This window comes from Stegostoma tigrinum, chromosome 5 (assembly GCF_030684315.1).
Source record: "Stegostoma tigrinum isolate sSteTig4 chromosome 5, sSteTig4.hap1, whole genome shotgun sequence".
Taxonomy (NCBI): domain Eukaryota; kingdom Metazoa; phylum Chordata; class Chondrichthyes; order Orectolobiformes; family Stegostomatidae; genus Stegostoma; species Stegostoma tigrinum.
This window is the reverse complement of record NC_081358.1, coordinates 93,109,861-93,231,756: the sequence shown is the minus strand read 5'-3', so window position 1 is coordinate 93,231,756 and position 121,896 is coordinate 93,109,861. Positions and strand designations below refer to the sequence as shown.

General features: G+C 40.5%; 4 protein-coding genes across 17 annotated transcripts; 3 read left to right on the top strand and 1 right to left on the bottom strand.

The window, feature by feature from the left end:
- Positions 1–3,022: 3,022 nt before the first annotated feature.
- On the bottom strand, positions 3,023–47,402 carry ptdss1b (phosphatidylserine synthase 1b). Of its 4 annotated transcripts, XM_048528856.2 has the most exons (14): positions 47,303–47,402; positions 44,738–44,974; positions 44,313–44,404; positions 44,144–44,188; positions 41,220–41,344; positions 39,293–39,451; positions 35,717–35,868; positions 34,519–34,660; positions 32,109–32,221; positions 24,484–24,549; positions 18,984–19,083; positions 16,139–16,207; positions 13,005–13,083; positions 3,023–4,463 (listed from the first exon to the last, which is right to left on the bottom strand). In XM_048528856.2, the coding sequence occupies exons 2-14, from the start codon at positions 44,914–44,916 to the stop codon at positions 4,354–4,356; spliced, it is 1,431 nt and encodes a 476-aa protein (XP_048384813.1). In that variant the 5' UTR covers positions 44,917–44,974; positions 47,303–47,402; the 3' UTR covers positions 3,023–4,353. The 4 variants fall into 4 exon arrangements, with proteins under 4 accessions (XP_048384813.1, XP_059502127.1, XP_048384815.1 ...); XM_059646144.1 differs by lacking the exon at positions 47,303–47,402 and having other exon boundaries at positions 44,313–44,429; positions 44,738–44,959; XM_048528858.2 differs by lacking the exon at positions 47,303–47,402 and having other exon boundaries at positions 44,338–44,404; positions 44,738–44,854.
- Positions 46,864–67,625, top strand: mterf3 (mitochondrial transcription termination factor 3). Of its 10 annotated transcripts, none has more exons than XM_048528860.2 (10): positions 46,865–47,017; positions 47,615–47,681; positions 47,965–48,104; positions 51,452–51,801; positions 54,122–54,274; positions 55,337–55,526; positions 57,764–57,911; positions 60,501–60,572; positions 65,331–65,492; positions 66,339–67,625. In XM_048528860.2, the coding sequence occupies exons 4-10, from the start codon at positions 51,474–51,476 to the stop codon at positions 66,531–66,533; spliced, it is 1,248 nt and encodes a 415-aa protein (XP_048384817.2). In that variant the 5' UTR covers positions 46,865–47,017; positions 47,615–47,681; positions 47,965–48,104; positions 51,452–51,473; the 3' UTR covers positions 66,534–67,625. The 10 variants fall into 10 exon arrangements, with proteins under 10 accessions (XP_048384825.2, XP_048384817.2, XP_048384821.2 ...); XM_048528859.2 differs by lacking the exon at positions 46,865–47,017 and adding an exon at positions 47,031–47,077; XM_048528864.2 differs by lacking the exon at positions 47,615–47,681.
- On the top strand, positions 48,077–49,921 carry LOC125451732 (jerky protein homolog). Its single transcript, XM_048529276.2, is given in 2 exon segments — positions 48,077–48,569; positions 48,572–49,921. Coding segments are annotated over 2 exon segments (1,791 nt in total). The 3' UTR covers positions 49,870–49,921.
- A 9,651-nt stretch (positions 67,626–77,276) lies between the features above and the next one.
- LOC125451851 (cytochrome b-c1 complex subunit 7) lies at positions 77,277–89,533 on the top strand. 2 transcript variants are annotated; one of them, XM_048529505.2, is made up of 4 exons: positions 77,277–77,352; positions 84,243–84,314; positions 85,159–85,325; positions 87,963–89,533. In XM_048529505.2, exons 1-4 carry the CDS (start codon positions 77,292–77,294, stop codon positions 88,038–88,040), a joined length of 378 nt encoding a protein of 125 aa, XP_048385462.1. In that variant the 5' UTR covers positions 77,277–77,291; the 3' UTR covers positions 88,041–89,533. The 2 variants fall into 2 exon arrangements, with proteins under 2 accessions (XP_048385462.1, XP_048385463.1); XM_048529506.2 differs by lacking the exon at positions 77,277–77,352 and adding an exon at positions 77,396–77,510.
- The last annotated feature ends 32,363 nt before the right edge of the window (positions 89,534–121,896 follow it).

Here is a 121,896-nt window from a genome sequence, read left to right as displayed (position 1 = left end):
GTCTACACAATTTTTTTTAATCATGTAATGAAACCTACAACGAAGTTCCTGAAAATTATTCTCTTTGCCAATTATTGAGTGATTGGGTGTCATGGTGGTTAGCATTGCTGCCTCACAGTGCCAGGGACCTGGGTTCAATGCCACCCTTGGGTGACTGTCTGTGTGGAGTTTGCACATTCTCTCCGTGTCTGCGTGGGTTTCCTCCAGGTGCTCTGGTTACCTCCCACAGTCCAGAGATGTGCAGGCAAGGTGGATTGGCCATGGGAAATTGCCCATAGTGTTCAGGGGTGTGTAGACTAGGTGGATTTAAAGGGGAATGGGTCTGGGTGGGATGCTCGGAGGTTTGGTGTGGACTTGTTGGGCCAAAGGGCTTATTTCCACACTGTAGGCATTCTATGAAATGATTTCTATGAAGTCCACAAAAACCTCAACTTCTTGGTCAAATTGGTCATCTTCCTTCTCTGGGCAATCAATGGGTATAGAGTGTCGAAATATTCTGGTACTTCCCTTTCAGATTCTTTGTAACCGTGTCATTGCACATCAGTTGTAATCAAAACTTGTGATATAGGGTTCAGAGATAGTGGGGACTGCCAATGCTGGAGAATTTGTGATAACAAGGTGTAGAGCTGGATGAACACAGCAGGCCGAGCAGGAAAGCTGACGTTTTGGGTCTAGATAACAAAGTGTGGAGCTGGATGAACACAGCAGGCCAAGCAGCATCTCAGGAGCACATTTGTGCTCCTGAGATGCTGCTCGGCCTGCTGTGTTCATCCAGCCTCACACTTTGTTATCTTGGATTCTCCAGCATCTGCAGTTCCCATTATCACCGATACAGTTTTGGGTCTAGACCCTTCTTCAGAATTTCTGAAGGGTCTACACCCGAAACGTCAGCTTTCCTGCTCCTCTGATGCTGCTTGGCCCGCTGTGCTCATCCAACTCAACACCTTGTTATCTTGTGACATAGGGTGGTTTCTTTGTGATCCTTCAGGCACAAGGGAGGAATGTTTCTATCACAGGCCTCCAACCCTATCAGCTGTATTCCCCTCATAAGGCCTGCACTTTGGCAACTCCTTCTCCACCTGCCACTTCTTCAAGATCCTCAACCCACTCAAACCTCACCTCCCATTCCCACAGCGAGATCTCTGCCACCATGCCCACAGTTGCCTGCCCCTGGTAATCTGGAACTGCTTGTAATCTGTGTGCTGGCCTGTTTTGCTTCTGGTGCTGGGACTACAACTATTTGCCAGTCAAACAGCAAGCAGCACTCCAGGGCAGGACATGTGACAATCACTCACCCCTTCCCTTAAGAGTGTTAAATGGCCCCACAGCTGCTGTGATTAGTGGAGCTGCATAGACACAAGCTCTTTGGAGGCAGGCTGGAAAACCCTACCAAGCAAAAGATGCTTCCCATAGAATGGTATTAGCACCAAAGGAGGATATTTGACCCTTCCTAATAGTCTCCTGGATGTAACTGCTCCACCAAAACTGCTATGTTTCAAGAAGGTTGCTTATCATCCGAAGAGCAAATAGAGATGGCAGTAAATGCTGATCTTGCCAGCAATATCCATACTGCATGAATGAAATTAAGAAGACCACTTGCCGAGAACATTTTGTTTTTGGGTCATTGTGCTTTCTGGCAGCAACTTGTTTGACTCTATGCTTTTCTCATTCTCCCTCTAACTCTAGGTATACTACTGTAATTCACATCTTAAGTGCAAGTGGTCTGTGAAGAATCGTGACAAAGACCTGCACACGTGCCACATCAACAACTTTGGACAAACTTGATCCTACCGAAAACTTTGTCAATTTTGAGTCACAACTAGTAGAAATGGAAGAGAAACTAACCTGCACTTTGCTGATGATCCCTTTAAATTGTGCTGGTGTGAGGTCTTTTCTGCAACTCAATGTCTATTCAGCTGTGTGATTAGGGAACAGCGTGAACTGAAATGTTAAGCTTGCATCAGATGTCGCTCGTACGTCTCTTTTAGTAATGCCCACTGCTTCATGCGCAACTGAGTGAGTCTGCACCTCACCATGTAAGAAGTTTACTGCCATGAATGATAATTTAGTGCATGCTAGTGCCAAGTCTTTACAGGTTACATTGATAACAAAGATATTGTTACAAAGACAGTGATGAGGACTTGGATGTTAGGTCTTACTCCTCAGAGATCCTAAGTTGCTCTCTCCACAACTGCATGTGACATTATCACACTGGGTGGCGTTTATTAGCACTCTGTATTAACTCTTTCAGACCAACATACATCATTTTACCCCATCAAGTTGTTTGCCCCATTATTAGGATTGTACATATGATTATATTTACTACAACCAATGTCAATTCAAGTTTCTGCCTTTAAAAATTCAAATGATCTGAAGGCTTCACTATTTTCTTAAAATGGATTTTAAAAAGAAAAATTAACATACAAAAATAGAACACTATTGCTTTTGACTTTCTACCCTATCAATGATTTACCATATTTCCCAGCCCACATATGTCTACCCCAAGTAACCATCATTGCTCAAATCTTCACTACTTTCCTCCCTGATAATCTCAATTTCCCAGCCTTCCATAGCTGCTTCTTCCCAAAACTTTAGATATTGCACTCTACTCCAAATCAAAACATATAATTTACAATGAGCATTGCCCGAGAGGATCAATTTTCCACCGAGAACACAACAGAGAAAGGTGATGTACATTAAAGTACCAGGGTCCATTCGACTATGCTACATATAGTTTCAATGTCATGCTTGAACAGATAGCCAACCCAAAGACAGTCACCATGTTAAGTTAGACCAAGTCTCTTGACAGGACAAGTTGGCAATACTATTCCTGAATCACTTGCAGGTCCCCCCTGTTTACACTGAAAGTTTCTTCCTCCTAAGTTAACACAATGTATTAATGACACAATTAATATGATCACCACAGATAGCACACCCATAGCATATGATGCACCTTTAAATCATTCATTAGTTTTAAATACAAAATATTCTTAAAAATCAGACAGAGATCTTTTTATTCCCCAAGTGTTTTATTTGGAACCAATTTGTCAGTATCACAAATGTAACAGTTTCCTGAGAAAAGACATGTCACAGTTTCTGTAAGAAATTTCACTTTATGACACAGAGGATCACTACACAAGTGACACTGTGCATATTGCAACAAATGGACAGTGTGTGGGTATTTGATAGTGTACTGTATCACTCAGTAGTTCAAACGTACATGGGAATCTCAGATTTTAATTATCACTTTACAAACACCGAATGACGGCAAATCTAGATTCTGCATTGTCCTGCATTTCACCAAACAGGTATTCTAAAAGATTATTCTCACTGCATATGAAACTTACAAAATGATTGGCCTAAAAACAAAAATTAGTAATCCTTACCATTTGGCTTGGAATTGTGTCTCATTTTGCTCATTATACCAGAGGTGGCAAGCTAATGTCAACCATAACTTGCTCTTATGAAAGATGGAGCAAGAATAATATTTATTAAATTCCCTTCAAAATATTGACAAGATTATACAATGGGATGTATCATTATTAAACACTAACGCACAGACAACCGACCTAGGATTTGTCTTTTAAACCAGATTCAAGCATACAACAGTAATTGATTTGCACTGTATACCTCTTTCAATTTTATTGTGCGTATTATATGTTGGATAAGAATAGGCAAAATGTTTAAAGAATTAAAAATTATTTATTTTTGGGGAAAAAATAGTCAATCAGGAATTAAACTTATAAAATCATTTAAGTAGTAGGCAAGGGTTGTACCTTCATAAACCAAGCAGTATTAAGCAAGTTTGGAATCAGTCACTACAGCAATTTGTACAATCAATATGTACAAGTGAAGCATGCTCTATTCAAAATGGTATGACTTTAATACACAGCAAATGTGCAGAAAGATAATTTGCAGCAGATACTAGTCAGAAAGTGCATTAAACATGTGCTTTATGAAATATTGCTTTTTAACTTTACATGCTAACTAAATTGAGGTCAATGTTTTGTTAACGCTGTATTCAGTCATATCAATGCAAAAGAAAATCTGCAAAAACTTAATTTTTTAATAAAAATACAAAAAGGCTTCCAGCATTTTTTCTTTACTTTTCATAATTTTTAAAAAAAATGCAAGATCTAATGCAGAAACATTTTACCATAATGTAAGCCTACGAATTGCTATCTGTAGCAAAACAGTGAAACTGCTTAGTCTTCAAGTGCTGTCCGTCCCTTGGCTACTGAAACAATTATTCCAAACTCAGTCTTTTTCTTGTGCTCACTGGCATTCCAAATGCTTTTGGATCCAGCTCCAAATTTCCTTGTGCAAGGCAATCTCCTTCTCTCTGAAACCACCTTACTTCCTGCTGAGGCCATTACTGACTTTACTTCTAGCAGATACTCTTTTCCGTTTAAGTACACTCTTGTCAGCTGCGTTCAGGTGCACGACTTCAAAGCTTCCTTCACCTAATAAAGAAGCAGAAAGACCACAATAATTCTGTGAAAAAAAATTGGATGGCTTCCTTTCACAAAAGTCTGCATTATTCACTTGGCTTTGTATGGATAAGCATTTCATGGCATTTAGAGCCAACGTAAAAGTTGTACTCCTGTTCGTTGTGTTCATTAATTTTGGCTGGACCCTTAAATTTATCAATGGAATTATATAAAGGTTGGTAGGTTAAAAAATGGTTAAAACTATCTTAAGCATTGCTCAAAACAGTCAAAAATTTAAAGGCTTTTGTCCTGCAGGGTTGAGGATTGAAACACAGGAAAACCATCCTTACGGAGAAAAAGAAATGGAGCATGACAAGCAGGTGGTTATCTTTTGACTATGGTTGGGATGGAGACGAAATAAAAACCATCAACTGTCTTAGATATTTTTGACCACTCTGTTCAGACATGTCATGGTGCATCTCTGAAGGAAGTGACATAGAAACCCAGGTCTTCTGGCTCAAAGGTAGGGGCGCTATAACTGTATCACATCAGGCCCGACTCTTAACTGTGTCTTTTTTTCCTTACCTTTTTCTTTTTCTATCCAGAAAGGTGTTTATGCATCTCTGAATGTTTTTTAAACCGCCACAGAATTTTTTTTTTTTCTTTATTCATTCATGGGATGAGGACGTCGCTGGCCAGGCAGCATTTATTGCCCATCCCTAATTGCCCAGAGGAGTTAACAGTCAACCACATTGCTGCTGGTCTGCAGTCACATGTAGGCCAGACCAGGTAAGGATGGCAGTTTCCTTCCCTAAACGACATTAGTGAACCAGATGGGTTTTTCCAACAACTGACAATGGATTCACGGTCATCATTAGACTCTTAATTCCAGATATTTATTGAATATTGAGTTCTCGCCATGGTGAGATTTGAACCCAGAACATTATCTGGGTCTCTGGATTAGCAGTCCATCGATAATACCACTAGGCCTTCAATGACCTGTTTTACTTTTTTCCCTCTCCACCACCAAATTACCAGTGGTTCTAGTTAAACAAAACAAAAAAAACAAGCACTGCTCATCAGAGGCAGTGGAACAACAAACTGTTAACTTAATTAATTGATTCCATTAAAAAAAAGGCATGTTTACTCTGATCGATCAAGGTGTTGCCATGGGATGCAGCAGGGATTGGATGTCATCACTGCATCTTTTTCTCATGGGGGAAAAGGACCATCAGTGGACTTACAATATTTTCCTACAATGATCAAGGCTCTGTGTGAAATAAATGCGACTTCAGGCACATGCAAATAAATCACACTGCAAGCCCGAAGAATGATTTTAGATTGGTTTCCAATGCAAAGCTCAGTGAAGTCAGAATTATTTAGTAAATTTTGTACAATAGTAGAATCACATCCGTGGTTTGACACTACATTCAGTTTTGCCGGCACGGGATAGATTATACACATTTGGCACACTATGTTGTTTGGTATATTCTGCGAGTTAATGGGATATATGGTCAACATAAGTCCTGGCACTGAGACTCAAACACATTATTTAACTTTATTTCTCTATCCTGGATCTAAGATTTGTACCTTAGTTGGAACCGTAAGGGGCATTATTGGAAACCAATCACTGTACTCCTGTACTTGAGTACACGTGACAATAAACCTAATTCAAATTCTGATTCTTAATTGTGCGGTTGTCAGAACACTTTTGGCTTGACAGCAGCATCCTGTCTCTGGAGAATGCTACCTGTGTATTTACTGAAGCTCAAATTATTGAGACATACCCCACTGAGCCCTTCCACGAGTTTGCTTGATATACAGCAAGTAATGATTTGATCAGAGTAGCCATTATCGTGCAGAATAATTCTAATATGCCTCAAACTCAGCCAAAAACAAATTTATTTACTTAGTGATGAGTCATTATGGACCCCTAATGTTCATTCTGTTTCGCTCTTCACGGATGCTGCCAGACCTGCTGAGTTCTCCAGCACATTCTATTTTTATTTATTGTCTATTACACAATAGCAAGTGCAATGCCAAGGTCAAGAAAGATACTGAGAAAAGAAAATTACAGAACTTCCTCCTAGCAGACTCAATGGAAATAAACTTAAAATCAGTAATTGGTGAGAGTCCATTATCGCTGACTGCGTATGTTTTGTGATTCTGATAAGAGGTGTTATATTAAATACATTTTCTCTCAGGAATACCCAGAATTATCAACATTTCTTCTATCCGTATGAACTTGGCTTTAGGAAAATTAAGTAAGGATTAAGGACTTTAAGAAAAAAATTAAGTGAATATCCTCACTGATGTGGGTTATGGAATAACAAAGCAGTATTTACATTTTTCCAAAGGTGTTGTTATGTATTGTAACCGGTTTTTAAATCCTTGGGGAGAATTTTATGGAAGTAGACAGTAGGAGACCTGTAGTGTCTCCTTTTGGAGGGGGCTGCTGAATTACGAGTCAAACAGATAATTAGCCAAAAGATAAGCGATGAGGCAGTGGCGGGGGGGGGGGGGGGGGGGGGGGGGGTTGCGAAATCAATGTGGTAAAATCACTAGAAACTGCTGCAGGACTTATCCTGTTGCTCCAGTTTTGTTATACTAGTATACTTTAGAAAGATTCACTGTTCAAACGCATGAAGGACTTAAGGATGTGCTGCTTACCCATTAGATATCCAGTTTGAAAGAAAGGATTCATCCATTCTAATGCAAGTTAACTATTAAACAGTGTAATCAGTCTTAATTACTGATTCTCAGACAAAAATCCTTCAAGTTACTTTTGTTACTTTTTTAAAAAAAAATCACATCTCTCTTAATTCTAATTTTCTCCCTATTTGTTTTACTTTCTTTCCATGATCTTGTATTCAATGATATATTTTCACTTAGGCTTTCTGGTTTAAGCTCCCAATAAGGACATTTCAATTGAATTGTTTGAAGTGACACTCATTTACACGTAATCCAAATTTCCCACAGAAGATGCTGCATTGAAATTAACAAGTTTATGAGAATTAAAGGCTAAGGTACAATCCAGGACAGTTGTACATGCAACGGACAGGACGCATCACCCATTCATCCCGATCACAAAGTCCAGTCCATCATGTCTAACCGACTGAAATATACTTGTACCAGGTCACCAGTATAAAGAATTGATATTCAATTCATTGTAATTAATGTGTGTTGGCGGTGGGCAAGGGGAGGGCTTGTTAAATTGCAATTTTGTTTCTGAATGTAGTAAATATTAAAACAAAGCTGTTTTAGTGAATATAAAAGGAAGCTAAAAATGCAGATCAGAGAAGGTAAAAGTTCTCTACATTTTCTAGTGAAATACTCAACTTCAAAAGGCCCCATTTAAAATATGCACCCACCAGTTTTGTGACTGAAGCAATCTTCTGGTAACAGTAAATTATAATCTGTAATGTCAAAATGACTAGAGGAACAAAGATGCTCAGATTTGGAGACTGGATTTACAGTGTATTGTGTTTTTGAGAGGGCGGCAGGAATTATCTTTCTTGCGGTATTCTTTGAGTCTTATTCTACACCTTTCATAACAATTGTCTTTACAGTACTGGCCGCTAGTTTGTATCATCCCCACAGAACTAAATACAGCCATGATGCACTCCTGCAAACATCAATTATTAGAGAGTTCCTAGTCTAATATAAACCATAAAGAATTCCCCACTGTTACTGCACCCTTTAACTCATCTTTCAGGACTGTAAACCACTATGTCACACTAACCATTAATTATGGATCTCACATGCCCTCCAAAGTTCTTCCTGCTGTGATTCATTTAATTATAGTAATTAATATAGATGCCAAGTCATTCCAAAATTTCAAACTAACCCATTTAAAAGAAATATTATTCACATTGGTATCAGCATTTGTCTAATCATTAAGAGGATTATGACACAGAGTCTAATGTCGCTTAAACATCGATTGTTGGTCACTTCCTACTTCTTAACAATTGGTGGCAAGTCAATTTTCAAATGCACACTGACAGGATCCAGCTGTAAGTTATCTCTCCTGACTCCTGCACACTCTCTCGATCAGGCTATTTGCCTGATGAGAGGGGAGCTTGCAGGTGGTTGTGTTCCCATGCCTCGACTGGTCTTGTCCTTTCAGGTGGTAGAGATGTGCCTTGGTGAGTTACTGAAATACATCGTGAAGATGGTGCACACCGCTGCCACTTTGTTGCTGATGAAGACAGCAAATATTGAGGATAGTGAACATGGTGCAAATCAACCGGGCCGCTTTGTCCTAGATGGTGTCAAACTTCTGCAGTGCTGTTGGAGCTGCACTCAACCAGGCAATTGGTGGGTATTCCATCACACTCCAGATTCGTACTGTATAAATGGTGGACAGGCTTAGAGGTGAGTTACTCGCTGCGGGATTCCTAGCCACTTACCTATTCTTCTAGCCACAGTATTTAGATGGTTAGTCCAGTTCAGTTTCTAGTCAATGGTAAACTGCAGGATATTGACAATGGGGGATCCAGTGATAGTACTGGTCTTTGAGAGAAGACAGGAAATGTGTCCTTTTTATGGTGCTAGCTGCTATATGATGACTATAAAATGTCCAGTCTTTTCATGTTTGCAAATGGATGGGTGAATGAATGGACAGATAAATGGGTTAGGTAAGTTAAGGTGGGTGAGATAGGGAGGCTGAGACGCCTGTGTAGAGGAGGTGGTGAGGTTGATGAGTAGATAAGTGGTCAGTAAGTGGGAGAGATGGGTGATGGTGACAGGAATGAGGGGAGAGCAGGTAGTCAGGTCAAGTCTGTTTCAGCATGGAGTGGGGGGAGAAGGGAAGTAGTCAGGTTGGGTCAGGCGGTGTAGTCAGACGGTCAATTGCATAACTCTTGGAATCTGCCCACAGCTCCAGGACAATTATCCAACTGAGTGCAGTGAAACCATCCAAAGTTCAAATTAGAGTTGGTATATTGTTCCAAGGAGCAGGAAAATTGCTCTTTAGGAGGTGAAATATACCATCCACTCCTCCCTGATTCTACGGGGCCCCAACCACTTCTTTGGTCTTGTGTCTGGTTTCTGACATTTCGCAGAACAAATAATTTGATCAAGTGACTTTAATCCCCATCTCAAACTCTATTTCCTTCAACAATGCTTCCATCCATCAACAGCCTGAAGATGAACCAGATCGTTTGTAACATTGGTGTTGTATTTTACCCAGAGATGACCTCTCAATCAAATATCCACACAAATGCTACTAATTTCCAGCTCTGTAACACTGCCCATCTCTGTTGCTGCCTCAGCTTTGCTGCTGCTGAAATATTCACTATCCTCTGTTAACCATGGACTTAATTCTCACATTCTACCCTCTGTAAACCTGAGGACATCCAAACTCTGCTGCCAGATTTCTGTACACACCAATCTCCCTGTGCACGCTGGCAAATCCTCAGCTCTCATCTAGATAATTCCTCAATATTAAAATGCTTGTGCTTTTTTTTCAAATCTGCCCATGGCTTTGTCCCTCCCCACCTTTGTAATCTCCTCCAGCCTTCGAAGATAACTTTGCTACTCCAATTCTGGCATCTGGAGCTCCCTGATTTTCACCTGTATTCAGCTGCAAACAATACAGTTAGTGGAATTTCTTCCCTCTATTTCTCCAACTTACTTTCCTGCTTTAGGATATGCCTGAACAAAATAGCCCATCTGTGATGAAACTTTTGGTCATTTGCTCTTAAAACAATTCATTTAGTGTGCTATTTTGGTGAATTGCCTTATGACGTTCAAAGGTGCCAGATTAATTCAAGTTGTTGTTGCTTTGAAGCTAAGTTTTTGGGGCTGTTGATGAGACATTGATGTGAAATACAGCGTGGAATTTTACAGGAGTCTGAGTGACATGGACTATGGCGAGATGTGTGGCAGGAAATCAGGCATCAAGCATAAGGCCCGTCACAACACTGGGAGCAACTTGTTCCATCCTTTATGCAGCGTGGCCAAATTCTCACTAGGCAGCAACACTATTGACAATCATCAATCCATGCTAAATGCCTCGTTATCATTCAAACCTATTAATGCATAGCTCCCCATCCTGACAAAAAGCTCAACGCCGAGAAAACCCAACAGGGAAACCGGAACAATCACTTGGAATATTCAACAAGCCACTAGTGCCAATCAACCTCCTTGCTAGAAACAGGGCACCAACATCTTAGGCATGATCCACAGGCACCAGCCACACGCATCCAAGGACATTGCTATCTAAGACGTGCCAACCTCCCAAGATCCTTCAAGGCACGCCTCTGATCCACTTATAGTAAACTTCTGCATTTGGATGTTGCACTGATGACGATGCGTGCACTCCACAAGGACATATACACAGCACAAGGACTGAGACAGCCTGCATCTCCAGGCTCTTTGCCTTCTTGCAGTGCTCAGAACTAAATGGATGCTCACAACATTCCTGTCTTGCATTGCCTTGTCTTTGTGCGCTTTTCCCCCTCTGCCATGGATATTACTGTTGGCCTTGCCATGCTGTTCAGTGCAGACACAGGGCCAAAGGAGTTTGTAATAGTCGTCAACAAGTCTTGGTCAAATCAAGGGAGATAGCCTTCACTCAGGGGTTTCTGGCACAGGAAGTCAAGGGCAGGCGTAGATGCCAGTCCAGGCCCTGCTCAGTGTGGTCATTTCCTGATAAGGAGCGAGAAGCCAAATAACAAGCAGTGCATCAGCTTTCACATTTTTTCTGCATCATTGGGAGCTGTTCCAGTGGAAGGAGAGAGAGGCGGTTTTAACAGGAAATGGAGGTGAGCCCTACAGCTACCACTGCTGGTGGAGGTGAGGAGGTGCCCCCAAATGAGTGAGTAGGCAGCACAGAGGGCATACAGGGTTAGCAGTGGTGAAAGCAGGTGAGGAAAGATGTTGCCAGGTAATGGAGAGATAAAGCAGGATCTTATTGTGAGGTGAGTGAAGTAGTAAAGATAGCAGAGTGAGAGCTATCAGAAAATGTTAACCCCAGCTGAATAGCGCACGTCACTGAGCTTCTTGCCAAAGTGCTTTGCTTTACTCCAGATAGCTGAGACTGCTTTAACCCAGGTAGCAACATCAGACTAGGTGGCACGGTTTGGTTTTGTGATATTTATACAGTTTCGTCTTTTATTTTAGTATCACTGCATGATGAATACTTATGAAACCAATGAAGGGACAATGTCTACAGTTTAAAGGGACAATAGCAAATAAAATTAAAAACTGCAAATTTTATTTCAAAAGAAATGCTTCACACACCATCTATGCCTGGGGATGGACAATCTTGAGGGCCCTCCTAATCCCGCACTAGGCCAACAGGAAAGTTACAGAATGGCCTAATGATGGCTTGATAATTTTCCTTCTCCTGTGATGAGCTGTCCTTCCTCACAGTGAAAAGACTCTCTATTGTTATGAGTTCCAAGTTTGAATGTCTACTCTATGACATCATGCACTGTTGCTGCAACACAGTATCTCTCTGCTTAACTGCTTTCAAAGTTCCTTTGCACAGGAGCATGTTGTTCCAATGATAAAAAGAACTGTAGTTCTTGAACCTAGTGTGTTCCACTCAAGTTTCTGTGTTTAATAATGAGTCAAAGAACACTGTAAATATAGATGAAGAACAAAACCCAATATAGTTGTATTACAGCAGAAGGATCATTACGATCAGTTTCGCACATCATTAACCCAAATTTTGCCATCAGTGGCAAAAAGGTGGTGCTCACCATCTATCCTGATAAAAGATACCTCCAGCTATCTAACCATCTACTTTAACTGGTGGCAAACCAACAGTGATGTCATCAATTGTGGTAAGCAGCCAATCACACTGGAGTAGTCTCACAGTTAATAAAGCTGGAAGTAAAATGCACTGTCTTTTTGTTTTCATAGGAAGCAAAACAAGTGGTTAGGATATGTGGGTGCGTTTAAAGTAGAAGTTGAAATTGCCAAGTAACTTACAAAAATGTTTTAAAATGTAATTTCCTTCCACATCATAATATTCCGCAAATACAAAATGAGAACTATTGAGCTTGCTCAGCTGTAACTTTTAACTTTCTACCCAATAGTACCCCAATCAGCATGGAGCTGGATGAACACAGCAGGCCAGGCAGAATCAGAGAAGCCGGGAAGCTGATGCTTTGGGTCAGGATCCTGATGCTGCCTGGCCTGCTGTGTCCCTCTAGCTCCACGCTGTGTTACCTCTAACTCCAGCATCAGCTGTTCTCACTATCCCTCAAATCAGTGCGGTATAGCTTTTCCAATGTCTTAGTGAGACCAATGCTGTCAAAGAGCAGTTCCTTCTTATGCAAATTCTGTGATTTCTACTTAACTGATTGCTGGGGTGGAGCAAGAACTTCAACACTGCAGCCTATAGTGCTGAATCAGAAATTTCTAGATTTTTGCTTGTAACTTGCACCAGTTTGAAAGGATAACAACAATTTCAATGTTATCATTACCACTGAATCAGTACTGCTCTCATAAGTAGGCTGATACAACAAAACAGTTAGTTTTGGTAACGTACAGTTAGCTTCTCCCTAATGACTAACAGACTAGGAACAGAAGTCTTTTTCAATTATATATAAATTCACAAACCTTTGGCATATGCATCGAAATGTAATGGTGAGGAATCAGTACTGTGGATTGGTTCTTCACATTCACATTCAGAAAGAGTCTAAAAGAAAGAAAATATTGAGCATGGGAGTCAGCCTAAAGGAGTCCTGCTCAGCAATGTTCAAGCATGGTTAGTCAGCCCGAGTTCAGTTACTTTGTCATTACAACAGTTAAACATGCTATTTGGTCCAATTGGTTTATGTCCCCAAAGTATCACCTCTTAACGTATGTAATTTAACTATATCAGCATATGAAAATAAACCAAGTGGTGAAATGAAGCACGATGAATAATATTAGCTTGGGCCAAGCTGTAGAATTATTTCCTGCCCTACCTTCCACACTTTTGGAGATTCCATTACAGAAGTCCTTTCTTTTTGTGAGAGAGACATGCTGTGAAGCTGTACATCTTGCACTAATGAGGAAGATATAAGAGTTTCAAAAGGAACAGCTAACATTGCACCAGAAGAAGGGTGCTGCTTGTTTGACAAGTGGACTCTGAATGGTCGAGGCATTACCAGAGTACACAACAGGGTGCGATACCTCCAAAGCTTCTGTCTAAATTCAGAAAAGGCAGTTGTGACTCAGATTGGTCCAGATGGGTTCACAACATTTTTGTTTAATTGAAAAGGCATGATGACTTGTCAAAATGCTTTATTTTGCAAAAGATCAGGTCTTGTGTATGAACATCTATAATTTTTAGCAAGCATATGTGATCCACACTTCAAGCCTGACTGAAAACCTTGAATCGGTTGTTAGTGTAACGCTCGGGACACAGAGAATTGTTCAGTAAGTGCTGACCATGGAATCACATCTAAGGTTGGCTGCTATTACCTGAGCTTTGCAAACACAATATAGTAAGTACTCTGAGATAACACGGTGTGAAGCTGGATGAACACAGCAGGCCAAGCAGCAGCAGAGGAGTAGGAAAGCTTGACATTTCGGGTTGGGACCCTTCTTCAGAAGAAGGGTCCCAACCTGAAACATCAAGGTTTCCCCCTCCTCTGATGCTGTTTGGCCCGCTGGGTTCAAACAGCTTCACACTGTGTTATCACAGATTCTCCAGCATCGGCAGTTCCTGCTATCTCATCGTAAGTACTCTGCCTGTTTTAAGTAACCAAAGGGCTTCTTGGCTTAGTATTTGGATGTCTGTCCTGATGAGTGCAAGGTTAAAAGCTGCAACAGCATGTCCCCTGCTTTTAGCAATACTCGAGTTCTGCAAAATCTCTCTTTCACTTTATACGAGTAGCAACTCCTTAAATTGGCTCCTTCAACCATGGCCAGTCTTCTCTTTTCTGGCTCCATTTACATCATAACAGTGCTGACAGATTGTATGCAGATTTAAATGGAAGTTGAAAACAAGTCCTTTGCCACCTCATTAGACACAGCTTTAGGTTTGAGCTTGGAATGGCAGAATATATTTATGGAAGATGAAAACTGCTGAGCAAGTATAAAACATTAAACAAAAAGCAGCAAAACAGTGGGACAGAAAATAAATCAGAAGATAATAAGGGTATGTAACAAAGACAGTAAATTAGTCTTGGGTGACTGTGATCTCCATGTACATTGGGGTGGTCAGATCAGCAGAGGAAGACATGGAGAAGAATTTATGACATGTATCTGGGACAGTCTCCTAGAACATTATATTGTGGATCCAAGCAGGCTATCTTGGATCGGGTTACATGTAAGAGGTGTTTAACAAATGATTTCAGAGAAAAAGATCCCTTCAGAAGCAGTGATGGTAACAAGGTAGAATTTAATGTTCAGTCTAAGGAGGAGAAACTTGGGTCAGAAACAGCTGCTTAAATAAGGGGAATTATAAAGGAATGAGGGCAGAGCTGGCAGTCTTTCAGTGGGGAAGCAAAGCTGGTTAAGGAACAATGGGCGATGTTTAACAGAATAGTTCATAGCTCACATCCAATACATATTACAATGAGGAAGGGGGATTCTAAGGAGGTGATAAGCCAACCTGGCTAATCAAAGGAAGCGCTGATTCATCAAAAAAGTATCAAGCTAGCATAAGATTGAAAGACAAAACATATATGGCCAATATTAGCGGTACACCAGAGGATTTCTGACATTTTAAAAACCAATAAAAAAGACAACCAAATAAAAGGAAGAAAGTAAACCTTGAGGTTAAGCTTTTAAATAAAATCAAGATGAACAGCAAGAGCTTCTTTAAAGATATACAAAAGGATAGGAGAAACCAAAGTGACTGCAAGCCCCCTAGAGAATGAGGCCGTGGAAATAATTGGGAAACAAGAAATGGCAGAGGAGTTAACTAAATACTTTGCACTAGTCTTCACCAAAGACACTAACAGCATCATCAATTTATTAAATGTTCAGGCGCAAAAGGAGGGTGTGACCTCTCAACTGGCACAGAGTTTCATTACAATCTAAGCACCAAGAGGAAAAAACAGATAACTAACACTAGTTAATTTCTCAAAACTTGCTGCTGGACTGTTTGAGCAAACCAAGAATAACAGTTAAGGATCATAAATCTTATTCATGTTCCTCTTTCTAACCCCAGAGGTAAGGCACTAAACTGGAGAAACGAACTGGCCGGCCCTACAATGATCAGCAATTGAGGATAGACTGAAGAAGTTGAGACTATTCTCCTTGAAGAAAAAAAGGCTCAAAGGGGATTTGATAAAGGTTCTCAAAGTTATGAACAGGCTGGATAGAGTAAATAGGGAGTTGTTCCCCCTTCTAAAAGGAACATGAAGGAGAGAAAAAAAGACTTAAAAAGAGATGTGCAAAAGAAGCAAGGTGATGTGAGAAAAAGAAAACTTCTTCACGTATGTACTGCCTGGAAGTGCGGCCGAAGCAGGTTGAATTGAGACATTCAAGAGGGCATTGGATGTTATTTTGATTGAAATAACGTGCAAAGGTCTGGGGAAAAAAATGCAGGGGACTGGCACTAGTTAATGATCCACGTTTGAAGAGGTGGTACAGGCAGCTGAATATCATCCTTCTGCACCATAACACTTCTGTGATCTCAGAAAGCACAAGGAATTAAACCAGAGATCATGCTCAACAGTAACATACCCTAAATCTGAACAATCTTACGCAGTAAACCAATGTTTACAAGGCAGTTAATATCCTGTTCAAAAACTCACTTTTTCACGATGTCCGAAATGTTCAGCGTACCACACCATTACAGCGAGACAAAGTAAGGTAATGAAGGCCTGTAATAAAGCAAAAAGCTAATTTAGTAGTCTGCACTGAATTCTATATTCTATGTCTACCTCACAAGCAACCTACAAAGAGTAAAACGAAGTATCGTCCAACACTTTCACTCATTTTTCCCATTGTACAAAACTAATGCAGGACCACAAAATAACATTATTTTTAGTGGAGGCTGGGAGTAAGTCAGCAAAGTCTGAAAGACCAGGACCTGTCTGAGGAGCCTTCACAACTCTATGTACAGCATTGTTCAAGAGTTCTACATATAAATTAAATTGTATATTAAGCTGTGAACAAATTACTGTCCTATATTTACTCAGAAAAAATGATTTAATAATGAAATCATTCCCTTTTATCCAGAAACATATTTGTAACAAAATGGATTTTCATTAAACAAAACATGTTGCAAATACTCAGCATCATAAACAAGCACTTTTTTTTAACTGGAGTATAGGAAGTTGAAGGGTGACCTTATAGAGGTTTATAAAATCATGAGGGGCATACATAAAGTGGATTCACCATAGATAAGGTGAATGTCTTCCCAAGGGCCATTTTTTAAGGTTAGAGGAGAAAGATCTAAAAAATATGTGACAGACCTTTTTTGTGTGTGGAATGAACTTCCAGAGGAAGTGGTCAATTTGAAAGACATTTGGATAAGTTAATAAATAAGAAAGGTTTGGAGGGACATGAGCCAAGAGCAGGCAGGTGGGGCTAGTTTAGTTCGGCATTATGGTTGACATGGACCGATTGGACCAAAGGATCTGTTACTGTACTGTATAACTCTATTCTGGGAAAACGATTCATTTGAAACAGCAACTAGGCTCTCCTCTCTGACCTGCTGCATATTTCCAGATACTTCTGCTTTCATTTCAGATTTCTCGTTTGGAGTTTTTTATTTTTTAAAATTTATCAACTCAGTGAGCTTTGCAAATACTTTTTTCGGTGGGTCGCAAGAACAAAATACAGCACTTAAAGCTCTAAATCTGCAGTGCCTAACTGATTAATCTTTAAATTTGGTGACATCAAGTCATGTACAAAGTTTGACATTAAAACTAAACAGCTGACAATGCTTTAGATAAATTTTCACTACTTACATCCAATAAAATCTGGTAGTTGCTGACATTTTCTGAGTCAACGTTTCCAGCCCTTAAATGAGCCGACTGTTGTGTTTGAATTTTTGGAATGTTCAGGGATTTAAGCTTTTATGCAGAGGGAGCTCCTGCTATCAGGGGCAGTCAGGAGGGAGGGAGTCTTCCTGGGTGGGAATGCACTGCTTCTTCTGCACCACTGCAAGTAGTTGGCCCCATTTTTTACTGTACAACCCACAAATGCAAAGCTTGATTTTCATCAGGGGCATCAATAAAATGAAGTGTCAAGTCAGAGTGAACACTGACCAAGACAAACATGTGACTGTCGAAGGTATTACCAGTGTCTTGACAAATGTAGTTAGGCCACTGACAACAAGATTCACATCAAGTAAAACAGAAATAGTAAAATAATAACCAAAATTATAAATTAAACTGAAGTTACAGACACCTGTCAAGCTTTCATAACAAGGCAGGAATGCAAAAGAAGCAAAAGCTTTGAAAATCCCTATTCTATAAGACTGAAACTAAGCTATAAACTAGATATTATGCAAAGATTGCCAGCTTTTTGTTACAAAATAAAACAAAATCACACCTACTGAGGTATTTTCAATATTATATGTTAAACTTTAAAAGGAGTATTAACTTCTTAATGTGATAGGCCAGTAGTAGACTGATAAAAGTAGCTTCTCACTATTACACTGACAGTGGTTCATTTATGGAATAAATTGTCAGAGGAAGTGGTGGATGCAGGTACAGTTACAACATTTAAAAGACATCTGGACAAGTACACGAATAGAAAGGTTTGGAGGGATATGGGCTAAACACAGGCAAGTGGCTCTAGCTTAATTTGGGATCACAGCCTGGACTACTTTGACCACAGGGTACGTTTCCATGCTGTGTGTGACTCTATAAGTTGACGGAAACTGAGTCACAATAACAGAAGTGAAGGAGACAATTTCACAAAAATTTGAACTTCCCTCAATTATAATTACATGGTAAATGATTCTATCAGTTACAAGTAATTTTAATCCTTCCCAAATTCTGTTCTTCTCCCAATAAAGTGATTAACTTATTAAAACAATTCATTGACACAGCGACCAGAAAGATGCCAAGTGATGAGACCTTCCCCGGTTGGGCAACAATCACAGTGCACAAGCTCACAAGGAAAACAAATATGACTGTCTTTGATCATCCAGCGCACTACAACCTCCCCTCACCCCCCGCCACTGCTACCCCCACCCTTAACCCAGGGTCAGATAGTGGGAGTGCTTCCCCTCACTCCGCAAACAAAAATCAATGCTTTATCCCACAATCTATCCTGCCCAACTTGGGATCTTCACAAAAGTCACCCCCCCCCCCCCCCCCAAAACCCCAATCCTCTCTCGCACTTCTCTGCTTCCTGACTATGACCCTCTGGTGCAGACCTCTCATCCTGAAGCCAGCCCAAGGCCTCATTCCGACTGGCTGCCGCTGCTGGGACATGGAAAGGTGGTGGGGGAGAAAACATTACTGAGGCATCCCTGTCAAAATAAGCCAGGATCTCGCTGCTGCTGTGACTATACCCTCTCCCACGACACCCAGCCCAACATAAACATCAGGGCCTTTGTTGACAAAGGTTGAATGTAGACATCCTGCTCCAACTTGAAATTAATACCAAACTTACTAGAACAATAACATTGAAATTTCTTACCATGCAAATAAGCCAAAGAATGACGTACAGTCCTACTGTTTTGGAGAACAAATCTTGACCAAACTTGATGCACACTAGTGCTTCCAGAAAAGAAATGGCACTGTTAACATTAAAAAAAAAGTTAGACGGATCTCATCAAATAAGTCCCGCATCACAGCCTGCAGTCCATAGCCTACAGCTTTTAGGATTAATTCAAAGTTTTCTAGGTGTCACAAAATGCATTCAATAAAAATAAATTTCTTCCTGCTAAGTAGCTTGATGTGTTATGGACCTGGCCAAACCCCCTCAAAATATATTAAAAACGTAGCCTCGACCCTAACATTCTCTTATTTTAAAGGTAAATGTAAGTTGTTGGGTTCCAGATGCAATTTGATTGGTCATATTAAGCAAAACAAACTTTATTCATACACTATAGGTAAAATACAAAAGAAAAAAAATAAAGAAAAGGATTGTCTTAGTTGGTAACTCTATTGGAATGCTAACAAAATAAGAAATACAGTAACTACTATTAATTAACTCTTCTAATATAGTAACATCCAATAAACATTGCCTTGACAAAGGCAAATTCAGAAAACAAATTGTCTCATATGCAACTTCAGCAGCAGGAAAAGACCAACAGAAAACTCTGAGATAGTGTGGCAGGAAGGGATGTACTGTAACTTCCAAACCATGCCGAGACCCCAGCAACAACTGCTGAGAGGTAAAATTAAAAATCCTGGTTTTGTGGGAGCTTTCCCCACCCATTCAGGCTGCTTCTATTGTTCCAACTTTAAAAGAAAGAAGCTGTTTACTTTAACAGCTTTCAAGAGACAGCTCATTACCTCTGCCTCAAAATCTCTCTGCAAAATAAAAAGAATAAAATACATTTCTTAAAGCCATAGTATTGTTATAACTGCAATAACAAATTTAATGTTACACTGTTTGTGGTGAGTCAGAAATGAGACCATGGTGGTGATGACGTAGGAAATTTGTGAAATTCCCCCAATCCAAGCCTACACAAGATGTTTGAGGCCTGGGAGGATCTGATGTTGAAACTATTATTATGCAGGTGTAAGCTGTGACTCCATCAGTACTATTCTCACATAACACATTCTCTTATTTTTTTGGAGTCCATGGGCATTTTCGCACTTGTGGCCGGCACGGGCAGGAACTTTCAAATTGCTTTGCATCACAGTGCCTGGGAAGGAATTTCACACTCAGCTCTTAAAGTCTCAAATTCGGGATACAAACATACTCCAGGACCCGAGCATTAGAAAAGAATCAAGATTATCACTCCAGTGCAAGACTGAGTAAGTACTGCATTATTCAGGTGCCTGAATATAAAGGATTCCGTAATACTATTTCAAAGAGAGCAGGTGGAGGGTTCCATCATCCCGGTCAATAATTTATCCCTCAACCAAATTGTTGTTTGTGGGAATTGTTGCATGCTGCATTTCCTACATTACAACAGCAACTACACTTCAAAAGAGGCTAGTTTTAAAGTAAGGCTCACAAAGTGGGAAAGGGGAATTTACCAAATGGAATGCTCTGTGACATAGTGGAAAGCCAAAAAAGATTAATGGATGAGCAGAAGATAGTGAAAGGCAAAGAGAGGTTGTTATGGAACAAATAAATAAACAAAAGGAAGCACACTGAGGATGTATAACTGGGGAAAGTTTAATCATCGCTAATAGCTAACATTTAGAAACTGTTGAATTCTACAATGATTAGAGATGGCTGTAAAGTGTCTAAAAACAGTTAATTTGTTGTTCCTTGAGCTTATGCTGAAGTAGAAAGCGGTAAAGCTTTTCCCAGTGATCGGAGGCAGCGGCATCAGTAACAAACTGCATGCCGCAGCGAGGGTGTTGTATTGGAAGTTGGGCATTCCATACATCTTTACTGAGATGGGACTTCAAAATCTGGACATTTTTCTTTCTTTAAGATCTGGATGTTTTTCTTTCCTTTTGACTTTGTTTCATTATTTGCTGGGGTCTTTTTTAAAATTCTGGCTTTCGTTATCGAGCTCACACTGAAGAATACACTTTTCACCGTATTCTTAAACTTAAGTGCATGTGACAGTAAAATGTAACTCTAATCCTAAAACAGGAGCAGGATGAGCCCACTTGGTCTATTGAGAACATTCTGCCATTCTTTATGATTCTCTACCACATTGCCACATGCCCACTTTCTCTCCATTCCCCTTGACACGTTTAGCTTCCAGAAATCCACCAATTCTTTCTGAAATAATTTCTGTGACATTGCGCCCACAGAGTTCCTGGTACAGAATTCCACAGGTTCGTCAGCATTTGTGTGAAGAAATAACCAGCGCTTGTGTGAAGAAATAACAAACTCGGCCTATAATCACCTGCCGTCCTGAAAGTGTGATCACCCAGCTTTGTTCTGGACACACCCCTACCGCCCCAGCCGGGGAAAACATCATACACACATCCAGTCTGTCCAGCCCTGTCAGAATTTTACACATTTCAATGAGATCTGCCTTTACCCTCCTAAACTCCAATGAATACACTCCCATTCAACCCAGTCACCCCTTATACATCAAAATCAATCATTCCAGGAATCAGTCTAGATAGTCTTCACTACACTCCCTCCATGGCAATTGTATCTTCATTAAAACACAATGTTCATTCTAATATATACCACTGTGTCACCACTCAGAGGTCCCTACATATCAAAGGGAATGTAGGTAAGGAGATCAAAACTGCACAAGATTGCAGGGGTGGGCTCACCCTGTATAGCTACAGCAAGACTTCCTTGTTCTGGTGCTCAAACCCTGTAGGGTACTCATTTCCACCTGCATTTGGAGAGGCAGGTATTAATCAGGAACAATCAGCGTGATTTTGTTAAAGGGAGCCTCTGTCTGACCAACTTGATTGAGTTTTTTGAAAAGGCGGCCAGGTATGTAGATGAGGGCAATGTATTCAGCGTAGTCTACTTGGATGGGAGACTGATAGCAAAGGCAACAGGCCATGGCATCCAAGGAAATTTGGTAAATTGAATTCAAAATTCGCTAAATGGCACATTGAGGGGTGTTTTTCTGATTGGAAATCTGCGTCCATTGGGGTTCCCAGGGGTCAGTGCTGGTCTCTTGCTATTTGTGTTTTATATAAATGATTTAGTTTTGAATGTAGGAGGGTTGATCAATATGTTTGCAGATGTTACAAAAATTGGTGGTTTGGTAAATAGTGAGGAGGACAGCCTTAGATCAACAGAGAATACAGATAAACAGATCAGACAGGCTGATCATTGGCAAAGAGAATTCAGTCTACTTAAATGTGAGGTGATGGATTTGGTGGAAATTTGGAATTTCCTGGCTGCAAGGATAGTAGAGGCAGAACTCCTCAAAACATTGAAGAAGTATTTAGATGTGCACTTATAATGCCAAGGCATGCAAAGGTATCAGCCAAGCACGATATAAAGTGGGACTTGAATATCTAGGTAGCTGTTTCTGACCAGTGCAGATTCTTCTGTGCTGTAGGTCTCTATCTCTCTGACTCTCGTGCTGTGGCAGTGCAGCTACCGCTAGACCAAGAGGCCCGGGTTAAAATCGCACCTACTCCAGATGTATGTAATCACATCTCTGAACAGGCTGATTAGGAAAACATCAACTCAAATTATCTCACAATGAAGGCCAAGATACCATTCGGCTTCCCAACCGGTTGCTGCAATTGTAAGGTTACTTGCTATGCCTGGTGTACAAGAACGTCTAGGTTGCTTTGTATATCAACTTTTACCAATCCAATAACATTTAAATAATATTTCAAAGTCACTTTGTAATATAGGAAATGCAGCAGCTAATTCAAATCCAGGAAGATCCCACAAACTGCAACATGATGATGCCCAACTAAGCTGTTATGAATTTTTTTTTCAAGTTTTCATTCACGGAATCTCAAGCACATCGCTGTAGGTTTGCAGTCACACGTAGGCCAGATCAGGAAAGACACAGATTTATTTTCCTAAAGGACATTAATAAATAAATGGCCAAGGAGACGCAATGAATTCAATAGCCTACACCTCCTTCTGTGTCTTACAGGCTTTTATGAAAATCAACAGTTCCCATTAGAATAGCTTTTATTTACAGATTTTTATTTGCATCTACCACAGTGAGGTTCAAACCCATGTCCTCAGAACATCAGCCTAACGTACTGGAATACCAGTGCAATGACATTTACACTACGCCATCTCCTCCCTCTACAACTTAGGGCACGGTAGCAGGGACAACGCAACTTCTTTGCATTGAAATTGTACAGTGGGCTCTTTCATACAAACACGAGAGCAAAGCAAGAGCCTTGTTAAACATTGTACGTGGGACACTACACCTGCAACAGTGCAGCACTCTTGGATGATTTCACTGGAGTGTTAGTTTAGACTTTGTTCTCAAGACTCTGGGATAGGCCTTCAACCCACCACTTGCTGACAACATTCCCAATGAGTTACTTCTGATGGAAAGTACACATCTATGACGAGCAGCATATTATTCTTAGTTACGTTACTTATGTTCTACAATACATTACAAGCACAAAACTCACCGTCTAATTGTATCACTGCTTTCTACCTTCAAGTGAATTAACAAAGTGCAGCAATGGGGTTTTGCTAACAGGCTAGTCACAAAACCATACTAACCATTCAAGACTTATCAACATTTGTGGTAGACAGTGATAAATAAATTGTTGTGGATTTTGACAATGTGTTTGTAATTGCGAGCAGTATTCCTGGTTCTGATGAGAGCTTCAATCTGAAACGTTAAAATATTTCACTGTCCACAAAAACTCCCTGAACTGCTGAGTTTTTCCAACATTCTCTTTTATGTTCAGTTTGCAACCAGTTTCATTGTTGCGAATGGTGTAAACATAGTTCATTGCCCCTTGGGGCATATGTTCAAGAATAGCAGGAAAATGTCTTGCATTTAGCCAGCCTCATTTAAATAAACCTCCCTGATGTTTGCTTTATTCCAGGATTACATTAACTACACTTATAACGTCTCCGTAAATTTCAGTTCTATAATGTTGAATTTAACGAACTTAGATACATTTCACAATACTTGTTAGTAGCAATAATACAAATTTCATAAATCAATTATTCCAGAATCATATGTTTTTAACTTCTAAATATAAGTGATTAAAGTATCAGCTATCATACAATTCTATTACATATTATTTGTAGAAATATTTTCCTTTGTCCATATCCTAGAATAAAATGCACTACGTCTTCAGCCTACCACCAGAGGGCATGCAAACCCTATTAGATAGATTTGTAATTAATTCACAAGCAGATAAACAGGAGGCTTGAAGCAAGATAGAAAGAGCTTCTGCTTTCTTTCTGGAAGTTAGATGAATTGAACTGATTAAAATGTCTAAGAGAACTGATCAAAATGTCTGTCATTGATTAGAAGGTATTCTCATTTTGTTTTTAGTCAATTATTGATCAAAAACATGTATGTTGAAGAGTTAAATATCATAAAATTAACATGGTTGAGGAAGAGTTAAACAAATAACCAACTTACCCAAAAACCCAGCACTGTGTCCCCACTCTTTTACACTGGTGGTCAGTGAGATATGCATAATACTGCCTGAAAACAAAACATTGAACAAGTCTTTTATTCACAAGTGTCACAAAATCTATACTGCAAGTAACATCCATTTTTGTAGCTTATGCTACATTCAGCTACACATTCAATAACTTGCAATTCATCAGCCCCTTTAATGAAAAATACCTTCACCAAACAGCTCATGTGCAAAAGGAGTGAGTTTGCTCAACAGCTACTCATAACCAGAGTGCCCACTGTAATACTAAAGTTATACACTAAAGTTCTTCTGACTTTGATGATGAGCAGATATGTTTAGAGATAATAAAGTGTGAAGCTGGATGAACACAGCAGGCCAAGCAGCATCTCAGGAGCGCAAGATTGTGCTCCTGAGATGCTGCTTGGCCTGCTGTGTTCATCCAGCTTCACACTTTATTATCTTCGATTCTCCAGCATCTGCAGTTCCCATTATCTCGGATATGTTTAAAGCTCAGGTTTTCTTTGTAACACAGCAAGAAACTAGGAATTGGGATTGGAAAACGGTTGAGAAAAGTTCAAGTTCATCCACAACCTGATGTCAGATGTGTATCTGAGGAACATGAAGGATTGCAAAGTTGGGGCAATTATCTGGAAACTGATTAGATGTCAATGGATGAGTACTGCATGATGAAAAAAGGAACCAAGACTACAAACTTGGGCACTGAAGATAACTGGCATTTCTCCCCCTCCACACTTGCCTCAATGCTAAACTTGTGCTAGCTAGATTGTGACAGGCAACAGGAGAAGCAAGTGAAGGCAATGCTGGGGAGGCAGACCGTGGCGAAAAGTTATGCAAGAACATGTCAAATGCTACAAGTGACACAACAGAGGATGTCATTGGTGACTTCAAAGTGGGTGTTCTGAGCAGTGCAAAAGAGGTAGAAATTTTAGGAGAGGCAAACAAAAACTCACAGAATTACTCCTTTTTTTCCCCCAAGAGTGTAATTCAATCCCCTTTAAATGCCTTGTTTGAGCCCATTTTCCACCACACTTTCAGACAGCACATTCTAAATCCTACCAACTGTGTGAAAAGGTTTCTCCTCATGTCTCCCTTTTCCTCTGCCAATTTTCTTAATTTTGCACTCGCTGAATCCTGTTCCTTCCACCAGTTTATCTCGGTCTACTCTGTCTAGATCCCTCATAATTTTGAATACCTCCACTAAGTCAGCTTTCAACCTTCTCCAAGGAAAACTGCAGCATCTTCTCCAAACTTCTTAAATAACTAAACTTCCTTAACCCTAGTCACATCAATGAATTTTTTCTGCACACTCTCAAATGCCTTCACATATTTTGTGAAGTGCAGTAGCCAGAACCAGACACAATACTCCAGCTGATACTAAGTTAGTGTTTAACTGAGGTTTTACATAACCTCCTTGCTCTTGAACACTCAACCTTTTACTGAAGCCTCAGATTCTGCATGTTTTCTTCACCGCACTCTAAATCTTTCCAATCACCTCCAATGATACACATTTCCACCCAGGTCCATCTGCTTCGACACCACAAGAGAATTGTATTGTTCATTTTAATACTAATATTCTTCCCGCCAAAACAAATCACTTCAAGCTTTTGCTCTTGTTGGAATTCTGGTCCTTGAAACATATTAATTGAAACAATTTCTTCTATTAGTTCTAGGTTCCATTTCACCCTGACTAGATTCCTCCTGATCCCGTTTAAGTTTAAATAGAAATTCTACTTTAAATTGTTATTTTTTATGAAGAACGTCCTGGAATATATTATTCCAAACTTAACCCACTCTGTAACCATAGGTCTATTCTCAACTTTGAAAATAAATGAGTTTGAGTGAGTTAAACTCCACCCTCTTTTTAAAAGAAAAAATTCATTAACAGGATGAGTGTGTCACTGGCTACGCAGCATTTAGAAGGCAGTTCAGAGTCAACCACATTGCTGTGTGTCTGGAGTCACATATAGGCCAGACCTGGTAGGAATGGCGGTTTCCCTCCGTAACGGAGGTGAGTGAAGCAGGTGGGTTTTTCCCAACAATCGACAATGGATTCATGGTCATCATTAGATTCTTACTTCTAGACTTTTTGTATTGAATTCAAATTGCAACATCTGCCGTGGTGGGATTCAAACCGGGTCCCCAGAACCCCCACGGTGGCTCAGTAGTTAGCACTGCAGCCTCACAGTGCCAGGGACCCGGGTTTGATTCCAGCCTCAGGCGACTGTCTGTGTGGAGTTTGCACATTCTCCCCGTGTCTGGGTGGGGTTTCCTCTGGGTGCTCCGGTTTCCTCCCACAGTCCAAAGATGTGCAGGCCACGCTAAATTGCCCGTAGTGTTTAGGAGTGTGTGGGTTATAGGGGGATGGGTCTGGGTGGGATGCTTCAAGGGGCGGTGTGGACTTGTTGGGCCGAAGGGCCTGTTTCCACAGTGTAGGGAAGTCAATTATTGGGGTTTCTGGATTAACAGACTAGCGATAATATCATCAGGCCATCAAGTCTCCTGTTGTCACAATGATTAGATCAAACCCAATATCTTCTACCTGTGCTATCCACTTTTTTTATTTGTAAATCTTCTTCACTTACGGTGCTTTTAGCTTTAAGTCTTTTTGAGTGTTTGCTGATGTCACTTTGGTCAATAATGCCCTGTTACCTTCGTTAGGCCCCTTGTTAATTCTAGGCATACACACTATTTCAATTTTTAATTAATTTACTACTACACTTTAATTACCTGCACATTTCTTCTTATTGTCCTTTCTCAGATTACAAAATAAGGAAATGACAGTTTTTGTTTGTAATGTCTGTCTGTCTGTCTTCACAGCAGAAGACACAAAGAACATTCTGGAAATAGTAGTGAATCAAGAGTCTAGTCAGAATGAGAAAATTAACGAAATTAGCAGTAGTAAAGGAATAGTGCAGGAGAAGTATAATGATTTTGAAAGCTGACACATCCCCTAGATGTGATGGTCTGCATCAAAGGGTTTTAAAAGGGTATGCACACATTGTTTTAATTTTACAGAAGACTCAAGATTTTAGAACAGTTCTAATTAACTGGAATATAGCAAATGTAATTGAACTATTTCAAAAATCATATGATGAATGAGAATTGACATGCAAGAAGCAAATTACAGCAGATGCTGGAATCTGTACCAAAAACGAAAAACAAAATGCTGGAAATCACAGCAGGTAGGCAACATCTGTGGAGAGAGAGCAAGATACTGTTGTGTTGAGATGACTCATCAGAGCAAACTAAAGTCATCTAGACTTGAAATGTTAGCTTGCTTTCTCTCCACAGATGCTGTCTGGCCCACTGTGATTTCCAGCATTTTCTGTTTTCAGTCTAATGGAAAACCGTTTGACGAGGGGAAATCAACAGATGCGGCGTATGTGGATTTTTCAAAATCCCTTCCTTGAAGTGCCACACATGATGTTATTACACAAAATTACTGCACATGGCATGGAGGGTAATATATCAGAAAGAATGTTGGATTAACCACTCACAGAAAACAAACAGTAGGAATGAATGGGAATTTATGGGTTTGCAGGCTGTATATAGCTAGCTGGCCCACAAAGACTAGTGCCTGAGCAGCAACCATTTACAATCCAAATCAATGATATACTTGAGGGGACTGATTTTACAAACTAGGTTCACTAACAATAGGTGGGAAAATGAGGAACGTAAATGTTATGAGTGACTGGACAAGGAAACACGAACTTATTCACTTAGAAAGGAAGAGTACAGAAATAGAACTTTAAAAAACAATGAACACCCTGTCTTAGAAGGTACTGAAGGCAGGATCAGTGGGATTATTTGTAAGGCTGAGGTAGATGATGATATTAGGCAGGAGAATCAAAGATTATCATAGGTGAATGGGAAATTTGAAACACAACCTGATTAGCAACAACCATTCTGAATGGCGGAGAAGGTTTGAGGGTCCCAACAGCCTGCTTCTGCCTCTAATTAATGTGCTTGTAGTGGTAGACTGCTAAATGTTACTAGTCAGAGGGACCTGGGTGACCTTGAATACGAATAACGGATAGCCAACATGTAGATACAGCAAGCTTCATGAAGAAACTAGAATACTAGCCTTTATCATATAGGGCTTGGAGTTTCAGAGTAAAGAAGTCTTACCATAATCATACAGGGCTCTGATGAGACCAGACCCAGAGTACTCTATGAAGTTTTAGACTCCTTACTTAAGGAAGGATATACTTGCCTTGGAGGGATTGCAACGAAGGCTCACTAGACTGACTCCTGGGATGACAGGATTGTCCTATGTAGATTTATTGTGTAGAGTAGACCTATATTCCCCTAGAATTTAGAAGAATGAGAAGTGATCTAATTGAAACACATAAAACTCTTAAGGGATTTGACAGGCTAGACACCAGCAAGAAATTTTCCCCTGACTGAAGAGTTTCCAACCTGGAGTCACAGTTTCAGAATAATTGGTCAGTCAATGGGCTAACAGTCTTTGGGATTCTCTACTGCAGATTTTCAGAGGTTCAGATTATTCAGCACAGATCTTTAGGCACTAAGGGAGTGATGGCATGTAGGAGCAGTGTGGAAATATGGAGTCAGGGTAGAAGATCAGCCACAATCTTCCTGAATGGTGGAGCAGACCCAAAGGGCTGGCTGACCTATTTCTGCTCCTACCCCTTTTTGTCAGAGTCATACAGCACAGAAACAGACCCTTCAATCCAATCAGTCCGTGCTGATCATAATCTCAAACTAAACTAGTCCCACCTGCCTGCGCTTGGCCCATACCCCTCGAAATGTTTTTTTCCCATGTACTTATCCAAATGTTTTTTATATGTTGGAACTGTACCTGCATCCACCACTTCCTCTGGAAGTTCATTCCACACATGAACCACGCTTCACGTGAAAACGTTGCCCTTCATGTCTTTTTTTAATCTTTCCTCTTCTCACCTCAAAAATAGGCCCCCTAATTTTGAAATCCTCTAGCCTAAGGAAAAGACAATTGCCATTCACCTTATCTATATCCTCACAATTTTGTAAACCTCAATAAGTTCACCCCTCAACCTCCAGTGAAAAATGTCCCAGCCTCTCCAGCGTCTCCTAATAATTTCAATCCTACATTCCTGGCAAGTCAGGTAAATCTTTTCTACAACCGTCTCCGGCTTAATAATATTATCTTCTTAAAGACAATTAAAAAATGGCAATATTGTTGGTCTTGCCAACAACATCTATATCCCATATTCAAATAAAGGATACTGAAAATAACTAAAGTAATAAACTCTGTGAATATAATAAGGAATTCAATAGAAAACACCTATCAATGAATGTTTAGTTAATGATAATTGACAATTAACTGTCAAATTTTGTTTAAATTCAACAGTCAATTAACCAAAACATTCTCCATGGCAATACCTCTATCAATCTACTTGCTGACCAATCAGCACTTTCCTCTTATATAGTAAAACTTTTTTTTTCCTTAACTTTGGTATTTCTTGTAAATTGTCTTGATGAGTGCTAGATATAAAGTTTTGAAAAACTGTGATTTCATTCAGCAATATTCAAGTTCTGTACTACTAAAAGTTTGCAAGTTTATTTCTTGACTGTCAGATTTCCAATACTTCCTTTTCTGATCTTCACATTCACCCTCTTCAGTACTTCTACCAGATCTACATCAGAGCTTTGCTGCTACCCTTCTCTTGGATTAGGCCTTGGGAACCAATGTTTCCCCTCATGTCAAACCACAGTTTCTGACACCTTTCCACTCGAAGATGCAGCCCTACTCTTTCTGCGTTAATTTCACCTTTACTGGTGTTTCAACAGTCCCACCATATGCTAACATTGGTTGGGACCACAACATCAACATGACCCCACCTAACCCAAAAGTACAGCTCATAAAATTAGATCTATCTCCCAAATCTCCTTGATTTGATGAATGTCTTCCTCCAGGCAGGATCCAACCTGCCTCCTCACCAGTGCAATTTCTCCTTTCCAGTGGAAGACCCCAAACCCCTTGCAGCCCAAGTATCCTGTCCCTCAGTCCAGCCCCAAACCTTAGCTTCTATCACACTTCCTATCACACTTCTGACCCGCAATGGCCTTTACTCATCCCTTCACTGAGTAAACGTTGGTTTCCAACCAACTGACAAAATGTAGTAAATCAATAAAGGAACATATGATAAACTAAACACAGCAAAAAATATGAAATAAACAGGGAAATAAAGTCATACAGTTTCACAGCACAGAAAGCAGTCATTCAACCCATCATCTCCATGCTGTTCAACAAGTACCTATCCATGCTTCCTATTTTCTCCAGCACTGACCTACAGCCTTGTATGCTATGGCATTTCAAGTATTCACCTAAACATTTCTCTAATGTTGCGATGGCTACTGTCTTTGCCAATCTTTCAGGCAGCAGTTCCTTTGCTTCCTGCCACTAAGCCAATTTCGGAGCCATTTGCTACATTGCCCTGGATTGCATGGGCTCTTACTTCCTTGACCAATCTCTCATGCAAATTGTTGTAGAAAGCCTTGCTGAAATCCACGTACACTTTGTCAGACAAGATCGCTCCTTGACAAAAATCAGGCTCTGATTAATCTCTGCTTCTGCAAGTGGTTTGATTGTGTTGCTCAAACATTTTCCAAACATTTCCCTAGCACTGAAGTCAGACTCACTGGTCCATAGCTCCTTGGACAATCCAATCATCCCCAATCATCTATTTGAATACTGTTGCATCCGCTGCCCTGCAATCCCATTCGGGTGTTCCTGCTCACAGACAGGATTTGAAAATTAATGTCAGGGTCCCTGTAATCTCCATCCACCAGCCTTTGACAGCAGCCTGGGATAATTTTCTTCTGGGCCTGGCGATTTATCCAAGTCAATCCTGCTCATATTTCCTCCCTCTCGATTGTAATTAATTCAAGTATGTCACAATCCATCTCCTTGAATTTTAATCCTACATGTCCATCTCTATCATGAATACATATGCACAGTACTCATTTAAAACCTCACTCATGACTTCTGGCTCCACCATATTTTCCACTTTGGTCCCTAAAGAGCTCTACTTTTCCCCTCGTCATCATCTGGTCCCTAATATGCTTATAAAATGGACTTTATTTTACTGATCAATCCTTTCTCATGCCCTTCTTGCTTCTCCAATTTCTTTTTTCTTAAGTAACCCCTGAGTGTTCTATACACCTCTAGAGTATCTGGTATTTTGAGCCCTCCATTTCTACTGTAAGCTTCCTTTTTTTTAACCCTTATCCAATTCTGGGCTTTCTCAGTAACAAAGGTTTTCTGGTCTTGGTCCCATCCTCAATCTTTACATGAACATGTTGGTCCTGTGCTTTCACTATTTCCTTTTTGAAACACTTCCACTGCTCTGATGTAAATTTTCCTACAAGTAGCTGTTTCAAAACAGATGGTATATAAAAGCGAAACTGTGAAAGAAAAGAGGAAAAGGAATGAGCAAGATTGAGGAAAATTTAAAGAGAAAAAAGCTGAAGACCAATGCACAGAAGGGAATAAGAAATATCAGCAGGAGATGATGATTAGAAAATAACACATTTTTCCACACGCGATCAACACTACAGATCAACAGTACATTTGAAAAGTGATAAAAAGCTGCTTTACCGTACAGTTGGAGCTGTGATTACTCCAATGAAGAGAATTCTACCATAACTCAGCACATGGCCCGCTTGAAACACAAAAATGTGCTTCAAGAAAAAGGTGTTCAGTTCAGTCAACTAAATAACAGAAATAAGATGTTTAATGAAGTCAAATAACTCTTTAGCTTTCTTAATAATGACGTAACATTGTAAATAATTTCATTGTTTTGTATGGAGATATTAAAGACAGTTAAATCTTTCACAACAGAAATGTACCTGTGACAGAAACAAAACCTGCTGGAAGAGTTCAGCAGGTCTAGCAGATTCTGTGGAGAAAAAGCAGAGTTAATGTTTCGGGTCCAGTGACCCTTCTTCACAACACGTTGCTTGAGTCCTTAGTAAGGGTCACTGGGTCTGAAACGTCAGCTCTGATTTCTCTCCATAGATGCTGCCAGACCTGCTGAGCTTTTCCAGCAATTTCTGTTTGTGTTTCTGATTTACAGCATTTGCAGTTCTGCCAGTTTTTAGTAATATACCTGCATAAATTTCACAAGCTAAAACCTGAATCATCTACAGGCCGAGTTACACAACTTGACAAAACATTCAACTAACGTGTCCAAGGTTTTCCAATGAAAATTGGTTTATATTAATGTAATCTATCAAATCAAAGCTTGCTGAATATACACAAAACGTATTACCGAAATGAAACCAGAATGTAATGATGTGCATGGTGAAAAAGAGCACAAAATTGACCTGAAAACTGGTTTAAATATTCACCTTCTTCCTTTTAAACCTGTGATCACTAATTAAAACAACAATTTCATTAAGGATGCAATATAAATACGAAATGTCCCAAGACAATTCATAGGAACATTATAAAACAAAGTATGACAGCAAGTCACATTGATTGATATTAGGTCAGGTGACCAGGCACTAAGTGGTACGTCTTAAGGAGTGTCTTAAAGGAGGAAAGAGAGATTGGCAGAGAGATTCAAGGGAAGTATTCCAGAGCTTGAGGTCTAGCAACTGAAAGACATCCACCAATGCTGCAGAAGTTAAAATGGGGGAGCTGAAGTTGGCATGATTAGCCGAGTGCCGCTATCTCAGCAAACTACAGAAATCACAAGACAGCAAAATCATGGAGGAATCTGAAAACAAGGATGAAAATTTTAAAATCACAATGATGCTTGGCCAGAAGACAATGAAGATCAGCAAGCACACAGGTGATAGAGGAATGGGACTAGTTGTAAAGTAAGACACGGGCCTTAGAGTTTTGAATGAACCCGAGTTTGTGAAGTTTATGCTGGAAACGAGCCAGGAGTGCCCTGAATATTGGAGTCTGGAGATAACAAAGGCAAGGAAGAGGGGTTTCAACATCAGTTCAGTGGAAAAAGGGATCAATAAAGTAGCATACTGTTGGTAGAAATGCAAATCCTTCATCAGATTTGCACTTAACTCACCACACATTTAACAAAAAGCTGTGAAATTTGATAAGACCACATCCTTCACAGTTACATTAACTTCAATTGCCAGTATCACAAAGAGGAAATGAAACAGGCTAAAAAGGCTGTTGCTATCCTTAGAACTTCAAGAATTCCTACCATATATAGTATCTATGTTGAAAATTCCAAACAATATAAGCACCAGCTTTCCATCTCCTTCCACTGCACCCAGATTTAAATTTAAATTAATTAATAAGTACTAGACGCACTTAAATTATCAGGTTTTCATCCCACCAGTTCAAGGCTCCAAATTCAGCAAAGATCTATACAGTTAGATGTCAGTCAACATTCCCATAAGGAACGACACAGTCTCACACAAGGTTGTAGACGTGCCCGCCGAAAAAAATCTTCTTAAAAACTTTAAATAGTCTCATATATTTCACTGTCTCAAGCACTGTGCAAGTGACCAAGCCAGCAAACCCAAGCAAAACATTCAACTTAACGTCCTTTCAAATACTGCAGCTCAGGCCAAACCAATTAAAAAAAAGGTTTCAATAAATCACAAACCACTCATTTATAGAAGTGAGAAAATGGGTCCGAGGTTACACAGTTATCTTACTGGCATGGCTACACCTCCCTTTCTCTCCTCTTCACTTGTTTTGCCTTCTCCCACTGTGCTCCTTCCTTCTCACAGTGTTTTCTCTTTTTCCTTGATTTTTATCCCACACTTCCTACAGCATCGACACTACGACATGAGGTTAGACAAAGTGACGAAAAAGTGAGAGGTGCAATTTTAGGAGAAATGGATCTGAGCTATCAAGTAGCATGCTGAGGCCGATCAACCATCTGCGCAACATGATGCACAACGGGTGGTGGATCTGCTTTCAGCCAATTTCTAGCCTTATTGAAGTTGAAAGTTCCACCCAATAAGTCACAATGGAACATCTTTGTCAGAATGAAAAGTCACGTACGCTCTGCAGATTTATTTTTTACCTGCCAGATAATTAGGAAGAGGTAGATTCCAGCCACTCTCTGGAAGGAGGATTTTGGGTCAAACCAGCGAACGTATGTCCAGCTGGCTGGAGTAAACTGCAACACTGCCCGTTTCAGCTTTCCACTGGTCGTGTGTATTGCCCTGATAAAGACACACAGTATTAGACATACAAGACAGAAAAGATTGTTGGGGCGGTGGGGGGAGGGCATAAGGGAGAGAAGAAATAATTGAAGAAGTAAACCACAGAATGGAAAAGAAGGAAACAGGAAACATTGAAAATACTCATCAAGCGGCACGTTAAACAAGGAGGTTTGGAAAAGAACAAAAGAAGATCTGATGAGGTGGGACAGAGGGGAAATTAAAATGACAAAAGACTTGATGGTTCAAGGCCAGATACAGTAGTAGTAACAGGACAAGGAAAGAATCAACAAAAAAGGCAGCAGAGTCTAGCACCAGAAGGCATAATCTCAGAATACGAGGTCATACACTTAGACATAGGTGGTGAAGAATTATTTTTGTCTAAGAAGGTATCGAATCTTAGAATTCTTTACCACAGGAGGCCTCTGATACTGGGTCATTAAGTATATTCAAGGCCAAAACTGAATTTTTAAACAGTAAGGGGATCAAGGACTGTGAGGAAAAGTCAGGGACGTGGAGTTGGGGATTATCAGATCAATCATGATGTCACCGAATGGTGGAGTAGATTCGATGAGGCGATTGGCCTATATTTGCTCCTACATCTCTTGGTCTTATATCAGAAATGCTAATGTTCAGGAAAGGCTGGTAAGTTTGGGGTTCTTTCTTTTAGAAAAGGAAAACTATGGGCTGCTCTGATACAGGTCTTTAGAATTTTGAAGTTTTATTTGGGTAAAGATAGTGAAAAATGCTTTCACTTGTGCTCCAAAAAACTAATAGAGGCCATATACATAAGGCAAGTGATTAATACGTGCAATGGAAAATTCAAGAGGAGGGTTTTCACCCAGGGCGCAGGAGATGTAGCTGAGTTAAATAACACAGATGCTTTTAAATGGAAACCTGATAAGTGCATATGAGTGGAAGGCAATGCTTATGGGTGGGGTCCGATGAGGATGTAAGAAGCTGCCCATATAGTGTATAAACACCAGCACAAATTGTTGTGACAATTAATGTACTGTTATTCTTTGCATTGTGGAACAAACAAAAACTCAGGACACTTACTTAAAACTTCCCCAGTGATAGGTTCTCATTTCTAAGAAGCGACAGACCACCATACCAAGCCAAATGCCACCTCCATTGCACAGAAGAATGTCAAGAATGACCTGATCCCACCAGCACTCAGCAAAGTTGGGCAATAGGTGCATGAAGAACAGCTTAAAGGCAAACAAAAGAAATAATGTTGCCTCGTATGAATAACAAAATCAATGTTAACTTATAGCAGTTGAACAGCTTAAAATTTATTAACAGAATAATATAAATGTGTCTCAATGGGTTCCAATAGTACAATGTTAGTGTCCCTAGCTTTGAGCCAGGGAAGCTAGGTTCATGTCTCATCTGCTCCACAGCTGTGTAATAACAAATCTGAACAGGTTGATTAGAAAATATCCCTAAATACCTCACCACTACACCAAGTCTCAAACAGGTGTAGAAAGAAAGCATTTAAAAATCCATCACAGCCCCAAGGTCACTGCAATGTAATGCGTACAAAACCTAAATTTTGGAATTTGTATTTTTAATAAAATAAATTGAGACAGATAGACTTCGGTCAGTTATGTCAAGATTTACTTTTTCTGTAAAGAAAGGTCAAAAAATCATTTGGACAGTGACCTAGATACACAATTCCAGGATGGCACATGACTTCAGTCAAACACCTGGGAGATGACGGATAAAATGTTTATAATGCTGAGTTCATAACTGATACAATAAACACATTAGGGCATTGCTTATAGAGGTTTGTAAAATCATGAGGGGTATATATAAATTGAATAGAAAATGTCTTCTCCCTACGGTGGGGGAGTTCAAAACCAGGGGGCTTATTTTTAAGGTGAGAAGAGAAAGATTTGAAAGGGACCCAAGGGGCAAGTTTTTCAGAAAAAGGTGTTCATTTGTGGAAAGAACTGCCAGAAGAAGTGGTAGATGTAGCAGATGTAGTTAAAACATTGAAAAGACATTTGGAGAGTTACATGAAAAGGAAAGGTTTAAAGGGATATTGGCCAAATGGAGGCAAGTGGCACTAGTTTAGCTTGAGCAACTTTGTTGGCATAGACAACTTGGACTTCCTGTGCTGCATGACTCTACGAATCAAAAAATTCAGTTCAGTTTTCACTTCAAAATAGAAAGTTCTAGGTCTCGAGGGCAGGTCTTATGAGGACAGGTTGAAGGAGTTAAGGCTTTCTTCATTGGAGCAAAGAAGGATGAGAGATGACTTGATAGAGGTGTACAAGGCGATGAGAGACATAGATAGAGTGGATAGCCAGAGACTTTCCCCAGGGCAGAAATGACTATTACAAGGGGGCATAATGTTATGGTGATTGGAGAAAGGTATAGGGGAGATGTCAGAGGTAGGTTCTTTACACACAAAGTAGTGGGCATGTGGACAGCAATGACAATAGTGGTAGTGGAGTCAGATACTTCAGAGGCTCTTATGCAACTCGCAGATAGGCACATGGAGGATAGTAAAATGTAGGGTATGCAGGGTGGTTTGATCTTTGTAGGATGATAGGTCAGCACAACATCATTGGCCAAAGGGCCTGTACTGTGCTGTACTGTTCTATGTTCTATGTTTAATCCAGTCCTCAATTCACAAAATAGAACAATTTCTTCTGGCAGAATAATTAACTCAGTTCAGGGAAACCAATCAGTGACTGCAGAAATAGTTTCTACTCTGTGGAACTAACAAGCCAGACCAGTTTAGATAGAAATTTAATTGTTAGAACCGAGAAAGTTTAGCTTATCAAAACTATGAGGAGCTCATGCTAGCAGACTCAGGAGTTGTAAAACTGCCTCCAATTCCAAGAAAAAGAAAGTGGAGAAGTTAATTAAGTAAAAGCTTAATGGGACAAAAAAATCCCTGCAGATGCTGGAATCCAAGGTAAACAAACAGGAGGCTGGAAGAACAAAAGAAGGCAGGCAGCATCTGGAGGAAAGGAGCAGTCAACGTTTCGAGTATTACCATTCTTCAGGACTGGATGTGGGGGTAGGGGGAGCTCCTGAGTCCCCTACCACCACATACAGTCCTGAAGAAGGGTAATACTCGAAACGTTGACTGCTCCTTTCCTCCAGATGCTGCCTAGCTTGCTGTGTTCTTCCAGCCTCCTGTTTGCCTACCAAAAAACTTACTGGGTTGAGATGGGCATGAAAGTTCCTGTTTCTCTCGGATTAAGTCTCTGTAACAGAGTGTTAGAAAACAGGTTGAAGCTCTCTGTTTTAATGTATTTGTTAAGATCTTTCTAACTGTCTTCTATATTTGTATACCTTTGTTTGTTTTTGTTATCTTTTGTACAATAAACACATGTTCTGTTGTTATGAGAATGCATGAGTTTCAGTGACTGATCACTACACTGACCAACCACAAAACTTTAAATGAATGACTAATCAAGCCAGGTTTCTGGGATTTGACATTTCCAGGATGATCATCTGTTGGAATCATAACAACATGGTGTTGTTACTAGGGATTACTCTGCCCTTTCCATTCTTCACTGAGAAGGAAACTATCCTGACCTCTCAGCAGAAACATGGAAAAGTTTATGTGAATAAATGGGATCTTGCCAAGATTGAATGCATCTTGAGAACCAATTTTAAAAGTAGATCACCAAATAAATGCTATTCTACTACGCAATTCATAGTTGAAAACTGGAGCCGCTACCACAAAGAACGGTTACAAATTAATGCCTTCTGTAGATCTATAAAGAATAGTTCCAGCAGAACATAATACTCTCCAGGGAACAATTCTTGGTTAATTTACAAAATGCTTGGAGATCAATTATAGCGTTGGATGGACAATGCCTATTGAGCAAATGCTCATGGAATCAACCTGTAAACTCAACGGTTGCCATAGTCTCCATGGGATTAAAGTGTCTTAGCATATACAAAAGAGATTGCAAACTGTAATTGAGCAAGTTAAACTAAACTAAATTTTCATAAAAGCAGCATACTTTTCCCAATAAGTTTCCACCATCATTAACTCTTATAAGGGAGAGTGCAAATTTACCAAGTCAAATGATTTTGTATTCCATCATGGGCATCACAGGCATTTGATGTTAATTCCTAAATAGCACTGAGATTTATAAATTCATACAAATTTTCCATGTTTTGAAATCATGACAGTTTTATTCCAAGCAGTACGAAACTGGATTGCAAACAGGATCAGGGACTTTGATTATTCCCCCATTAGTCTAGGAAAGCGTGTTACCATTTTCCATAGCAATTGTTTAAAACCTGCTTACTCAGCAGAGATTGGGACATGAACCTAGACTGTTTCTTGATTATTTGTAAAAATCAAAATAATAAAACAAACACCAAGTATCTGCTAGTCATATGGCTTTGCGTAACAGCACAAGAAAATTTACTGTCACTCTGTAACTTGGTTTGGCAGTTAAAAGACAATGTCTTGTTCCTATTCTGTACCATTCCTCATTTAAAACAATCAAGTTGAGATTGACATGTCAAGTTGCAGATGTAGTCCAAAATAACACAACATACTTCAAAATCTTGAGGAGGTCTTGATTAACAATACAATCTGTAATTTAGTTAACACAACTTAGTTACATTTGCAGTTATAACTCTGTCAATGCATACCTCAGTTAACTCCCAAGTGATGCTAATAGTCCAGCAAAGTCCATAGCTACGTATTAGTAACGCTTTCATAGCCCAGCCCCAGAAGTGTCCGAATGCAAAGATGTCAAAATGGCTGAGAATCCTTTCCCATGTGATGACATGGCAGTTTACTGCATACTCCTATTAAAAACAAAATACAGCAAAATTGCTATAATCTTCAAAATCAGACATGGTAAAAGCCTGGCATAGATGAATGCCTTATCCAGCATTCTTCTCATATAATTTCAAAATCAGAGAAAATATTAAAACAAGGTAGTCTTGAAATGTTGAAACAGCACACTAAAGAAAGAACCGTTCTCAAAGGCACTAAAAGGCTTGGTTACTTTTAACTGGATTTCTGTTTACATGGTTTGAACAACAAACATAGTAACCAGGTTGGCAAGTTTGCAGAGCTGTCATTATACATAGGTATTGAAACAAAAGGGAGCCAAGTATAAGTATTTTCAAAGAAGAATCTCATTGAGAATGCAATTCATTCCCAAAGATCAAGCTTCTCCCCACTTAAAATGAAGAAATTATTCTCCCAACAGATGCACAATCTGATGCAGTGGTTTGGTTAGCTCAGTATGTTTACTAAAAGCCATCCAACGTTAATTAAGCAGAGATTTTCTTCCTTCCCCTTGTCATGGAAAATACCAACTTTGGGAAGGTTTTTAATGTAACTGACCTTCAGGGTACCTAGGAGGAAGGCAGTCTCGAGCTGATCCAAAGGGCATAATTATATGAGGCATTGTCTTATTTGAGATTTTTATAGTGTGTATAAAATCCTTGGGAAAGAGAGGGTAAAATCGTGGAACAAAAAAAATTGATTAAATGCATAAAATTTAGAATAATAATTTTTTAAAAAAGTCCCATGCATTTCAACCACAAGTCAGCCAAGAAACATTAAATTCACATTTCCATAAAATCATGAATGTTGTTCCTTGACTGAGCTAGGAGAAAGTAACTTCAACAAGACCAGTTCCTCTCAACAACACTGCAGTTTTAACTTTCTCCCTGAAATGTTAATCATAATGTTCAGAGAAATGAAGAAAACTCAATCGCAAAATACGAGATGTGACTTTAGTTGAACTTGGGTCTCCTTGTTAGGCACTGACCTATATTAGAACAAACTAGCAATCTTAACCAAGCATTTCCATAGAATTACTTTTCAAAGGTTACTTATTTACAACAGAATAGGCAGGTGCCTGATTCCAAATTGCAAAACATCCTTCTCACCTTACTAATAAATGATAGGATTTACATAACAGTTGTTTACATATACATTTGGTTATATGCTGTCAAAGGACAACATGAGAAGAAATCAATTTAGAATTCTTCAACAAGTGATGACTAAAGAAAAATATTTCTAAATTAATTCTGGTTACATGCTTTGACTAGTCACCGTTGCAATGCAAATGTTACCATTTGTACATCTAAGGCTCTAAATGCATCAATGCTCATCTGTTAAATTGAGTTTGACTAACTCCAGAGTATTTTATTTCATGTACAGCATATTTGCCATTGATTCAATTTACTGCAAAATAACAGCATCTCTACTCATCCATGAAATAATATTCTGATCATTTGAGAATTGAACTTCACATCAACTGAAACAATAAAACATGTGATGTTTACAAATATCATATGAGTCAGTCACTTGATTAACTATGTAGTGAACGTGAAGAAAAATAAGATTACAGAAGTGTTAAATACAGTAAGACACTGTAAATGAATGCAAAAAAAACAATGAATTTAAAAACAATACTGTTTGCGTGTCTTAGGTTCTTCATCATGGTGAAAATGCTAAGGAATGACAAATGATAACAGCCAGGCTTTCAATCTTCATGAAAGTATCATTACAACAGGGAGCAACTGGATAATCTAAATGCACTCCTGTTCTACATACCATTACATCTGCTTCACGTGTGGCATAGCGTAGATTAGGATCCAGCCAATACATGACAGATTTCACTTGTTCAAAATTCAGGAACAGCAGAAACACCAGAAAAAGGAAATAGAGCACACTGAGGCCTGAAGTGACACACAAAATGAAGCAAAACACATAGTAAACAATACATTAGCCAGTGACACGAGGAAATTATGAGGTGTACTTGTTCAGATCTACAAACTTTTAGTAAATGCAATTAACAGACGCGAGGAAATTATGAGGTGTACTTGTTCAGATCTACAAGCTTTTAGTAAATGCAATTAACAGACACTCTAAACAACCAAATAACAGAGTAGCTTAGAATAAGTGCAAAATTAAACGTTTAGAGATTTCAAATGAAAATTTTCAAAAAGTGAATTTGAGTCATTTAATGGCATCAGAACAGAAATGTGCAGCAGTAGAAGGATTAGGTGCAAATTTTCTAACAAACTATCCCCAAAATGGTGACTCGGTGGTTAGCACTGCTGCCTCACAGCTCCAGGGGACGTATGTTTGGTTCTAGTTTCGGGTGACTGTCCATGTCAAGTTTGCACGTCGCCCCCATGTCTGTGTGGGTTTCCACCAGGTGCTACAGTTTTCACTCACAGTCCAAAGACGTGCAGATTACTAAATTCCCCTACGGTGTTCAGGGATGTGCAGACTAGATGGGTTAACTATGGTAAATGTGGTACTATCGGAAAGGGTAGGATGCTCTTCAGTCTGTACCATAGCGATCCTAAATTGCCCACTTACAGCTGAATTAAATTTCACATTTGGGATCACCCAGTTTGCAGTTAAAATTCAAACAGAACATGTCTAACAGCAATCTTTTATGCCAGGTTGCCTCTGAATTTTGCATCTCACCAATTCCTCAATTCAGGAAATAAGTTCACTGAGTCTGATCCACCATTCAACAAGATCACTACTGAACTAAAAATCCTCAATTCTACTTTGAGATAGCGAGAACTGCAGATGCTGGAGTCCGAGATAACCAAGTGTGGAGCTGGAAGAACACAGCAGGCCAGGCAGCGTCAGAGGAACACGAAAGTTGATGTTTCGGCTCTGGACCCTTCTTCAGAAGAGGACCCTGACCCGATCGTCAGTCTTCCTGCTCCTCTGATGCTACCTGGCCTTCTGTGTTCCTCCAGCCCCATGCTTTGTTATCTCAATTCTACTTTCTTGTTTTTTCCATATAACCTTTGATTCACTGGGTGATTAAAAATCTGTCTATCCCAGGCCTGAGTATACTTAATGATCCAGCCTCAACAGCCATCTGCAGGAAAGAATTCCACAGATTTATGACTCTCAGAGAAGAAATCCCTCTTCACCTCTGTTTTAAATGTGTGATCTCTCATTCTGAGATTATGCACTTTGGCCCTAAACGAGAGATACCTGCACATTCGCATGCAGTGACTCCAATGTTTTGCGCACCACAATCGGGTGTGCTGATGCAGTTCACAGCATTGCCTTCCAGTTCCAAACACTGCTTCCACGCACAGACCTCGGAGGTCTACGCAGAAAAAAAAACACAGGGAATTCTGCCTGTCAAGTCCCCTAAGAATCCTGAATACTCAACAGGTCACTTCTCATTCTCCTATATTGCAAACAGTACAGACTCAATCTACTCAACTTCTCCTCATAAGACAATTCCTGCATCATCTGGTGAACCTTCTCTGGATTGCCTCGAATGCCAGTATATCCTTAGAAAAGAGGCCCAAAGGTCTTCATGGTATTCTAGCCGTGGCATGATTTGTGTCTTTTATTGTTTCAGCAAATTCTCCCTACTTTTATACCCCAGTCTCTTTGAATAAACAGCCAACATTTCATTTGCCTTCCCAATTACCTGCTGAACTTGAATGCTAGCTTTTTGAGATTCTTTGGAATTGTAGCTTACAACATTTTACAGGATGCCATCCTGAAAATGTGACCCTTATCCCAAGTAGAATAGAATAGCCTTTATTGTCACGTGCACTTGAACGAGTGTGGTGAAAAGTTGTAATGTCGCCTCTTTGGTGCCATCTTCGAAAGAGGGTACCTTGTCTCTGTCTTGTATTAATTAGCAATACTCTGTCAATTCTAATATACACTACAGGTCCTATGCTGGTTTTAACAGGTAGATTGGGAGACAAATGCCCAATGTTTTCATGCAAAATGTCCAGACTTGTTATGTTGTTGCAAGTTACAGAAAAAAAATTGCAAGTCAAGTGATGGACAGAACAAGAATGATGGACATGAGCTTTCACCAGTGAAAAGATCAAGCAGTAAAATGACCTACAAAAGGCAGAGATGCTAAATTATTTCTGGTATTCTTGCTCAGCTAGATGGGAATATTTGCATAGTTGATTTCTTTTTGAAGAGTTGAGAAATTGAGTATCTTAGGCAATATTTGCTCCTAAGCCAAAGCTATTCAAACAATTGTCTGTGAATTTGCTGTGTTCTACTTGTGAGATTGTACTATATGTAAACTACTTTATCAATAAAATCTATCTTCGTCTTGGCTTTTGGTCACCTGTCATAATACATCCTTCTGTGTCACAGCATTTGTCACAGGTAAACGAGGTCTAACTAGAAGGAATTACCAGCATGAAGGGCTGAACAACCTTCTGTGCAGTACAATCGTACAACTGAAATATCACCATTGATCAGAAGCAATGAACACGGCTCAGGTTTTTATAAGCTCCTGGAACAATAACTTCCACTTTGGGAGGCAACCGGCATATCAAATAGGTCTAGACATCACTTATAGGCATTCACAATCATTTATTCATGTGGAATCAGACCAGGAACATTTGATTCATCTTGTGGACTCACTTGGTAAGTTTTCATAAGCAACTGCCCAACAATTTTCAAAATCGTATAATACTAATTTAACTGGGAGAAAGACTTGTAGCTGTACGGCTTACCAAAAACCATCCTCCATATTGCTGGATGCGGTCTGGTAAAAGGACCTGAAAAATTAAAGGGAACATCCTTTAACAACGGACCATGAATAAACAAATTATTTCAGAAAATGTAAAATAATTTGCAAGAAATGTGACTATTCACAATTCTCACTTGTAACAAACAACTTACCATTAGGAAATGCTAAAACACTTACAATTAGAAAAAAGAACACCACGGAAAGAACGCCCTTCCATATATTGTCTTCTGGACTCGAATCATCTCTAGATGTAAAAATAATTGCAGGACCTGTCATATCAAATTATTTCAGCAATGCATCAGTCATCATATTCAACATTTCACACACCACGAAACAGATTCATTTCATGATCTATCCGCACGAATGTGTTATTGTGAGACAAAGTTGAAAGCGGTATATGTACCCTACGGAGGGAAAAAATCTACATGCGACATAGATTTAAAGCCAGCAAACTATAAGTTTGGAAAATGCTACTTTATAAAGCAGGCCTAACAGCAGAACTAGCCAGACATACATGCATTGGTACGGAAGGAGTCAGCTAGTAAATAGCAGGTTAAGAGCCGGATGCAGCCAGTACCTAGTAAAAGCGAAATACATGACACTAATGATGGTAAAAGTGAGCAGGGTGATAGTGTGAGGCTTGTAGAAGAAGTCAATGGTGATATCCTCCACTTGCTGCTCATTGATCATACGGAAATGCAGTTTATAATTCACATCATCCTTGCTGATTGTCCTGCTGCCTTTAGCAGACGCCATAGCTGCACCGTTCCGCTTAGCACTGCCAGCAGGAGCCGAGAAACTCCACCCAACCAGTCTGCGGAGGGAAGAGGGGTGGGGGAGAAATCAGTTCATCGGCAAATACAAACAATCCCCTCATGGCAACACGGAAGGGACATTTATCAGACATACATCAAATCTTTATATAAAACTAAGCTGAAATATTTTGAATAGAGGAGTTGTGGATTGAACATGTGAAAGAGATTTCAACAAGTTCCTCCTCTTTTTTTTGTGATGGACTATTCCATTCTGGTAAATGATACATTTTAGAACGTCCTTGGGTGCACGTGGGTATCCAAGAGCAGCGTCAGAAAATTTGCAGACACTTCCTAACCCAAATAAAGAGATAGAGATACTTCATAATCCCAGACAAACACACACACAGACACAGACTGACTCCCTAACCCAGACAGACACACACAAACGTTGTAACCTAGATACTCAGGGCGCTGTTTCAACAGAGAGACAGACCTCCGAACCCAGACAGAGAGAGATACCTTCTAACCCAAATAGATACACACCTCCGAACACATGCACACACACAAACGTTGTAACCCAGATACTCAGAGACAGATAAGAGGTACCTCCCAACGAGACGCACAGACAGACCGAGGGAAAGAGAAAGACACATACTTCGCAACTTAGACAGAAGGAGACACATCCCATTCGAGGATATTCAGGGCATAAAGAGACACAGAGATAACAAGGTGTACAGTTGGATGAACACAGCAGGCCTTCTTTTCTGAAGAAGGGTCTAGGCCCGAAACGTCAGCCTTCCTGCTCCTCGGCCTGCTGTGTTCATCCAGCTCTACACTTTGTTATCTCAGATTCTTCAACATCTGCAGTTGCTACTATCTCATAAAGAGATACACTTGTTTTTCTAGACAGAGGCAGAGAGCTACCTCTTACTCAGGCCAATGGGGCATACAGAGAAACACTTTTAATCAAGACAGAGAGATGTGTCTCAGTTCAGACACAAACGGAGACACCATCTAATCCAGATCATCAGAATAAAGAGACAGAGAAAATTCCTAACCCACCCTAGCAGGATGCACAGAGAGACACCTTCCAGCCTGCTCTATCAGGAGAGGGAAACAGATAGCTCGCTAGTCTGCGTTGAGAGCAATGGGTTGAAACAGCGCCCTGAATCTAAGCTGTGGCAGGTGAGAAAGAGACCTCCTTACACGGCCCAGTAGGACACAAAGTAGAGAGAGACAGAGACCTACTAAGTCTGACAAGAAAAAGAGATAGTCCTCAAGTCTGTGTAGAGGGACCCAGAAACAGCATGGCTTAAAAAACCATCACTAACTAGGGAGAGAGCAAATGGAATGTTGATATTTATTTTAAAGAGAAAGGAGTAAAAACAAAAGGGAGATTTTGCTAAAACTACAGAAGGCGCTAGTCGGACCACAGCTGGAATACTGTGAACGGTTTCGGGGCTCTCATCTAAAAAAATGATACACTGGCATTGGAAGCAATCTAGCAAAGGTTCACTAGGCTGATGCCAAGTATGAAAGACTGTCTTTGAGAAAGGTTAAATAGGCCTGTACTTGTTGGAATTTATAAGAATGAAAGGTAAGCTTATTGAAATATACAAGATTATTAAAGGATTCAAGAGGATAGATTGTGGACAAGTTGTTTCCCCGTGAAAGAAACCAGGACCAGAGAGTTTAAAACTGCGATGTGAAGGACTTTTTTTCTCTAACATGGTACTTAATGTGTGGAATTCATTGCTTCAAAAGCCCTCTGGAATAAAGTTATTAATTACATCCAAGGCTGACAAAGATATTTTTATATCAGTGAGGGAATCCATGATTATAGGGGGACCGAAGAAAGTGAAGTTGACGATTAATAGATCAACCACGATTAAGTAGCGAAGCAGTCTCAGCGGGCCGAATGGCCTACGTCTCCTCCTCCGATTTAGTCGGTTCACGCCTTCACCGATTTGGAGCTGAGGAAGCGGTAGCCTGTACGAGCACTGAACCCTGTGCCGTGCAGCCAGTGCGCTACTGTTTCTCTTCCTCCTTGGAGCAGTGCTCATTCAGTCTCTACACTTTGTTTCCCGGTCGGAATGATTACGGTGAGTACTTGTGAGGCTGTTGTGTGCGCTCTCCGGGCGGCTTCACCTTACTCTCTACAGGTAGCCCAACCGAAATCTTTTATCCCAGCGACCGCTCTGAAAACTCCCTCAGACTTATATCTCTTTCCGAAAGTGGCGTGCTACTCAGAGATGGACGTAACCACCAGTTGCAGATTAATTGGCGCCTGACAAAGGCCTAGCAAACCCCAACGCCTTTTTAACAGCTTTCCTGACTTGTTCCTGCTCTTTTAAATTCTTTAAATTAATTTAGATTGCCTGTCGAACCTGAACAGTACGTAATCATTTGGTCATTCGAGTATATGCTAGCTGTCTTCGGAACGACCCATTCGATTCCATTTCCTTACTCAATCCCTGTAGCGTCCGTTCAATCTTCTCTATAAATGATGGTTTCTACTTCCAGCAACCTGTTAGCATCTTCCAGGTCATTTATACTTGTTGCTTATACTGTTCCCTTATCCTAAACTTTACAGCTGTGTTCCCTTAGCCCTTGTACTATCATCTAATTCTGGACAGTTTTTACTTCTCTATTTTATGCCATATTCTAATAAAGCTCTTACTGAATCTCCTTTGTTCCAGGAGAACAACACCAATTTTTCCAAACTAACCTTGCAGCTAATGTCCCTCATCTATGCTGTCACTTCTGGTAAGTTTCTTCTGCACATCTAGATGTTTCCTCACGTGTGATCACAAGAACCGGGAACAATACTCTGCAACTTCTCCGGCCTGGAAATTTATTGTTTAGAAAGATAAAAACAGTTCTCTGGATATCTTTTGAGCAGATCTAGACCCAGGTGCTGCAGCAAATCGGGAAGGCATGAGTTCACCTCGTTGAGGAGAGCGCAGGATTTCAAGGGTTGAGTGACTTTGTAACCTTGTCTTGTACTCAGAGTGACTTTTTAACTTTGTTGTACTCTTCCATCCTACAGGATCACCTCATCCCCTCTGTTGCCTGCCATTTCCCGCCCAAACTCTCTGCAGGGGTGATTTTGAGCAGACCTAATTATTCTTAGGATATAGTTTGTCTTTTGAACTTTCACCATGGCATCTAAGAAAAGTGCAGCAAAACGTAAGCATGTTACACTTACAATCTCAGAAAAGATTGAAATCATAAATAAACTAGATAAAGGTTCTTCAGTAAAGTCATTGTGTGAGGCATATGGTGTGGGGGTCTCAACAATTTATGACATCAAGAAGCAGCGTGAAAAGTTATTTAAATTTTGTGCTGAAAGTGACACAGTTAAAGGAATTAATGAACGCAGAATGCTGCATCGTGCTAAATCTGCTGACCATGATAATGTCCTGTATAAGTGGTTCAGGCAACGTCGTAGTGAGGGGCTCCCTATTTCGGGAGCAATGCTGATGGAAAAGGCCAAACAATTTCTTACTGATATGAAAATTAATTCTGTGTGTGAGTACTCTCAAGGTTGGTTGCAGAAGTTTAAACATAGGCACGGAATTCACCTCAAGGCTACTGGTGAACAAACTTCTGCAGATAAACGGGCTGTTGAATGTTACATACTGACTTTGCAATGTTAATGAAGGATGAGGATCTTAGCCCTGAGCAAATATATAATGTGGATGAGACAGATGTTTTCTGGAGATGTCTGCCACGACACAGGCTTGCTGGTGCAGAGGAGATGATGGTACATGATTACAAAGAATCAGCAGAAAGAATTACTGTGCTCGCATGTGCTAATGTTGCTGGAACACATAAGTGTAAACTTTTGGTTGTTGGTAAATGTCCTAAGCCTCGTGTTTTCAAAGGAATGAAAATCATGCCGGTGCTTTATGAAGCCAATAAATGTTCAAGGGTCACCCAGGAAATACTGAGTGATTGGTTCCATAATCATTTTGTTCCAGAGGCTCGTGCACACTGTAGAGAGGTTGGCTTGGCTTCAGATTGCAAAATTCTCCTTCTTTTAAACAACTGCACAGCTCACCCCCCTAGAGAACAATTAGATGCTGATAATGTCTTCCCTACCTCTCTACCTGCTAGTTGCTCATCTTCAATTCAGCTAATGAACCAAGGAGTTATTAGGTCAATGAAAAGTCACTACAGAAACAGTTTTTTGCGTCGTCTTGTGAGCCGCTACAATACTGGTGGTGTTGATGCTTTTGAGAATGCCTTGAGTCTCAAAGATGGTATGTGGTGTTTGGCAAATGCATGGGACAGTGTCACAAGGAGAACCTTACAAAATGCATGGCGTAAGTTGTGTCCTGTAATTGTGTTTAACGATGAGGACACAGGGGAAAGCTCGGAGGGTTTTAATTTAAGTGAAGCCAAGGCAATGGTGACTGATCTCTTGTGTTGTACCAAGCAAATGGGAAGTGACTTAAATGAGGAAGACATTTTGACATGGTTAAATTGTGAAGATAATACTTCAGTTGTACAACAAGTAACAAGTTCAGAGACAATTCAGGTAGTTTTACACCGCAAGTCTGAGGATAGTGATAACAGCAATGAAGAAGATAATGCTACTGGGGAGAAAATTACCTTGGAAGAGGGGATCAGTCTAGCTTCCCGTTTCATTCGCTTTCTTGAGCAACAAAGCTTTGTAAGCCAGCAAGATATAATGCATGTACACAGGATCCAAGAGAAACTGATAAGTGAGCAACCAAAACACATGAAACAAATGAAGCTGCAGCAAATGTTTGATGAAGTTGGAAAGTCGTTTGTGCACACACCATCGACATCGCTGAGCTCGATCCCATCAACCAGCAGAGTCAATGAAACAAAGGACCCAGAGTTGACTGCTCTTGCTATCAATTATCATCGATTTTCTCCTATGCCTCTTCTAAATATTGGTGCAACAAAGCAATGTATGGAATAACTTGTTCCCTTTAAGTCATCAACAGCATTTTGATACAGTACTTTGAAATTATAAGCATAAATATGTATATTTGAATAAGTAAAATAAATTTTATTATTACTTCACAAAATGTTATCAGTATTTTGTGTCTCCAGTAAATATTTATATGCATGATGTTTTCTGGTTCTAATACTTGTGGTTAAGAATTTTAACCTCTCTCTGTAATCCAGAAATGGCTTGGTCCCAAATATTCCAGACTGAGAGGTTGCAGTGCGGCCTAATCAGAGCTTTATAAGGGTTCAGCAGAAATTCATTTCTGTACTTTTTGTACTTAATACTTTTTTTCTGTTTGTGAAGATGAAGATCTCACATGCTTTGCTAACCACTCTGTCTCTGCTGCAAATGCCATGTTGTATGGCCAGCAGTTATTGGGTTCTCTTCCTTTATTCTAAATTAGGGGTGTAACATTTCTAAGTCTCCAATTCTCTGGCACCAGTCCAATATGCAGTAAGGATTTGATGATTGTGCCCAGTGCCAGTGTGATTTACACCATGACTTCTGTCTTAAACCTAGAGGCTATACTCCATTTAGTATGAGACCTTTCATAGTGCCCCTGCCCGTCACAACTACCAATAGCCACAGTGGCTTCTAGCTATTCTAAAGACTGCCCATTTACATTGCTGGCCTGGCAGCTGGGGTCCCACTGATTTTTAAAATTTATGAATCGGTCTTCAGAGGACACTTCCATCTCTGTCCTCCTGACATCGACAGCACCCTGTTCTACATTTACAGTGGAACTTTGTCAGAGGTGAGCAACCAATCTTTCAGTGCTCAGTAGCCTCACTGTTGGCTCTCTAGCCATCATTTTTAATTGGTTGGTGATGGACACACTGGCCTTCAGGTTAACAAATTGTGTTGGACATCAGGCACTGATGTGATGGGGTCAGGACCCGGAAATATACCTGTGCCAGAGTTGCAACCCAGAATGAAAATTCAGCCCATGGTCTACATTTCATATTTTGCTTTTCTATTTCAAATCTGTAAGTATTCAAAGGGTTAAAGCTTTGAAACACTTAAAATTAATTTTAACATAATCTTTACCATAGTTCTAATGCACACCAGCTGTCTGGCCTTTTCTCATCAGTTAAGCCGCTCATCCCGGATGTTTGCACGGCATCTTGGACGCGGGGAGGCGCCAGACCGCTGAGGGAGATATGAAGACATGTGGCAGGGATCACGGAATTAGGTTTTGGGGAGCGTCTGGGGGCGGGTGGCGTGGGGAGAGGTTGGAGGGGAGTTGCTGGGTTCCAGCGCTTAGGGCCTTCAGCTAAAGGAATGGGTGATGAAAGCTGGGGATGTGCAGGGGTTCGGAACTGAGGGAAGGCTGAGGTCTTGTTGGGTTGTGAGGTTGGTGGAGGTTACACAGTGTTAAAGGTTTGGATGATGAAGAATTTGTTAAATGTGTTCCAGAAAATTTTCTTTCTCAATATGTAGGATCAATGGTCGGCACAACATTGTGGGCTGAAGGGCCTGTTCTGTGCTGTACTGTTCTATGTTCTATGAATATGGCTTACTATTTACTCATTACATTTGTTGTTTACAGGATCACGTTAAATTGAACAAAGATGTCCTCACTGTGTCATCGCATTTGTTACCGATGGACTTCATTGAGAATTACTGGTCTAGTTTGGTCTTCAAGGCAAGAAATAAAGGTGTTGCCTACAGCTTCCTACGGCATTCAGACTCGCTTTGGTTTAGATGCACGTCAATGCCTCTTGACGCAAAAACCCTGGATGTTGAAAAGTTCTAAATCGAGTTCCTCAGCATCAAACTTGCCACCAAGTAAAGAAGATGGCACTGGACAGTTTACAGAAAGCAGTATTATGCAAAACACAGATGATAACCATGGCAAATCAGAAGTGCCTAGTCTGGTGAAAGATATACAAACTGTAGGTAAGCAATGTTATTTTTTAGTTGAATGCAGTTAAAGTGTAAATTGATATACATTCAATGTATTGAAGATGAATGTCTTCTTCATATATCTATTTCACCAGTTGCACATTTTTAATTCAGCCAATGAACCAGGGAGTTATTAGATCAATGAAATGCTATTGCAAGAATTTTCCTGCATCATCATATGAACACATACAGAATGATGGTGTTGGTGCTTTTAAGGTGCCCTTCAATATCAAATTGCCATGAGTTAATCTTCAATTAACATTCAGGTGGCTGGGTCCTAAACTCTGGAACCCCTCCCTAAACCTCTGTACCTTTGTCTGACTTCTTTTGATCAAGTCTGTCTTACTGTCCCCTTGAGTGGTTCGGTGTAAAATCTTTTTTGATAGTCTGAGTCTCCTTGGAATATTCTATTGGGAAACGTGCCTTTATAACTGGCTTTGTAATGGTTATCCAAAATTGAAAGAGATAACAGTGTGGAGCTGGAGAAACACAGCAGGCCGGGCAGCATCAGAGAAGCAGGAAAGTTGACGTTTCGAGTCGAGACGCTTCTTCACTGAGGTCAATGCAACACAATCTAAGCCTGTTTTCACCTGGAATTTAGATATTTATTACTAATTCTTCCATGTAGTTATGTGAATGAGTTCAAACTACAGACTGAACCTTTGCAGTGCACACACATAAGGTGGCAACATTGCAAGTATCACACACGATTCATGTATTTGTAATGTCCCTAAATTGTATGAATGAGTGATGCACTACATTGTATTTCTTTCATCTGAAAGAAATTACATTGATTTCTTAGTAACATTCAGTGGAGATATACATATCTCATAATGGAGTTTCCTGGTGACGTACTTACAAGTCTTACTTTGGAGTGGTGTTAAGCATCACAATGAAACTGAGAAGTTCTGCAACATTGACTACAAATAAAGTGCCTAATGATTGTTAGGAAAGAAGAAGGTTAGCAGATCACAAAAGCAAGATTTTGTGGATGCTGGAAATCTGAAATGAAAATTGGAAATAAGTAGCTCTAGAATCAAAAACAAATTATCAATTTGTAGATGACACTACTTCGGGCAGGAGCAAGGGAGAACGGAAAGTCAGTTCTGAGGAAGGCAGCCAACAAATTACGGAAGGGTATTAATAAACTTGCAGAGCGGTAAAGTAATTGGCAAATGAATTGCAACACAGATAATTAAGAGAGACTATATTTTCTAGGAAATATAGGGAGGCCACTATTGCTTGGAAGTAAAGTCTGTGAGGTGGATGTACAAAGAGCTCCAGGGAGAATAAATAAACCAATTGCTAAAAGTTGTGCCAAAAGCTAGCTAGGCCATTAAAGATGAAGCACACCAAACACTGGTCTTTGTTTCAAGAGGGATAGAATCGAAAACTTCGCACTATGCTAAACCTGTAACAAACCTTGCTTAGACTGTACTCGGTACTGAATATAGTTCTGGTTGTCTGTGAAGTATTATTATTAAAATGCTATACAGCAACAACTTGTGTAACATCTGGAATGTTACGAAAAGGTACCCGATAGGAGCATTATGAACAATGTATGACAGTGAGACAGATGAGATATTGGGTCGGTACTTGGAAGTGTCTTATCAGAGAAAACTAGAGTTGTATTGTTTAGAATACAGAGAAGATTTATAAGGATGATACCATAAATGTGTGGATATGCATATCAGTAAAGGATTAACAAATGGTGTCTGTTATTCTTGGTCAAAAGGTTAAAAAGAGACCTTTTAAAATTGCTAAAGATTTTGATAGAATGCTTAAAGAATGTTGCTTCATGTGGGGAAGAGCATAACTAGAGGCTGTCAAAGTAGGCTTTCACTGCAAAATCCAGTAGGGAACTCAAAAGTAATTAATTTACCTAAAATGTATTAAAAAATGTGAAACTCACTATCACAGGAATTAATTAAAGGCTATAGTGAAGAATTTAAGGTGCAGGTAAACAAGCAGATGAGGGAGAAGGGAGTGAAGGGTTGAATAGGTCAGGTGAGAAAAGGTGAGAAGGTTCAGGTTGAGCAGAACCAGTGGCATGAAACAAACACAGGCAATACTGGAGAAACTCAGCAGGTCTGGTAGCATGTGTGGAGAGAGAAAGAGAATTAACGTTTTGAGTCTGGTATGACTTTTCTTCAGAACTACTGGCACTGACCCACTAACCCAACTGACCCGTTTCTGTGCCGTACATCCTATGAAATATAACACGAGTGGTTAGAAGAGTTAAGTGTGCTCTGTTTAATCTGTTCTGTGCTAGAATTGTAAATCAGCTAATTTAATATTTTTATTTAAATCTCAGAATTAGATGTTGCTCCACCTCATTCTCCATTTGATGAAATATCTGAAGAAGCAGCTTTGCAAACTGAGACAAGTCCTTCGTTCCCTCCTATCTCATTTACCTTGCGTGACTATGTTGACCAGTCAGAGACCCTAACCAAGCTGGTGCTTCTAGGTATGTAATAATTCTATGAAAGTAAATCTAGATAATTACAGTGCTTTACGGGTATTGATGCAGCAGATTCTCCTAGCTGACTCTTAATCACCTATGCCTGTTATCTTTATTTGCCCAAGCTTCATGGTTAATTTTCTTTTATTTAACTTCCACTCAAGAATTGAATCCTTGTGGATGACAGATGTCTGAAATGGCAGGAAAGAGAAGGAAAGTCAGTCTACTGAGTATTTCCAATACAAACATGGTGTTATTAAGAATTATGATTTCAAATGGTGAGCAACTCTTAAAAGGAGCAAAAACACAGGAAAAGAGCTGGAGAGCATTGACAAAGAGAAAATGAGTTGATGATCCTGGAGAAACAAGAACTCTTGCGATCTAAGCTAGTTCTGTGCTTATTTGACTAACTCTTTCATTATTATTAATACTCCTTTTCAAATATCTCCCAAGTCCAGACTTTAGGATGAGAAAAATCTCTGCTCTTTAATTCTATCCTGATAGCTAAGAGTTTTCAAAGTAGATGTTATTCTCATGGCCTTCCTCTGACCTTTTTTTAAGTGCCTGTAAATCTCCCATCATATAACAGGGCTAGAGCCAGACACGATGTTCTAAATGAAGCCTAACCACATTCTTGTGGAAGGATGTTATAGTGATTTTGTTCAACATTAGAATATACATGCAATGTATTCAAGGATTCTATTAGCCTTTATTAAAGCCTGATGGTACTCATCATAAGTTTTTTTGAGACTTGTGGGGAAAATTGAAATAAAAAACACTCATCATTCACTTTGATGTTACTTATTTCTTCATCCACTAGGTCACATAGATTGCTCCCTGTCTGCTAATGCAGACCATTTTCTTTAGAACTTCACATATGCACAGATTTTTGTTAGAATTCTGGGACCAATAGCATTGCTGTGTACAAAAGTATACAGTTCATTTATACGGATGCCTTTGTTTTATTACTAATTGTTACAGCCAGAAAACAAATAGCAGCTATTAAGACATAGTAATTTGACATTGCGCTGTGTCATGATGTATTTTATTGTAAATTTTATCTTACAGGTGTAGATCTGTCTAAACTAGAAAGGCGACCAAATGTGGCCAATATGCTGCTACGACTAGATTTTAACAGAGATGTAAAAGAGAGACTTCTGTTCCTAAAAGACGTAGGAGTAGATGATCATCTGCTTGGAGCATTCCTCACAAGAAACCCCTTCATTTTGACTGAGGATATGGAGAATCTACAAATGAGGTAATGTGAGCGATCTTGGAATCTACCTAGCTTAAGAAATACCAGAAAATTGGTGGCATAGAGAAATCAGAAGGAAAATCTGGATGGAAGCATAAAATGGAACAAATTCAAGTATGGCAGGAATAAATGATAGATGAAAAGAGGTATTGGGCCAATAAATGTCAATGGGGAAATGCTATCTAAAGATAGGGAACAAAAGCTGAGGTATTTACTTGTAGTGTCTAAATGCTTGTAAAACAAAATAGTGGGAGACTACAAGACTTGGTCTACAGCTTAAAGATTAATGTAGATAGACATAGAGTCATAGTCATGCCAGCATGGGAGGAGACGATTCAGCCTACTAAGTCTAGTACTATGAATGTATCTGGTGCTGAGAACTTCGTACATGTCTTTGTTATTTCCAAACTAGTCTATTCTGAAGAACCTCTATTCTTCACCCTCTAAACTTTAGCTTAGCCAGAATGTTGTACCCGTTCCTATACCAAGTTCTGATCTACTGTCACCTCTTCTTCTCATAAACATCTTGGATCCCAGTCCCTCTGACTCTCATTTAAAATTATGATTTATTCCTCTTTTACCTCTCCAATGCCTGTCAATTTCTCCAGCAATATCAACAAGCTTAGAGACTCTCTGTTCCTCTGGATCTAGTGTACTGGGGTCTCCCCGTCCTAACCTAATCATTGCTGTGTCTTTAACCACTCAGGAGTTCAGGCTTAAACATTCCATCTCCATTTTTACTTCTTAAAAATGCCTTGAATCAAATGAGTTTGAGCAAAGCTCTCTTATTGTAATTTTTCCTGGGCTTGATTGTTATTCCTTATAAATAAGTGTTTAAAATGTTTTGTGACAATTGTGCCAGGTTAAAGGACTAATACAAATGCAACTTAACAGTGGGAGTAGCAGGAATTGTATTACTGTTAAATTGGTATAATAATTCTTCTTTATTTACAGGCTATTAAAGAAGCCCAGATAAATAATTAAAAGATCATTTTGTTAAAGCTACAAAAATTGTTGAGATAAAATGTATTAAAAAACCAACTTATTAACTATGAACTATGTCAGGACAGTGTTTTGGTAGGATTACATATGGTGCAGCGCACAGACAGAAGCAAATCAATTAACCCAATTAATGGCAGAGCCTATGTTTTACTCTAGCTCCTTCCCACCTATTTTCATCTAAATCTGTCATCATAATCCTTTCCCATCATCTACTTCTGTAGCTTTCCTTTAAATGTATTTGCACTATCCAGTTGGTGGCAGTTTCTACATTCTCACCACTCTGGATAAAGAACTTCCTACTGAGTTTCCTATTAGAATTCTTGGTGATTATCATGGTGAGTAAAGTTTTATTCTTTCTCACAAGTGGAAACATGCTGTCTGTAACCACTCCAGCAAAACCTTTAAATTTTAAAAAGCTTTCTAATGTCACCCCATGACCCTCTTCATACGGAAAAGAGCGCTAGCCTGTAAATCTTTCATATATGTATATAAGCATGGATTTAGATCTAGCATCAGTCCCTTCTTTGCGTATTCTATCCATCAAGAAATAAAACCATGTGCTTGTTTTGTATTTTTGTGATCTTGCTGATGTCTGGTGCAGCTTTTAGTGTTGAGGTATATTTGTTTTCTGAAATACTCCTTTGTTCCACCTTCCCACTAAGACATGGCCATTCAAAGTAATGATTGACCTCCCTATGCTTTAGGCAAAATAACTATCTCACATTTATTAATCACCTGCATTGAACTTCTTTTGTTAATTATTTGTCCATTCTACTAGCTTATTACTGTCCTCCTTAATTTGTCCCATCGTCTTCAGTGGTGTTTATGAAAGGACCTTCCCCCGACTTGTTGCTTTGAAATTATGAAATTATGTTTTTGATTCTGAGGACCAAGTTGTTCATGTAAATTTTGAATAGCAGCAGACCCAACACTGATCCTTATGGAACATCACTTCCCATGTCTGCAAATCAGAATAACTGCCAGTTACTGTCACTCTCTGTATTTAGTCTTGAAGCCAGAAGTAATCAACTCTGCCGTCTGCCTCTTGACTCCATGTTTTCTGACCTTGGTTATCAGTCAGCATACTAAATAATTAGATAAATAATATGTTCCCCCATGTCCTGAAACACTTTGTAAAATCCAAATAGGGATGCAAGATATTTGGTGATATGTTTGGTTTTAAATGTCTGTTTCTCTTTTTCTCAATTCAACGCCCGTGGTTTTTCATTTCCTATTAGAATACAGTACCTGCAATCAAAGAAATTCAGCAAAGAAGCCATTTCAAGTATGGTGTCAGGAGCCCCTTATTTGTTAAACTTCAGTGTGGAAAGACTGGACAATAGGCTGGCATTCTACCAGAGAGAACTGAGGTTAAATGTGCAAAAGGTAACGCTGTGTGATGAATTTAATACTGTGTATGTGGAGCTGTTATGAGGGAAGTGAAGTGGTACATGTTGAGACTTGATGCTGTGGGGTGAGGAGACCTTCTGTAATTGCTGCTCCTGTAATCCCGTCATGGACACAGAATAACCAACCTTAATGCCACTTATCTTGTCTTTGATCATTGCCATCAATCATCAATGTTAAGTATAGCATGAGACTGTTAATTGGATGGCCTATTGATGGGGAGTGTGGATTTTAAAGTGATGCTTTATTACTTTGGCATTTAAAAGAAGAAGAAAAACCTTGTTTTTACTTGGCACCTTACCATGCTTCAAAGTACTTCACTTGAAATGAATTGCTTTGAAGTACATTATAGTGGTTGCACAGCCAAGATGCCATAAACAATAATGTGATGGATGATCAATTAATTTAGTTTTAGTGGTCTGGAAAGATTGACCAGTATACTAAAAAAAATTCCCTGTTGTGCACAAGTTCCACCTGGAATCTTTAATATCAACCTAAATCACTGAGACAATAAGACTACCCTCAGTTTGAAGCATCACCAAAGAGTGACACTTTCAATAATACAAAGCTTTCTTAGTGTTGCATTGGTCTGCCAGTTTATATGGTGTGTTTCCTTTCTGGAATAGACCTTGAGCTACAACATTCTGACTCCATCATGAGAATGCCACAAACTGAGCTTTTTAAGAAGTAAGAGTTATGTAAGACAAGTGTATATTTTTGTTGAGACAGCAGTATACAATGTTATGAATAGTTGACAAGGTAAAAGGGAAAAATTATGCTGTTTTTGCACTGGAGACAGGCAGAATTCCCTTTTCCATGATCTGCCTTGTTACGGATTCCTGCTGAAATTCTGTTGAGTCTTTGGTGAAATATTTATTAATCCACATAAATGTCTCAGGTTTTGCTAAACAGCTATTAACCTGAAATTACCAGCATTGGTGAAAAAAATGCTAATGCTCTCCCTTTTGCACGCACACATAGCACCATCTAGTGAAATGAATCTAGCTGAAAATGTCACCAGGCAGTTGTCCAACACCTTCTTGATGTGTGAGAACAATCTGAGAGGTGAATACTCTTACCACCCACTGTCCCCCACCTTGCAATTCAGGGCATCTCAACAGCACGGCTGAGAGAAAGTTTTATCATGTGGAAAATTCTTATAAAGGAATTACACCCGGATGTTATGGCCCATCAAGTTGGAACTGCAAGTGGATCTTTATGGTCCTGTAACAGAACTTAACTATTGATTTATCGTAAATGTACAGCTAACAGAGTGATTATTTTCTGCTGTTCGTGGCAAAAAGAAAGTAGATTTGAATTTTTTTACAAGTTCCTTCTTAGGTAAATCTTTCAGATGTTGAAATGCCTTTTCAGTTGAAAATAGATTAGCACTATTTTTCATCAGTAATGCTATTTGCCTCTGCTATACTAGTGAGCATAGACGATGGCCTGCAGTATTCTTTTAGGGAACAACTATATAGTGCATTTTAAAACAGGAAAATATCCCATTGGGACTTTTAAGCAGTGTTTCCAAACAAATTTATTGTTCTGCCATTTGGAGAAAATACAACTGAAATCAAAAGTTTGATAAAAGAAATAGAATATTCTGAAAGGAAGAGCACAACCAGAGAGGTTTATAGATAAAAATAAAAAAATTTAAGGCTCAGCAACTAATGATGACACAGTTAAGGATATTGAGAAGCCAAGGCTCAACTCAAAAGAAATAAAAAAAGAAAATATTGGCAATTCTCCACAGATCAGCTTCCATGGGGAAAAAAGAAAGAGGTAACATTTCTGGTTGATAATCTTTCTTCAAAACCAGATAAGGTTACAGATACAGTTTTAAGCAACTAAAGAAATGTAGAAAGGATGGTCGATGGGAACAGGGAAAGGGAAGGTGAGAGAGATGGACAATGACACAAGTAGAGGGACAGAGAATGAATCAAAGGACAAAAACAAAAGATGCCGAAAACATTCAGCAAGTGTTAGATTCAATTTAATTCATAGTCAACTGATTGGACACAATCAATGATAATCTAGGGCAAGATTTCAAGGTGCGGCATGGTGCCCCAAGGTTAGCACTGCTGCCTTACGGTGCCAGGGATCTGGGTTAATTTCCAGTCTCAGATGACTGTCTGTGTGGAGTTTGCACATTCTCCTCGTGTCTGCATGGACTTCCTCTGGCTGCTCCAGTTTTCTCCCACAGTCCAGACATTAACTGGATTGGCCAGAGTGAATATAAGGTTACAGCAATAGGCTGGGGGTGTGTGGGTCTGGGTGCCATGCTCTTTGGAGGGTCAGTATGGTGTCGATAGGCTGAATGGCATGTTTCCGCACTGTATGGATTCTATGATCTCATTCTCCATTCTTTCTAAATGAAAGAAACTGTTCTACCAAGAAAAAGTAATGATGTGTCTCTACTCAACCTTTATCTCTCACCAGATTTGACTCTGATAATGGATGTTTATCTGAATGTTAACATTTTTCCAGAGACTATAAATCCTGTTTTTAAATTATCTACTCTTTTTATCTTAAATTTTAATTTGAGTTTCTTTCATTTTGTGCTAGACTCGTGATCTGGTCACCCGTCTTCCCAAATTGTTGACTGGCAGCTTGGAACCCATCAAAGAAAATCTCAAAGTAGGTGGAATTGCAGTGTTTTTTGAGGAAAGATTTTTTTACAGGTCCCTGTGTCGTCTGTGAGATATTGATCCTCTTGCTCCTGTCAGTATCAGCGAATAGGATCACATAACCCAAGTTAAATTCTCTTTTGCTGGCAAGCAAGTCTCAGTCTCAGACAGTCAGCCCAAAATCCCTGACACTTTTGGTATACAAACACGCTAAATTGCTACTCTAAAAAGAGTAACGTTAAACTTGTACACAGAGAACTTGAACATTACAAAAGTCAAGGCAAAGCATGTCCTAATCTTAAGCATTTCCTCAAATGTAATATAAATCTCAAACATTGTAAAATCAAAAATACAGACAAATTTGTACTACCTTTTTGTGAATTCAGATTTAAGAAGAGTATTTATAGATATGTACAAAAGACCGTAAAATATATCTGTTGAGGTCATTAGTTGAGCATTGTCTCCATACTTTGATTCTGTGTAGTTCTTTTTTCCACCAGATGAATTTTACTGTGTGGATGATGAGATATATTAGCTTGAATTGGATGAGCGACACAGCCAGGCGTGACAGGAGGTCGATTCATGGATGTATCTGGATGTTCAAGCCCTAGTCCCAGAAATCCTCTCCCCAAGTAGTAACTAATTTCTTACATATCCTTTGGTTTGCTGCACTATTTTGGTGAAGGCCATGTGGTTGGTGGCTATCGAACCTGAATTTGTAGCTTCTCGGGCAGGGGATTTGATGCCTGTAATGTACTTCTCAAAATATTCCCCTCCAGTCTGCCAGAATTCCTCACTTGCAATTCATCTCCGACCTCTCTTCTGTGTCTGTGTATGCCTGCGAGTCATGTTAGGACTATCCTGGTGGGTATGTGTGGCCCAATATAGAAGGTGATACTGGTGACATAATGCTGTAAAGTCCTATGTTGATACTCTTTGAGTCAGACTGTAATACAATACTCCCCCTGTCCACCCACTCTAAGGCTACCCAGGTTATGCCGTTGTCCAGGTTGAGAGTTTCTCTGGACAATTTAAAGTGGTTTTTATCTTGAATGGCAAAATATTTTATCTGAGGAGCTTGTGTCATTAATGCGTCACCCAGTGAGCCTACTTAACATGATTGTTCTCTCCCAGCATTTCTGTCCCGCTTGTCCCAGACCCGATATTTGCTCACTGCAATGAGCAACCTACCTGGGCCACTTCTTATTTAGGTCCTTCCTTAGCACCATCTCCCACTCTGGGAATTATATGAGCGTTTCCTTTTAATCTATTTCTCTCTCTCTCTCTTGCTCTCCCATGCATCCCTGACCCTATATTAGCTGCTTTATCACTCTCTGGGTCCCTGATCCTACTCTAGCTTCTCTGTATTCTGACTTGAATAACTACCTCGTGGGTCGCTTGACCCTTTATTTGGCTTCCTTGCCCCTTTATTCTCCCCCTCTGTCTCTAGTCGCAGGAATATGGGAGTCCATTGGGATTGGGGTCCAGCTTTAACTAAATTCCTATTCTATCCCTCTTAAGTCTAAGGTGTATCGGAAAAGCATGTCACACCCATCTGAAACTCTAGCACTTAGCCTTTCTCATGGCTGACTCTAGACTTCACCCACAGTTTTAACTAACCTAGCTACAAATTCTGCAATTTGTTTGTCTGACTTTTCAAAACACCTGGTTTGTGGCCCAATTATTCTACCCGGATTCACGTGAGTGAATCCTAGCCATCACGTGGAGGCTGTTGGGTTTGACTTTGGAGCAACTTAGGATCAGTTCCTATTGAGGCCCATTCAGGTACACCCGATGTTGCCTGTGAAATATTCTATATAGGTACTTAGAGAAGTCTATTACTCACAAAATGTGATAACCTAGGTACTGCTATATATGACAGAATCAAAGGATTGTGGTTGAAACATTTTTTTAAGTAAAATACTCAAGTTAAAAAACAACCCTTACACAACAAATTAAGTTAACGTTTCCCCAAACTAGCTGCCTGTCTGAAAAATATATATACTAGCTGCTCTGGTGCATTTGATTGGGCTGCCTGATTGAATTCACCGAACTCCTTCAACAGGTGACTCAGGATCATCGTCTTGAAGCAGAGGCGGGTCTTACATGGAGCCTTTGCTGGCCAGGTCTTCTCTCAGTGAATGGATGCTAGATGTCCCTTCTCATGTCTCCTTTCTGAGCACTTCTGGAATGTTCTCTGGCATCAGCCAATGGGGTCACAGGGCAGGCGTCACAGCACCCAATTGGATTAGGCCAGATCCACGTGATATTAAGAAATGGCTGAAGGCAGGGTATACGGCAAAGACTTAGGGCCCTGATAATGTTCTGGCAAAAGTACTGAATCATTATGCTCTAGAACTAGCTGCTCCCTGGGTTAAACAGTTCCAGTCCAGCTACAACACTGGCATTTATCTGGCAATGTGGACAATTGCTTCGGTATGTCCTGTACACACAAAGCAGGACCAGTCCAACACACCTAGTTGCTACCTCATCAGTCTATTCTTGATCAGTAAAGTGATGGAAGGTGCTATTGCTAAGCAAATGTTGCTTCAAAGCAATAACCTGGTTACTGACATCCAGTTTGGGTTCCACCACAGCCATGCAGCTCCTGACTTCATTCAAACATAGACTAAGGAGTTAAACTCCAGACAGGAGATGAGAGTGACTGCCCTTAACATCAGTGTTGCATTTGACAGTGTGGTGTCAAGGGGCCCGGGAAAAATTTGGCATCACTGTGAATCAGGAAGAAAACTTACTGGTTCAAGTCATATCTGGTGCAAAGGAAGACAGTTGTTGTTGGAGGTCTGTCATGTCAGGGGACAATATCTATGCCTGGATTGACAAGTGCCACACAAATACCAGGCAGTGGCTTTCTCCAACCAATGTGTCTTGACATTCAGTGGCATTACTATCACCTGGATCAACATTCTAGGTATCACTATTGATCAGAAACTGAACTGGACTAGCTATATGTAACACTCTCTGACACTGCACTCTGTGTTTTCTCCTTCCCTGCCCATTTACATCGTTTCCGGCTTTGTGACTCAACTGCCAAGTTCTTCATTTGCTTCTTGCCATGTGTGTCTTGTAACTCCAACTCCCACTTCCTCTTCCTAGAGCTCAATGAGTAAAGGGGTGAGGGTTTTAGTGTTATCCGTGGATTCTAAATTTGTTCCATTCCGTGTCTGTGGATTTACTTCTCAGAATCTTAATTGTAAATGGAGTGATTAATGGAGAATGCTCTCACATGCAGGATTAAGGCACTCCAAGAGTAGACTCCCAGTAATCCAGTTGGTATTGGTGATATTTGGTAGGTGTTTAGACACTAGCTCCCTCTAGTTTCTTCTACCTGAACATTCTCCCATCCACAACCTATGTTCCCTTCACCATCAGCCAACTTGTGATGGAAAATGTCATCAAGTGACATCTCAATTGTCTTTCCAAGCTGGAATAGTTACAACCAACCTTTTCCTAACCAACATATGCAATTTTTATACAAATATATTAAAACATGAGATTTGAATTTCTTGATGCCTGGCACAGTGGGACTGATTTCACTGTCTTTAGGTAAAATGCTAATTTCAGTTCAGCCAATTTTTGTTTATTCTATGTTGGTTTCCTGAACTTGTCTTAATTTTTAGCCGTTTTAGATCAGTGTTTGTCCTTTTTAAAACCATCTAAGTCCGTGAAAAACCTCCAATGTTAAAATAAGGTAATGGAAGTTGAAAATTAATCGTCCATATTTTACCACTGTTGTGATGAATCAAAATTCTAACCACATCTGGACTTAGTCGAAGAAGTGGCAATTAGCATTTATGCCATGTAAGTACCAAGCAATGACCAACTCAAATAAGAAAACACATGACCACTTTCCAGTGATCTTCAGTAGTACTGTTGCCAATGGCCCAACATCTTCCAAACAACAAATTATGCTTAGTCTGTGGCAAAAGATCCCTCACTTCCTTTCCACAACTTTCAAATTTCAAGATAATCACTTCTTTTCAAACAGCTCGACATTAATTAGTTTAATTCTTTCAATTTCATTAATACCTGCTATTGTATTCCTGATTCACCCTTTCGTGAATAGCACTTTAGTAGCAGGATATGCAGGATACATTGTAGCACTTCAACAAGCTTGCAATCTTTATCACTGAGAAGGATAAGAGCATTTGCACTAGCTACGAGTTCCCTCAAAGTCACACCATCCTGATTTGGGTATTGTCTTTCCTCCATCAGTGACTGAAACTCCCAAAATTTTTGCAGTACCATCATCGCAAAATGTGCTGACACTGAGGGAGAAACCCTACCACCATATTGTCACTGTTTTACAAGCTGGGTTTGGCAATGAAAACAGCTCGCTATATCCTGAGATTTCAACATTAAGTTCACAATAGCAATTTCCATTTTTAAAAGTTTAGGATTCCAAATGATGCATTTTATAGTTCGTATTTCAAAATTATTAGGTATACAATCCTTTCTTATTTAAAAGGAAAGCCATTACATCCAGTCACATGACAGTAAATACTAAAATGGAGTATAAATAGAAAATGCTGGAAATAGTCAACAGGTGTCACAAAACGACTGAGTGTTTCCTGCATTTTCTGTTTTATTTCATATTTCTTGCTTCCATGGTATTTTGTTTTTGGGCCAAAATTGAACCAATTTGATTTTAACTATTATTTAATGGCTGCAGTAGTTAGTTTTCCATCCGGTTGTGCCAATTTTATCATTGCAAATCTCACCTTCTGGCAATTTTGTTGTTTTCCAGGTTTGTCGGATTGAATTGGGATTTCGTGATAATGAAATCCAGCACATGGTAATCAGCGTCCCCAAACTCCTCCTGGCTAGTAAGAAAAAAGTGACCAGGACGTTTGACTACTTGCACAACACCATGGGAATCCCCCATCACCTGATTACAAAATTTCCTCAGGTAAATATGGACATTCTCTTCACCTTCTTATGTTAAATGCACTATGTCCTAATCTTAGCAGTATTCCAGTGAATTCAAGACCTTGATTGGGGTGGTTCTTTATTGATTTATTAATACTGATTCCTCTTTAGACAATGAGAGATTATTTTAAAATTAAAATGGAATTATCACAACAAGGCTGAATTGAATTGTACCAAAGCTGTCTTTGAAATGAATTACCCCATGCAGTATCTTATTTGATGATAAAAACTATATTACATTTTAATTTTTACTGCATTTTTAACTGTAGTGAGGGAGAGCATGAAATAATACTATTCCTACAAATTCTTACTATTCCTTCAATTCATCCTTATCAGGGTCTCTGTATTTTGCCGCAGTTTGAGATTGGATGGCTGACCAGCATTCTTTCTTTGCTTACGCTTGTGCACGATATTGATGTAGGAATAGTTATTATTTTCTTTTCCTTCTTCCTTCACCTCTTGTATGCCCCAGTTTCCTTCCAATCTTTGCCAAAAACCAAAACCTCTCCTTTCCACACTATAAGGGAACATATCTCTCTACCATGGACATCTCAACACTACCAGTGGTGTACAGTCTTACAAATTTTCAACAAAATATTTTATCTACTTAGTTTAATATGGATAAAAAGCTTTTTTGTCATTAGTGACAGTAACTGAAGTTTTGAGTGTCATTAATTTTGAATATTAACTTTTTGACTTTGGTATTACGAAAGAATGTGTGTTTAGGTGATTGAGGAATGTTCTTGTTACTTATTGTCCTTATTACTGCATATGTTGAGAATTAACTTTCCCCACCTAATCAAAAAAAACTTTATTCTTGCCTTAGGTTTTTAATGCAAAGTTTCTGAGAATAAAAGACAGACATCTGTTTCTTGAACACTTGGGACGAGCGCAATATGATCCAACTCAGCCTAACTACATCTCACTGGATAATTTAGTTGCAACACCTGATGAAGTATTCTGTGTAAAGATAGCAAAAGGCACACTGCTGGATTTTGAGGCATTCCAAAAGACACTTTAAATTCTCTTAAATGGTTTCAATATGTGCCGACTTACAAAAGGAATAAATAAATTTAGGGTCATGACTATTTTCTCAGTTTATATAGTTATTCGATATATAATTTCCAGACTGGTGGTTTGCTTAGTTGCAACGATATAACTATCTGATAATGAATCCAAAGAAAAGTTGTAACATTTCTCTAAATGTGATTGTAGATTTTGCGTGTGGTTCAATGTTCTGAATCAATCCTCGCTGGGAAATGGATTTAACCTTTTGTAAAAATAATTTCTGTGGTCACTGCTTGCCAGAAATCTGCCACCTTTATCCTTTATTATGAGCAGGATTGATTCCAGGGCTAAGGGGTGAATACGCTACAGATTTGGTAAGAATATTTTAATGGTAACTGGACTAAGAATTTCTCCTAAAAAACTACATGAAGTCTTTTAAGAGCCATCATGTTAAGATGCAAGCAGACATTCATATTTGTGAAACAATGCAGTTGTTTGATTCTGAGCAATGTTGAATTTAGATGAACTGTAACAAGCAATGTTCTAAATCAGTTCTGTATTTGTGGCTTACAATTGCTAGAAGTGCCCCTATCAGGATTGTACATAGATCAAGACAGTATTTCATGAGCCAATTTTAATTTGTGAAAATTTGAACATGTTTACTCATGAATGAATAATGAGATATATTTTAATTAAGCAATTTATGTTATCATCTCTGTTGACCCCTCCACTGCTTCTGATTTGTCACCTTTTATTTCCAATGTGGAGTGCACAGAAAATTGCCCAGTTATGTTATGGAGACTGAAACAATTGTTTTTGGGTTTGGTGGCATCTATGGGGGAGAAAGTTGATATTTTGCGTCAGTGACCTTTCATCAGAACACAGACATGAAATATCAACTCTGTTTTTCTCTCCACAGATGCTGCCAGACCTGGTATATACAGCCAGCACTTTCTGTTTGTCTGTCAGGTCTTCAACATCCATAATATTTTGCTCATCTTTCATCTGTCTTTGAGACACAGCTACAAATTTCATCACTACTGATTCCATTCCTCTGCTTGGTCACTGTTTAGAAAGTGAATTAAATTGTTCACCTGTAGCCTGAGCTGAGAATCTAACTCTGTATTCTGTCTGTGATCAAGACTGCCTGCTTGCACCACTATCACATGATCTGTCTCAGCTCGTTGCTGAAATCATCATCCAAGATGATTTGTGCCTTATACAGAATCCCAAAGCTCTTTAAACTGATTAAGTACATTTTTCCTGAGAGATAATGTCTGAAAACGGCAGCTAAATTATGCGCTGAAGGCCCCCCCCCACAAGCAACAAAATAATATTGAAAAGATAATTTGTGATATGGGATGAATATTAGCTAAAATATTGGGAATAATTCCTCTGCTGTTTGAAATACTGCACAGTATCTATAATGTCCATCAGAAAGGATAGATTGGGCCATAATTTAATGCCTCAACTGAAATATAGTACTTCCTTCAGTACCACACTGGATTCTAATTTTGTACTTGGGTCTGGGGACTTGAATCTGCAACTCCTGACTTGAAGGTACCAACTGAGCCACCACTGTCACCATCACTTGTAGCTGTTACATTTAGGCTCAGTTGGCACAGTGCGTTCTTAGATAGTCTCCCTTAAATTTCAGCTACTCCAAAATTATGCTGCTTCTGTCCTAACTCTTTTTAAAAAAAAAAGCTCATGCATCACCCTGTGCTTGCCACTTTGAAATTCTTGTCCTTATTTTCAAATTTTTCCATGGTCTTGGGTCTCCCCACTTCGAGTCCAATAAACCTCAGGCAAAAGCTGGAATGTCAGGGAACGGGCATCCAGTACTTTAGAGATGACAAGATCTCTAACTCTTGGACTAAGGCTGGAGTACAACAAAAATCCTCTAGATTCATTAACAGCGTGCTCTTGCGGTGTAATCTATACCCGACGAGAACCACAATATCTAGAGGTAGGCCGAACAGAAACAAACTATGCCGTAGATGTGAGATGGCAAATGAGACCCTACCACACATCTCAGGATACTGCCCATTCGTTAAAAACGCTCGAATCAAACGCCATAACAAGATCGCTGACCAGTTGCAGGAACACGTCAGTAAGTACGGCTGGACATCGTATGTGGAGCCCAGACTAATCGACAAACACGGCTCCCTATGGAAACCCGATCTCATATTTAAGAAAGACAAGAAGATCGCGGTCGTAGATGTCACAGAGCGGCTCAGGCATCTGGTTTCTCCAACAATAGCCTCTTGCAAGTCTCCAGCTTTCATCAGCCCATTGTAGCAGCAGTGGTTTCAGCTGGTAAGGAGTTAAGCTCTAAAATTCTCAGTCTAACCCTTCCAATGCACTATCTTTTAACATCTCCTCTTTTAACATGTTCCTTTCCAGCACCTGCCTTAATATTTTTGGGTGGCTCAATGTCAAGTTTTTTTTGGAAGCATTCTTGTAAAGCTCCATGGAACATTTTACTTTTTATTTATTCATTGACGGGATGAGGACATCGCTGGCTCGGCCATTTTTATTGTCCGCCCCTAATTGCCTAGAAGGCAGTTCAGAGTCAACCACATTGCTCTAGATCTGGAGTCACATGTCAGCCAGACCAGGTAAGGACGGCAGTTTCCTTCCCTATAGGACATTAGTGAACCAGGTGGGTTTTTCCCGACAATCTGCGATGGATTCATGGTCATCATTAGATTCTTAATTCCAGATATTTTTCAATTGAATTCAAATTCCACATCTGCCGTGGTGGGACTTGAACCCGGGTCCCCGGAATGTTATCCGGTTATCTGGGTTAACAATCCAGTGATAATACTAGCAGGCCATTGCCTCCCCACTTTTAATAGAAGTGCATTACAGACTCATATTGTTAAATGTATTTAATCTGCTTTATTTTATTGGCAGCAGTCAGACCTTATTAATGATTGGAGAGCACTTTGCTGCAGAACACTGAGGTGATTAATGACCAAGTTTAGGGTTTGATGAATCCATCATTCTGGGAATAACTGCTTTGCTAGCAAGGCCAGCTTTTATTGTCCAGCCCAAACTGTCCTTGAGAAAGTGGTGATAAGCACCAGCTAGAATTGTCCATGTGGTGTAGGTCAAGCTGAAGTGCTGTTAGGGAGCGAGTTTGACCCAGTGGCACTGAAGATGTAGTTACAAGTCAGGAGTGCAGGTGGCTTGGAAGAAACTTGCAAGTGTCGGTGTTCCCATGTGCTGTCATTGTCCATTGAGATGATAGAGGTCATGGGTTTGGAGGATGCTTTCAAAAAATCCTTGGTGAGTTACCTCTCTACATCTTGTAAATAGTATACATTATTGTTGTGTATCAGTGGTGGAGGGACTAAAGGCTGCTTTATTCTGGATTGTGTTGAACTTCTTGAGTGTTGTTGGAGTTGCACTGATCTAGGCAAGAGCAAAAATATTCCAACAGACTCCTGACTTGTGCCTTGTAGATGGACAGGCTTTAGGGAGTCAGGAAGTGATTTACTCACAGCACTTTTCCCCATTTCTGACCTGCTATCGTAGCCACAGCATTTACGTGGAATGTGCAGTTCAGTTTCTGGTTAATGATAACACCCAAGATGTTGTTAATGAAGGATTCAGCAACAGGAACGTGGCTGAACACGAAGGAGTATTGGTTGAATTCTCTCTTTTTGGAGATGTCATTGCCTAGCACGAAGGCTATTTGCCTCTTGTCAGCCTGAGCCCGAATGCTGACCAGGTCTTGCTGCTTTTGGATGTTGAGTGCAATCATTGAATAATCATCAACAAACTTCTGCAGCTGTCATCTTGAGTCATTGATGAAACAACTGAAAATGATTGGACCATGAGGAAATGCTGTAGTGATATCCTAAAACTGAAGTGCCTGACCTTCAACAAACATACCACCTTTCTTGTGCTAGGTATGATTCCAATGAGCAGAGAATTTCCTCCCTGATTTCCTTAGATTCTAATTTTGCGAGGGCTCCAAGTTTCAGTCAAATGTTGCCTTGATGTCAAGCACAGTCACCTCACTTCACCTTTGGAATTCAGCTCTTTTGTCCATGTTTGAACTGAGGCTATATTTGAACTAAGGCCATATTGTGGACTTTGCTGATGACCCAATGTTGCCTCCTTTGCAGCTGTCAATGGATAGACTGGTGAAGGACTCCTTCCATTTTTCTCTGCCTTGCTCTTACATTCTTTGCTTTCTGCTGACCAAAGATGAGAATAATAGAATGTGTTAGATGGAAGGAGAGCATTTATTACATGTGACAGATTGGCGTGTCATTTTTTGTACTGCATGGCTGACTGAGAAGGATTGCTGTAAGGACTGATTTGTTGAAGTAGGTTTCGGAAGACAGGAGACTGGCATGATTCATATATTCATATATTAATATTTGTATATTGCCCTTACTGACCTGTTTCATCATGAATTTGATTTAGAGTCTGAATCTTGACTACATTCTTCTGGTCCTGACCTCTGCTGGCTCCAGTAATGCTATCTTGGTCTTTAACTGGAGAGGTTTCTTCCTCCTGCATGCCTCATCTTATGAGGAAGGAGTCATTTAAAGCAAAATACAATCTTCTAAGCTGTTCCCCAGCTTAGAATTGCAATGCTCTTTTGAATGCTGAAGCTGAAATTAACGTTGTTGTCAGGTGTGCTGAACCTCATTGGTCTGAAAACCCAGAAATAACTTGTGTTTAAGAGGAACTGACAGACACACTGATGTATGGTTTCCTGCACACCACCAGGTGCTCTCCTTATCCTAGCACATCCAGATAAAATCAAGCCTTTGCATTTACAATGGAGGAGGACAAAATATCAGCTGTACATGGGAAACTAAAAATTAATTGGGAAATTGTTTATTTGAAGTCGAGGTTAGGAAATGTTTAAATGCAATGGATTTTTGGATCAATATTAAGACATTTTTATCAGATAATAAATGAGTTAAAGATGGAAATCAACCATGTTCTGATTGAGTGGCTAAAAAGGATTGAAGGGTTACTCAAATACATACAATATTTAAATAGAAAACAAAAATGGTTAAAATTGGTACATGTGATATTGTAAGACAAAAGCAGGCAGGATTGGAGAAACAAATGTCCCAGAGAATGAAATTAAATTATCCAACATGAGACACTCTTGGGGAAATAGGGCAGGGCAGGTGACTGAGGTGTCAAAGAGGAAGCACTTTGGGGGCACTGATCTATAATTCAAAAAATTTAAAATAGCGATTAGAAAAGGATAGATCAGATGCAAAAGTTAAAGTTCTAAATTGGAGGAAGGCCAATTTTTATGGTATTAGGCAAGAACTTTCAAAAGTTGATTGGAGGCGGATGTTCACAGGTAAATGACCGCTGGAAAATGGGAAGCCTTCAATAATGAGATAACGAGAGTCCAGGGTCAGTATGTTCCTGTTAGAGTAAAGGGCAAGGCTGGTAGGTGTAGGGAATGCTAGACGACGAGAGAAGATGAGGGTTTGGCTAAGAAGAAGAAAAGTGTATGTCTAGGTATAGAACATAGAACATTACAGCGCAGTACAGGTCCTTCAGCCTGTGAATCAATCTTGAAGCCCATCTAACCTACACTAGTCCATTATCATCCATATGTTTATCCAACGACCAGTTATAGTCAGCAGAGATCAAGTGAATCCTTAAGAGTATAAAGGCAGGAGGAGTGTACTTGAGAGAAATCAAGAGGGCAAAAAGGGGACGTGAGATAGCCTTGGCAAATATGATTAAGAATAATCCAAAGGGATTATACAAATATGTTAAGGACAAAATGGTAACTAAGGAGATGATAGGACCCTTTTAAAGATCAGAAAGGCTATCTATGTGTGGAACTGCAGGACATGGGGGAGATGCTAAACAAGTATTTTGCCTCAATGTTTACTTTGGAGAAGGATATGGATGATACAGAACATGGGGAAATAAATAGCGACATTTTGAAAAATGTCCATATTCCAGAAGAGGTGGTGCTGGATGCCTTAAAATGCATAAAGGTGGATAAATCCCTGGGACCTGATCAGGTGTACCCTACAACTCTGTGGGAAGTGAGAAAAAAGATGGCCCCATACTGAGATATTTGTATCGTCGACAGCCACAGATGAGGTGCCACAAGACTGGAGATTGGCTAACATGGTGTCACTATTCATGAAAGGTGGTAAGGAAAATCCAGGGAACGATAGACCGGGGTGAGCCTGACATTGGTGGTGGGCAAGTTGCTGGAGGGAATCTTAGGGGATAGGATTTACATGTATTTGGAATGGCAAGGACTGATTAGGGATGGTCAAAGTGGCTTTGTGAGTGGGAAATTGTATGTCACTAACTTGATTGAATTTTTTGAAGTGACAGACATTACTAATGAGGGCAGAGCAGTGGACATGCTCTGTATGGAATTCAGGAAGGCATTCAACAAGGTTCCTCATGATAGACTGGTTAGCAAGGTTAGATCATATGGAACAGGGGGAGAACCAGCTGTTTGGACGCAGAACTGACTCAAAGGTAGAAGACAGAGGGTGGTGATGGAGGGTTGCTTTTCAGACTGGAAGCCTGTGACCTGTGGTGTGCTACAAGGATCAGTGCTGAGTCTACTGCTTTTCATCATTTTATGTAAATGATTAGGATGTGGACCGAGGAGATATGGTTAGTAAGTTTGCAGATCGGAGGTGTAGTGGACAGCAACAAAACCCTCAGAATACAAGGGGACCTCAATCAATCCAGCCAAGGGGCTGAGGAGTAGCAGATGGAGTTTAATTTAAATAAATTGAGGTTCGACATTTTGGAAAGGCAAACCAGGGCAAATCTTATATACCTAACGGTAAGGTCCTGGAGAGTTTTGCTGAGCAGAGAGGTCTCGGAGTGCAGGTTCACAGTTCCTTGAAAATGAATTTGCAGATAGACAGGATAGTGAAGAACTAAGGTTCCCCACGGCAGGCTCATTCATAAAGTTGGGAGATATGGGATACAGGGTGATTTGGCTGTCTGGATTCAGAATTGGTTGGCTGACAGGAGGCAGAGAGTGGTTGTAGATGGTAAGTATTCTGCCTGGAGGTCAGTGCTGAGTGGTGTCCTGCAGGGGTCTGTTCTTGGGCCTCTGCTCTTTGTAGTTTTTATAAATGACTTGGATGAGGATGTTGAGGGGTGGGTTAGTATGTTTGCTGATGACACAAAGGTTGGAGGTGTCGTTGATAGTATCGAGGGCTATTGCAGGCTTCAGCGAGACATTGATAGTATGCAGAGCTGGGCTGAGAAATGGCAGATGGAGTTCAACGTGGATAAATGCGAAGTGATGCATTTTGGAAGGTCTGACTTAAATGATGAATATAGGATTACAGGCAGGATTCTTGGCAGTGTGGAGGAACAGCAGGACCTTGGTGTTCAAGTGCATTGCTCCCTCAAAGTTGCCACACAAGTGGATAAGGTTGTTAAGAAAGCGTATGGTGTTTTGGCTTTCATTAACAGGGGGATCGAGTTTAAGAGCCGCGAGGTTTTGCTGCAGCTGTACAAAACCCTGGTGAGACCACACTTGGAATATTGTGTCCAGTTCTGGTCGCCCTATTATAGGAAATATGTGGAGGCTTTGGAAAGGGTGCAAAGGAGGTTTACCAGGATGCTGCCTGGACTGGAGGGCTTGTCTTACGAGGAGAGGTTGACTGAGCTTGGACTTTTCTCACTGGAGAGAAGGAGGAAGAGAGGGGACCTGATCGAGGTGTACAAGGTAATGAGGGGCATGGATAGAGTTGATAGCCAGAGACTTTTCCCCAGGGCAGGACTGACTGCCACGAGGGGTCATAGTTTTAAGGTGTTAGGTGGAAGGTATAGAGGAAGACGTCAGAGGAAGGTTCTTCACTCAGAGAGTTGTGAGTGCATGGAATAGTTTGCCAGTGGTAGTCGTGGAAGCGGAGTCATTAGTGACATTTAAGCGACTGCTGGACATGCACATGGACAGCAGTGAATTGAGGGGAATGTAGGTTAGGTTATTTTATTTTTGGATTAGGATTAATCCATGGCACAACATCGTTGGCCAAAGGGCCTGTACTGTGCTGTACTTTTCTATGTTCCATGTTCTAAGGCGCTTGATCAATGGAGAGTCAGAAACTGAGGGGGGTGACCTTACAGAGGCTTATGAAATCATGAAGGTCATGGATACGGTAAACAGACAAGGTCTTTTCCCCAGGGTAGGGAAACTAGACCGTGCAGGTTTAACATGAGAGGGGAAAGATTTAAAGGGATCTAAGGGGCAACTTTTTCACAGAGGATGATACGTGTATGGAATGAGCTTCCAGAGGACTTGACAGAGGCTGTTACTATCGCTAGATTTAAAAGGTATTTGGATGGGTATATGAACAGGAAGGGCTTAAAATGATATGGGCCAAGTGCTGGCAAATAGGACTAGATTAATGTCGGATATCTGGTCAACACGGATGAGTTGCACTGAAGGGTCTGTTTCTCTGCTCAATATCTCTATGACTCTGAGATCTGGAAAAGTGAAGCCTTCTCCAGTGTATCAACAGTCCAGTATGAGAAAAACACACGTTGACAAAGTATGCAGACCATCCTCCCAAGCAGTGCAGGAATGGGGAATTCTAGTCCTAAACACCAGCTGGCTCCCAAGCTCATCTTTGGGATCACAGAATAGTAAAAACACGGAAGGCAGCCATTTGTCTCACCGTGTCTATGCTAGCTCGTGAAAAAGTTACCAATTTGTCCTACTCTGCCAATCGTTCCCCATAGCCATGCAGATATTAATTCAATTTTCCTTTGAATATTATGATTAAAATTGCTGCTACCACTACTACCCTTAAAGCTGTGTATACGGAACCATCGTCACTCACCACGCCAAAAACAACTGGGTCACACTGGGTGCTTCTGGTAATTACCTTTACAATTATTTTCTACTTATCAAAAGATATATGGGTAGACATGGAACATTTAGCCCATCAAGTCTGCTCTGGCATTCAATGAGATCATGGCTTATATGACAATCCTCACTGTTCTGTCTTATCCCAATAACCCTTTATTCTTTTATGAGTAAAAACTTATCTAACTCAGCCTTGTCAATACTTAATGATCCAACCTTGACAGTTCTCTCTACAGTACAGAATGCCCCAGATTCACTATTCTGAGAAGAAATTCCTTCGCATCTCTGTCTTAAATGGGCAACCTATGGTCCTAGACTCTTCCCACAAGGGGAAACAACTTCTCTCCATCTATCCTGCTAAATGTCTCAAGAAGGTCTCCTGTCAATCTTAAAAACTTTAAATAAATACAAGCTTCCTTGTTCTCCTTCAATCATAAGTTTAGAAATGGAGAAGTTCATTGATGATTTCACAGTTTCAGTGCTATTCGCTACTGTTTACACACTGAAACAGTCCGTGAACATATGCAAAAAGACCTAGACAGCATCCAGGCTTGCGCTGATAATTGAAAAGTAGTATTTCCACTACATAAATGCTGCACAATAATCTTCTCAAACAAAACAGAATCTAACACTGTCCTGTGACATTCAACGGCAGTACAATCACTGAATCCTTACTATCAAAATTTGTACCATTGATAAAAAACTGAAGTAGAACGCCCTGTAGTTACAAGAGAAGGTTAGAGGCAAGGAATTTTGTGGTGTTTGTCGAATTTTATTTTCTGCCTCCCAAAGTCTGAACACCATTTACAAATCAGGACTAAGATGAAATGTTCTCCATACGCTGCCCTGACAATATTTAAGAAGCGCAACGCCATTCAGGAAAAAAAAAATGCCCCCTTGATTGGCACACCATCCAACAACTTAAATATTCCCTCCCTCCACTACTGTTACACTGTAGTAACGGTGTGTATAAAATGCACTGCAACAACTTGCCCTGGCTTATTTGCCAACACCTTCCAAACCCATGAACTCTTAATGCCTGGAAGGAGAAGGAAGCAGATGCATGGAAACACCACCACTTGCAAGTTCCCTACAAGCCCCACATGCAATCCTGCCTTAGAAATACATCACCACTCCTTCTGTGTTGTTGAATCAAACTCCTGGAACTTCCTTTCTAAAAGAACCTACACCGCAAGCACTGGTGCATTCAAGCCAGCTCATCATCAACTTCTCCAGGCCCTCACAGACGTGGAATAAATCCTGGCCAAGCAACCAATGCCCACATCTTATAAACAAAACGACATCAGTGCAAACACAGGACAGCTGCAAATATTTGTAATGTAACTATGAGATGTTGTTCCTTGAGCTTGACTGTATTGAATGCATGTAGATGCTTTGTGTTCAAAAGCAGAAAACTAATGCCATAAATGACAGAAATCTAGATCTACACATCCATAAACTCCTGGACAAAGGCACTAATATTGCTTGGGGCTGTGGAATTAATTTTTCTTCTGTGCTTAGTTTCTTTCATCTTTGGTGCAGTTTGTGGCTTGAGCGCTGTATCTATGAATGCTGTCCTTTCCCCCTACAATCCATCGGGTCCCGACCGTGGTTGGTTAGTGATGGGAGAGGTACCAGGTCTATCCTGGCGTCAGTGACCTGCTCCAGTAGCTGTCTCCTGCAGTGACTCTCTTGACATTGAGATCTAGCGGAGGAGAGGAACAACTTGTGTTTACAGCCCGGGAGCTACACTGTTCGCCATTGCCATGCGAAGAAATTAATGAAAACTTGCATTGTATTACTGCCTAACAAGGTGATTTCGCCGTCAGTCCCATACTCACTGGAAAGCACCAAACCCGGAACAGACACCACTTATACGGGGAAAAGGCACGTACGCATGCGCGGACGATGCCGGCGTACGATCTTTGGCCCACGCGCAGTCATTGTGACTCACATCGGGCACGTGCATGTAAGTCGGGTCGGCGCTGTCCTTCCGATCGAGTGCGTGTAAATACGTTAAACCGCGGTCACGCGACGCGTTTACGTTACATCTTTGCGCCGCAACTTTTGACGGGTGGCGCAGTCGCATTGAGCTCCTAAGCAGCAAGATGGCGGCTAGAGCCCCAGGTGAGGGAGAACGGGAAGGGGAGAGGGAAACAGTCCGGCTATGCATAAAGTTCCTGGCGCTTTCTACGTGGAGTTGGTGAGAGAAGTGGGCACCTTAGCCTGTCTCTGAGAGGGATGTGTGGGGATCCTCCGGGGACGGGTGGGGGAGGTAAGGTGACTGCGGGGTCCCGACCGTGGTTGGTTAGTGATGGGAGAGGTACCGGGTCTATCATGGCGTCAGTGACCAGCTCCAGTAGCTGTCCCCTGCAGTGACTCTCTTGACATTGAGATCTAGCGGAGGAGAGGAACAACTTGTGTTTACAGCGTTCAAGGTGACCCCAGCGGAAATCGCGACCGGAAGCTGGAGACTCTGCTCCTCACTGCAATTCGGCCGAGCGTATCAATACTGCCTCTTTTGGTGGCTTTTCCTGGATTTTCCTCCTTTTGAGTATTTATTCAACTCTTCCTTGAAAATTACTGTTAAGTTTATTTTCACCATTCCTTCGGGTAGAATATTCCAGATAATTTGGCGGTTGGGATAAATACATTCAGTTGTCAGTAGTAGTACTTAATGTTTTTAAATGTGTTTTTTTTCTCCTTGGCGCTCGTGTAACGTGTTGGGAATATCCCTGCCTCTGAGCCAAGAGACTTGGGTTCAACTGCCACCTGTTCTTCTAAGTCACTGCCCTTTAGTTGCTGAGAGTTTCTCCTTACTGCTTTTTAAAAAAATTGTTCAAAGTATATGGGAGTTGCTGGTTGTGCCAGCATTTATTCCCTAACCCTGGATGCCCTTGGAAGGTGGTGGTGAGCTGCCTTTTTTAAAAAAAAGAGCCACACCTTATTTGTTTTATGCAGACCAATAATGTTGTTAGGGAAGGTGTTCCAGAATTTTGAACCAGTAACACAGACAAGGTAGTGATGTTTTTTCCAAGTCAGGGTGATTAATGTCTTGGAAGGGAACTCCTCACGTGATGCTGTTTCCATACATCTGTTGTCTTTGTCCTTTTTAGCTGGTAGTATTGTGGGTTTTGAAGCTGTTATCTTAAGCCCAATTCAATTTCTGTAGTGCATCTTGCAGATGGTACAAACTGTTACTGTTGGAGAGAGTGAATGGCACCACATCCAAAAACAATCAAGCAAGCTGCTATGCCTTGGAAGGTGTCAAGCTTCTTGTTGACACTAATCCAGTCAAATAGGAAGTGTTCCATCAAGTTCCTGACTTGTGGCTTGGGGAGCCGGCATTGTGCTGTGCAGTTGTTTGACCGGTCTTATAGCCATTGAATGTGGCTAGTTCATTTCAGTTTCTGTTCAGTGGTAACAGCTAGGATGTTGACAGTGGGTGATTCTGTGATAATAATGCCTATGAATGTTAAGAGACAATGATTTAGATTCTCCTTTTTTAGATATGGCCATTGCCTTGCACTTGTCAGCTCAAACCTGGATGTTGTCCATGTCTTGCTGCATTTGGACGTGGACTGCTTCAGTGTTGGACAAGTTGTGAATGATGTTGAACGTCGTGTAATCATCAGAAAACATCCCACTTCTGACCTTTGTGGGCAATGTCATAATAAAGCAACTGAAAATGCTTGAGCCTGGAGCGCTACCCTGAAGAACTCGTGCTGCGATAACTGACCTCCAACAACCATAACTGTTTCTTTTGTGCTAGGTATGACTCCAACCAGCAGACAGTATCCCTGATTCCCATTGCCTCTGGTTTTGCGAAGTCTCTTGACTCTGTGCTTCGTTTCACAGTGCCAGGGACCCCGTTCAATTCCACCCTCTCGTCACTGTGCAAACTGCACACAGACATTCTCCCCATGTCTGTATGGATCTCCTCTTGTTACTCTGGTTTCCTCCCACAGTCCAAAGCTGTGCAATTTAGGGGAATTGGCCATGCTAAATTGCCCATAGCCAACCTACACATCCTTGAATGCTATGGGAAGTGCAGGGTTACCGGGATATAGTGGGGGTATGGGTCTGGGTAGGATATTCTTCAGAGGGTCATTGAGTGTGGACCCATTGGGCTGAATGGCCTGTTTCCACACTTTGGTGATTCAATGATTCATTATTACTGGCATATGTACTGAGATACTATGAAAAATATTTTATGTGCTAATCAGACAAATCATTACTTATATAATTACATTAGGGTAATTGAACAGAATGCAGAATATCATCTTCAGCTACAGAGAAGGTGTAGAGAAAGATCAACTGTAACATGAGAGGCCACACACAGTTAAATGGAGTCTCAATATCAAGGGCAGTCATTTTCACCTTACCTTGGGATTTCAGCTCTCTTGTCCATTTTTGAACTAAGCCTGTTCTGAGATCAGGCACCAAGTGGCCCTTGTGTAACCCAAACCTTTATCAAACCTGTTGGGAGGACAACCTCAATCCCTCATCCTTAGTTATATCTCACTAAAGTCTTCTGCATCCTTTTAAATGCTTTGGCATTTCTTCTAAATTTAGGTTCCAAGAATTATGCGCCTTGCTCCAGATAAAGCCCAAGTAATGTTTGAGTAATGTTTAATGTTCTTTCTTAGTCAGATAAAGTTAAGGATCCTTTAGTGACTTTTTGTAATCTCTTCTATTGAGCTACTGCCTTCAAAGATAGGGGCACGTGCGCCCTGCTCTTCACCTGCACCATACAACCTCTTCACCCCTCACCTCTCGACCAAACCTCTGTCTCAGTTCTCACCCATAAAACTATGCCGCCTAATTGATAACAAATAGAAATTGCTGGAGAAACTCGGTAGGTGTGATAGCACCTGATGAGTCACTGCACCCAAAATGTTCACCCTATTTTCTCTCCAGAGATGCTGCCAGACCTTCTCATTTATTTCAGCAATTTGTTTTTGTTCAGATTTCCATCAATAGCGGTTCTTTGTTTTATTGTGCCACTTAATTTGTATTTCTTCCTTTCTTTCTTCCTAATTTATGGCCATACCTTTTGTGTTTAGTTTATCTGCCATCTGTCTGTCCGTTTCATCAGTCTGTCTTAATGAAGTTTTAGTTCCCTCATTTACTATTTAAATTTCATGTGACTGGCAGACTGAAATTATGCCCTACCAAGCCAAAGATACTAATACTGAGAAGTAGGCTTGCACTTTCAATGCAATACTTTTGTGATACACATACACTATTGTGATGTAAGAAACACAAACCAATATATGAACAGCAAGCTCCCTCAAACAAGAAAATGATAATGCCCAGATAATCTTCCATTACTATTTTTGCTGCTATTCCACCTGGTTTAGTTTCTCTTTCAACTTCCTAAAGTTAATCCTCCTCGTGAGTTCAAAGTGAGAGGAGGAAAGTTTAAGGGAGATATGCGTAGAAAATTCTTTACACAGAGGGTGGTGGGTGCCTGGAACGCGTTGCCAGCGGAGGTGGTAGATGCAGACACGTTAGCGTCTTTTAAGATATATTTGGACAGGTACATGGATGGGCAGGGAGCAAATGGACACAGACTGTTAGAAAATAGATGACAGGTTAGACAGAGGATCTTGATCCGCGCAGGCTTGGAGGGCCGAAGGGCCTGTTCCTGTGCTGTTTGTCTCTTTTCTCTGTTTGTTTGTCTCTTTTCTCTGTTTGTTTGTCTCTTTTCTCTGTTTCCAGTTATAATGAAATAAATAAGAGCAGTTGGAGTACACTATAGGACTATTTGTTTCCTTTTTGCCTTTTACACTGCCTACCTGCAGATAATTGAAATGTCTCCTTATCACTGCTATGTAGTTCTTGCATCTTTCAGTAATTTTTCTGGAAATTTCTTTCTTTTATCATCTTGTACCCTTATTTGATGGCTAGTCATGTGCAACCTGTCCTGTAATAGCTCCTTTTGGTTCTTAATTCTAAACAAATACCGTAGATCCTGTCTTTGATCTTCACCTCTATCAGTCCTATCCATTACTTAATAGTTTATTTGTTCAATACTGTCATCATCTGTCTTTGTTTATCGATTTCTTTCTGAAATACCTTGTAGCTAGGAGTACTGAACTCAATGTCATTGTTTAAGCTAGGTTCCTGTTATTGCCAGTATATTGAGTTCCATGCTAATGGTCCAATCTGACTTTTTTAGTGGTATTATCATTGACTTCTGGCATGGAGTAAGGAGCTGCATCATCCCTCTCCCTTTTCGGATTTCTTCCTGGCTGCCATAAAGTATCCCTGCTTCAAACCTTCTGAAGAAAAGTCACTGGACTTGAGAGAAAACAAAGTTTACATTTTCACAGATACAGCCAAACTAGCTGAGTTTATTCAGCAATTTTTGCTTTTGTTTCAGATTTCCAACATCCAGAGTTCTTTGTCCCTACCTTGGCATTATTACACAATGCGCCTTGTACTTGTAGTGGCAATGTCAGGATTTGAAATAGTGATGCCAACAGCACAGATTCAATTCCTACACCTGCTGATATCCCCAGGTCACCATGAAGGTTTCGCCTTCTCGACTATATCCCTTTCCTGAGAAATAGTGAACCTCGGATTAATGGGCCACCAGTGTAGAAATGGTCCTTTGGTACTATCATGACTATTTTAAACAGTTGTAGCAAGCTCCATCTATCACCATGGTTGTGGAATTACTGCCTCAAAAAATTACCCAGAAATTCCCCCCCCCCCCCCCCCCCCAATTGTGTTTCCAGTGTTTTACTCATCCTCCAGTTCGTAAACTAAGGCAGAGTCATTTCCTAGATTTAGGTAACTTTGCCTCATTCCCCCCTCTATCTTAGAAGCTATAGCCTGTGACTTTTCAATCCAGTGAGAAATATGTAAAGTTTGAATTGACCTCTCCATTCATAATCTGTGTCCCAAAACATTTGCAGCAACAAAAAATGTTCAGATGTCACTGCTGTGAAGTTGGAAGTGAGTTAACACAAACAGAAATGTGCTAATGGTCAGAATCGGGGAAAAAAATACAAAGAACTGTGGATGCTGAAAATTTAAAGACAAACAAAAATTGCTGGAAAAATTCAGCAGAGCTGGTCTGTTTTGTTTCCAGCAACCCCTCTGATACCTGCTGAGTTTTTCCAGCAATACCTGTTTTTGTACCTGATAATCTCTTTACTGGTTAGTTAAGAGATAGTTATTGGCCATAACCATGGCAGAACTCCCATCTCTCTTTTAGAATAGTGCTGTGTTTTTTTAATGCTTGTTTTACACATCAGTCAGGACCCTGGGTTCATGTTACGACCAAGGCGTAGCATTTCCAGCAATGCAGAATGTCAATATTAGCTTAGATTTTGTTCATCAGTCCTTAGATTGGACGGTATCGTTATACTTTCATGCTGAGGACAGATTGCTCCCTACTCAAGATTTTGGGGGTTATGGAGGGTGAATGGGAAAGTGTCCAGGTCAGCCATTAGTTTTTGACTGGTACAGTGAGTTCTGTGTTAGATTGCTGACTTCTGCTTCTAAGTCTTGTGTTTTCATTTATCTTGGGGTGAACCATGGCTAACCTAAATTCACTTTAGATTAAAATGTATGTGCATTTCACTACTGAAATGTTTGCTACAAGTTTGGATTTTGCTTATACAATAAATGTTATTTTGTTGGTATTGCTCAAATTCCAAGAACAAACAGTATTAAAAGACAAAATGTTGGAGGAACACAGTATATCTGGCAGCATCTGTGAAGGAGGAAGAGTTAACATTTCAAGTCTGATATAAGATTGGACTCAAATTAACGCTCTATTTTCCCTTACATGCCAAGCCTGTTAAGTTTCTCCGGAATAAAGTGTGGAGCTGGATGCACACAGCAAGCGAAGCAGTATCTTAGGACTACAAAAGCTGGCTTTTTGTGCCTAGTCCCTTCATCAGAAAAGGGGGATGGGGAGAGGATTGAAATAAATAGGAAGGGGGGGAGGTGGATTGAAGTTGGATAGAGGAGAAGATAGGTGGAGAGGAGACTGACAAGTTAAAGGGGCGGGGTTGGAGCCTGTAGATGAGTATAGGTGGGGAGGGGATAGGTCAGTCCGGGGAGGATGGACTGATCAAGGGGCAGGGATGAGGTTAGGAGATAGGGAATGGAGGTGCGGCTTGAGGTGGGAGGAGGGGATAAGTGAGAAGAACAACAGGTTGGGGAAGTGGGGACGAGCTAGGCTGATTTTTGGGATGCAGTGGGTGGTGGGGGGGGGGACAAAACCAGCCCAGTTCATCCCCACCTCCCTAACCTGTTTTTCCTCCCACCTCAAGCCTCACCTCCATTCCCTACCTCCTAACATCATCCCACCCCCTTGACCTGTCCATCCTCCCTGGACTGACCTATCCCCTCCTTACCTCCCCACCTATACTCACCTCTGCAGGCTCCATCCCCGCCCCTTTAACTTGTCTGTCTCCTCTCCACCTATCTTCTCCTCTATCCACCTTCGATCCGCTCCCCCTCTTATCCTATTTATTTCAGAACCCTCTCCCCATCCCCTTTTTCTGATGAAGGGCCTAGGCCCAAAACATCAGCTTTTGTGCTCCTGAGATGCTGCTTGGCCTGCTGCGTTCATTCAGTTCCACATTTTGTTATCTTGGATTCTCCAGCATCTGCAATTCCCATTGTCTCTAAGTCTCTCCAAAATTTTGTTTTTATTTCCAATATCTGACATCCAGGGCATTTTGCTTTTATTTTGTTTTGAAAGGGAGTTTGGATAGACAATTTTCTTCTGGTCAGTGTTTCTGCGTACATTGCATTTAACTCTAGTATGTCACCTAATTTGAATTTTCTCTTCTGCATGTTTGTAAATCTGTTTGTATCCTTTCCTTTCTCTAGCTAAGGCAACAAGCAGTTTGCTACAAGGCCTACGGAAGTGGTACTATAATGCTGCAGGATTCAACAAATACGGTGCGTTTTAGATTGTATTTTCTTCAATTTCATTCCCATATTTTCTTCAGTTCGCCGTATGGAAGTATCACTGACATAAACTATATTTATTGTTCACCTGAATTGTCCTCTAAAGGTGGTGATGAGCTGAGTTCTTGAGCCAACATAATGAATGTATTTCCACAACACTGTTAATTAGCAAGCTCAGAAAACTTGGCCCATCAATGAAGAAGGAAGACAATGTAAGGCCATGGTGTGACTTGGATGAAAACATGAGATGATATTGTTTCTAATACTTGTTTCCTATTCCTTGCTGGAAGTCTCAAGTTTAGGAGATACTAATGAAGACTCTGTACCTTCTTGGCAGGATCCTCAAAATGGAACACACTGTTTTAAAATGAATTCAAATTCTCAAATTACTACCATAGGGTTTGTTGTTGCACTTATTTGGATTAATTGTCCATCGACGTAGCAATATGCTATAAATCTAAGAGACGTTTCTAACCATCAGTCTCCTCCTCAGCCTCTATCAGTAGCCCCTTGAGAAACCATTTGTCCCCTCTTTCTTTTGCCGACACCATTTGTGGATTATTTGATTTCTAACCCAAAGCACTACCCCCGCTACCCCAAAATAATTAAGTAAAATCCACTTCTTGAGTAGTCTTCTAAATACCGTCCACGTGAATCATAAAATGCAACCTTTAGGCGTAACTTTTCCTGTTCTTGTGGTTTGCTTTCATTTTCCTTCTAGTCTCATAAGTCAGTTCTGCTCCAGTATTTGATGTTTTCTTGTTTTAAAGAATTACCACTCAGGAAGTTAAATTTGCTGAATTACCACAAATAAGAATATCATGTTTGTTTCTAGGACTCGTGCGGGACGACACACTGTACGAAGATGATGATGTGAAAGAGGCTATAAGACGATTACCTGAAAACCTTTACAATGAGCGATTGTTCCGTATAAAGCGAGCTTTGGATTTGAGCCTGAAGCATCAAATCCTGCCAAAAGAGATGTGGACTAAATATGAGGAGGTAATTTTAAGCATTAGTATGGCGTTCTGTAAAAGGGGAAACATTTACTGCAAGAGGATTTTGTTCTGTTTCTCCTCTCACTGCATTATGTTTTTCGCTCTCTCCAGCCATGCTGCAATTTCCTCGACAGTTATCTTCAACCCAAGCACCTGCAGCATGCATGAGCCCTTAGCTTAGAAATGCCCATGAGCAGTCATGGCTGACTTGCTTATCTTGAAATTTCTCTTTCCCTAACCCTTTTGATGAAGGAAGGTCTGGGTTCAAACCAACAGTCATATAAAATGAGCAGCACAGAAAAAGGCCATTTGGCCCACTTCATAAACAGTGGTTCCATCACTTTCCATTTAACCCAATCAGCATATGTTTCTATCCCTACCTAGTTTTTACCGAAAGGCTAGTCACCTTTGATTGCACTTTTGTAGCAATTTTCTATTCTGATCACTTTTGGAAAATGAGATGCTGTCTTCCAGCTTGTGCTGAGCTTCACTCAAGCACTGTAGCAAACCTTAGACAGATCTTGTCCAGAGAACAAGATGTTACATTGAAGTGTCAAGCTCATGGTCTTTTTTTATGGAGAGAATGTTAGTGTTCTGAATTCCAACCCCCACACCCCACACCTTGACTATGGACATGCAGTCCCTTTACATGCCCATCCCCCATGGTCTCCACTTCCTATAAAAACAGTTGAACCGTCCCCACAAACCACCACCCTCCTCTAACTGATTGTGCTTGTCCTCGCTCTCAACAACTTCTGCTTTTGACACCTCTCACTTTTTTCAAGTCAAAGGGATGGCCATGGGTACCTGCATGGGCTCTGTTTATACCTGTTTCCTTATGGGGTATGTGGATCAATCCTTGATCCAGTCTTATGCCGGCCCACACCCACAACTTTCTCCTGTGTATCGGTGACATCATTGGTGCTGCTTCTCTATCTCGTCTGAAAATGTTTATCCATTTTTGCTTGAGTTTCAACCCGCTGTCACCTTCACCTAGTCTATTTCTGACTTCTCTCTTCCTTTGCTTGCCATCTGTTTCCATTTCTGGGGTAGGCTGGTCACCAATGTTCACCATGAACCCCCCCCAACTCCCACAGTTACCTGTCTATGCATCCTTATACCATATTCCCTGTAAAGAATATTCCATTCTCTCTGTTCCTTTGCATCTGTTCTAATGATGTCAACTTTGATTAAGGGGGCCTCCAAAATGTCCACCTTCTTCCTCAACCAAGGATTCCTTAGCACTGTAGTTGAGAGGGCCCTCAGCTGGGACTGACTCATGTCTTGCACCTGTCCTCACCCCTTCTCTTCCCTCCCACAACAGCAATAGGAACTCTCTTGTTCTTGCCTATCATCCTACCAGCATCCACATCCAAGGGATCATTCCACCACCTCCAATGAGATGCTATCACCAGACGTGTTTCCCCTCTGCTCCCTTGTCAGCTTTCCACAAGGTCTGTTCCCTCCAAGACACCCTGGTCCACTCCTTCATTCCCAACACGTCCCTGCATGCCTGTGGCACATTACCCTACAATTGCAGATATTGTAACACCTGCCCATTTAGTTCTTCCTCCTCCCTAAACAAGGCCCCAAGCACACCTTTCAGGTGAAACACAATCCAGTTTATTTTATTTGCTGCTCACCATGTGTTCTCCTCTACATTTGGGGAAATGAATTGCAGACTGGTGACTGCTTTGTAGAGCACCTCCTTCCGTTTGCAAGAAAAGACCCTGTGCCTCCAGCTGCCCAGCACTTCACAGCATTGTGTTCCCTGTCCAGCATGTCTGTTTCATGCTTGCTGCAGTGTTCCAATGAAGCTCAAGCACAAGCTAGAAGAAAAGAACTTCATTTTCTGCTTGGGAACCCTGCAGCCTTCTGGACTTAATGATAATTTCAACAGTTTTAGGACTTGAACACCTTTCTTTGTTTTCCTCCACTCCCGTTCACCAGGGTTTGTTATCACATGGGCTGCTACCACACACTACCCATTGTCAGCCACTAACAGTCCCCATTAGCAGCAATTCATTTCAATTCCCCACACTGACCTTTTAACCAGTCCTTTATCTATCCAACGGGTTTTCTCTCATTTTTGGCCTCTATCTCCACTTACCATTCACATCCACCCCCAACCCATAAAAATCATTCTTTTCCTAGCTACCATCAGTTCTGAAGAAGGATCACTGAATCTGAAACATTTAACGCTGATTTCTGTTCATAGATGCTGCCAGATTTAGAATCATAAAATCCCTACAGTGTGGAAACAGGCTATTCGGCCCTTCGGCTGCACACCAACACTGACAGCATCCCACCTCGACCCACCCCCTACTCTATCCCTGTAGCCTTGCATTTCCCATGGCTAACCCACCCAGCCTGTATATCCCTGGACAATGAGCAATTTAGCATGGCCAGTCCACCTCACCTGCACGTCTTTGGACTGCTGAGATTTTTCAGCAATTTTCTGTTCTTCTTTTCTATTTATAGCACCTACTTTTGGATTTTCCTTCAGTTAAAACATCAGGTTTTTTTATTCTTTTCAAGAAAAGTTTTTAATGTTATTTGTGTAAATAACTATGCTGTTAGATGTGATAGATTTTTTCATTCATGACCTCAACAACTGAAGGCACATCTTTGTTTGTTGCAGGATGTACGCTATCTAGAACCATATCTCAAAGAAGTTATTGCTGAACGAAAGGAAAAAGAAGAATGGAATAAGAAGTGATTTGTTGCCTTAATTTTTGATTCCTCTGTTTCTGTTACTATCTCGACAGCAAATTTAAAGCCCTTGATTTTTTAATTGGCCATTGGCAGCAGCCACGATAATAATTCCCTTCTTGAATAAATAAATTGTGCTGTAAACTATGGAAACACACAATTTGTTTTGTTTTGTACAGAATAATTTAAAAGTCATTTTCTGATTTCTTTTGCCATTGAGTAAAACTATTGTGAATATTTAAAAGAAATAAAATGAAATTTTGCCTTCACGCATTTGACTAAGAAGCAAAATACCTTTCTCAAATCAAACTTTTACTAAGATCAGAAGACAAAGGATCAGAAAGAGGTCATTTGATCCTCAGTCTGCTCTGCCATTCAGTGAGATCATGGTTGATCTGATAATGCTGAACTCCACTTTACTGTCTTCACTACAAGTCTCAATTCCCTTACAGATTAAAAATCTGTCTATATTGTTAATGCAGTAGCCTCAACAGCTGTCTTTTTTTTACTTCTCATCTGGAACTTTTAAACAAAATTCTTTACACATTTCTAAATTATCCCTTTTCAAGGAGCAACTGCTTGATACATAGAGCTTTAGCTAAGAACCCTGCTGAAATTGAAGCTGAAAATCAGTTTTCCAAGATATTAGTGTTGAGTCTAAGCCCCCAAAAATAGTCTATCTGAAAGCTTAATGCATTGCAATATTTACTTGTAAATTTTCCTAATGTAAGCCAAATCCCGTTACTCTCCCGGAAGTCTTTCTGTGTTTTAAAAGAAATCACCATGGCAACAGAAATATTTACAAGTTTGATCGCCAAACAACCCTGATCACACAGCTTATCTGCCACTAATTCAAATTTAAATTCAAATTTAAATTCAAAATCAATAATAATTATGTTAAGATTTTGATTTACATATATTTTCAAACTTGTGCTTAAGACGGTAACAAAATGGGACGGTCTAGATGGAGATCCTCTGCTCCTGTTTTCTTTTCACCCCACTTTTTCCCCTCTTGGTGTTCTCTCTCCTGCATTAGAATGGGCTGAAAGCCCAAGTGGAGCAGGGACGGCGAGCTGGCTAGAGGTTTGCATGAAGTGGTGATGGCCAGTGGGCAGCAGCCCCAAGCTATGTGACGGTAGCTAGCAGACTGGACGTTCAAGCTGAGTGGGTACAGCTGGCAGAGGTCTGAGTGGACAATTGTTGGACTGAGGATTGGTGGGGCGGTAAGCGGCTTAGGAGCCTGGGCAGACTACACATCGAAGCCTCCTGTTCTGATATACTGAAGGACTGATTATCTCTTTAATGTTATTCTGATTTTCTAACTTACATTACTTACAGTTGTTCACAGTATATCTTTATTTCCTTTTCTCCCCCTTTATTTCTGTATTTTCTGTGCCTAGGTACTTTGTACTAAAGGTGGAACCATAGGGTGTGACATTGTAAACTTTTCACTGTACTCCAGTACTTGAGTATATGACAATAAAGGATATTCTAATTCTAGTCTTACATCAAAATATGTAACTTTTTAACCAAACATGAGATTTGGACGTAACTAGTTACACCAGCATATATTGCCCATCCCGAGTTGCCTTTGAGAAGATGTTGATGAACATTTTTGAATTGCTGCAGGCCTACGTGGTAGATGCACAATGCCATTATGTAGGCATTATAGAAGATGGGGCAGCATAGCGACTCAGCGGTTAGCACTGCTGCCTCACATGCCAAGGACCAGGTTCAATTCCAGCCTTAGGTGACTGTCTGTGTGGAGTTTGCACATTCTAGTTACACAACCAGTGTTGGGGAAGAATGAAACGGACATGAATCGGAACTGTGCAGTCATTGTGTAAATCGGTTCTTGAAAACAGGAAAATTAAAGTGAGAATTATAGCTGATGTAACGAGGTGTAGAGCTGGATGAACATAGCAGACCAAGCAGCATTAGAGGAACAGGAAGGCTGAAGTTTTGGGCCTAGACATTTCAGAAAATCTGGAGAAGGGTCTAGGGCCAAAACATCAGCCTTCCTGTTCCTCTGATGCTGCTTGGCCTGCTGTGTTCATCCTGCTGTACACTGTTATCTCTGGTATACTTGGAAATGTGTTTTAAATATTTCATTAAGCATTTAAGGATCAGGCCCTGTTTTGAATAAAGAATTGAATGGTCATGATCTTGGAATGGCAGACTGTTTGAGGAGGAGAAGATTAGGAAGTTCATTATGTGAAAAGAGGGTTGGAACAAGCAAAATAAAATCACAATATTGGACTAAATTCTGGTTCTGTGAATATCTTTATCTGGAGCCAAAACAGCAAGTGTCCCTACAGAGATGGTAAGTAATGATGTAAAAAGATGTAAAATATCAGATGTTAAAAAGGAACCAAATATGCTTTGAAAATATTCCAGTGTGTCCAGTTGGCAGGGATGCAAAATGAACAACACATAATTGGCTGTCCATTAATACCTCCTCAAATCACCATTGTGGATTAGAGCATCAGACTGGGCATACAATGTTTCATTAATCAGATATTGCCCATTTAATACCCATGCTAAGGATACTGTTTTTGGATGTGAGTTTGCTCGCTGAGCTGGAAGGCTAGTTTTCAGACGTTTTGTCACCATTCTAGGTAACATCAACAGTGAGCCTCTGGTGAAGCGTCTGAAAACTAACCTTCCAGCTCAGCGAGCAAATTCAAATTCAGAACCTCAACCTGAGCTACAAATCTTCTCAAAACTCGCTTATACTTTTTTTTCAAGTAGGAGCTGATGGAACAAGTGATAGTAACTTAAAGAAATCAAATAGAAGTATTATTTTTCACAATATTGCAGTCTGCACTGTAATGCCCTGTGTGTAGTAGTAGCATTCTTACCTGTGGATCAGAAGTTCTGGTTCAAGTTCCATTTCAGAGATTGATGGCCGTTGATTGCTTGTTTTCTTGCAGAAATATTCACAAAAAACAATTAAATACGTAAGTAGTTACTGAAGCATTTCTGTACAGTGTTTCCATCTAAATAACAGGCAGCTGCCTCAAGCTTTAGCGCACCCCACAGCACGTAGTCCTAGACCTTGGAATGTATACTGTGTGTGAAAAAGACTATTACAATTGTGTTGAGTTCTCACAGAAGAACATGCTGTATAGAGAAAATGAGAAAAGTTAAATTTTATTGGACAGAATCCCTACAGTGTGGAAGCAGGTCATTCGGCCCATACACCCCCATCGAAGAGCACCTTCCTGCACCCCTATAACCCTACACTTTCCCATGGCTAATCCCTGGACACTATAGGCAATTTAGCATAGCCAATGCACCTAACCTGCACATCTTTGAACTGTTGGAGGAGAAAAAGCACATGTACACAAAGAGAATGTGCAAGCTCCACACAGTCACTTGAGGCTGGAATTGAACCTGGGTCCTTGGCATGTGAGGAAGCAGTGCTAACCGCTGAGTCACCATGCTGCCCCATCTTCTATCATTTTCAAATTGAATTGTTTTATAAAGTATTTTTGCCCACTTTTATAAATAAAACGTTTTGGGGGAAAAATAAAAGAACTGAAAAATATGGAAAGAAGTTACCAGATAAAGTGGTTAAGAAGGCATATGGGATATTTGACTTTATTAACTCAACATAGAGTTTAAATTTAGGAAATTTATGCTGGAACTGTATAGAGCATTGAGTGCAGTTCTGGAATCCATATTAAATGGGGGGCTTGTGATGGCAGTGGAAAGAATGCAGAGGAGATTTATCGGATGTTGCCCGGGCTGGAGACTTTTATTTATGAAGACAGATTGGACAGACTGGATTGCTTTTCTTAGAGCAGAGAAAACTGAAGGTGAAATGATTGAGATGTATAAAATAATAAGGGACATAGAAAGGGTAAATTGGAACAAATGCTTTCCCTTGGTGGAGGGATCAATGACCAGATGGCATAGACTTAAGGCAAAGAAAATTGAAAGGGAATGTGAGGAGATTTTTTTTTTCTCTCAAAAGGTGGTGGAAATTTGAAACTCAGTGCCTGTCAGGGTGGTACAGGCAGAAACCCTCATAACATTTAAGAAATATTTAGATGTGCACTTGATATGACAAGACATTCAAGTCTGTAGCTGGACAATAGGACAAAAATAGAAAGTTGGTTGTTTTTGACCAGCGCAGACTTTGTAGACTAAAAGACCTTTATTTCTGCTGTGGGTGTCTATGATTCTATGACCTTATTAAAGGAGCATGATTTAATTAAAATATACTTTCCAGCTTTTGATGTCTCAGAGCAATGTAGAACATTACTAAGTTAAATGACATGTTAATTTAAATTCACATATTGAGATGACTCATTGTTTCTATATTATACTTCAGTTCTATTTGTGGATTATATTACTGACTGATTATTTACAGTCTGAATCATAACATAAAGTTCTTGCTAAAGCAATGAAATCGCTTTCAATGTGACACTTGATAAAAGAAATGATTGGATAGTGTAATATTATTATGTTGCATGTAGTGTTAAGGCATTGGATCACATATCAAGACATTATGATATCCACGGATGCTACTACTTCCCTGTGAGCATGAATCTGATTCCTGGCATTGAGTTATCGTCTACAGTTTTTCTTCACTAACATCAATCATGATGGTAAATTATCATTTGAATGATTATAAGAAACCATGTGCTTAAAGTAGGTGAAAATGTCAGCTTGACATTGCAGGTAGGCAGTGCAACACATGACCTCCAACTGTTGTGTTGTATAGAGTGTGCTGGGAGTTATGCCACAGAACTAACTTTCATCCGGTTTACAGCTTCTCACAAGTTTTCATTGAAGAATTAGGGAAACCTTCAGTTTCTCATGAAAAGGCCAATAGATTAGCTGGATTGTGTAGTCTTTTAAAAGTATTTTCTAATAGAATTGCCAGAAATATTTTCTTTCATTCAGGTTTTTTTGTCGCAAATCAAAATCTTGTTACTGACCAGCACTGACTGCTGAATCTCTGCAAACATAACAGAAAAAGCACACAGACATATCAATATAAACAATGTTGACAATTGTATGCTGTTCAGCAAAATCAGAACTTCATGTTTAGGTCATATTGCTACAATATTGACAAACTGCATGCTCTGTTGACAACCATTCGAAAGGTAGTTGACAAAGTCGAAAATAAAACACAAAAACATAAATATCTAATGAGAAACAAAAGATCTTAATGGAGTGAGCACTCAATATCAAGTGTACATGCTTTACTATTGTTGAAGGTTTCAGCAGTTAACCTTAACCATCATCCCATGCTCCATATTTCATTCATTAAATTAAATCGATATTGCATTCTTCCAAAGGTTTTGATTATCTTACATGATTTAGTATCTCATCTACACTTCCTGCAATCAATGATTGCAGCCAAAACATGACACTGTTACTTGCCACAATTGACTAGTATTCTCTGAACAAAATTATTAAATATGTCTGAATTATGTGTATCAAATTATCGAGGGGAATTCACACCAAAGGCAGCCTCGCTGTACCAGGATTAATGAATTCACATGCATTTGTTCACTTCCAGTGAATGTGTCTGAACACCACTCAAAACCCGACTATTGGCAAAATCACAATTCGATCAGTATGAGGAGATTCCTGGCACTGAGAAGTGCTCAGAACCCACTGCTATTGGCACAGGGAGGGATTGAGATATTTGTGAAGTTTTTTTATGTAGAAAACCTGTGAATACATTTGAGAGATTTATAAAGCGAAGTCCTTCCTGTGATTAGTCTTCCTCAGAAGTAAACATGATTATGAAATGGCAAAATCTATTATCTATTCATTGGAAAAGGACAGTCACCATGAATTCAGGAAAAAAGGGTATGTTTAACTAGCCTCCCAAATCTTTTCAGGTATTACTGACATAATGGGCAATAGACCTATCGTATTTTGAATTCACTGAATGGTTATGCCAAGTTTTCACATTAATGATTAATGACCAAATTTTGGAGTTGTGGAATACAGGTCAAAGTATAGCTGGATGGAAAACTAAAGGTAGCTATGAATGGGAACTTTTCAGGCTGGAAAGAATGAAATATCCCAAGTGCTGGCTTTGAGATCTTTTTATAAACAAAGTATTAATGACGTGGCTGAAGGAAAGAATAAGCAAAATGTCAACATTTGCCAATTGTACTGAAACCATTTGTTGGGCAAATAATGAAGAGGATGACTACATTCATAGTGATGTAAATCTGAGTGATTTGTGCATTTCAATGTGAACAATTGTAAAACAAGGCAGAAATAAGAAAATAGATGAGAACAGGACACAGCCAAATCAATTAAATCATTAGCAAAGTGTTCATTAGATTTTTAGACAAATTAATTAAACAGAGGAATGCAATAAAAATCAAAACAGTAAGTACCATTCATGCATTAACGCCATCTGAAGAATCAGGTTACCTTATAGTCACAATATTTGTATTCTTAAAAGTGTGAAGAGGTGTGCAAGAAAGCTATTTTGGGTATCAGATGTGTTATGTTATTTGGAAAAATTAAAGAAATTGCATGTTTTTAAAGTTTCTTTTGGAAAAGTTAAAGAAATTGTGTGTTTTTAAAGTTTTTTTGTTTCAAGATGCATTTTGGAAGGTCGAATTTGAAAGCTGAGTACAGGATTAAGGATAGGATTCTTGGCAGTGTGGAGGAACAGAGGGATCTTGGTGTGCCTTAGATCCCTTAAAATGGCCACCCAAGTGGACAGGGTTGTTAAGAAAGCATATGGTGTTTTGTCTTTCATTAACAGGGGGATTGAGTTTAAGAGTTGTGAGATCTTGTTGCAGCTCTATAAAACTTTGGTTAGACCGCACTTGGAATACTGCGTCCAGTTCTGGTCGCCCTATTATAGGAAACATGTGGATGCTTTGGAGAGGGTTCAGAGGAGGTTTACCAGGATGCTGCCTGGACTGGAGGGCTTATCCTATGAAGAGAGGTTGACTGAGCTCAGACTCTTTTCATTGGAGAAAGGAGGAGGAGGAGAGGGGACCTAATTGAGGTATACAAGATAATGAGAGGCATAGCTAGAGTTGATAGCCAGAGACTATTTCCCAGGGCAGAAATGGCTAACACGAGGGGTCATAATTTTAAGCTGGTTGGAGGAAAGTATAGAGGGGATGTCAGAGGCGGGTTCTTTACACAGAGAGTTGTGAGAGCATGGGATGTGTTGCCAGCAGCAGTTGTGGAAGCAAGGTCATTGGGGTCATTTAAGAGACTGCTGGACATGCATATGGTCACAGAAATTTGAGGGTGCATACATGAGGATCAATGGTCAGCACAACATCGCGGGCTGAAGGGCCTGTTCTGTGCTGTACTGTTCTATGTTCTATGTTCTAAAAATAAGAAATTGACAGATTAGTTCATTCCAGTTATGTAAAATATTGAATGCTTTGAATAACACAATAACACAAATTTAAAAAGGATAGAGGGAAGAAGGCAGTTTAGGTGAAACATCTTTACTTGAATGGGATCAGAGTCTTCTAGAAGACTACCGGTGTAGGCTGTTAACAAATTCAGTAAACAGTTTGAGTTTTGTCTGGAGACTGTCATAAAATAATGATACATAATCACCTGTGTGTCCCTGTCAGCTGTCCATCAGCATTGTAGAATACACCATGATAGCAGGTTCAGTCAGGCACACTGCCTTGTTTCTAAAGAAAATGTTCTTACGTAAATAAAATGAAAATTAAAAAAATAAGTTAATTGGAACGATATTTTAACATATTTGAAATTGACATTTTGTAATAAGGTTCGGATAGAAAAAGGTGGGATGCAAAAGGTGAAATGGAAAATATGTGTTTTAGTGCAGTTAGAATTAAAGTAAATGGGCGAAATACTTTCATTTTCATTCTGGATTAAGATAATCTTCCTGGAGCCAAATCCATTCACAGGCTGATTATTGATGAAAGAAAGTTCATTACAATCTGCTTATGATTTAGACCATAAAACGTAGGAACACCAGGATCTGTTTCTCAGACCCATTCTCCTGCCTTCTCCCGTAACCCTCGATTCCGTTGCCCATCAAGAATTTATCTCGGTCGTAAATGCACCAAGTGACTAAGCGCCTCTCATATTACCCACAAAGTCTGTTCAATGAATTTTGAAGTCAAACGTGGATGCAATATGCGCTGCCCAGGAGGTGTCGCCAGAAACATTCAGAAAATGCGTTTGCCTTTCTTTACAGCCTACTTACACGGAACAATTTTCTCGAGAAAGCAAAGAATTTGAAAGCAAAGCAATTGCGGAGGCAGCCAATTTATGGGAGAATGCAAGTAACTAATCCGATGCATTTATAGTGTGACGCTGATTTGAATATCAAGGATCTGGGAATCAATGGATAATATTTTCTTTTTTTGAACAATATCGGATTGCAGAAACGGGACATTTGAATGAAAAACAATAAAATCAATCCATTAGACAAACCGCAAGCCACTCCATTCCCTCCATTGATACAGGTAAGGTGAAATCTTGCTGTAGAGGAGTTATAACAGCGAACCTACCTGTTTGTGTGATCCACATAGAATGAGGATACCAGTACCACAAATTGCATATCGTGATCGTTATTAGAAAATGATGACACGACGTTTCTATAGGACATCGTGTCTAACGAGTTCTAAAAGTTATACGTCGTTCTTAAACAAAATTAATACATTGCTAAAGTAGCACTTATTAATGCACGAAAAATAATGCCTTCGGCGCATTGCCAACCTACTAAACACACTTTAGTGCGAAAATATTGCGGGATGTGAAGTGCAATTGGGCAGGCCTATAATGAAAACGCTTTGACACAATGAAGGCGGAAAATACATTGCTAAAATACTATATCTTAGGAATAGCAGCACATAACAACATCAGGAGTGTAATAATAAAATTCATAAATGGTATATTAAAGTAATTCAATATAATCTGTAGTGGACGACTGTATGCAGTAGCATGGTGTGATCTCAGCCTTGGCTAAGAGGTTTTATTATGCATTGATGGCTGGATTCAAATCACAATCCAAAGACTTGAGCTGGCTATGTTGAGGATGAATACTAAGGCAGCACTGGTCTGCAGGTAATGTCATCTCTTGAATAACCCATTATGGGGAAGACTCAGCAGGTCTGGCAGCATCAGCGAAGAAAAGTCAGAGTTAATATTTCAGGTCCAAAATGCCAGTTTGTATGCCTAAGATAGGGTGAGGGGAGGGCATAAGGAGTAAACGATAGGTGGAGATGGAGCCCAAAGAGAGAGAACAGTTGGACAGACAGAGGAGTGGAAAACGATCTGGCTGGGAGGGTGAATAGCTGTTAATGGGGACTGTTAGTGACTAACAATAAGTAGTGTGTAATGGCATGCTATGTGATAACAAGACCTGGGTGTGGGGTAGGGAGCTGAGACACGGGAGAGTTCAGGCCCTAAAATTATTGAACTCAATATTGAGTCCAAAGGCTGCAGGGTCCCCAAGTGGAAGATGAGGTGTTGTTCTTCCAGCTTGCGCTGAGCTTCACTGGAACACTGCAGCAAGCCTGAGACAGATGTTGCCCAGGGAACAGGGTGGTGTGTTAAAGTGGCAGGCAACTGGAAGCTCAGGGTTTTTCTTTTGTGGCACAATGTAGACGTTCTGTGAAGCAATCACCGAGTTTATGCTTCAGTCCCCTAGTGTAGGGGAGACCACATTGTGAGCAGTGAATGCAGTGGACTAGATAGTGTGAAGTGCAGGTAAAGTGCTGCTTCGCCTGGAAGGTGTGTTTGGGCCCTTGGATAGTGGGGAGGGAGGAGGGAAATGGGCAGGTGTTACACCTTCTGCAGTTGCAGGGGAAGGTGCCATGAGACTGGGGCAGGATGGGGGTATCGGTTTTGGAGTGAAGCAAGAGTAGACCAGGATGTCCTGGAGGGAATAGTCCTGCAGACGGTGGACAGGGAGGATGGGGGAATATATGTCTGGCGGTAGCATCTCGATGGAGGTTGCAGAAATGATGGCTGCTGATATTCCAGATGTGGATGCTGGTGGGATAGTAGGTAAGGACAAAAGGAACTCTATTGCTGTTGCGGGAGGGAATGGGGGAATGAGGGCTGAAGTGCGGGAAATGGGTCAGATCCAGTTCAGTGTCCTGTCGACAATGGTGCTGGGGAATCCCTAGTTGTGGAAGGAGGGGGACATATCAGAGGCTACCTTGTCAAATATGTGACAGAGACAGAGGAACTGAGAGAATGAAATGGAGTCTTTACAGGAGGCAGGGTGTGAGGATTTATAATCCAGGTAGCTGTGGGAGTCAGTGGGTTTATAGTGGATATAAGTGGCCTGTTGTCCCCAGAAATGGGGAAGAGAGGTATTGAGGAAGGGAAGGGAGGAGTCAGAGATAGACCAGGTGAAAATGAAGGCAGGATGGGAATTGGAAGTGAAATGGTGAACTTTTCCAATTCTGAGCAAGACAGGAAAGCAGCACCAATGATATCATCAATATATTGGAGAAGGAGTTACGGATGGCGTCTGGAATAGGACTGGAACAAGAAATGTTCCATGTACCCCATGAGGATATAGCCATAACTGGGGCCTATGCAGGTACTCATGGTCACCCCTCTGACCTGAAGAAAATGAGATGAGCTAAAAGAGAAGGTGTTCAGGGACAGGACTGCTAGGCCAAGTGGAGGAGGCTGATGGTTGCTTGGGACAGTTCAGGCCTTTGCTTCAGCAAGAATCAGAGAGCACTGAGACCATCCTTGTGGGGGGTGAATGTGTAAAGGGATTACATGTCCCTGGTAAAGACAAGGCAGCTGGAGCCTGCAGACTGGAAATTCTGAAACTGGTGTAAAGTGTCAGAGGAGTCACAGATATGTGTGGGCAGGGACTGGACCAGAGGCAGGAGCAGGCTGAAACAATGGACCTACCTGGGCAGAGATAGTAGGAACTGCCGATGCTGGAGAATCTGAGAAAACAGGGTGTAGAGCTGGATGAACACAGCAGGCCAAGCAGCATCAGAGAAGCAGGAAAGCTGACGTTTCGGGCCCAGACCCTTCTTCAGAAATGGGGGAAGGCAAGGGAACTCTGAAATAGATAGAGAGAAACGGGGAGGCAGATAGAAGATGGATAAAGGAGAAGATAGGTGGCTAGCAGGGGAAGAGAGGGGCAGTCTACCTGGGCAGTACTGTTATGGATTTTTCGAAGGAGGTAGAAGCGAGCTGTGCGGGCCTGGGGGACTATAAACTTTGGGGCAGTGATGGGGGGAGATCACCAGCACGAGCTGGAAGAACAGTACTTCATTTTCCACTTGGGGAACCCTGCAGCCCTCCGGACTCAATATTGAGTTCAATAATTTTAGGGCCTGAACTCTCACATGTCCCAGCCCCCCATCCCACACACCAGGCCTTGTTACCACATAGCCTGCCATTACACACTACTTATTGTTAGTCACTAACAGTCCCCATTAACAGCTATTCACCCTCCTAGCCAAATCATTATCCACTCCTCTGTTTGTCCAACTGTTCTTCTCTCTCTCTTTGGGCTGTATCCCCACCTATCATTTATTCTTTATGTCCTCTTCTGCATAAAAACTGGCATTTTTCTAGTTGCCATCAGTTCTGAGGAAGGATCACTGGACTCAAAATGTTAACTCTGATTTCTCTTCACAGATGCTGTCGGACCTACTGAGCTTTTCCAGCAAATTATGTTTTTGTTCCTGATCCACATCATCAGTTTTTATGGTGAAGACTCAGTTGCTCGTTCCAGTGGAGGTAAGAAGTTGCATTGCCTTTTCAGAAAAACACAGCATATTTCCCCTCACCAATTTATATTTATCTCACAACCAACATCAGCAAGAAATTATACCATCAGATCATTATCTCACTGCTATTTGTAGAATACATCTATGTGCAATTTGGCTGTTGTCCGTTTAAACAGTGACAACACCTGAAAAGTAAGCATTATATATACACGTATACGTGCAGTTTGTGACTAAATCTGAATTCTTCCCTCATTTCTAATATAAAGTATTGCTTAATAAAACAAATGGATAAAATGCATTAAAACCAAAAAACTGTCAAACTGTTTAGTAAAAATATTGCAAACGTAAAACAAACTGATTCAGAATTCAGAGATGAAGGGTCTAGGCCCGAAACGTCAGCTTCTGTGCTCCTGAGATGCTGCTTGGCCTGCTGTGTTCATTCAGCTTCACACTTTGTTATTTTGGATTCTCCAGCATCTGCAGTTCCCATTATCTCTGATTCAGAATTCTGTTTGAAACAAAATTGAGTTAAATGTGGCTAAACAGCATAGTACAACTTAATTAATAAGTGTGAACGATGCAATTCTAGTGATTGTATAAAACTAAATGAAATTAAAGTGTATACAACACTATATTTCTATGAAAAAAGAAAAATCACAACAGAACATTGTTTAGAATAAATACAATATATTATACAAAAATAGAAAAAAATTAACAAGATTATATGGTATCAAAATGGTAATGACTGTTACAATATTACTTTAAATGACATATATTAATAATATATGATATACTCTATTCAAATTAAAACAAAAATTGAAATTTAACGTTGAGTACTGCACATATTAACTATATATAGCAAAATATGAAATAAACTATTATGATGTGAACTGAAACAAGGAAAATACTGTAATGTTGGCATGCAATAAAAAGTAAGTTAACGTTACAAGGTAATACTATATAAACAGAATAAAGCCAACAAGCTAAGATACTGTATAAATAATTTATCAATTTTATTAAAAATCAAAATATAGGAATGTGAAAGAGTGACGTTAAATAAGGAAAATATTGTAAACATGTGCTATGAAATGTAATAACTGAATACCAGAATACAAGAAACATGTTTAACACATCAGAATAAGACTGCATGAAATGTTGTAAAATGTGAAGAAAAGTAAAAAGATTTGTAAAATATAATTTGCAACTCCATAAAAAAGCATTAATATGCTGTAAATTAGTGCACGTAAAATGGAACTCGATAGTTTATTCAAAGCTAGACTGCCAAGTAAGGCACAAAACTCGAAAGCTCAAACACCAAGTTGAGCAAAAAAGCCCAGTTTATTTGGTGATTTATTTCTTCATAAATGAATATGTCCTGCCGTGAAGTCTGCCAGGAAAAGGTTACCGTGCATGTTGACTTTCATATTCAACTTGTCCTTCGGGTTGTGAATTTTTGTACCTGTTCACATTTAGCATTTTGACTTTTGAGTAATCTGTCAAATTCCATACCCTGCACTTCGCTTTATGATATGTTTACTGCTTTTTGGGATTGTGAATTACAGGAAAGATATGGAACAGGTAGCGGTGAATAAAAGCACTGCTAATTTAGGGTGAAATATTTTCTTTGTATTAATGAATGTATTAAATGAAATGAATTAGTTAATATTAATTAACCAATTAACATGACTGCATTGATACAGAAATCAATAAGAATGTGATAAAGGCACTGGGGTTTTAATGTCAAATTTTCACTTACTTAGACGTTAGACTGAATCTTACATCTTTTTGTCTCTGTGTCAATTTCACTGATTTTCCCACAGGGTATCTCTCTTAACCCCTAGTGAGCTTTTTTGTGCTGTTATCCTAAATTCACCTCATTAACTACCCATTCTGCCCCAAAGGACCCCTTGAAAACCGATAGTAGCTTGATTCTGCTGTTCACTGTAACCAGAACTCACCATTGCTCAAACACCCTGGTATAGGTTGACATTCCTGACACCCATGCCATCTTTAAAAGTTGCTGTGCATTTTTGAAGTCCACAACTGCCCTGTACATTTTGTGAAATTTGCCCGAAACATGGCAGAAAAGGCAAGTCTTGTGCCTGGCTTTGCGAACAGATGGCCAAAAATCCTGTTGGACCAGGGTAGTACAGAAGGGTAATGCCCTTCTCCCCCAAGACTGAGAGAGAAGGCCATGCCTTAAGGCCCTGCCAGCCTGGTCTCTGCATACACTTTTTCTGCATACAAAGTGTCCTGTCATTGCAGCAACATTTCAATGCTCATTACCAGTGTGGCCTGAATTGCAGCTTTAAAATGCAAAAATACCTTGCAGGTGGATAGGAGAGGTACTGTAAATGTCCTGAAATACTGGCAGGTGTCAAAGACCAGGTTGGGGAGGGTGAATTCAACACTGGCATGTGCTCTGAGTTGATGCCGGATGTCCAAGATGGAGCATGAGCACAAGCGGTAAGCTGGAGTTGCTGGGTATGTGCTCTGACTTTCATATCGGAATTCCTGGCACGTAGTTTCCTCATGGAAGGAGGTAGAGTAGAAGGGTATGTGTTGATGAGGTTAGTTGTGAAATTAATGATTTTGATGACAAGCAATAGGCACCTCATTGATGCCTGGTGAGAATCTTGTCTCCATTTCTGAACCTATTTAGAAAATGCAGTTAGTTGTTCCTGACATTGTGAAAGGCTTTACTAATGTTCTCATGTGATTTTTCCAGATTTCCTGTCATGACCCATGCCATTCAGGACCCTATAATGTTCCACCCATTAATTGGGATAAGAAGAAAGTCTCGTGTCAGAAATGCAGCAAATACATTGTGTTCGCAATTGCCTTCTGCAGCCAAACAGGATAGGTGATGTTAGATTTTTTTAATGGGCAGTGTGCCTCATCTACAAAACAACCTGATGGTCGGTGGCCATAGCATGATTGAATTTGATTGTAAGGCTAAAAGAATCAAAGGGTATGTGGAGAAGGGGGTGTAGGGTACTGAGTTGGGATGAAGAGCCATTATCATATTGAATGATAGAGCTGGCTGAAAGGGTTGAATGGCCTATTCCCGATCCTATTTTCTACGTTTCATTGTTACTTATGGTGGAGTCTATTGGCTGTATGGCTTTGCGATGCAGAGTGACACCAACAGTATGTTTCAATTCCTGCACCAGCTGAGACCACCATGAAGATCCAGCCTTCTCAATCTCACCCCTCACCTAAGGCGTGATGACCCTCAAGTTGAACTCACCTCCAGCGACCTGCCCTGTGGTCCTCTCAGCCTCTGGTACCTTTATCTTTACCTTTTTTAACACAAAAAATGGTAATTCTTGATCAGTACTGAAATCTGCTCCGTGCTTCTGTCACCCTGGATCTGAAAGTCGGGCAAATTGAGGAACTGTGCACTTTCTGAAACCTTTAACTTTTGTGATGACTCTAAGAAATAGCTTGGCTCGTTTTCTAGCACACCAAGTCATAACAATGTTGATTGGAAAATGAAATTGGCAGAGACAGCCACAAGAAAAGTTTCATAAAATGTTTTCAGGACAATTTCCTAGTACAAGATGTGGATCCAACCAAGGATCATGTTATTTTGAATTAGGTGATTTAAGGTGAAATTGGTTTAACAGAAGATTTTGGGTGAAAGATCCTCTCGGAGAATGTAGAATTAATTTTAAGAGTGAGAAAGCTTGGTTGCAAACATCTGTTAAACCTAAATAAGAGTACTTACAAAGGAATAAGGACACAGTTGTCAGGAATAGACTGGGAAAGGAGTTCAGCAGGAAAGACAGTGATGAATGCTTTGATCACGACTCACAACAAGGATAGACCCCAGTGAACAAGAAAGGTAATAACAAGTGAATAAATTGATCATGATTAAGCAAGAAGTTTAAAGATAATTTCAACTTGAAAGAAAAACTATACAATGTAGTGAAGACTGGTGGGAAAGTTTTAAAAGCTAACAAAAAGTTACTAAAGCAAAAATAAAGAAAGAGAAAATAAACATTGAGGATAAGTTAACAGCGTCTGTAAATACATAAAATGGAAGCAAGATCAAAATGAACATAGGCCCCTGACAGAAAGGGGTGATGAACTAATGATGGGGAGCCAAGAAATAGCAGAGGATTTGAATAAAATTGTTGTATCAGTCTTTAGAGTTGAGAACAAGGATAGCATTCTAAAAATTCTAAATCGAGCACCAATTAGTGGAGAAGAAATAAATATAATAACTATTTCTATAGACAAGGAAAAGAGAAACTGATGGGGCTAAAGTGTGATAAGTCCCCCGGATGTGATGGACTGTATCATAGGATACCAAAGAAAGTAATTGCAGAGATCATGGATGTACAGGCCGTAATCTTCTGAGAATTCCTAGATTCTGGAAAGATCTCAAGTGATTGGAAAACTGCCAAAGTAATATCCACTTTGAAAAGAGAAGGACACCAAGAATGGGTAACTATAGGCCAGTTAGCTTTAAATCTGTCATTGGAAAAATGTTAGAGTCTATTACAAAGGATGTGATAGCAGAGCATTTAGTAATGTATAATATATTAAGTAGAGTCAATATGGCTTCATGAAGGGGAATTTAGAAGAATTCTTTGAGTAGGTAAAAAGCAGGACAAAGTGAAACTAGTGGATGTAATATATCTGAATTTCTAAAAGGTGCTTGATCACGTACTACACCAAAAGCTAATTTATTTTATGTAAGCCCATGGTTTTGGGGTTAGTACATTAGCATGGATAGAGGAGTAGCCAACTAATAGAAAACAGACAGTTGGAATAAAGGAGGCATTATAAGGATGGTAACCTGTATCTAATGGAGTGCCACAGGGATCAGTGTTGGGGCCTCAATTATTTACAATATATATTAATGACTTGGATGGCAGAAGTTAATAAACTATTGCTAATTTTGTGGATATCACAAAAATAGTTCAATGGCAAACATTGAGGATAACACAATGAGCCCACAGAGAGATAAAAATTAGTTAAGTGAAACAGAAAAACTTGACAGATGGAATATGTTGTGGGACATCGTGAGATTGTGCAATTGGCAGGAAGAATAGAAGAGCTGAATCTTATTTAAATAAGGAAAGACTGCACAGAACTGCAACATAGATAGATTTGGGGGTGTCCTCATGCATGAATCACAGGAGAATTCTGATCTTTATTTCAAATAGAATGAAATATGACAGTAGGAAGGTCTTGCGAAAACTATGTTAGGCTCTAACCAGGCCACATCTCAAATTTCCTCGTATAAAGAAAGAAATGCTAGCATTGGAGGCAATGCAGCAAAGGTTCACAAGGTTGATCCCACGTATGGAGGGATTTTCTTATGAGGACAGGCTAAACAGGTTGAGTGTGTACTCATTGAAATTTATACAGATGAGAGGAGACCTTTTTGACACATATAAAGTTCTTTGGGGCTCTACAGCGTAGATGTAGACACATTGGTTCCCATTGAGGGAAAGTCTAGAACAAGAGACCACATTCTCAGAGTAAGAGGGTCACACATTTCAGACAAAAATGAGAAATTTCTTCCCTGAGCTGGTGGAATCTGTTGAATTCTTTGCAGCAGAGGCCATTAGAGGCTAGAGATCACTAAGTCTATTCAAGGCTGAAGTAGACAGATTTCTAATTGTTAGTATAATCAAGGGGGTTGGGACAAGGGCACAAAAGTGGAGTTGAAGCCATGATATCAGCCATTGCTTACTTTAGCTTTTTATTCTCATATCTAAGAGCAGCAGTGGCTCAGTGGTTAGCACTGCAGGCGCACAGCGCCAGGGACCCAGGTTCAATTCCAGCCTCTGGTAACTATCTGTGCGGAGTTTGCACATTCTCCCTGTGTCTGCATGGGTTTCCTCTGGATGTTCTGGTTTTTCTCCCACAGTCCAAAGATGTGCAGGTTAGGTGGATTGGCCATGCTAAATTGCTCATAGTGTTAGGGGGTGTGTGGGTTGTAGGGGGATGGGTTTGGGTGGGATGCTCCAAGGGGTGGTGTGGGCTTGTTGGGCCGAAGGGCCTGTCCCCACACTGTAGGGAATCTAATCTAATCTAACAGCATGTACTGCACTGTTGGAATCGTTATTATCAGCTGAGCTTTGATGATACCATGTGCGAAAAAAGCTTAAAACTCTCTTCCATAAGTGGCAAATTGATGCTGGAACACTTGTACATTTTTGATGAGTGATTGATAGATGTCTCTTAACCAAAGATATTACAGAATATGGAGCAATAGCAATTGTATATGTAGTAAGGTCACAGGTCAAAAGGCCAATTCCTATTCCTAAGAAAATACTCTGACATGTTACCCATAACCTTGCATTGTAACAGTGATGACATTTCAGAAGTATTCATTAGATCCCTGCCATTGTGAAAAGCGCCTTGCAAATTAATGTCTTTCTTTCTTATTAATATATTTTGTTTTATGGTTTTTGAAATAACTCCACAGAAGCTGGTATCCTGTCACCAAGTCATCATTTATTTACAGATGGAAAGTCCTTGACACTGATCCAGCTTCCTTGGAACCAGCTGTCATTGTGAACAGGATTTTGATACTCCCGTTCATATCTGTCAGCCAGGGCTCCCTCACTGGACCGGATTAACAGGCCTAATCAGGAAACTCATATTCTATGTGGTCCACCTAGCTGACGTCCTTCCCCCTCTGAGTCCAGGGACATTGATTAGTTCTTTTTTGTAGCTGTTCCTGTGGCATTTTAGCTCCGAGTCATGTTCCTCCAATTCTGCCTCTGATACAGGTGGCACAGTAACTCGCCTCTTGTATTTGGAACATCTCAGAAGTATATTTTTGAAATAAAAGAAGCGTTTGCACAGAAAAACACCTTTGACCACAAGTCCATCATATAGTGGTCAACACATAGGATCCTCGAGAACCTGCAGGAAAAGGAAATCCAGTCATGTGGTTCCCTGAGCAGACTGTCAGGACTTTCCAACAGTCACCAAGACTTACTTGGCTGGTGGTGAGAAGGGTAGAACCTATAAGATTCTTCTTGTACACCCGGCCAGCCTGTGCCACCACACACTGTCATTGAAATGGCTGCGGGGGAGCGGGGGGAGGGAATGAGACTGACGCACATCTCTTTCTGAATTGTGTCTTTGCAAAGGAAGTCTAGAGGAAGAAGTAATGGTTTTTCTCAAGCTTCATCCTCAGCAGTTCCATGCGCCCTACGGCCTATTCCCTGGGACACACACTGAGACAAGCATCAACTGCACCTGGAAGCCCATCAACTTGGTGAAAGATGATCTTTAGTCTGCCTGAATCTTGTTCGTTTTCCAGAACAAGGAACTGACCCTGACTGAGTGTTGCGGACTGGCACATTCCAGGTTCCATGCCACGTGCTGAAGGATGCACTAAAGTTTGGAGCAGCTGCTGCCAAGGCAGAGTGGGGAAGGACCACTATTTGAGGTCCTTCTGCTGAAGTTAAATAGAGGTCCATTCAGTTATCAGACCCTCCTGGTGCCTCAAATGCATGCATATATAGCGTGGTCAAGTAAGACCGTACTATATGTCAAGTAAGATGGCTTTGGTGTGTTTGTTGGATAGACTCAAACTTCAATGTTTGTGTGTTTCCTTGATATACTACTGTATAGAACCAAACTGGATTGTGACTATAAATATAAAGAAGTTTTTATGAATAAAGTATATTTTTGAAATAAACGACACAATCTGTAATCCCATGCCTCAGCATATCCCCCAATCTACCCAGTGCCTAATGGCATTGTGGATGCACATACGGCACATGGACTGCAGTGGTTCAAGGGAGCAGCTCACCACACTTTCTCAAGGGCAACTAGGCATGGTATCAAATGCTGGCCCAGCCAGTGAAACCCGTATCCCTCAAATGGACATTATAAACCACTTTTGAACTAAAGAAGAGTCATACTGGATTCAAAATGTTAAATGTCCTCTTTGCATTTGCAGCCATACTTTGCTGAATTTCTCCAGCATTCTCTGTTTTTGATTCAGATTTCCAGCATATGCAGTTATTTGAACAAAGGTATTACAATGCCAGTTTTCCAAATTCTGAGACCTTCCCAGGACCTACAATTTCCTGGAAAATTTCCATCATTACTCTTATTATCTCTGTAGCTATTTCCTTTAGTAGCTACTTCCTAGGATATGTGCCATCAGGTCCAGGGAACTTATCAGTCTTTAAGACCCTTAGAATCATAGACTCATACAGCATGGAACCAGACAATTTGGTCCAACCAGTCCTTCCCGAGCATAATCCTAAACTAAAATAGTCCCACCTGCCTGCTTTTGACTCATATCGCTCCAAACCCTTCTTATTCATGTATTTATCAAAACATGTTTTAAACATTATAATTGTGCCCACACCCAACACTTCCTTAGGAAGTTCATTCCACACATGAACCACACTCTGTACAAAAAGTTGCCTCTCATGTCTTTTTTAAAATCTCCTCTCACCTTAAAAATGTGCTCCCAGTCTTGAAATCTGCCTTAATTTCCCAACAACTTTTCTCGACCGATAGTTATTGTATTTGTTTCCTGTAGTTCTGACCATTGAATATTTAATAATTTTGAGATGCTTCTAGTATCTCCTATTGCAAAGTATTTATCTATGACTCTGCCATTTCCTGGCTCCCCATTATTACTTCTCAGCCTTATTTTGTAATGTGCGTATGTTCACTTTGGCTTGTCTCTTTCTTTTTATATACATAAAGAAGCTCTTACTGTATGTCTTGATATTACTTGCAAGCTTAGTCTCAACATTTATTTTCTTTCTCTTTTTCTTTCATTGTCCTTTGTTGGTTTTTTAAAACTTTCCCAATCTCCAGCCTTGCCTCTAATCTTTGCCACATTGTGCATGTTTTCTTTCAATCCGATGCTATCCTTAACTTGCCTGGATAACTTTTTCCTAGATTCCTTCTTCTCAATGAAATAGGTCCTTTTTGTACACCAGGAACTATTTTCTTGAACATCTTCAATTGTTCATCAATTGTTTTTGCTGCTAAACTCTTTTCCTAGTCTATGCCAGCCAGCTATGCCCTCATTTCTTTGTGGTTACTCTTATATAAGGTTAGCACAGTTGTTTTTCACCCAAATTTACCCACCCCCCAACTGAATGCTAAATTCTACCATATTTTAGTGACTGTTTATTATTGGATATCATTTATTATTCCTGCCTCATTACACATTACTAGATCCAAAATAGTTATACCCATAACAAATAGCCTTGTGCTCGGGAGGTTGTGTCTCACTAACTTGATTGAGTTTTTTTTTGAAGAGGTGTCAAAGAAGATTGATGCAGGCAGAGCAGTAAACATTGTATATATGGGCTTCAGCAAAACATTCAACAAGGTTCTGCATTGTAGACTGGTTGTTAGGGTTAGATCACATGGGATCCAGGAGGGGCTGGTCCGTGGTGTGGCGCCAATCAGATACAAAACTGTCTTGAAGGTAGGAGACAGAAGGCAGTGGTGGAGGGTTGCTTTTCAGACTGGAGGCCTGTGACCAGTGGAGTGCCACAAAGATCAGTGCTGGGTCCTCTGTTTTTCATCCTTAAATGATTTGGATGTGAATAAAGGAGGAATGATCAGTGTGACGATACTGTGGCTTTAAGAGGTGCATTTTGTTCTTTATTTTAATGAAGAAAGGTTATGGCAGAGTAGCGGAGCCGCCTGTTTCAAAGCCAATAAACTAAGCAGCTTGTGAGGACTTGGTATAACAAAATGTGGAGCTGGATGAAAACAGCAGGCCAAGCAGCATCTTAGGAGCACAAAAGCTGACATTTCAGGCCTAGACCTTCATCAGAAAAGCTTTTCAGAAAAACATCAGCTTTTGTGCTCCTAAGATGCTGCTTGGCCTGCTGTGTTCATCTAGCTCCACACTTTGTTATCTCGGATCCTCCAGCATCTGCAGTTCCCATTATCTCTTGTGAGGACTTGGGGTTTTTTTTACTTGAAAGAATAGAAGCAGACTGAATGGGTGCGGTCACGCTCCCTCAAAACCAGAATTTTTAGTTTTAATCTTTTAGTAGCAATGCAGGGTCTTGAAGCTGGGTTTCAAAGCTGCAGTACATCTGCCCCTGCTAATCTCTCTCTCTTTCAGAGTTTTATCTTGATATTTTTCCTCATCGACTAGAGAATGGCACTTGAGACAATCCATTTTGCTGAATTTGCTTTTGCTAAGGATGTGTTTACCAGGCGTTACTACCTTGGAAGAGTTATTATTTAGTAGTTAAATAATCTGTTATTCTATTAAGTTTTCCATTAGAGCTAAATTAGTCAATTTCTTCTTTCTTTTTAGTTATTTTAACTATAGTGTATGAATAAAGTGTGTTTTCCTTCAAGACTGGTTTTTTGACCAAATGAATTGCATCTGGAATGCAACACATGGCACATGCCTATAAATTAAGAAAAGTTGGGGCCTCTTGGACTAGACCAAACCCCCTCAAAATATAACAAGAAGTTAGGCTAGACCCACAGATGCTGCCAGACCTGTTGACATTCCCTAGTGTTCTCTGTGTTTTTCCAGTTTTTATTTTGCTGGCCAGTTTACTCAGTTGTGATGATGGCATAGGAACATAAGCAATAAGGACCAAGAGTAGGCCACCTGACCCATTAAGGCTGCTCTGCCATTCGATAAGATCATGGCTAATCTTTTTGTGGCCTCAGCTCCCACTTACCTGCCCACTCACCATAACCCTTAAATCCTTTACTGTTCAAAAACCCATCTATCTTTGCCGTAAAAATATTAAATGACACAGCCTCAACTGCTTCACTGGACTGGGAATCCAACAGATTCACAACCCTTTGGGTGAAGAAGTTCCTATTCAGTCCTAAATCTGCTTCCCCTTATTTTGAGGCTATGCCCCCCAGTTCTAGTTTCACCCACCAGAAGAAACAACCTCCCTGCTTCTATCTTACCTATTCCCTTCATAATTTTAGATGTTTCTTCCAAATCCCACCTCATTATTTGAAATCTCAATGAGTATAGTCCCAGCCTATCCTCATAAACCAACCTTCTCTATTCAGGAATCAATCTAGTGAACCTCCTTTGCATCACCGTCAGTGCCAGAATGTACTTTCTCTAGTAAGGAGATCAAAACTGTACACAGTACTTCAGGTGTGGCCTCACCAGTACCATATATAGCTGGAGCATGCAGGTAGTAACGCCTGGTAAACACATCCTTAGCAAAAGCAAATTCAGCAAAATAGATTGTCTCAAGTGCCATTCTCCAGTCGATGAGGAAAAATATCAAGATAAAACTCTGAAAGAGAGAGAGATTAGCAGGGCAGATGTACTGCAGCTTTGATACCCAGCTTCAAGACGCTGCATTGCTACTCTATGCAATGATGGACAATATTCCATTTGCCTTTTTAAATACCTGCTGCACCTGCAAACCAAATTTTTGTGATTCATGCATAAGGACACCCAGATCCCTTTGCATAGCAGCATGCTGGAATTTTTCACCATTTAAATAATAGTACATTTTGCTGTTATTCCTATTAAAATGCATAACCTCACATTTGCCAGTACCGTACTCCATAAGGACACCCAGATCCCTTTGCATAGCAGCATGCTGGAATTTTTCACCATTTAAATAATAGTACATTTTGCTGTTATTCCTATTAAAATGCATAACCTCACATTTGCCAGTACCGTACTCCATCTGCTGGCAGTTTGCCTACTCACTTAACCTATCTATATCCCTCTGCAGACCTTCACTGTCCTCTGCACACTTTTCTTTACCTCATTTTAGTGTCATCTGCAAACTTTGACACATTACACTTGGTCCCCAATTCTAAATAATCTGTGTACCATGCAAATCCTGTGATATCTATTCTCTATTGACTGACACCACTTCAGGCCCAGTCAATATAAATTGGGTCAGGAGTTATTGGTGTAAATCAATTTAGTGAGCTCAGAAATGATTGATTTCCTGCACTCAGATGACTGATTCAGATTATTGCCAATTTGTTCTAGGTTAGACAGAAAAGGGTGTCTCACGTTATTTTTTAAATCACAGTAATGTCACAGTTTGAAGCAATGCCTTTGAAAAAACTGAAACTGAGCAAGCCAGTAAGAGTCTAAACTTTATTGAACAAACAATGGAAGCTCTGCTCATTATAAGGAGGCCAAATTTCTAGAGAATGCGAGTGTATCTGTTGGGGCTGAGGTGTGAGGCTCACTACATAACTTTATAAATATTGATATTCTAGCTTACAGTTTATTTTTTGTTGAGTGTCTACTATATTGTAAGTATATGCTAGTACTGCTCTGTATGTTCAGCTTTATTGCTACCAGCCATTTATTAGCTTATAATAACAACAGCAAGCTCATTTTTTTTACAAACCAGGAGTGTTCAGAGTTTGTGTGGTAATTTCCCAGACACCTTTACCAGTACGTAGTTTTAGCTAAGTGTTCTTTGAGCTAGTCTCCTATCATCAATGTTTTTATTTCTAATCTTAATTTTGTTTTAAAACAAGCATAAAGCGCTGGAGAAACTCAGCAGATCTGGCAGCATCAGTGGGGACACAAATAGAGTTAATGTTTCGAGTCCAACATTGCTTCTTCAGAACTGAATTTCAGGTTCATATTTCTAGCATCTGCCATTTTTTACTTCAAATTGATTCATTTGTTTTTGCTTTGTCTTAGGCCTACTTAGTGATTAATAATAGAGGATGCACCACTGTGGAATATCTATCAAGGAGACAGTGTTCTTAGATGTCAATGAGATTTATTGCAAAATAGCAGTAAGTACAATTACACCTGATCAAGCATTATTACTAGGGCTTTAGGGAGCAGGACTGGGTAGATTTGCTCCATCTGGAAAGTGGACTGGAGCTTCTGTTTCCAAGTTGGCAAATGACACCAAAATTGGAGGTGTAGTAGACAGTGAAGAAGGTTACCTCAGAGTACATTGGGACCTTTATTAGATGGACTAATGGGCTGAAGAATGGCAAATAGGCTGGGGCGTCAGAGGTTGATGGGTGACCTTACAGAAGTTTACAAAATCGTTAGGGGCATGGACTGGGTGAACAGTCAAGGTCTTTACCACAGGATAGGGGAGCTCAAAATTGGAAGGCATGGGTTTCAGGTGAGAGGGGTACAATTTAAAAGGGACCTAAGGGGCAATTTTCCATGCAGAGGATGATGCATGTATGAATGATCTACCAGAAGAAGTGGTGGAGGTGGCTACAATTACAACATTTAAAGGGTGTCTGAATAGGTATATGAACAGGAAAGGTTTAGAGGGATATGGACCAAATGCTAGCCAATTGGGACTGGGTTAAGAGAGTGTAGAACTCGATGAGCACAGCAGGCCAAGCAGCATCATAGGAGCAGGAAAACTGATGTTTCGGGCCTAGATCCTTCTTCAGAAAAGGGGTCACAGCCTGAAAAATCAGCCTTCCTGCTCTTATGATGCTGTTTGGCCTGCTGTGTTCACCCAGCTCTACAACTTGTTGTCTCAGATTCTCGAGTATCTGCAGTTCCTACTATCTCTGGGACTGGATTAATTTAGGATATCTCGTCGGCATGGATGAGTTGGACCCAAGGGTCTGTTTCCGTGCTGTGCATCTCTATGACTCTATGACTATTTATACAGACTGTGTGTGACATTAATAGGTAAGGTGCCCATTCACCCTCTCATAGTCATTGCCTTGTACAACAGGATCTGTGGCACCCAGTCTTAGGGTAGACAAACCACCCAGATGTTTACAGTTGCTGTTTAATAAAAGCTTTGGTTTACCAGCTGACACTTATGCACGAGGCATATCTCCTTAATTTCATATAATGAAGGCAATTTGTTCATTCCAACTTCAAACTGATACTGTTCCATATATATTTGTCTTGCTGTTTCTTGTTTATGTGCAAGATGTCATTGAGATACAGATATTAACATCATAACCAGTGAACTGTCAGTGCTTTGGCAGGTACTTCAGTAAAGGGGGCTGAGGATTGGGAATGCACATTGAGATTTGTCTAATTCTGGGGAAGGCTAATTCGACCCAAAACATTAACTCTGATTTCTCTCCACAGATCCTGCCAGACCTGTTGAGCTTTTCCAGCAATTTCAGGTTTTGTTTTTGATTTACAGGAACCACAAGTCTTTCTGTTTTTATACAGATTTGCCTAAATGCATCCATGGGTGACTGATACAAATTGAAGCCTTCACTGAGACAACTATTATCTGATCCCCGTGTTGTATTAGCTGATGCTGTTCATTGTGTGAATGCATGAACTATCCAGCAGGTTTAACCGTTGCATGTGGATATGCAACTGTAACCCACCTCTTTGGTTTCGTGGTTATCAAACCAATGTATAGCAGCTGAATTAAAACCCATGACCGACTGTGAAGGAGCTTGCACAAATGATCAGAAATAAATGGTTATTTTTGTAAAGAAGAGAATGGAGCCTTTCCTAGCCGATGGACATTTTACCGGTTGAAGGATATACTGTATATAAATGCGAGCTGTTTAATAGACTGTTGTATCGCGCAGCAGTAATCAACGAGAGCGTTGTTGGGGAAATACCTGCCACTTGTAGCAACTTGTGCAGACGTCACCGACTTAGATAGGTGCTTAAGGTAGTTGGTTCCACTCGGTTAAACCGAGAAACAGTTCCATGTCACAACAACCCAAAATATTTCACCTCAAATTGTTTTGTTCAGTTAAATGTTGCTGGTTGGGCCTTGTGTGATCACACAGGCACGCCTTCTGGATCCGAGGTCGTTGGCCAAAATGACTATAATAAATGCATCATGCTTATGGTTAAACTAATGGCATTAAGGTTAATTTTTCATTGCGCAGCTCGCCGTGCTATGATGGAATGGGTCTCACCTCTGATAAACGCCTTCTTTAATTTGCCTTTCTCAAACTAAGTCTAACCTGAAATATCTGTTTGGGAAATCACACACATACAGGAAAATATTGTTCATATGTTGTATCTCGTTTCAGTTTAAATTGTTCAGTTGAGAGAAATAAAATTAATATTAGACGTGGCCAGCGTTGGATATGTTGCGTTACGTGCCGTTCTGGATACCTTATGTTAGGAAGATCGTTCAAACTATGACTAAAAATTGAGGGTAGAGGGGCAACAGAGAGAGAAAGAAGGAGATGCACCAATACTTTAAGAAGCAGAACAAGGACAGAGTTTCATGTTGGCTGCGAGCAAGGACCTTAGAAGCCATGTTCGTGAAGTTTGTAAAAGATGGCACTTGAAGAGAGAGATTGGATCCACGCGACAACATGGCAACAGTTTTTACCGGGATTAAAGGCTGTTGTCGTGAAGAAAGTCTAAAAGAGGACTGTCTCCTCTCGCCAGAACAGAAATCTTTGAGAAGAGGGCGTCGTAGACGTTTGCACATTGACGCAAAGTTCTGAGAGACCAGTTTCAGAATCAAAAGTCGCTCGAAAAACTCAACTGGTCTGGCAGCATCTGTGCAGAGAAAGCAAAGTTAACATTTCGGGTCCAGTGACACTTCTTCAGACCTGATTGTAGTTAGGAAAAGGGTGGTATATATTTTGAGATTGGTTAACGAAACAGCAGTAAGGACAGGATTGTTAAAGATTTTGCAGGAAAGACGGTGTCCGGAATTAGAAGCTTTTTCACAGGTTTAGATTTAGATTTAGAGCAGAGAATGCTTTACCGCATCTGACTGTTTAATATGTCATATCATTTTAAAAGGTTTTAAAAGATTTTAACAGTTTAAGGTTTTGAGAGTGTACCCAGAAGTATGGTCTTGACAATGGGATAGATATCGCTGGCTCAATGCACCGGTTCTAAATTCCAGAATGATGAAGGAACCAAACAGTATAGAAGAGAATTATGTCTAGGTTAGCTCATAAGAGCTGTCGAATGATTCCCCTGTCCTAGTCCCAAATCTTACAAAGTTGAATCAAAGCTGAAACAGCAGCGAGGCCGGCCCCCGATAAGCCTGCGTTTAAGTCTCTTTTTATAAATTGGCAAATATTCCATTGAACAAATCGAATTGCCCGTCAGACATTAGCAGTAACTTCCTGCCGCCAGTCTTGGGAAGTAGATTGACCGACAGCATAACTCAGTCTCAATCAAATCACGAAGTCAGTCAGAGCGGTGGGAGATCCGGGGTCAGAACACAAGGAAGTGTAGGTGGAGCTTATTCTTATTCTCCCGGAGATTGCAGGGGAGCAACCCCAGTGCTCTTGCCAAGATTTTGAAGGTAGGCAGGATATAGAATTGGGACAGTCCACCCAAACACCCGGGTAAAAGATTGGGAGGTGAGCATTTCTTTCTAAGCGCGGACTGTTGAGTAGCATCACAGAAAGAAACCATTCAGCCCATTGAGTCCACTTCGACCCTCCCACCCAGACCACCACCCTCTACCCGTTTTATTTTAAAGTCAGTGTCCAATCGACCTAACCTGGACAGCTTTACACTGCGAGAAGAAACCAACAAAGACATAACCTCTAAAGCTGGGCTCGAACGCGGGTCCCTAGGGTTGATGAGGCAGTAACACTGACCACTGAGCTATTTATTTCAGAACCCTCTCCCCATCTCCCTTTTCTGATGAAGGGTCTAGGCCCGAAACGTCAGCTTTTGTGCTCCTAAGATGCTGCTTGGCCCGCTGTGTTCATCCAGCTCCACACTTTGTTATCCCTTAAAGTGCCTTTTTGGTACAGAAGCACTACAGGCCAAGCCAGTAAGCTGCACTCAAGAGGCTGATAATCAAATACAGATTGAATAAAAGACAACTGCAAAGCTGGAATAAAAGAAACCAGAAATAGATAGGTCCTGGGCAGTCGGGAAAGAAAGCCCTTTTTCTTTCCCTCAAAGTGCTTCCAGACATTGAAGATGTTAATTAGTTGAGCTGATTGGAGCTTGTCTCGTTATGTACAATTTACAAAGCCGTGCGTTCACGCCTGGTCTTTCAGTACCATGCATATACCGTTCTCTGTTACTGTGATAGTGCAATGTTGAGTGTGTATCTGTATAATAAAGCGGTGATTTAGGAATTTTGATGGTTGACAGTTCATTATGCAGGGAGCACAGCTCTTTGTTGCGATCTTAAAGTTCCGGTTTTGTCGCACTCTTGCCATGCAAGTTCTCCTATCTTGAAATGAACTCAATTCAAACAGCTCCTCAAATATAACTGACAGTGGTATTCTAGACTTGCTCCTCAAAATGTGCGTTTATTGCCCTGACCTCAATAGGCTGTCGCTCTGGCCATTTTATCCTCGTGTTCACTATTAGATTGGTAGCATTACCCATTTCTGTCTCAACCCTGTCAAACATCTCCTCATACTTTTAAATGGAGAATATTTATAACTGAGTATAAATATCTGAGTGCTAAAGACCGCCTCGGATTAATTGACCTTTCGTTCTCTATCTAATAGATGTGGCAACTTACTGCTGTCAATTTGTAGCTGAACATAAGGTGGTCAGAGACAGAGAGATGGAACAGTGATTGTGGCGAGATTGCTAACAGAACTGCTCCTGCTGTATGAAAACCGAAAGAACCGCGGGTGCCCTAAATCAGAAACAAAAATTGTTGGGAACACTCAGCGGGTCTGGCAGCATCTGTAGAGAGAAATCAGGATTAAGGTTTCGAGTCCAAAGGCCGTTCTTCAGAGCTTCTCCTGTATATTGGGCAAAAGCCAGTGGACAAACTCCAATACTTTTGTAACGTGAAGAGGGGATGTCAGAGGGAAAAGGTGGCGCTGGGAGTGATAGGAAAGACAGAACAGATTAAAACATTTGCTTAATCCGTGAGCAACGCACAGGCTGGGGATTGGGTATCGGTTATAACTTCCAAATTAATGCATGAGGAAACGACGCTGCAGCGCCATTCGAGTGGGTTTTCTTCGGTGTATTAATCATCTGTAGGGAAGGCGGGGAGGCTGAGAGAGGCTCCGATTGATATCCAGCCCTTTCCAATAAAAAGTTTAGTCCCGATTCTTCCCGAGGCGCAACAGAGGTCGAGTGCAATGTAGCACCCTTTTCCTTGTGTGAACTATTCTGTTCGCGTACAATTCATACTCATTTCTCCCCCAAATAAAAGCAAAGAGCTGGGGGTGCTGAAATCTGAAACAAAAACAGATCTGACAGCATCCGGGCAGCGAGAAATGGAGTTAACGTTTCGAGTCCAGTGACCTACCTGTAAAATGTCTCTCCCCACAGATGCTCTCGGAGCCGCTGTGGTCCCCTAAATATTGCTACTTGTTTCTGTTTCTCATTCATAGAGTCATATAACACAGAAACAGACTCTTCGGTTCAAACAGTCCATGTCGAACATAATTCCAAATTAAATTAGTCCGATCTGCCTGCTCCTGGCCCATATCCTTCCAAACCTTTGCTAGTCATGTACTTAGCTAAGTTTTTTAAAGTTGTAACTGTGCCCCACGCCTTCATCGGGAAGTTTATTCCACACAGGAACCACGTTTCTTTTTTTTAAATTACCCTCCTGTCATCTTAAAAATATTCCCCACGTCTTGAGCCCTCGCCCTATCTTTCATGTTGAAGCCAGATTAAATGCCGACCTGCGGCAGAGATAGTAGGAAACGCGAAACTTTCCTGCTCCTCTGATGCTGCTTGTGTTCATCCAGCTTCACACCGTGTTCTCTGCTCTCCTGTGGCACACGTGTTCACCTCCTTTGCAGCAAATCTTTGTTGCAAAATCGTCGGTGAATGTGGCTACTGAAGAAAATTGGCATCCAAACAATGTCACTGTAGAGCTATCGTCTGTCCTGTCCTGGAAAAGAGAACGGACACCGCCCCCCCGCCCCCCCCCCCCCCCCCACCCCCGTCAGCAGAACAATGGCCGGTGCCAATGTTACTTCACAAACTGTGAAATATTTCGGGCTGGAGTTCAAGGGGGATTTACTCCTTTGGTTTGTTAAACTGCATCAGATGTGGTGCTCTCCGTTTCACGGCGTGATGACTAGTTTTATTGTGATTGGCAGTGATCCAGGTCTCCTTGGTGAATGTTGTGCTGCTCCTTACATGAGATGTCAGGGCATCGGCGAAATGAGCACGCTGTAAGGAGGCAAAAACGAGCGGTTCCACATGGTCGTGCTGAAAGGTCCTGGACAGATTGGACAGGGCACACGCCGGAATGCCGCAAGGGACTTTTTCCCTTCGAGCTAGAGAGAAAGTGTGAATACCCGCAGGAAAATTCGCATTAATAACTAAAGGCACGCAGGCTCCACGTTTCAGGTCCAGTCTAGATACATATTTACGGACTCGTTTTCTTTTCTGTTACAATCACTTTGGTTCGTTCTTTGGCCAGAATTGTCCGAAACTTACGAGTTCCAGTGTTGCGCAAGTTACGTGCAGAATGTGTTGATCTTATAGACATCTATTCCATCTTCTCTGCACTTACCTTCCCCGCCCCCCGCCCGCCTTTTTATCTAAAATATACTCGCATAGGAGGTGGCCCAGAGGAGGTGGCCCAGAGAAGGTTCACCAGGCTGATACCAGGCATGGAGAAGAGGTATTATGAGGAGAGGTGGAGTAAGAACAAAGAAAATTACAGCACAGGAACAGGCCCTTCGGACTTCCAAGCCCGCACCCATCCAAATTCCCTATCTGAACCGGTAGCCTATTTTCCAAAGATCTGTATCCCTCTGCTCCCTGCCCATTTGTGTATCTGTCTAGATACATCTTAAATGACACTATCATGCCCGCCTCTACCACCTCCGCTGGCAACCTGTTCCTGGCACCCACCACCCTCAGCGTAAAGAACTTTCCAAACATATCTCCCTTAAACATTTCCCCTCTCACCTTGAAATCATGACCCCTAGTAATTGAGTCCCCCACGCTGGGAAAAAGCTTCTTGCTATCCACCCTGTCTATACCTCTCGTGATTTTGTAGACCTCAATCAGTAACCCCCAACCTTCATCTTTCTAATGTAAATAATCCTAATCTACTCAACCTCCCTTCAAAGTGAGTGCCCTCCACACCAGGCAACATCCTGGTGAATTTCCTTTGCACCGTCTCCAAAGCATCCACATCCTTTTGGTAATGTGGCAACCAGAACTGTACACAGTATTCCAAATGTGGTCGAACCAAAGTCCTATACAACTGTAACATGACCTGTCAACTCTTTTACTCAATACCCCGTCCAATGAATGAAAGCATGCCGTATGCTGTCTTGACCACTTTGTCCACCTGCGTTGCCACCTTCAGGGTACAATGGACCTGAACGCCCAGACCTCTCTGTGCATCAATTTTCCCCAGGGCTTTTCCATTTAGTGTATAGTTCGCTCTTGAATTGGATCTTCCAAAATGCATCACCTCGCATTTGCCTGGATTGAACTCCAGCTGCCATTTCTCCACCTAACTCTCTGATCTATCTATGTTCTACTGCATTCTCCGACAGTCGCCTTCACTATCTGCAACTCCACCAATCTTAGTGTCATCCGCAAACTTGTGAATCAGTAGTTTGGACCTGTACTAAGGTTACAGACAAACAAGAAGCAACCTTATTGAAAAATCTAAGTTTCTTAGGGAACATGACATGTTAGATGTTGAGTGTTTGTTTTTTTTCTTCTGGGTGAGTCTAGGACCAGAGGGCATAATCTCAGAGCAAGGGGTCACTCATTTAAGACAGAGATGATGGGGGTATGTCTTCCTTCAGAGTAGAATTGTTTATTCCAGAGAGCTGTTAAGGATGGGTCTTTAAGTATGTTCAAGGATGAGATAGTAAGATTGTTAATCAGTGAGGAAACAAATGGTTATGGGGAAAAGGTGAGAAAGTGGAATTGATGAGTATTAGATCAGCCATGATCTCATTTACTGGTGAAGAAGTCTCGATGAGAAGAATGGCCAACTCCTGCTCCAATATCTTATGGTTTTTACGATCACATCTGGATGTCTGGAGCTACTGTTGTTTCAACATCCAGCAAGGCTGTGCTGGTGGATTAGCAAGCTCCTTCATTTGTGATCGGTATCCACATTCATAACACTGTCAGCTATTTGGGTATATTACTACTATGTCCTATTAGGGAACGTAATCCAGACTTTTATGTCCAATGTAGCTGTATTAGAGGTGATGTTCATAAAATCTTGATAAACACAGGCATTCAGAGAATACAAGCTAAGTCCAGTACCAACAGTATCACTCGAGGTGTTAGGGGCTGTGTGTTGCAGTGGTAGCTATTTCTCAGTCAGGAGGCTTGGGTTCAAGTCCCACGTACTCCAAAAGTGTGCAACACCATCATTGAACAGGTCGATTGGAAAACAGTCTCCAGGTGTTATGATAGGATATTATGACCTGACCGAAAGCTTCCATTATATCCTTCTCTTAGCATATGCAAATTCAAGCCAACTGAACCAGGCCTGACCGACAGCTAAATGAGCTGCTGCCTGAAGGCCCACTATTACTCAGCAGTGAGTGTGTCTGAATGTGATCTCCTAGGCTGTCTGCCTGTCCTCATTGAACCCCTACAGTGTGGAAACAGGCCCTTTGGCCCAAGTCCATACCAAACCTTGGAGCATCCCACCCAGACCCATCCCCCTATAACCCACCTAAACTACACCTCCCTGAACACTATGGGCAATTAGACATGGCCAATCCACCTAACCTGCACATCTTTGGACTGTGGGAGGAAACCGGAGCAAACCCACGCAGACAAAAAGGAGAATGTGCAAGCTCCACACAGACAGTCGCCCGAGGCTGGAATTGAGCCCTAGTGCTGTGAGGCAGCAGTGCTCACCACTGTGCCACCCAAGCAGTGGTTGTACAGTCTTCTGCGTTCAACTTTGAGTTTAAACATTTTAGATCACAAATTTTGCCTCCATTTTGTTTCTTTTTTTGCTGGTTTGTTGTTTACTTGATTCTTCCTTTATATTACATTTGGAAAGTTACTATTCAGTCAGCCATATTTCATGTAGACACATCGTTTGTTTCTTTGTCATTACCATGGCTTATGTATCACAACACTGTACATCCATTTCACTGGGATTGTTCTCGTCTGAACTCATGTCTTCAAATGAGGCACAATGCTTCTAGCAATTATTTTTCTTCTGTCACCAACAACCACACAGTCTCACCTGAGGAGGTGCTAGTGAATTTACATGGCTTCCCATGTGACATCATCCCTAAACATGAGGATGACTTCTAGAAAAGATGTGAATGTCATTCAGCTTAGCCACTCTGTCCCCCATCTCAACTTCACTTGCCTCCCTCCCC

Bases quoted from the DNA above. Each gene is read 5' to 3' on its own strand.
- ptdss1b (XM_048528856.2), bottom strand. From the start codon at position 44,916: ATGGCGTCTGCTAAAGGCAGCAGGACAATCAGCAAGGATGATGTGAAT. The intron at 39,452-41,219 runs GTATGTAGAACA...TGTTTTTAATAG, and splicing joins CACGTGAAGCAGATGTAATG to GAGTATGCAGTAAACTGCCA. The intron at 13,084-16,138 runs GTGAGTTTTTGA...TCTTTCTTTTAG, and splicing joins ATTTCGGACATCGTGAAAAA to ACTCTTTCTGAATGTGAATG.
- mterf3 (XM_048528868.2), top strand. From the start codon at position 51,474: ATGTCCTCACTGTGTCATCGCATTTGTTACCGATGGACTTCATTGAGA. The intron at 54,275-55,336 runs GTATGTAATAAT...TTTATCTTACAG, and splicing joins AACCAAGCTGGTGCTTCTAG to GTGTAGATCTGTCTAAACTA. The intron at 57,912-60,500 runs GTAACGCTGTGT...ATTTTGTGCTAG, and splicing joins TGAGGTTAAATGTGCAAAAG to ACTCGTGATCTGGTCACCCG.
- LOC125451851 (XM_048529505.2), top strand. From the start codon at position 77,292: ATGCCGGCGTACGATCTTTGGCCCACGCGCAGTCATTGTGACTCACAT. The intron at 84,315-85,158 runs GTGCGTTTTAGA...GTTTGTTTCTAG, and splicing joins TGCAGGATTCAACAAATACG to GACTCGTGCGGGACGACACA. The intron at 85,326-87,962 runs GTAATTTTAAGC...TGTTTGTTGCAG, and splicing joins TGTGGACTAAATATGAGGAG to GATGTACGCTATCTAGAACC.